This window comes from Pleurodeles waltl, chromosome 12, assembly GCF_031143425.1.
Source record: "Pleurodeles waltl isolate 20211129_DDA chromosome 12, aPleWal1.hap1.20221129, whole genome shotgun sequence".
Taxonomy (NCBI): domain Eukaryota; kingdom Metazoa; phylum Chordata; class Amphibia; order Caudata; family Salamandridae; genus Pleurodeles; species Pleurodeles waltl.
Window position 1 is genome coordinate 639679689 of NC_090451.1, and position 104096 is coordinate 639783784.

A 104096-nucleotide genomic window follows, 5' to 3' on the forward strand; every position below is an offset into this window, starting at 1 on the left:
TTTCTGCGCTCCTCTTAGCAACACCTCGTTGAATGTGGTAATGTCATCCACCGGTGAGACTCTAGCAGGTGGTGAATCTGTTAGGGTGGGTGAGTAACGCCCGACAGATGAACCTGATGAAGACCAAGAGGGTGATCTTCTTCTTGACCGCGACCTGGATCTTCGTTGAGAGCGAGACCTGCTGCGAGACGCTGTAGCCGAGCGTCTAGGCCTCGCGGTCGGTTGGCGAGGAGCTGAACGAGCCCGTTCTGCCCTGGCTGTCGGTGATGGCGTTCTTGGCAGGGAGGCAGTAGGTGAATACATTCGCGAATAATGCGAATCTGGGGAGGCCGCTGGTCTGTTGAGGCTCTCCAGCCATCTCGGAGATAGGTTGATCGGCGAGACATGCCCAGAAGATGCCGCTCTTGACCGAGAAGAGTCGCTCGGTATGGAGACCACTGGAGATGGCGCCTTGTCTGGCGTGGGGCGATGTTCTGCTCCCTGTGGGACAGGTAAAACCTGTGTCGACGTCGATGGCTGTTTCGACGTCGAAGGACGCCCAGCCGGTTGCTCATGCCTCGACGTTGAGTGCCTTGACGTCGAACAACGATCCTTGGACCTCGACCTGCTCGCCGTCGTGTGCCTCGACGTGGAGCGATGGGAGGTCGACGGCAGATGTCTCTCGTGCCGTCGTGGCGATTTCGACATCGTGTGTCCTGACGTCGGGGGGCGCACAGCCTTTGGCGGCGACCGGGCACGCTGGCGATGGCTCGACGTCGATCGGCGGGCTGCCGTCGACGGAGACATGCCCCTGCTCTGATGTCCCTCCGACGCCGTTCCCTTCGACGTCGGGCGTGTCGCCGTCGACGGCGATCTATGCCGGTGAGACGTGGTAGCGACGCCGTCGACGGTGAACAAACAGGTACTTTCCTACCTGTCGACGTCGACCGGGCCATTTTCTCCTGAGAATGGCCTTCTGGCTGTCTGGGAAGTGAGGAGGACGATGTTCTTTTCCTCTCCTGAAGCCCATGTAGCCGGATCTTCTCTCTGTCTTTCAGAGTCCTCCTAGACATGTTCTTGCAGTACTTACAAGTGTCAGGGCAGTGACTCTGAGGCAGGCACACTATGCACAGAGAGTGGGGATCTGACTGGGCCTTCTTCTTCCCACAAGCAGGGCATTTGACAAAAAGTGAAGGCATTTTTCTGTCAGAAAAAACCTGCCTAGCTCAGACAAAGGTGTTATTTGAGAAAAACTCAGAAAAACTGAGAGCTCAATGCTCCAGGATCCTCTCAGAAGAAGCCGGAAAAAAGAACTGACCTAACTGTGAACCAACTGTCACCTTTCCTTCACCCCTGAGGCATGGTGGGATACTGGAGGTGCTCAGGGTCTTAAAGGCACGGTGCCAAAGTTTTTATGGTTCTCCTGTGTTAACCTGCATGCAGCCTATTGGCTAAGAATGCTTCATTGTTTTTCAATGCAGTTTTTTCTATTTTTTCTCTAGAGTTTGCTACTGCTTACTTCCCTAAGCCTAGTTTTAGGAGCTTGGGTACATATTTATGGTCTATTGTAGTATTTAATATAAATTTTTTTTTTTTTTAAATTAATAGAAATAAAGCATTTTAGCCTGTTTTTAACATGATAGCCTGCATGACTGTTTGTTACACATGTATAATATGTGTATATTTTATATATGCTCCGGGGTCCCCGCACAAGGGCGGGAATATTCAATGTTTATGACTATTGATGAGGATCCCCTGGAAGAGAACTAGTAATTTACTCCTTTCCGCCTGGTCGCTAAGGGGCACTGTGGTACTTAACTTTGGGGTTTCCTAGTACCTCCAGCTCCCCTCTACACATTCCACTTACCTAGGTGGAAGTCCTGTGTTTGCATTCCATTTTTTAGTATATGGTATGGGCTCCCCCTAAGGTCAGTATTGTCTATCTGCATTTGCACTGTTTTCTATCACTTTCTATGCCTATTGCTGATTACTAGTGTACATATCTAGTGCGTTACTTACCTCCTATTGGAGGGTTGCCTCTCTAGTACTTTTTGGTATTTGTGTCACTAAAATGATGTACCTCTATTTGTGTAACACTGAGACCCTCGTTTTGACTTCTGCGGTCTTTTAAAAGACCACCAAAGCTGCTGCATCCAGCATACCGTTGGTGGTATGCTGCACACCCTATTAGGAGTTTTCTGCTGTGCCAACGGGCGAAAACAGGGTTTCCGCCCGTTGGCCCAGCGAAAACCCACCACAACATTGACACCGGCTTGTCATCAAGCTGTCGGCAATGTTGTGGTGTGTCGCGTGCGACAGCAGCCATCGCGCATTTCACTGCCTGTAATTCAGGCAGTGAAATGCGCAACTGGGCTGTCCCTAGGGCCCCCTACGCTGCCCATGCCAGGTGCCCCCATGGGGCTCCCTTTCTGCCAGACTTTGCATGGCAGTGAGACTGCCATGCAAAGGCTGGCAGGAAAGGGGACTTGCGCGACCGCCAAGACTGTCAGGCTGTCGACAGGAGGCAACCTGGTGGGCACGGCGGTCTGACCATGGCCCATCTGCCATGGCCATAATAGGACAGTCGGACCGCCCTGTCTGCGGCGGTCCGACTGCTATTGTGAGCGTGGCAGTCTTGAGACCCACACACTCATAATGAGGGCCTGAGTGTTTTCTTTCATGTGTGTCAGTGCTGTGTAACTACAGTGATTTTGCATGAGCTTTGCATGTCTCCTAGATAAGCCTTGGCTGCTCATCCACAACTACCTCTAAAGAGCCTGGCTTCCACACACTCAGTCAATCTAAATGAATTTATATTGGGAGCCATACTGTTTGCATCAGCCTTCAATACCTATGTACCCAGATGCTATCAGATATTACATCATCAATGACATACTGAATAACATCATAATCAACATCACCAGTCCCCAGATGCAGGCTGAGAACAAGATGTGGTCACACCACATAGTATATCTAATTAAAACTGGTGAGCTTCTCAGTGAAACATTCGGCTAAGACCCTTAATGAGGATTCCAGTCCTCTCAGCCTTTGCTCTTCCTCCTTCACAATTAGTTTGGAAAAGCCTGAAGCCAGAGGCAAGAACTGTAAAGGTTATCCATATAAAACGTTGTCTTTCTCTATATTTCAATGAAGCTGTAGCACTAGCGTCCTCCCTGCATTCTCCAATGCGGACTCCAGAAGTTTCATAACTCAGGTGGCCTCCGATAAGTGCAGGTTAAGACAGGAATGACACTTCTGGAGCCTATCAGTACCAGGAAGATTCAACGGCCAGAACCTCTATCTCTTAGTTAAATAACCACAAAATGTGCCTTACACACATGCATTAAACTGTGCAAGCACATTCACACACTGGCAATGCACTGAGTCACATGTCTGCAGAGAAAACACCAATAACCTTATTCACGTCCACCTAAAAAGCACACACATACCAACAGAACAAACCTTTCAAGTCTTGCTCATCAACAGACGTTCTGCAGCACAACCTGAATACACTTTTCACCACAGAAATATATCTTACATCCACACACATCTTAGACGTCCTAATCCCTGAAGACTGAAACATGCAAACTGCACATACACAAATGGAGAAAGACTTACAGTCTTGGCACACTAATCACTGAACCCACCCACTCTGAAGGCACCACCCTCAAACTAATCATCTTGGCCTCACCTAAAATCAAGTTTGCGATACGCCTCCCTGAACCTTTCTCACCAAGAGCAGCATCAAGATACATCAATTATTATTGTTATGAATTTTGTAGAGCACGCGATTACCCAAGGGTGTCCTGATGCTTAATATACTAATTCGCTTCATACATCTGATGCATGAAATGTTAGAAGAATTGATGGATTTTCAAAGCTCAAAGAAATGTTAAAATGTTCGTTTCCGACCGTATCTCAATTGGCTCAATAAGCTAACAGAACTCAATCTACCTGAAAATCTTCACTAACAGTGTTAAGCAGATTAAAACATGCTTAAAACTCATTCAGAGTGGGATAGCCAGTGACTACTTAAAATTAAACTTGACCAAGCCTGATATCTTTTGGTTTTCCAATAACAACACACACATTTTGCTCTCTAACATAAACGTCAATTGCTTCACTACTCCTTTCTCCCACCAGACTCTAAATCACACAAAATTATAAGTGACACAGATCTCTCCTTCAGCAAACACTTTGCTCTTAAAACCAAGACAAGATGGTACCAACTGCATCTTCTGAAGAAAGTGAAGCCCTCCTCGACAAATTCAATTCAGAATGACTGTCTGAGCCTTAGTTCTTTCCCATCTGAACGGTGGCAACAGCTTAATCTACAGGCACTGCAATACCACACTTGCCCAAAGTGAGAGGCAAACAACATGCTACATCAAATCTCATCAAAGGCCTAGAGACGTTTTATCACATCTTCCCAACCCTGAAACAATTACATTGGCTGTCCTTTGAAGTTTACTTCATCTTCAAGATGAGCCACATCAAATACAAGGCCACCATAAACGGATCAGTGCACAACCAATAGAGAAAGTAATCTTCTCATGCACACCATGCCACTTTGAAAGCAGGACATTGCCCTACTAGACACAAAAAGCTGTGTAAAAATAGAAAACAAGAGGACAGAGCTTCACCATCTACACTTCCAAGACCTGAAAACCAAAACATCTCCACAAACATTAGAGTCTCCCCAAATTGCTGCAGTTCAAAAAGAGGTTGACGTCTCTTCTCTTCAGTGTATATACCCTGTTGTTCCCTAGATATGTTTTCCCTAAAAAAGTATCCATAGATGCATACAACTACACTTCCCACTCAGACCTTCTTTCTGACATACAAGGTTGATGTCAGTGCATGTGCCAAGGGAATAGGTGGATGGGGTTTGAAGGAGAGATGACATACTTCAATATCCAGAATCATTATCAAGGTAATGTTTCTTAATTTCACATTCTGATATTCCTCCTTCACAAATTGCTGGAGATCTTATTTCACACCCCAGGAAATGTGGAAATACTATGGGGACAATTCACAATCTGCATTTGTAGTATGTGAGTAGTACTGTAATAGCATTACTCAAGTACAACAAAATGCTATTCCCAAAACTAAGGGTGGAGATCTCCACCTATCCTTTTCTTATATGCGGAGATCTCTGCCAAGGTGTTGGATATCTCCACATGCACAAGTACACATTTTAGGTGCACTTAGGGGAGGGCCAAGAAGGTGTATTATACTAAAATGGGAGATGTTTAGGGCAATGTAAGGAGGGGTATAGGAATGGGCATGCTAGTACAAATACTCATCCTCAAAAGAGTATGAGTAAGAAAATTGGTTACTTACCTGTGATACGGGAGGAATGTCCTGCTCAAAGAGTCCAGTCCACTTGTAGGTTGGCTTGTCCTGGCAGGTGTTCTGCTTTCAGAGAAATTTGATTCTCTATGGCCCATTCCCATATGCTCTGAGCTTGACGTGAAAGCTCCAAGGACTTTGTGCCACCCTGTTTGTTCAGGTAAAACATACTTGTGGTATAGTCCGTTCTGATGAAAATTTGTGAGTTTTGTATTTTTGGTAAGAGAGCCTTCAGTGCCAGATCTATTGCTTTCAGCTCCAGTTGGTTTATGTGAAGCTGTTTGTCCTTTTGTGTCCAGTTGCCACTTATCTGTAGATCTTGAAGGTGTGCACCCCAACCTTTAAGCGACGCATCTGACATTATTATATATTTTGTCTGCTGTTGTAGAAATGAAAGGCTCCGGGATAAGTCTGACTGCTTTTCCCACCAAGACATGGCCGTTTTAATTTCCGATGTAATCTGAATTCGATCGTCGAAGGAGCCATTTACTTGGAGCCACTGAGTGTCTAGTTGCTCCTGTAGAGGTCGCATGCGCAGTCGTCAATTTGGGACCAGTGGAGTACATGAGGAAATCATTCCCATGAATGATCTGTAATTCCGAACTGAAACAATATTTTCTGCTTTTGAGCCATTTTGGAAATATTTTGCTGTCTCTCTTGAGATGGAAATGCCTTGCTTTATATAGTATCCAGTATCGCTCCTAGGTAATTCAGCAGCTTTGTGGGATGGAAGTGTGATTTGCGATAGTTGATGGTAAGGCCTAGAGTTTTGAGCAACTGGAGGCAAATGGATGTGTGCTTTACCATTTGATTTCCTGTGGATGCCTTTATGAGCCAGTCGTCCCAATTTGGAAAGATGAGTATCCCTAGTCGACGTAGGTGAGCTGCTACTGGGGCCAACACTTTGGTAAAAATTTTGGGGGACGATTTTAATCCGAATGGAAGGACTCAAAACTGTAGATGCATACCAGCTACCTTGAACTTGAGAAATGTCCGATGGTTTCGACATATTGGGATATGGAAATATGCATCTCGGAGATCTAGAGATGTCATGCGATCTCCTGTGTTTAAGAGGCCTAGATTGTCCTGAAAATGACATACGAAATGTTTGTTTTTTCAGGAACTTGTTTAAGGCTCTCAAATCCAGTATGGGACGCCAATCCCCAGAAGGCTTTTTCACTGGAAAAAGGTGGGAATAGAACCCCGGTTCCCCTGCAGAATTGGAACAACTTCTATTGGCCCTTTGCGAATGAATGAATATACTTCTTTGAGGAGCTAATTTAATCGTGGAGGCGGTGGTCCTGATGGAGGTCTATTTGGAGGCTTCTGGATGAATTCCCATGGATAATATATCCAGTACCCACTTGTCTGATGTTATCCTTAACACTGAAGGATGTGGTAAGTGATCAGCCTCCAATCTTTGAAACAAAGGTTGGGCTGGTAGCTGGTATGAGTGCGTGGTTATTGTCTTCTTCCTGTGTCTCTGCCACAAGCTGTGGTTCTTCCCCTCGTGGGCTGTCTATAGGCAGTTGTAAGTGGTAATCTGTATTGCTGCAGCTGTTGTCCATACTGCTGTCGAAAACCTGTTTGAGCAGTTTGGTATTGCTGTCTATATGACTGGAAATCACCACGAAAGGAGTAACTTCCCTTGCTTCTAGCCCCTCGAAATGGTTCTCTTCTGTACTGCAGTGTACCTAGGGGTTTGGCCATGTCTGTATCCTCCGTTATAGATTGTAATATCTCAGCCACATGCTTGCCGAAGTAGCATTCCCCATCATATGCCATGTCAAGTATTTTGCTTTGTACCTCTGGACTAAAAGAGGTAGATTTCAGCCAGCCCTGTCTGTGCAATACCGCTGCCCCCGCCAGTTGTCTACATCCCATCAGTGAGATATCAATTGCGCAATCAATCACTTCGACTGAGATCCGTTCTCCCTCCTGCAACACTTTCTTTGCCTACTCTAGTTTAGCGTCCACGGGCAAGAGGTCAATGTATGAGGACATGTCTGCCCACATTTGTCGATCATATCTGCCTAGAATGGCTAACGAGTTGGCAGCTTTGACTGTAACTGCTGCTACTGAGGAGAACTTTTTTCCTATGTTGTCCAGACAGCCTCCTTATCTATCTGGCAGGGATGATATTGGTGTTGAAAAGTTCTTTGGCCGGCATTCCACTGCCTGAGATATCACGGAATCTGGCTTCGGTTGCCCAATTAAACAAGCTGGGGAATCTTCCGGGGCTTTATATTTTTTCTCTAAACGTTGGATTTGGGAAGGTATTATAGCTGGGTTTTTCATTGCTTTTAGTCCTTCTTGCCATATAAAGTCAACTTAAGGTATGGCTCTAACTGACATTTTTGATGGTTCCTTAAAGTCCTATGGGAAACAATCTGTTTCTCGAGAGAGAATGGGCAGTTCAAAACGTTTAGCTGCTCTTTCCATTAAATTATGGAACCCCCCATGTCCTCCCGGGGTGAATCCACTGGTCCTGCAAACTGTGGTGATGGCGTTGGAATCAGGTATTGATCCCACTCAATAGAAGTGGTTTCAGGTATTTCTCCCTCTTCTCTTTCTTCATCTGAGGACTGACGGTCATCCTGAGGTGGCTGTACGAAAGGGATGTTCGTATTCGGTCTGAGCGGCGTCGCTGGATGGCTAGCGATAGGGGTCCGAAGTCCTGTCTGTAGGTCATACTGCTGTGTGGTCTGAGTTGCTGGTACTGAGGGTGGAAATCTTCTGTAGTAGTCATGCAACATGTTTTGGAGATCTGTCACTAATTACCTTGGCATAGGGACACAGGTGTCTCTGTCACTATGTGCAGAAAACAAGGGATCTGGTTGGACTTTTGCTGAATAATAATTTTCCTAATATTGATCATCCTCATCGTCATCCAAGTCCTGACATTTGACATTGAGTTGTGACGGACTGTTGGCCACTCCAAACATTCCTTCGTCTTGAGAATATCCATCCTCGTCATCATCTAATAGGTTTTTGAGGAGGATAGGGTAATACCTTACTTGAGGAGGTTTGCAATGGTAGGATTGGGGATGCTTTTTTTCCCCCAGTTATCACTGATAGAGGGAGAGATTTTGTTGGTCGTTGCTGGGGCGGTCGTCAACGCTTCTCTCATTGCTGTGTCAGTCGACGGTTGTGTCGTCGACGGGTCTCTCGTCGATGGGTCTCTCGTTGACGGGTCCCACTGAACTGTCTCTGATTTCTGCCTCATCAACAGGTCTGATGTCGACGCACTCTTAAGTGGCTTGTCTCTCATCGACGATTTTCTTGTTGATGCGTACATAGCTCATGGTTGAATAGCCGTCGATGGTGCCCTTTTGTAGATTTTAGCTGTTATGATCCTCGACGACGATAGTGGTGACGACGTTACCATCATAGGGGACATAGCCGCGGTGAACGTCAATGTGATCGTTGTTATTGTAGGCGTGGTCGTCGACGAGCCTTTTTTGTCTGAAAAGTATTTTTTCGGTTTTCTCATTGGTGACAAAGACAGAGAAGCACTTTTTGGAGGTGCCTTTTTCCCCCAAAGGTGTTGTAGGTTCTGAGTGAACCATTTTTAAGGCTTTTGACTGGGTTTCTGACGCTGATGAGGCATAGCTTTCTTGGCCTTTTTGTTGTTTCAAAGAAAGGTGTTTAGATTTCTTAAAAACTTTCTTTGGAGGTTATGCAGAAAGTCTTTCCTTACTTTTAGGTCTTTTTAGGTATTGAGAAGTTTGTGAGGAGGCCTCACTCTCCTCAGAAGAAGGGTATTCCATAGCCGCCTGCTTTTATAGCCATAACAAAAGTCTACCTTCTCTGTCTTTCAGGGTTTTAGGACTGAACGTGCGACAAATTTTGCAATCTCTCACCTTATTGTCTGTATGTGGCAGTATATGCACTTCTTGTGGGGGGGGTCATCAATATGAAGTCTTTTCCTTCCACAATTGTCACAATTTCTGAAACGTCCTTTTTTAGCTTGTTCGGACATCCTGTCCACTGGAAATTCAAGATGTCAGAAAGAAATTTCACTGTCAGTACAGCTGTAGAAAAAGAAGCCGAGCAGAGCTCGGAGAGACTCCCTTCACACGACGTGAGGTAGAAAATCTAAGGGAAACAGCCTCTGTTGGGAGTGTTTCTAGAGGGTGCTGTCGCATGATTGGTTGTAGTTGAGATTTGGTTCTTTTTTTTATAAGAACATGGATAGACTATACCAGTGCCTGTATATGCCATTGAGGCCTAGTGTAATACACTTACTGCTATGTATTGTATTGTATTGTAATAGTATTTATATAGCGCTTACTACCCCTGATGAGGCGTCGAAGCGCTTTTTGGCGAGTAGCACGCTACTCCGGAACCTAATAGGAATTAGTGGTGGATTAGTATAGGGAAATATGAGTAGAGTTTTAGTAATATTATGAGTTAATTTGAGCCACGGATATGTGAGTTTGTTAGTTGGATTGACTAGAGTAATGGAGGGGTGGAGGAGGGGTGGAGGAGGGAAGAGTCCAGAAGTGTTAATTGGGTGTTTATGGTAATAGGATTTAGGCTTGGGATGAGTAAAGGGGGGATGGAGGAGGGAAGAGTCTGTGTAACACGTCAGGGAGATCATAGTAGTAAAGTGAGGTTTTGGGTGAGCTAGATGTGGAAGAGGAGGGAAGAGCTTAGGCAGGGTTATTTAGGAGATGAAAGTAGTAGAATGGATTTGGGATGAGTCAAAGTAGGACTGGAGAATATATATATATATATATACACACACACACACACACAAATACACACATATGTACATACATATACATATTTAAACCATGAGTAAATACACATTAGTTAAACAGGTTTAAAGAGTATGTGTGTAGTTTATTGTTATGACATACTAGCGATACATATTTTCTAAACAACTATAGATAACTAGAATATACACATAAACAGATAACAAATATTTGTCAACATAGGCATATGCAGTCCATAGCTGTTTGAATATGATGGTTATGAAGGAAAGAGACAACTCTTGAGTAGTTTTCTGAAGACAAGACAGTTATCTGTGGCTCTTATAGTTGGGGGTAATGAATTCCATAGTTTGGCTGCTTGAATGGAGAAGGATGTGCCACCTTTAGTCTTTTTCTTGTATGGTGGTGTTCTAAGGCGGGGTGCCAATCTTGAACGGAGGTTTTCTTTGTTGAATGTATTTGGTTATTTTGTTTCTGATGAAGAGTGGTCTTGTTCCATGTATAGCTTTGTGGGTGATACAAAGCAGCTTGAAGGTGCATCTTCTGGCAACGGGTAACCAGTGTTGTGCTCTCAAGGCAGGGAAAATGTGAGCTTAAGACTTTACATGTAATAGTAGCCTGGCTGCGGAGTTCTGAATACGTTGTAGTTTTTTTCACAATAGATGGAGATGATCCATGGTAGAGGCCACTGGCATAATCCAGTTTGGATAGTACAAGCGAGGTAGTAGCCTGCACCTTGTGTGGAAATCCAAGGTGGAGGAAGATGAGTCATAGAGTCTTCAAGGTGAAGAAGCTTGTATGTATATTTAAGGTTACCGTAGGACTCCCATCTCGATGACGAGCATGATTCAAGCATGTGAATCTATAAAAGATATATTACTGGAGAACTATTTTTACTATTGCGATCATATAAAAGGATTTTCCTATGTATCAATCACACTGTAGGAGTCTGTAAAGATTTACAGACTACTAAAGTGGGACTCTAAAAGGATACCGATTCTGTATTTGGAAGGGTTTTGGGTATCCCTTCCAAATACCTAATCTCTAGCCTAACAGTCAAAGGTTTGAGACTAAAATTCCTGCCACAAAAATTTGAAAAGTTACTGACCCTCAAGTTGGGGTAGTAATTCATTCGCAAAAGGGAAGCCCTCCCCCACACCCTAACCCTCAGACACACAAAGCTTTTTAAAAATAAAAAAATAAATAAATAAATAACAAGCAGCCACTTTCCATTACAGAAACAGGACTGCTTTTAAAACAGTTTCTTCATTTAAATACAATCACAGCCATGGTGGTCTGCTGACTCTTACAGGCCACCATCTTTGTTTCTGTACCCAAATGGAGCAAGGGGCAATTTGTGATCCACTTAATATTAATTTGGTAGGTCAGATTGCGACCAACTTCGATTCAGAATTGTACTAAACGACCTAGTAGTACGTAGGTCGATGAAATGGAATACTGGTCACAAATTATGATCAGTTTTTGCAACCAGTATTATTATACATGTGGCTCTATGGCCACTGATACTCGCAAACTGTAATTTTAATGTTACCACACATAAATATACTACAGCTCTGCCTTGGATTGAGTTTAGTACGGCACACTGTGACTCACAGGTAGAGTAACACACTCCCATATAAATTAATTGAATAAGGGAATTAAAATAGCACCCCATAGGAAATATTATTAAGATAAATACATTATTTCGACTTTTAATTAGATGTGAAACATTCATTGAATGCATCGCATTTTGTTAATTTACTAAATATTATTTAAAAATGAAAATGCAGTGCAGGATGAGATTGTTTTAGTTTGCTTAAAAAGTAATGTTTACAAGGTAAATGAATATATATTAATAAATAGGCCTCTGCCATGTAAGCAAACAGGGTGCGCACAACTCAAACATGCGTTGGTAGAGTTATTAGGAAAAGCTTGAACAGTGGCTGAGGTGGCTGCCCTACAACTGTCGGCAATAGATGCATGTGTTTGCAAGGCCACTGAAGCTCCTTATGCTATAATGAGTTGAGCATGAAGTCTCTAAGCAGCTGAATCCACTAATTTTGTTAGAATCGGAGATACAGAAAACTACATATCTGGCAATAGTAGGATTGACATCCTAATTTCTTTGAGTAAACCTATCAGAAGTAAATGATACATCTTCAAATGCTTTAAAGGAGATTGTTTGAAGTCTAAACACAGACTCTGAAAACATATAAGAGGTAATTTATCTTTGGGTAAGCGAGGCTTCAAATGGCTGGGACAGCAAATGGGTTGCCTTGGTTATCCATTGGCAGTCTGCCCACCATGACCTAAGTAGCTGACTGCATCGATGGGAAATTTTTGCCAAACATTTTCTTTCTGACGTGGGCGGAGCCCTTTCAGTTAGAAATCATTGCCTTGCAGCCAAAAAAGAAATGTCCCTGATGTGCAGGCAGTTTCCTACTTGCATGCTGAAAGCATCACTTTCAATTACAGTTGGGACCACCATGTCTTGCATGCCCATCTCAGACAGAAAAAAATAACATTGTATGACCCACCTGAAACAATAGGCTTTTCAATATTAGTTATAGAATAACCCTGTCACAGACAGGCTGTCAGGTTTCCCAAGGCGAAGCTCGATGAGGCTCAACTTGTGGAAACCAGATGGTTTCCCCTCATCTAAGTGCGGCAGCCGATCAAGGGTTTTGGTGTGGTGGTAGACCCAATTATTTAGGGTGGTTCTCCTGCTCTATCAAACCCTAAATGGGCCCCTACGTCATGAAAGATTTGTTTCAGCCAACAGCACACGTGCCTCGGCTGGAAAACCTGAAGAAAAAATTCTTAATTAAAATGATATCGCTTAATACATTTTGAAATTAGAATAGGAACCGCTGCAGATCCATCCTTTTGTAGTGAAACACAATATGTATAGCTCTCTGAAGGGCATTAGGAGAATTGACTGTAGCTAGAATGGCTGTTTTCTATGTTAATAGGGTGAGGTTAAAAAAGGAACAGGCTTAAAAGGGTTTAAGCAAGAGAGAGTACTAAGGTCTCTGATAGGATGCGGCATCAAAACCAAATAAATTATGAAAATGATTGTTGCTTCATAGATAAGTGAAAATGTTTCATAAGATCTTCTAGTACCTCATGTCTCCTCATTTTAGCAGTTCTGTCAGACCTGGGGCAGAGATCCTGTTTCCTTTTCACCTGTTTACAGGTTAACTGATTTTCATTTCCTCATCTTATCACATCAGTCTTTGGCCTTTTCCTCTTATGCTAGTCTAGAAATGAAGATGTCACTCTCTGTTTTTAGTTACATGGTGAGCAGATATGGAGTTCCCTTTTGGGATTATCAATGCACAAGTTTAGCCAGCAATGTGATGCCTCGAAGATGGATGTAGGTGGTGTCAGAGGGGCCTGTGCTTTTGTAGCAGATTGGCTTTAAAGGTCAGTGGTTGAGTCTGTGGTCTAATGACCAGGTCTGTCAGCAGGCAAATTACTACTCAGGACAGCTGATTAAACAGGAGTTTGTACGGAAGCAGCAGAATGGTGCCCAGAGAAGTGATGGATGTAGTTCCTTTGAAAACTTGTGTAACCCTCCTATTTTTTCTTATTTCTGAAATGTTCTGTGTTTTTCATCCAGTGAAGTTATGAATCCAACAATCTGCTGGAGGTGCTACATATTATAACACAGGTGTGGATCAATAAAGCATGGCTTTGTTGACGGGGTGCAAAGTGCCACACAACTTGTGTGTGTGAGTGCGGGTGTTTACTGGCCCACATTAAAGGTTAGGAGGTAGTGGCAGCAACTATAGTTCAGAGATACAGGAATCTTTACTTGCAGCATTAGTGTAAGACTGCATACATGCTTTCCCTGTAACGGTCCACCTGGCCTACTATAACTGGGGATACTTGCCTGTCCTCGTGTGGTACATGAGGTATTTGTGTGCATGTCTTTTGTGACTACTTATCTGTCATAAATGCAGGGTGTCCATTTCTCTGTGATACTCAAAAGATAGATTCCTTGCTGTGCGCTGTCCTTTGTCCATATTGGATGTGAGAGCTGCACATCCTTATCCTTAGGATCCTGTAAAGCTGTGGCGGTATGTGCTGCAGCGGCAGCAGGGTTGTTTTTTTGCCCTCCCTGGAACATGGACTGCCATATCCCGAGTTCAGGCGACAGCACACACAGACTGTCACTTGAAAATGGGGGGCCAATGTGTGCTTTCTACACTAATTTAGATGTACTAGTTATTGCACTTGACCAGGTAAGGCACTGATGTTCTCCACAGGGAGGTTACACAGCGTCCAGTTGGCAAATAGGTGGTAAAAGGTGGTGAAAGCATTTCATGTGGCCTATGAAGGTTACAACCGTACCATCAGGATGGGATCTATTCAGAATTTGTGTCTCAATCAATGCTCAAAGATTTTCAGAAACCATACTTAGGAACTCAAGAAAAGGCTGGCTGCATTGATATTTTTTCAACATGAAAATGAAGTGCAGGGGGTGCAGTGGAATTATAAAGGTGAAACATGTATGTTAGATACTGAAACACAAATGGTAGCAGGAAGAATTTGTTGCTGCATACCTCCCCAGTGGTGAGAAGATGTTCAGCTCCAAACAGTATGCAGTAGTGAAGATGGCCTTTAACAGTTAAAAACATTGATCGTCATTCTAAGGAAACGATGAAGGGCCAGGATCAGTCTGCTCCAGCTTTCTCTACCAAGGGTTCAAATCCCTCACACTGAGTAATGCCTGGGACCCAGAGCAGAGGAAGAAGAAGCATCCTGGTTCTATTCTATTATATTCCATGCACAGAAGGCACCTCTAGGATTTAGGGCTGATACTAAATAAGAGTAAAGTCAGCAAGAGGGTAGCCGCTGATCAACTCAGAGGAGTATCCCCTGACCCACGTTATGATCCTCCGAAGGGTCTGCATTCTGAATTGCACAGCTATACTCACTTATTGACTTTCATCAAATTTTGTACTAGCCGCCTGAAGTACCAGGAGCCCCTCTGCTATTTCAGTTGGCCAACATGATGCTAAGCATCACATTGAAGTTCACCCATCTGACCAAACGCATATTCTGTTTGGTTGTTGTGTCTGGTCTCAGTAGTCTGTGTTTATGTGGCCAGAATTATTTACTATTATTATTCTTAGAAGTTTTGCTTCCAACTAGAAGGGTTTCTGTCAGTTGGTGTTATAGAGATGAAGCTCTTAGATGTGTCTGGCTTTTGATCTTGTACTTAAACAAGCATTTGTCTTCTACTTTCAAGGTAGCCTCCTGGGATTTCAGGAGCCATGCACAATTTAAAGTGTCAATGCATGCTTGTCTGGAGAGCAGGCGTCTTCATGTGCCATATATTCAGAAGTGAAGTTGTTGGCTGTGGTGAGAGAGGTCTGTGTGCTCCTGCAGGAGTTTGAGATTCTCATGAATCATCCAACATCTCAATGGATCCAATCTTGGATTCTGTATTTGAGCGGGTGTTATTTAGATCTTACTTGAGGGACACTTCCTTTCAGTGAAGGAGTCTTAAATTCAAACTTGGGGATGCACAACTGCATTTTTCTGGTGGAAAATAACTTCACTTGCCACAATCCTGTGGGGTCTCAGACGAGCCTGGACTACCTGTTTGGGCGCCATAAAAAGAGGTTGAGGCCAACCCGGCATGGGACGTGTTCAGATGAAGACCAGCACAAGACCGGACCTGTCTGCACCTGTCAGAGCCCAGAAGAGACTGGGTTTGGCCATCTCACTTGGTATTCACATTCACTTACAGGATCATTTGAGATCTAATCCCACAGGAAAGAGGAAATCCATGGCACCGACTATGGCTGGTAAGGACTGACGGCTAACAACTTCAATAACCATTTTTTTAAATAAATGTAATGAGTGCAATTAATTCTGACATTGAGTGAGTGGAAGAAAGATTGGGGGTCACCAAGAAAGCTTTAGCACAGGCTCTGGTTATCAGCCCTGGCTCTATGGTCGATTGCTTAACTAATTAAAATATACACATTCAGGATGGTGAGGCATCCAATCTCTGCGTATTTAGGGGTGATTTATCCATCAAAGCTATTACCAGACATTGTATTTGCAACAATATTGTGGGGTCTCCACCACCAAAAAGAATAAAATCACCCCTCGGCCTCCCAACGCTCCTGCAAGAAGAGCGCCTACTGGAACCAAGGCAGTATCCTCAGACAGCGTATCCCAACCAGGGGTGACCTGAGCCAAACACCCAATCCTGAACAATTAAAAGGCGCAGGTTTGGGTAATTACATTAAGGCCATCGAGGGGCCCTCAAGACATTCATCAACCGTATATCATCAGTTCTTTTCCAACTACCTCCCCAACATATGTGTCGCTAGGAATTGGGGATATCATATCTAGAGGGCTATGTGAAGCTTCCCACTTAATACTATGGCTTTGTGTGTGGTCTGAGACAGAAAAAATCTCTTAATTGACTTGTGATTGTGACTGTATGCACCACGAAAATGAATGTAACATCCATCGATTGACATACATAAAGGAGCTAGTCACTTTATCAGGGCATCCTCAATTTTTTAATAATTCTGAATGCATTAATTCATCTTTTAATGTGACTGGCAAATAAGAATTTTTAACTTTGTTAATGTAGGGAAGATAAACATAAGAATGTACCAAGAGGTGGGTGGTTACTTATCAACTTCTATCTACCAAAAATCTTATGGAGCCCTGTTTATATTTTATACCTACCATCATAGGTACTATCTGGTTAGATTTTGTTTTAATACAGCCCATCTCTTGGTTTCCTACCCGAAAGATGTGCATTGAGAACTGGATCTTGCCCAATGTCCTTGTGACTCAGAGTCAAGGCAATCAATGCTGCATTGTTTTATTTTGTAAGCTTTATATCGTCCCAAGGAAACTATTTTTAATTCCTTTACCACAGTCTCTTAATATTTAAAAAAATGTAGGCCGGCCCAACTACAGCTACAATTGCTTCAGTCAGAATTTGTGTATATAATGGGTTATAAACATATTTTGGCCTTTGTGAAACTGAGAAATTCGGTGGACAAATGATATGAGCCAGTGGGATTTTGAAACATGACTTGATTTGTCTGTGTTGTATTTTACCAAACGATTTATTGTAATTAGAGTGGTAGGAGATAGGTGATTGTATTAATGTAACAGTGGTTAAATATGCTTGTCTTTTAATGGAAAATGTTTGTATGTTTTTTATTTATGTTTGTATTTTATAATACACAAGGCACGTTATGGCTAATTGCTATTTATTCCTGGTTTATTTGTGTAGGAAAGTACCCTCTTTCTTGGCATGGTTACCCCCATTTTCTGCCTGATGTCAGTGTGTTTGACTGTGTTCACTGGGATCCTGCTAACCAGGACCCCTGTGATTATGCAGTTTCTCCCAAAAGTCTGTATTTCATCCACAGTTGGCATATTGGTGCCCCTTATAAGTCCCTAGTATATGGTACCTAGGTACCAAGGGCATTGGCGTTCCAGGGATCCATATGGGCTACAGCTTATATTTTGCTACCCATAGGGAGCTCATGCAAAGGCTTCTACGGGGCTGCCATTGCAGCCAGTGTGAAAAGGTGCAAGCACCCTTTCACTGCCATTTTCACTGCACCAGGTCCCTTATAAGTCACCCCATAGCAGGCCTTCCAGCCCAGAGGGCAGGGTGCAAAGTACCTGTGTGTGAGGGCACCCCGGCACTACCAGAGGTGCCTCCCCATACTCCCCAGGCCCTTTTTCCTGCACTTTGTGAGTGCGGGGATGCCATTTTACTCATGTACTGTACATAGGTCACTACCTATGTCCGGCTACAGAATGATAACTCTGAACATAGGCATGTTTCGTATCAAACATGCTGGAATCATACCCCAAGGCTTTTGCAAGCATTGGCTGTATGATTCCATGCAATCTGGGGACTCCTTAGAGGACCCCCAGTATTGCCATTTCAGCCTTCTGAAGGTTTCCAGGCAGCTCCAGCTGCTGCCACCTCCCAGATAGGTTTATTTCCTCGTGTTGCTTGAAAAGCTCGAGCCCAGGAAGGCAGAACAAAGGATTTCATTCTGGAGAGGGGTGTTACACCTTCTCCCTTTGGAAATAGCTATTACAGGCTTGGGAGGGGTAGCCGCTCCAAGCCACTGGAAATGCTTTGAAGGGCAGATTTGGTGCCCTCCTTGCATAAACCAGTCTACACCGGTTCAGGGACCCCCAGTCCCTGCTATGGCATGAAACTGGACAAAGGAAAGGGGAGTGACCACTTCCCTGTCCATCACCACTCCAGGGGTGGTGCTCAGAGCTCCTCCAGAGAGTCCCTGGGTTTTGCCATCTTGGGTTCAAGGTTGGCAGGGAACTCTGGGAGCATCTGAGTGGCCAGTGCCAGCAGGTGACGTCCATGCCGTCCCCTGATAGGTGCTTACCTGGTTAGGTGACCAATCCCCCTTTCAGGGCTATTTAGGGTCTCTCCTTTGGGTGGTTCCTCACATTCGGATTGCAATACTCCAGCAGGAATCCTCTGCATCCTCCACTTCGACTTCTGACCAAAGAAACTGCATCTAGACTCTTCAGGAACCTACAAGCTGCAACAAGGAAGCAAGATACCTCCTGCAACATTGCATCTCTGGCTCCTTCCAGCAACTGCAACATTTTCCCGTTTGTGCATCCTCTGAAGACAGCCAGTCTTCAGCCTGCATCAGAAGGAAGAAGGAATCTCCCTTGGGGTGAAGGAGTCACTCCCCTGCTTCTACAGGCACGAACTGCAATGCCGACCGGCTGCGTGGATCCCCTCTCCTGCTGAGTTGCGTGGATCCTGCATCATGGGTGGTGGACCGAAGTGGTCCAGACGGTCCTCTCTTACAACTGTCCAACTTGCCTCCCTACTCACAACAGTACCCCAATGCACCGCGTCTTTTGCAACTGCCAAGGCTTGTTGGCATCCTTCTTCCAAAATCTTCATGCATCTTGAAGCTCTGGACCCAGGCACTCTATCCTGCGACACACAGCTTCCTGAGTGGTCCTCCAGTGGCGTGGGAGCCTTTGTCGTAGTGTTGCGTGGGCCTCTTCTGCAACTTTTTTGTCCCCGTCCTGTGGGACTCCTGTGTGCGCTACCTGGTGCTCTGTTGACTCCCTGTGTCACTGAGGGCCCCCTCTGACTTCCCCTCCTTGGTAGAGTCCACCGGTCCTTCCTAGTCCCCGGCAGCGCCATTTTCCGCTAACCGCAAGCTTTGTGTGTGCTAAGGCTTGTTACCGGACTCCGACAACGCAAACCCAACTGCAATCCTCCATCCGGTGTGGGACATCACTTGCACCCTCCAGGAACCCAACTTCGGCTTCTTGGGTGCAGTACTGACTTTTCTTCTCGACCGGTGGTTCTCCTGTTGCAACATCATCTGGGTTAGTAGGGGTTGCCGCTCTTCCTGGACTCTTCTGTGAGTCTTGGACTTGGTGCCCTTCTTCCACATATCTTCTTGTCCAGGAATCCACTGTTTGTGTCTTGCAGTCTCTTCTGGGTTTTGCATAATTCATCTTCTCGTTTCTGTGTGTGATCTAGTAAACTTACTGTGTTTTACTCCTGTTTTCCTGGTTGCTGGGTTGGGTTGTGGTACTTACCTTTGGGCCTTTCTAATACTCCCATCTCCCCTCTACACACTACACTTGCCTAGGTGGGGGACCGATGTTCGCAATCCACTTTCTCATTATATGGTTTGTGCTCCCCCTAGGCCCGTTTCTAACTATTGTGATTTTCACTAATTGCACTGTTTTCTAACTGCGTTTATGCCTATTTCTGCATACTAGTGTAGATAATTTGTGTATTACTTACCTCCTAAGGGAGTATAGTCTCTATGGTCTTTTAGGTATTTGTGTCACCAAAATAAAGTACCTTTATTTTTGTAATACTGAGTATTTTCTTTCATGTGTGTGAGTACTATGTGACTACAGTGGTATTTTATGAGCTTTGCATGTCTCCTAGATAAGCCTTGGCTGCTCAGCCACAGCTACCTCTAGACTAGAGAGACTGACTTCTAGACACTGCCTACACTACACTAATAAGGGATAACTGGACCTGGTATAAGGTGCAAGTGCCATAGGTACCCACTACACACCAGGACAGCCTCCTTTTGCAATTAAACGTTAATTTAGTGTTTACAAATGTTATACATTTGTGTATTCTTTTATGGTTTATACAAACTGAATAAAGACTGATTGTTTTAAGTTCAAACTTTTGTTGCAAAATGTCTGTGGAAACAGCAAACATCAATATCCAGTAGTCTTTAGATTCAGGAGGATATTGCAGAACCAGTGTTTTGGGTACATGTATAGAATGGGCTCACGCTGATGGATCTAATGTCGGTGGGAATCAGGGACTTTCTCAAACTGTGGTTTCGCATGGGCAATTGGGAAAAAGGGGGTACCCTGGAATCTACTGTTCTCAAAGTCTGGGGCAAGAGATGTTAGTGTCATCACCCCAGGTGCCCCTTACACTTGGTCAGTACAGTGAAGATGGTCTGCTCTTGAAATGAAGAACCCATGAAACTCAAACAAACTGGTTTCAGTACCACTTGTGGACTTGCTTAGAAGGTTCCAGGGTTTAGAAGTCCTAAACAGAAGTCAGCCCCATGTAACCATCAAGAGGATACTGCCATATCGGGCATTAAAGAACTTGGCATGGCAAAGTGATGGTTTTGTTGTTTCCTTTGTTGCTTTGCACAATTGTGCACCTGTGGAAAAATTACAAAACGACAAGGAAACAACAATAATTTGGAAAATCATGTAGGATACACGAAATGCATTTGGATGGTGTCAAACATAGAGTATGAAATGGGCAAATCACAATATGAACCAGCTCTAAGCTTGAACTGGGATTCATTGGGGTTATGATCTCTGCTTCTAGGGCTGACCATCATCAACACTTAGATGATTGCTCAACACTCTCAAAGGAAAGTAGCTACAGCAGATGTCACCCAAATGACAGGTGAATGGCAAGACATTGTGCACAGCTCCTGCTCTTCTTCTAGTCATTTCCAGGAAGCTTGCACGTGACCAGGAGCCACATGCTGTAGAGGGGTGAATAAGAGCTTTAACAAGAACAAATTCTCATATGATTTTTTTATGCACACCTTTCATAATGAAATCCCCTCAGACAAGACTGCTTGCAAAAATTCTAGGAAGAGTGCCAATAAAGACGACTCTGCAAAGACATGCAAGAAAATAAAAGGGTACTTTGCCAATAGTGTTACAGCTGTCATCTTTCTGATTCCTCAAAGGCACATTGTGGCTACAGTTAAACTGGATTAACATTATATTACCTAAATAATCTAACCTGGCATCAACATAAGGACATACACAGAACATCAGTCAAACTTCATTACTGTGTTGGTAATAGCTTACTCATATTGTGGTCTGTCTGCAGTGGAGCTGGGGGTACACTTTCTACTGATGACATATGACAACACTGTTCTTTAAGGATGAAGGAATCAAAGGCAAGTTTGCAAAAAAAAAAAGGACCTTGTATTCAATCATTTAGTTAATGATTAGAATAAATGGCACTGGTCCCTGCATATTAATGAGAAATATTGAAGTGCACTGTCCAAAATCAACCAGTAGAGGAGAACCTAGATCATTTGGTGTAAAAACACATTGGGTATCTTAACTTTCCTTACAGTATTTCCGCTTGGCAAAAATAATCATCGACTTGTAGTAAGCAGATGTTCGAAAAAGTTTACACAATGAGTGAGGTGGTTAACCAAAGAGACCATCTTTTGTTTAACAAAAACAGGAAAACGTCTGGCAAAATATTCACACTGCCCTGGCTCTAGCTGTTTAAGCATAAGTATTACAAAGATGCAAACAGTCTTGAATGCCTTAGCAATCATGCTTAGAAGAAACCAATGAACAGCAGTGCACATTTTGAATGTCTAATTTAACAGGATCAGGGCCTTCTCAGATAACAAAAACTGTATCTTGAGATTAAAAAGAATTTGTGTGATCATGATATAACACTCACGTCCACCTAACAAAGGTGTGAATTAATACATGAATGTTGGATTTGTAAATTGCAAACTATGAATTCATAAAATATCACTTTGCTAGGGAAATATTGAGAACCAGGCTCAGCACAGATCAGATTGAAGAGGGGGCTGTTAAAAGCCAAGGCTACAGTTTATTCTAGTAGTGTTGATGGTTGGCCTGACTAAACTACCGCAAGCCTCTCTTGCACCCTATGTGGCAAGAAAGTAGCACAGAACATTTCCCGGTTCAAATTAAAGTTAATATATTGTAGGAGAATATTTACTTAGGATCACCATATAACTGTGGAAGGTTATAAAACATTACCTTAACTTCAATCTTGTTACATTTTTGAGCCAAAGTGATAACTACTTAAAAGATTGGCTACATGTCACTAACTTAAGGTCATTGGTGCACTTCAAATTAGATGAGCATAAAGTGCTTGTCATTTACTCTGTTTGTATTCTTACTTTCTATATCTACCTTCCAGATGAAACATGCCTCATTCTTGTCACTGTTCACAAACACCACGTGTGGGCTGCAATAAGTATCAGCCGTGCCTGTGTTACTATTCAACACCTATGTGGGTCTTACTTAGAGAACATAGCAACATCTCTAGCTGCTAAGCTGTGTTTAGAGGATTTGCATATTTACCTCAAAGTCCAGGAGGATGATGGTCATTACAGACAACTCACCAACTGCCTTTTAGACATTCAGGCGCTCATTCTGAGTTTCCGCCTGCCAAACTCAACCCACCACCTGACTGCTGGTGCCGTCAGGACACCGCCGGCAGTATTCTGACTTCACCGCAGGGCCGGGGGGGGGGGGGGGGGGGGGGGGGGAACAGTCTTTCCGCCCGCCGGTCCTGGGGTGAAGAGGGCCTTAACATAGATGCCGGCTTGGAATCGAGCCGGCGCCAATGTGGCGGTGCAGCAGCACCCATTGCGCATTTCATTGCCCGTAATTCGGGCAGTGGAATGCGGGACAGGGCTGTGCATGGGGGCCCCTGCACTGCCCTGCCCTGCCCTGGCCAAGTGCATGGGCAGTGCAGGGGCCCCCGGCACCACCATTCTGCCAGCCTTTCCCCATCGGTGTGAACCGCCATGGGAAGGCTGGTGGAATGGAACTCGTAACTTCCCGGCTGGAGGCTATCTCCGGCGCTGCGATGTCAGCGGTATTACCGCAGCGTTTCGACCGCAGTCGGAGTGTGGCAGATCGGACCGCCACTGGCAGTCCCAAGACCGCCAGACTCGGAATGAGCACCTCAATCCCAAAACCAACAAGAATGACCCTCGTATATCAAATAATAGCCTGACAGGTCTTCTCATGATCACCTGCTGTGAAGGCCTCTCCAACTCAGTGGTCAATTCCAAGGGTTGCTGTAGGCTGTTACCCACTGACTTTTAGCCTGCATTGCAAAATCAAGTGAAGCATTTCCAAACTCAGAGATATAAATGATCTAAACCACTGCCGGAGTATCCACTCTAATGCCAAGAGTAACTCCAGTGATCAAGGCTATATTGGCTGTATTGGGAATCTGGTGTTTCCCTGGGAGGCTGGACGGGTGAGGGGAAGGTTATGTAGCAGTGCAGGAGTTCTAAAAGCACTGTGGAGTTCCTTGTATATCCAACAATAAACGTGCCAAGATAACTGGTGATTAATGTTCCTGCTTTGGAGAGAAATCAGAGTTTGTCTAGTGGCAGTTTTGACTCATCCAAGGTAGCGCAGAGGATTAATATGGCTGCTGCACAGAACGTGTACTACTCAGATCACAGAACAGTATTTTATGTGCATCGCTCATTGGGATACTGCATTTGACACAGAGCTCCTTTTGTTGCTGTGCAGTTCGTAAGTTACAATCATAATCTGGCACAGTGAGCTGTGAACAGCCATCAAAGAGCTGCATGCAAATTGCATGGTTTAGGTGAGAAAGTTATGTTTTTTCTCAGTCTTTGATTATCCTAATTTTGCTAAAAAGAGTTTGTTTGGGTAGAAATAAGTTAGTACAAAAGTCCACCCTAACCATTGTGCTACTTTTTGAATCCTGAGTTTACTCTTCCCCAGCCCCAGCACTCTTAAAAATGCCTACCTGTATGTATGACATGCGAATCCTACACCTTGTAGTGCCCTTTGTCTTATGTAACATGTTATATACATTAATTTACACAAGTATAATTCATTGTCTCTATATGTGTGTGGTGTAAAGTGCTCCAACACCCAATGCAGGTAAGAGAGGTGCTAAAAACAAATGCCATACATGTGTGAGAGAGAGGCTACGGAGAGAAAAGAGGCACTGTTGGAGTGTAAGCGAATCACTGCCGATCACCAATAAAGATTGCTGTATCCTGGTGCACTGTAAGTTCATCATTTACTATGCTTTAGAAATAAATACAATTTAATTTATAATGAAAAATTGCTTTTGCAATTTTTCCCAAATTCTCGTGGGGAGAGGGGGCAAATCCCATTGTAGTGGTCAGGCTCGCTCACCATGCACCTGTAGGGGCTGGTAAACAACATTTGCCTGGGCTGGTTTGGGATCCCGGTCCGGCCCCGCCAGTGACGAGAGAAGTTGAGTCCATCTGATCGTGTTTTCCTTCTAAAAGAACACACTCTCCCAGCTGAAGTTTGAAACATAGGTTTCCTGTCCATTACCAGGAATGGTACTGGGCAAGCCTTGCAGTGCATGGTTGTTCTGGACAGACAAAAACAAGAAGCACATGCCCTTCCGCTGGGTCATCGTCCACCATGTCAGGCATCTAGTGTGCGGCTAAACAGGTGCTTGTGATGGCCGTGTGAGCAGTGTTTTCGCTGTGAAAACAGAGCTTCCACACCTCTAGTGGGGTGGCGGAATGAGAGGCTGACTGTAGGAGCATCTGCCAATATTTCGCAATGCCCTTTTACCACCGGCCTCTTAATGCAACTCATCTTCCTATTTGGGAAGACGTTTTTGGAATATCCTGTGGCCTCAATTCCCAACTATTTGTCAGCGAGCGATAGCAGATTCCAGAGTAAGGGCCTGATTTAGAATCTGACGGATGGGTTACCCCGTCACAACAGTCACGCATATCCTGTCAGCTGAAATCTAAATCCCGTAGGATAGAATGGGATTTAGATTTCAGCGGACCGGATATCCGTCACCGTTGTGACAGAATAACCCGTCCGCCAAGTTTTAAATTAGGCCCTAAGTTAGTTACCTGCCACCACCATTCTTATGTAATGGTATCTTTCACAGGCAAAAACAGACAACACAGCAGCTTCACTTTATGCTGAGAAGGAGAAATGTGTATGTTACGACATCCAAGACTAACATTTTACTGTCGTCGTGGCCTTTCTTGAGGGAGTAACCAGCCATTTTTACAGGGACTCGCCTTTATCTGGGATTCACCCCCTGAACTGCTATAGAATATTAACAATTACATTTCTGCATTTATACAATCACTTCAAGATGGGGCAATGTACATGACAAAAAATCTTCAATCAAAAAATACAGACTTAAAGCTCACAAGTGGTTCGGTTCTGAACATTATCATTATGTTATAATGACATATATGCTATACGTCTTATTTAAATAAGCAACAGCTCATTAGTTTCTTTGTAAATAGTGTTAAAGTGGTCTACTGTCTTTTAAAGCATTAAAATGAGTCCTACAGCATTGCCCATCACATCAGTGGAAATTACACAATTGACTCATAAAAAAGTGGAGTCTTACCTCCTGATTGTTTGTCCATACTCCTAGACACCAAGTTTACAATTGCTTTTTCCTCAGTCTTAAACGTTTCTCAGCATTATTTCCATTCTTCAAAGCACTGTAGATCTGCACAAATCGAAATCAATATGGATTGTTATCACGTTTATCAGGAATATAACTCACATTGCGCAAAATGTTCTAGGACCGTTAAGTTCTAATTTACGCATAGAACCGCCCATGTGAACAAAATGTCACTGACAAATCAAAGCATATGTAACACAAGTTGCCTGACAATTGAAAAATACCTTAATATCATATTCCATATTAGTATATATTTTTGGTAAAAGGTTGAGCTGATCTTATTTAAGCTGCAATTTCCAATCTTTCATTTATTTAAGGGAAATACATCTGTCAGAGTTATCAGTAATCAACATCCTACTAGTGAAGGTCTAGACAAGGATCAAGTTATATCCACGACTCGCGGGTATTTCCTTTGTGTTATTGCCACTTTAGGATCTATATAATTCTGTAACTCTGTATACATTTGTAAGGTATTCTAATATTGGTCTCACATATTGTGTAACATTTTCTTTAATTGCTAAATGTAGCAATTGCCTTGACTTGTGCCTGAATTCATTTTATAAGTACAGAACAAGACATCTCGTTTTTTATGTGGTCTTTTATTTGTTCCATCAGTGACATGTTCTGTATAACCTCTCATCCTAAGTTGCTGTTTCATCCTGAATACCTCTATCTTTAAATTATTTTCTATCAATCAATTATGACTAGCATAAAGCAGGCACACAGTGAGTTTTCTAGTGTGTAAGCTTTATTGAATGTAAAATGAGCGATGGCTCTATCTTTCATAAACAATCTCATTGTCAACCTTTTTGTCAATTACTAAAACCCCTCACCTGCTTTCTGTTGAATATATATGAAAACAACAAGTTAAAATCATTATCATTGAGTGATTTTAAGTAGTATTCTAATTAAGTTATATCTGATTTCCACATTATCAGTAGGTCACCTACATGTGGCATTTAAACAATCATATGGTTATTAAAATGCTTATGCTCACTTCCATAATGATGCCTCTTTCAATATACCATCAGCAAATGTGTATGTGTGGGTGATGGGCATGAGCCCCTAGTTGTGTCTTGGACTTTAAAGTAAAACAATTGTGAGGGACATTGGAGTAAAATACCTCAATCACCAGAGTTGGGCCCTGTAGCCCTTACGTGCCCCGTAGCTCTCTGAGAGGGGTACTGACACTGTGCCTCCACCTTCCGATACTATATTACTAAGTATACTCTTATTACTCTGCTCTTTCATATACTTATGGAATTCTTAATAACGATGTTTCATAGAGTTGTATGCTTTGAATGATCAGTGTGGGAATCCTCACCATAGAAAAGTGACTATTAACAACTACATTCAAGAGCTTTAGTCCATGAGTAGATGGGGTTTAGCTCCACTTTTAGAAGTAACACAGAGAGTCTAGACCATGCATCGCGCATACTTCATCTCTTTTTCTCATCTGGGTAGAGGAGGGGCCAGATGTAAATCAACAAACAAAACCATAGCTGGAGAATTGTAGTATAAGTTAACTTATCTTTTGTTCCCCACCACTGAACATTTATGGATATATATGCTCTGAACAGAATATAAAGCAGTTATTACCTGCTAACGTGGAACGGTGAGAATTTCCGAAACACTCAAACAGCTTGTCTCACTCCTTTGGCTCTGTTGTTAACACAGCAGTTTTTAGCAGAACGCTTGCAACTCTTTGTTCAGTGGTTCTTTAAAAATACATTTAGACAGACTGCATGCCTGATATGGAAGTCTAAAAGAACCTTAGGGATAAAGATACTATAAGTCCTAGAACACTGTGAACATTAAATAATTTTTCAAGTCATTCATCACAAGCAAACACTTGAAATATACTGCTAAGAATGATACTAACAAGAATGATGGTAATAACAACAACAACAATAACTATAACGAGAATGATAACCATTACAATGAAAATAATAATATTACTAATAATCATAATACTTGTAATTCCCACTTTATTAATAGGATTGTCTTATGGTACCGATATCAGGTGTTAGTTCACAAGTTGCGATATTAATTTCATAAACCTAAAATTGGTGAGAGCTATGTGGACACAAATTGATCTAAGCTGATGGTCTTCAGGTTTAACTACACATGGGGTCAAAAGTATAGATGTTAAACTACTCACAGTTGATGGTCTGCCATTCAGATGGTTGATGCAGGCTAAAGGATGCATTAATATAAAGCTTTTCTGTATTTATGAGTTTTGAAGTGCTGTGCTACATACAGGTTTAGCTGTTTTAATGGCCCTTCTGCCTCCCCCACAGAGTCAGGAGGCTTTACCTTTTAACTATCATTCTCTGTAGATTGTCCACCTCTACCGTATCTACCCATTTCTGAGAGCACACCCTAGGCTCCAAAATTGGGAACACGTGACTACAACGGGCCAAGTCTCCTTTTCCATCTAGTGACACTTGCAGAGGAAAGGATTGGGGGGGGGGGGTGCGGCAGCATTTAGCCATCATCCAATTTTGGCCTGCATCCCTCTTGGTCAGGACTAACCCGGGTATAAACATTTGAAACCCTTGTCTTCCAGGATGTTCAGCAATACGATCTTGGGGTTCAGAGTTAAGGAGTGTCCTTGAACTGTCTAAAATGTAAAAGGAATTTCTTCCCAGAATAAATCTATTGTTCATGCATGCTCACATTATGTGGAGTTAATCTCCCATCTCAGTTTGGCACTGAACACATTTATTCCGGTACTTCACTGCATATGCCAAAATCTTGTTTGGGTAAGAAACAGCATCTTGCCTTATGGTAACCCTGGTGAATAGTTTTTAAATAAGTTTATGGACAAATGATTTGTGAGTAATTTGACAATTATCAGGTGTACAGTTTAAAGAGTGGCAAGAGTTTTATTGATTTTACATTCTTTGTAGTCTTTTTGCCTGTTTATGTAGCAGCAGTACAGAGGCTTCATCTCCAGTGCTCTTATCATTACCCTTCATGCTAAATTTTAAGTAGCCAAGCGAATTTGCTGAAGTCTGGCCAGCTCAAGATAGACAACAGTGACACCTGTGTAAATATGAAAATAAGTAATACTGCCTACTCTGTGTTCTGCAAAACTGGTCTGGAATCCAGAGTATTAAGGCCAATCAAAGAAGAGTGCCTCAGAAGACAGTCTTCTCACTTCAAGGATCTTGTACATCAATCAATTCAGGAAGATTGATCTCCATTTCATAAAAAAATACGTGTGGGTCAGATATTCAGCACGGTTTGCCCTATTTCTCGGGGCTTGCTGCTGTTGAATGGGGATTCGACTAGATTCTTGAATGCTGAAACTGCACCAGACACTGATCTAATATATGAGCCAGGGGACACTGATATTTTCAACACTGGAGATGGGAAGTAGCAGTGTTTTGGAACTCTGCAAGACTTGTATAATCAAAATGTCATTGATTAAAGTAATCCAACAGCAGTATTTTGATCTGCCTTGTACAGGCACTTGCAAGTTATATGACAAACACCTTTTTAATGCAATACAGTCATAGAAGAGAAGGTTATTGACATATCAAGTTATTTCTATATGTTATGAAGTCACTTCAAATTCAACATAATATCAATGATAAACAGTTTATATGTGCAAAACACACTACGTTTGTAACCTGATATATGCAACTTTGACAAAAAAAGATACCAAATCGCACAAGAAAAATGTTGCTTACAGAAAGGAAGAAAGAGTCACAGTAAACTGAAAAGTATAGTAGATGAGACTTCCGGTACGTTTACTTAACAGATGACAACATAGCTATGATCATTCTCATGTTGTGTTCTCAGTTACATGTCGGTGTAATTATGGCAATCCAGTTTATCCTTTTGCTTTTCAAGTTGTAGTGTGGCCTTCTTCAGCATCATGGTAGTGGGTTATGTCAGTGGCATTAGCAATATTTAAAAAAAAAAAGAAATTTCAGCAGTAAAAGTTTACAACAATTTCTAGAATGTAGCAGTTTGTTAAAATTAATAATTTTTTAAGTCAGTATATATTCATTAGGGACAAGAAATCAACACTTATTGTTGGGATATTGATATATCTCATAACCCTTGAAATATAAGTGACTCACTGACAAAATGAGAATTTTAGAAAGTACATTTTGTTTCATTGAAAAACTATTTAGGATATTAGCTATGCCGTATCCATAGTCAAATGTGCTATTATTCATAAAGATCATAGGGACACAGTTATGTACTTTACAGTTAGCAGATGATTGCAGTCCAATTAATTTTTTTACAAAAAAATCGAAAGAAAAAAAATACATTTTTGTGTGACTGTGTGGTAAGACTTCATAAATCACAAATTAAGTGTCAGTTTTACAAACTATACATTTAATCCATGTGCTGTAGGGATGTCTTACAGGGCCACAGTGATTTTGTGCTCAATAGTTGTTCTCATGAATTAGATAGCACAAAGTGCCAAAAGGTATTGAGGCGCAGCCCTTAACACATGAGGTTAGGCACTGCTTAAAACTTCCAGGCTACTAAAATGGATGCTCTGTACAAGAGTGTAATATCATCACCATAAGTTTAATTGTGTTGATTCAAGAGGAGATGACAGCACCATATGTGGAGGTCAACATCACCATAGCCAAAAGATACAGCCAGGACAGTCCAATTTAAATGAAGTGCAAAAAATCCTGTTGTGCTCAACAGCCATTAATAGTGACTTCTACTCTTTGTTGTAATGTTGTGACAGTATGGTACTGTAAACCTCAGGACAACTCTTTGTTGGGTCCTGATGCTAGACTACCCACTTTCTTACCCTGTCTTTTCCTATGAGAATATTTAAGTTGTCAAAGAGAGATACAGAAATGTTTGTGAGCCAAGTTTCCATTCCACTATGTGCCTCATTTTCAGGAATTAGGCTTGTTTCAAACGTGTTAGTAAGCCAAGTAAATAATGTTGGTCTAAATTAGTGTGAGCTACATTAGAAATACACAGTAATAAAAATACAGTTACAAAATGGTGCATGCCACAAACTCATGGCTGAGTATTTCCACCTTCTCATGACACTGAAACTGCTCTAGTGTAAATCAACAGAATCAGCCTCTTTTAAAGAATGTCCTTCTCTTGAACTTAATATTGGTGCTAATCAAGCTTTAAGCAAGCGCTCTTGCTAGGAATAAAATAATCATAGGAAGGTGGATGTTTCTACTACCCCTATATATGAAGAATTCTCTTTAGGGGAGTTTCTTGCCAGTGCATTCTTTTTAGACACTTGAGACATTTTTTACAAACACAATTTTACAGCACAATAAGCAGAGCATTCCAAATAGCAAATTGTTTTTGCACATTTACGATGCCAAAATAATAAAACCTCTGCTGCGTTATCTTTTTGTATTTATGAGAGCAGCCCCTAATCGTGTATATTGGTTCTTCCAATTCAGCACACTTGTCTGAGGCTTTCATCCAGCCCGATATCAGGAATTCAGTAGCCACCTTCCAGATCCAGGTGATATCCATTTTGGCAATCGATGCCTATCAGAGTATCTTCTCTTCACCTGCTGCCAAAATGCCCAACTGAGCATTTTTGGATGAATGGTCAATTAAAGAATTCCTCAAGGGATTCCAAAAATTGCACTGCCAATAGGTAATTCAGCCTTATCAATATTCTATATATATATTGTCATTCGCAGCATGCTCTCTGGCACATCCTCTGTCCTGGGATGTGAAAATACAGCCACCTTTCCAGCCATTCATTACACAACAAATAGTCCCAAAGATGCACCACTGATTATGGCCAATAAACTACTGCAAAAGATCCACAGTCAAAACTACTTTTATTTTAGATTATAATTTTTAACCTTATTTCAAAATTCATTATTTGCATAATTCAAAAAAGCTTATATCACCATCCACATTGCATTGATCAATTGCAACAACTATCGATAAAAAGAAAATACCCTATGAATTTCGCACTCTAACAATCCTTCATCAAGGAGTGCACTGATACATTAATTTCAAAGTTACTCATAGCTGATCCTGATAAAAAAATGTGCCGCTGGAGCATCTAGCTCCTCAGCTTCAGAGGACATCGAAGCTTAGGAGACGAACGCTTTACAGGGGTAATGCAGGCAGTGTCTAGGTAGAGTAGCTGTATGAGTCTTAGTCTGCCATACATTACTGTCTAACAGGTGTAACATCATCCCCAGCCTGGGCACCCACCAATGACTACACCAAACATGGAGCTGTAATTTACCTCTTTATTCCTCTGCGTGCACCTGTGAACTCCAACATTCTAAACTGAACTTTCACTACATTCTATTCTAGCGATTACGTCACACTGCTACGGAATTCATTCAAAGCCAAAAGGGTTCAGTCCTAAAACTAGCAAGACACTACAACAGGAGGTCACTTTTTCATGTCTTTAGCTGCTTTCTTCCATTGAACTCACCCAGCCCTCACATCTTTCCTTGACATTAGTGACAGGAGTTTTTGTGACAAAACATATATGGGAGCTCTCTTTGCCCTTGCCAAAAACCACTTTAGTCTCCTGTTGACTCTTTTTTTAAAGGTGGTGAGGGTGTCAACCAAAATTGATTGGTGTGGTGCTAGGGTGTGTTGCAGTAGATATAGTCAGGGGCACTGGAAATATGTAGCAAGCGAGAACCAATATGTGGAATATTGGACAAATTATGTACCAAAAAAAAGGCAAATAATGCTGTTTATTGAGGCACTTTCTATGATAGTATTCCTTCATTATTTTTTCATTTTTAAACATGATGCTAGTGTCAGGGCCAAGGTTTCCCCTCATAAGTACCAGTTTAACACAGCAATAAGAAAAACAAAGGGGACTAGTCAATCTTTGTGAAGGGCCGTCCACTGTGCGGTCGCTGAGTTTTTAGAGATTTTTGTTCCATTTGAGCTAGAAATATTGTTGTGACATCATTTGCAGATTATACAGTAGATGATGAAATATGTGGTGAATTAAACAAATCCATAATCATGTGTACAACATTGCTGCTGTACAATTGCCTAATTCCAGTAGCCCAGGATATAGTACATTTACCGAACTGAGTTTTGTGTAGTTCAAGTTTGGCCCCATTCATTAGAAATTACTTAATTTGCTTGCCTTGCCAGATATCACCAAATTGGGAAATTCCAATAAGCTCCTCACATCAGAAACGAGAGAGCTGTGCGCTATGTTTCAGTCAAAAGTGTGTTAAGTGGGGAGTACGGTGCTAGTCAAAAGCAATGCCGTGGAATCGACCTGCCCACAGGACCAAACACACCCTTACCTGTGGGTCATAAAACCACCTCTGGGGGATCTCAAGAGGTACATTTTGAAGCATGTATGTAAATCTAGGGCAAGACCATCATCTTGCATACAGCTACCATGGCCAAGATATTTAGCTGTAGATTGAGCTAATTTTGTAATATCTTTCTGTAATCTAGTTAATAGTGGAGTTAAATTTAATGCTGGGTGAAATTTGAACTACACCAGAGTAATCTGGGGGATTTTGTGTAATATTTTGATGCAAAATTATGGAACTTTACACAATTATGACGGCTTGAGCAATTATGAGTAATATGACACAAAAACCCTACCGTAGGAGCACAGGAACAACAAATTTAGCAAGCGGCTGCTGCTGTTCATGTTCTGCTGCATTTAGTGCTATTTTGCTAGCGAACTATGCATCTTTTGGTTCATTTTGGACACAACTGTATTTTGAGCTAAGAAAACAGCGCTAAACGCGGGGTTGTCCTCATTGTGTAATTAAGTTACAGCACATTATGTGTTATGCCCACTCTTAGTTAAATTATTTCTCCAGGTACGTTTGTCAAGTAAGTATGATGCGCATACCAAGGTTCTTTAAGATTTGGGTAAGAATATAGAGTTGGAAATGCCACTTAATATCCTTTGCCCTGTCCTAAAGTGGAACCAGGATTGACTTTGCCCTATTAACTCACAGGTCAGAGGCTTCACCATATACATTAAGCATTTTGAGGAGCCTGTGTTTAGCATATAGCCAACTGTATTGTGGTTGAAGGTATAAACTTGTAAATGTCTGGGCAAGTTGTATAAAAAGGATGCTGCAAAATGTAGGATTTAGTCCATAGGAGTGAATAGGGATAGCGGAGGTCCATAAATAAAATACAATCTACTTTGCTAAGGGAAGGTACATGTTTTATGGACTTCAAGCTTGTAAAGAGGTTGCTGGGAGATTAATCCATAAGTTAGCAGTTGGGACCTAGCAGTGGTGGTGCTGGAGGTGGACTCCAGACACATGCTCAAGTTTAATGGGATTCCTGGTACCCTGGACATGGTGGAAAGCCTCTGCCTGGGAGAAGGATAACAGTGGTGGGGAGTGTGGTAAAGGATAGAAAGAGTAAAGTATAATAGATCAGCCATCAATGTGATTAGCATCAAGTAGAAGGCCATACTGGTGCTTATGATACTAAGGCAGTAAGATATCCTAATGGAAGAGAGGCATGAATGAGTCATAAGTCATATAACAAGCTGAAGAAGGAAAGCAAGTCCACCAAAGTGGTAATGTAAAGTGAAAAGAGGAGAGGGCAGAGTGATCAACTTGAAGCACTCAGACAGGAAAGTGGATCGATAAAAATGTGAAGGGCACCAAGAAGCGGAGAATGGGCAACTGGAGGAGTAGAAGTTGAAGCACTTTAGTGATTTGTCAAAGATGCCAATCGAGACCAGACTTGTAAGCAGGCTGTAATGGCTACTCACTGTCGTGTTCAGTCGCACCTGCCCTCTTTCTCCCCGCCTAATACATTACTCCTAGAGTACACAGCAGTGTACTGAGCATCTTCAGATACTAGGAGTAACAGCAGCTAATAGAAGTACAAACTGTGCATGTCTGCTATGTCTGGATCACAGGAAGACTACAATATTAGTGGTGAAATGGTCAAAGTCTTTTTATGCGCTTGAAGTTTCATCTGCCTCAGACCGCCATTGAGCACCATCATCATAGACTCCCAGTAGAAAAAGAATCCAGAAACACTCACGAGGATGGAAGGTTGGTCTGGAGAGGTTAGCCATCCTGGGTGTCCCTAAGACACAGGAGCTCCTCATTGTGCACCCAGGGTTTCTATCTAAAGGGATCGGAGTCAAAGCCCCTGTGTTGCAGAGTGGGCCTTATCACAGAAGCCTGCAGATGGTTGGAGTCCTGTGCCTTATGAGAATAGAATCTAAACTTTATAAGGGAGATGCAGGCGCTGAAGGGTCCACCCACACTGATTTTTCACGTGGATGTATAGGTACTTTCTGAGTCTCTGCTTGGAAACTCGGATAACTGTGGACTGTTTCCGAACAGTGCATTGATGAAGCCATGTGAATTTTGTAGTTAGTGTGTTTTACAATTTTGAACTGTCTTTGTCCTTTTACTTTCAAATGGCTTTATTATATCACTTTCTGCTGAAACATGAACATATATAATACAACGATGAACAGATACCGTCATTGAGTAGAGCCTACCTACATTTATTCAGGTTTCTCTATCAGGCTGTAGGACCGCCTGGAGGCACAGTCTATGAAGGTATTCTGTTGTCTGTACAGGAGTTTGTGGTAGTTTTCCTGGTAGCAGCAGGCGCTAAAGCAAAATAACCACTGGCAAAGGCAATAGCTCTTAATGTACCAACACATGCACTCCATGGAATGGAGCTAGCAGAAGAGTGCAGATAAGATTATAATTCTAAAGGTGTCCATCGAGTAGTAAAAGGCAAAAACCTGGAAAAGGAAGGAAACATGCAGACAGCCAATAGAAGTAGTCAAAGGCTGAATACTTCACTGGATTGAGCCAAGATGACAAAAACTCAAACCAAAGGCTGAAAGAGGCTGTTCAAAGAAAGCCAATGGTTGAAAGGGACAGAGTCGAAGTCCGCTATGTATATTTTTAACAATAGATATTTTTGACAGCTATGCTATCATAACTCAGAACTAAAGAATCAGGCTACATCTCTCGAGTACCAACCCACGCAGCTGTCTATCGTCTCAAAATGAGACTAAAAAGAGAAGTTCAGGAGCAACCACAATTTCAAAGAAAGATTGATTTGATGTGATTTATGGCAGATCGCAACGTGTGCCACAAATAGCTTCTTAGCGCTAAGAGGACATTGGGCCAGGCACAATGGAAGACTTTACACACACATCATCATCATCAGAAGAAGGTTTCAATAGCTTTACTAAAGGCAAGATAGTGATTAGACCCTGTGATCCAGAGTCACCCTCACCTGGATGGTCACTTGAGTGATCGTTATCCATATTTCTGTCTACAGCTTATATCCTCAGTTTGTTTGCTGTCAGAAAGCCTTCTTCCATTATACAGCTTAAACCGGTGGTTCCCAACCTGTGGTCCGGGGACCTCTGGGGGTACACTTAGCCTCCTCAGTGGGTCCGTGACTGCTTAGAAAACTAACTAATAGTAACAGATTAATAAAGTGTATATGAATAAAGTGTCTAAAAGTACAATTGAAAATGTTAAAACGTACTGTAAATGTCAAGGAATTTGAAACTACAGGCTAAAAATTAAATTAGTATCCTCAATTTGATTCATGGGAGCAGTTCAGGTGCACCAAACAGAACACAGTACGGATGATGTATGGCTTCAATTGAATTAAGAAAAGCTCCAACCTTCCTGTTAAAATTATAAATGTTGTTTTATTATTTTGTTTGCAAATTATATCAAATGAATTTATTATTTGTGTATGTGATTGATGGCATGCTTGTTTCTGTATTTTTCGGGTATTGTTTTGTGGTTCTAATTATCGACAATGTGTAGACCTGGGTCCCTGGCTTCCAGTAATGACTCAGTAGGTGGGTCCCCAAATACCAATAAATGACTCAGTGGCGGTCCCCGGGTTCCAGTAGTGATGAAGAGGGGGTCCACAGAACTCAAAAGATTGGGAAGCACTGCCTTAAATCTTTTAATGCAAAATTAACCTTGGCTTACTTCTGATTGATTCCTCTCCTTTCTTTCTTCAGAGTGACACTCTCCTTATCTACCGACCTCTGCATGCCTTCAATCTTGGAGAATAACCTCCTCCGAAACTCATGTCTGTCTGCCTTAATCTCTCCTACTGTAATTCTGCAAATGGTTCTCACCTCATTCAATAGATCACGACGTCGCCTTCTTTAGCCCTATCTCTGCAACCCACTTCCTAACCTCTGGCAGCCCTACTTATTTCACCAACCATTTGCCTGAAACCACACAACCCCAGAAATGATCACACCTCACTGGTATTATTGTGAATCTACCACAAAGAAACTGGAGTAAATGCATGGCTTGTTTTCTCCTTGACAGCACATGACTAGTCCCAATAACCTACAATGCCACTGGATTAACCACTAACCTTGGGTAACGGAGTAGTGTGCTACTCGCCGTAAACTACTTCAACACCTTGCCAGGTCTAGTAAACACTATATAAAAGCAATTCCAATCTGCAGCAGGAGAACGTCCCAGCACTTAGTACTTAAGTCCCAGAACTCTGTGTTGGCAACAAAACAGGTAACCATATAAACACCCTGCACCGAGGCAGGGAAACAGCAGTACCAAGAAAGCAAGAGGAGAGCTGGAGACCAAGTACAGTCTGTGGGTAAAAAGTAAATAGGAAATGAACAAACTTGGTGAATCTGATGACACGTGATCTGATTCTATTTACTGCTCTATGCTCTGTCACCTGCTCAATTCATCTGCCTATTCTCCTCCATCCGTTCCTCTGTTCGCCCTCCTCTGTCCCCAATAACTTTTTTTTATCATACAAGGTGACGCAGAGCCTGGTTCTTCGTGCCCACGGCCACGCTGTCCCTGCCTCCATCTGCAGGTTTCCCAATGAAAGTTCCATGCCAGGGCGTCTTTTATTTTTGTGGGGTAAGGAGAGATGTTACTCCTCTGCCCCATTGTCCCCCTTTATGGCTTGGGCCAGTTCTAGCCCTTTACCCTATTAGCCTTTATAATAGAGCTCCCAGTTACCCAGGGAGACGATCAGACCCCTCCATAATCCCTTTAGCCTAAGCTGCAAACACCACCCCTGGTGTCACTTACACAAGCTGTTAACTCTATTATCTGCCAGACAAAGGGGAGGGGGGCTGCCTTTTCATCCATGTAAATCAAAAAGGGGGAGCAGCGCAGAGGGTGGGGGCAGTGCTACCAGGACACACCCCCGGCCTCCTGCCATTGTTACACTGATGAAGAAATACCAGGCAAACTGAAGCATCACCAAGCAGGCTACCATTTCATGCAACACACGCCCCACGTGAACCACCTTGTTTCAGAGGAGCAACTTTAAAAAAGGATGTTTTCTTATCAATATTAGCAAACCCCTCTGTGGATGGTTTTCCGTGGAGATGTTGCAGGTCCCCAGAGCCTGTCACGTTGTACGCAAATGGGTTAGAAAGTACTGCATTAAGTCAGGGCTAAACCTACCAAACAGGGTCACACAATTAATCCTGCCGGACCCATTACACTTTAGTTTTCTATATTGGAGTACATAAGTAAAGAAAGGAGCCTGGTATTCACGGGATAGGCTGCCTTATCAGCATTGCGGATTCATTCAGACTTCCTGAGAATGTCTCAACATTCAGTATTGTTTTCATTTTTGTCATGCCATCGAAGTTGTTTGGCATTAGTTACCCAAGCGTTGTTATTTTGAAAACGACACTATACTGGCAAATTCGAGAAATATGTTTTTAGGTGATGAAGTGACATGTAAAGGTAGAGCTGCCTTTAGATTTTGTCTTTATTCTCAGTTTTTGTTTCGAATCGCTCAAGCTAAGAAGGGGGGTTTCCTAGAGAGTGTGTATAGCTGCACTTCCAGTCTGAGGGCGAAACCTCTGGAGGGGGTCGCAGAGGAGTTTGCAGCGTGGAGATGCTCTTGGGAAATGTATTTTGTCTACAAATATCCGTGGGGTTTTAAGCATCCCTAACATGTTTTTAGCATGCTGTATCATTGAGCTTGTTTTGGATGAATTACAATACAGCACCCTTTATATCGAAATGAAGTGCCACGCACTTTGTAGTGATAGTTTAGTGAACTCATTTGAGAGTTTTGTTTGACAAAAGTCAATCATCTCTAACGCAGCACTATCTTTAAATAATGTGTTTTTGATGGGAAACCCTCGAACTAAATTCTACTCGAGTCACGATTCTGGGATGAAATCACTGGTTCAGAGAATTTGGGCCAGATGTACAAAAATGCAGTTTTGCATTTCTTAAATAGCGACTTTATAAAACTCGCTATTTAAGACATACAAAATGCTATGCACAAAGATACTGATTTCCAAATAGTGATTCCCTTCTCTATGGGGGTAACACTGCAAAGGTCCTTTCTGCCAGCTTTCAAATTTCCTCCTAATGCACTTGTGGAGTGGAGTAATGCATATGTGTTTGTATGTATAGGACTTACAGTGCACATCTATTTCAAAGCAATGAAGCGCTTTACAGGAACCAAGAGCTTTACAAGTCTGGGATGGGATGGGGTGAGGGGGGGATGGGAAGGCGGCACTAGGAAAATATGTGCTTAGGGGCAAGAAAGATAAGGCCTGTGTGGGGGTGGGGTTCCAGAAGATCATGCTCTCAACGTGCAGCGCTGGGAAGGATATGTGACATAGCAGAAGACATTAATCTTCACTTTCTTTCATAAGTGTAGATTGGTTGAGGCCACCCAGATAGTACCGGGATGGGGTTCCTTAATCTGGCTGCACAGCAGGAGACCTGGTGCCTCGTCTTTTACGTCTTGCATTTCCTTGTTAAAACCCTGGCAGTGCTTGTGGTGGAGGTTGTATGTGCTCTGCCGGAGGCCTTGCAATTGGTTTCAAACTATAGAGGGGTGTTGCAGAGTTAACTGCCTTCTAGACGATGCAGTGCGTCTTGTAATATTTGCATGTGGCTTGTGGGAGCCAGTGAAGTTTTTACAACATGGAAGTAATTATGATCAGTTTATAAATACATTTAATGAGATGGGCTGCAGCAACCAGTCAACGTCTATGCAGACAAGTAGCTCTATTTTCAACTGCCACCATGTAAAGGTATAACTTATAAATCCTGTCTACTACAGCTTCAATAACCGGTGGATCATATTACCATCCACAAGATGAGTGCATCTTTTTTTTTATTATTTTAAATCGACCAAGGACGAATCTCCCATTAATCAATTTAAATCTATACTCAAAAAAATTCCTGCTCCAAAATCTTGTTTAGAGGCCTGGGTGGAAAAAGACAGAACAACAAATTTTGGGTGAACTATAATACAGTATTATATATCTAATATAATAAAACTATAATAGAAAATAAAACTTAAAAGAAATACAAATAGCCCCGTCTACTTTTAGAGACTGATAATACATAAATCTAGAGATAGGATTATTTTTTTATTAAAAAAAAAAAGACAAAACGATATTATTCCTAGAGTAAACGGAGGCTGGTGTTGATGCATGTGGAATTGAAAGAGGTTTTATTTCTTTCTCTAATCTACTGGAACCTCCTTTTATTCATCTGCTCTCCCTTTGCGGTAAAGCAACTATTTTCAAAACAAAATCGTAGGCTTCGCCCTTCCTTTCAATGAATTTGCCTTAGTTTTTGTTGGCTTTCCAACCCTGTTGAGAACTTTTGTGTGCCTGAATCTGCAAAGAGCATTCCCCGCTTGGGGTCCCTGACCCCTCCTGGTCCCAATGTTCACTTGTTAGAAAGCATTAGGAGATCATGAATAAAGATGGTGCGCGAACAGACAACTTTGAAAACGGTGAGAGCGCTGTTAAAAAAAACCCACACTTTATAAACACCAAGAGTAGCTAAAAACGTTTTAAGACATGCCGAGAAAAGCAAAAAGCAAACAATATTTTGTGCAGCAATAAAGAAAAACCACAAGCATTGGCAAAGCCATTAGGTCTCGCCTATGCAAGAGCTATTGGCTTTGCCAAAATGTTTTAGCCATGTAGTACATCAGCCAGGCTGCCGTTCAGCATGGTTAAAACTTAGTGGTGTAGAGGAGAGTGGTGTGGAGTGCTGTAGAGTGGAATGGCAAAGAGTGGAATGGCAAAGAGTGGAGTAGTGTGTTGGAGAGTGGAGTGGCTAAGAGTGTCGTGTATTAGAGTGGCACAGTGTGGAGTCGTATAGAGTGGCATAAAGAGTGTACTTGTTTAGAGTGCATTGGTGTAGAGTGTTTCAGAGCATAGTGGCGTACAGTGCAATGGCATAGATTGGACTCGTGCAGAGTGGAGTGGCTCAGAGTAGAGTGGCGTAAAGTGCAGTGGCATAAAGTGTGGTGGCAAAGCGCAGTAGCATAGAGTGGTGCGGAGTGGCGCACAGTTGAGTGATGCAGAGGGCAGTGGCACAGAATAAAGTCAAGTGGCATAGACTACATTGACGTAGAGTAGCATAGAGTGCCAGAGTGCAGTGGTGTAGAGTGACAGAGAGCAGTGATTGAGAGTACAGTGATGCAGTGGCATAGTGTGAAGTGGTGCAGAGTGGAATAGAATGGAATAGAGTGCAGTGGCATAGAGTAGACTGTTTCAGAGTAGACTGAAGTGGCATAGAGGGAGTGGCGCAGGGTAGAGTGCAGTTACATGGAGTGGCAGAGTGTAAAGATGTAGAGTAGAGTGGTATAGAGTACAGTGGTGAAGAGTAGATTAGAGTGGCATACAGCGGACTGGCGTAGAGTGCAAGGTCATAGAGTTGAGTTCTACAGAGTAAAGTGCATTGGAGAAGAGTGTATTGGCATAGAGTGTACTGGCGTAGAGTGCAGTGCTGCAGAGTGATGTAGATTACAGTGGCGTAGAGTGGAGTTGTGCAGAGTATATTGGTTTGGCGGAGACTGGAGTGGTGTAGAGTGCAGTGGCAAAGAGTGCTATGGTGTAGAGTTCCGTGTCAAATAGTGCATTAGCGTAGAGTGGTGCAGGTTAGAACAGGGAGGCACAGCGTGAAGTGGCGTAGGCTGCAGTGGGGTACAGTGGAGTGGTGCACAGTGGAGTGGCATGGAGTGGTGTAAAGTGGAGCAGAGTAGAGTGCAGTGGCGTAGAATGGAGTATTCATGGTGTGGTAGCTCACTGCCACTGCAGACATCTCATTTTCAATTGAAATGACCATTACATTTGCCCACAGATACAACTTTACTAATAAAACTATACAGTGCACAGACGAAAATGTGTGTAAATTGCATTACCTAGTGTAGCAATTTGTTTTGATCATGCTAAAGTATTTGTTTCCAACACACTTCCGAAATAACAAATAATGTGCTTCATTTGTGTTCCTAATTCTCATATATTCTGAACTACTTACACAGTTAATTTAACATTGTCGTGTGCTAGAAAAACGTTTTCCTCACCCCAGTATCCACCAAGATTGTCACATAAATCCTCTCACTTTGAACTCAGAAAAAGAAAAGTAAACAGGCACCCTTGGAAGACAGCGTCTGACATTTGACCTTGGCCTTTGAATGCACAACAAATGTGACGAGATAAGAACAATATTTAGAGGACTGTTTACAGAAAGGAAGCATTAGGAAGGATACTGTGATACTGTAAATAAGGGTTGGACAATGGAAGGTACGGACCCAAGCTGGGCAGCCTAAAACAAATAAAGCCAGCAAATAGAAAGCAAGAGAATGTGAGTTACAAACCACATGGAAAGCAACAGGCAGAATGCAATCTTAGGTCAGTTTTCTGAATGTCCCCAAGATGTCTTAAGCAAACCAGACAGCTGGGCTTTCTGGTAGGCTGCAACCTAAAATCCACTGTGGAAAGAGGCACCAAACAGAAAAAAACACTTCGAGAAGTAACCGAAAAATGAAAAAGAACATAGAGAAGAGAAAACTCACTAGAGATAGAGGCAGACAGAAACGATATCAATAGTGTGAAAGGGTAGAAAATATCAGAAACCACTTTGAGAATTGGTAGAAAAAAGAAACAAACATTGTTAGCAAGTATTGGCAACAGAAATAGGTCTGGCTTAGAATTCAAAATGCCTCTTCAGTCACTGTTGCATTTAGGCAATCAGTAAATCATCATACATGCACAGTCTGTCCTATCCTTGCAGTCATTCATCCTTTTGTCTACTCAGTGACACATTCTCAGCTTTTGTCCATTCACCCATGTACACACAGACACCTACACAAGCTTGAAACATATAAGTATACATTAAATTAATACAAGTAGATAAAAGGAAACATAAAACCACCTAAACACCGCGGGCATACACTTGAAGTAAATGAATGCTTGGAATAAATAAAAAATACCTAACATAGCACAACACCCATCTAGGAACAGTACTGTGCATAGTGTATCATTTTAGAATTCCAGCATGACTGCCATGTTTAGAAACCAATGTCGGCCTGCATGGAACGATACACTCTGCATAATACCATTCCAAGCTAGTTGCTCAGTAAAACGCCACACTGTACAGCTATCTTGATATTTTATTGTGCATTAATCAATGTTTTACCAATCAATGATGTTCAATATATTTCTAAATGCAATGGCCATCTTGGAATGGTAAAACAATGATGTAATATGGACATTACCATTCCAAGATGCCTGCCAGGTTTAATAACAGTGGCTATTGCTGTTAAATGAGCAGCAAGCCATCTTGGGAGGTTGCCAGGTGCTCTGAATAACCTAAAACAAATTTAATAAAAGTGATAAACTAACACAATGAAAGGGTACCTACCAAAGTGAAAAATAGAAAACTAAAGAACCGGCATACCAGCCTTGCATTCATTTTTAGGAAGATTCGCACAAGTGAGGAGGTAAAATACTGTACTTCAAAGGACAATAGAACGAGTATCTGAAGGGTCTGTCAGAGGCATACCATCATAACATTACAAACATGTACAAATTTAGTTTGCAAACAACATATACTTCTTCCTATTAAGAGTAGAATAAGGAGTCTCAGTGCAAATCTTCTGTCCCCCAGGCCTTTCAAAAGGAGGTAACCAACACAACAACAGTTGCCCACTAGGGTATGTTAATAGCTTGCATGTCACAAAATACCTGTGTACAGGCTCAACACAGTGAAATAATAATAAACACAAAGGCTTATTGGCTTTAACATATGCTTTTTGCAATAAATAAGTCAAGCCTACTCCTTTTGTTGTACCTGTTCATAATAAACAGATCAGACCTATCCATTCTGAAATAACATTTCTCATTGAAACAATATGGCCTATAGCCATGGTCATTGGCCATTACCACACCTAACTCAAACATTTCCTGATGGTCAATGCTTTCCTACAAAGCAACCACCTGGCAAACAGTGATAAAATGAAAAACGTTTGCAAAATTGCAGTTTGCAAAAGAACACACAATCCCTTGTAAGAGAGCCTAAGGATAAGTACCACTTTGCAAATCTTCTTCTATAGGCTTTTCAGAGGGTGTAATCAACAATAATACATTGTCTTCTATATCCATCTGTGAGATTCCAAGCAACAAAATACCTATCTATGGCCTTTAACACAGTGTAATAATAATCCACCTTTAAAGGCCTCTTGACTTCTTCTCACAATACATATATGTCTGTCTATTGCACTTGTCATAACTTTTAACAATACAAAGTTAAGAACTATGGCATCAGACATAAGATTGCCCAATGAACCAATAAGATCTATAGCCATGATCATTGGCATCGTACCTTTACATATGGAAATCAGGCCTCATGTATTAAGAATGACTTTTCGTAAAAGGCAAAGCAAGCACTCTTTCAGTGAAGCAAACACCTTCACAATCAGAAGTTTGTAAAGAAGAAGCTCAACATGTAGCTACATTATCTGCTACACTCTCAGTACTGCTTCTTAAAACTCTTTCTGGTGATGACACAGTCTCAAGTGACAGATGTAAAGAATTTCAAAAAATGGCAAAAAGCAAAATATTTTTGAGAATAGACAGAGAAAACCAAAAACATACTGAAAACAACTTTGAAAAGCTGCAAAACAATACCCACTGTAAAAATGAGAGAATAGAAATAATCGCTGAAGGAAGGTACAAAGAATGTGAAATTTCCAAGGTGAGAAGAGAAAGAAAAATGAAATCACCACTGTGAGAAGTGGCATGAAACAAACAACACAACAGTAGGCCTAGGAACACAAAAACCAAAGCGAGAGTAGGAGGAGTAGAATTAAGTTAAACACTATCAGAAAATGCACAGGAGAAACAACTCCATGAAAGCACACATAGTAAAGCAAGCACAATTGTTTGATGGACATAGTTCAGCAACCACCAAAAAAGGGAGTAAAAAATGTACACCTACTATTAAAAAAGGGCCATCGAAAATCCAAAATCACTGTGAGCAGGGCCAGAGAAAACCAATCATCACTGGTAGCATGTGAGAAGTTTCAGTTTAGTAAAGACTGATTTGATTAGACAAGGGTGGCATGGTTATCAATCCAGAGCCGCATATAACATGGGTCGATATGGCCTGCAAGACACTTCACTGGCTATGCTAAAAAATAGAAACTAGTGGCCATATTGCTTTGCTGAACAGGGCCCTATGGTGGGCGACCACGGCATAGCATGAAGAACTGCTCCTACTGAAGGGCTCAGGATCTCCCTGTGAGGTTCCTGCTGAAACAGAAGCCTACTCGAGAGGAGCAGGAACTCATTGAGGTGGATATAGCGAGGGAAGAATTAGATACAACCTTGAGTCAGTTGCAGTCAGACGAATCCCTTGGCCCCAATGGGTGAGCGCCCAAATTCTTCAAGGACATCTTCTATGGAATATGTGACCCGCTCAAAAATATGGTTGAAGAAGAGATCATGACAGGCAAGTTCTCCCCTGATCCGAGGAAAGCTTAATTAATCGTAATTCATAAGGTGGGTAGACAACCTGAGAGATATACCTCCTATCGCCAGATTTCTCTCCTGACTATCGAGACAAAAATCTTGGCTAAGGTCCTTGCAATCGCTTTGATGAAAATTAGTGGTTATTTAGTCCTCACAGGCCAGTCCAGCTTTATGCCGGGTAGGGCCACCAGGCATAATATGTATGGAATAAAGTATCCCATGCCGTACATTGTAAGGGTATTGCAAGTCACCAAGGGGTTCCATAACAATATAGGGGAAAGAGGTAGAAGGTTGAGTTCCTTGATAATGTCATGGAACACCAAAGTGACTTGCGATATCCTTAGCATGATTGGAAGGGGTACTTTAATCATTATAAAACATGGCCACACTGTCACATTTCCCACAAACCACTTATATCCTTGGTACATAGCCCTTTCATATGAAAGAAAGAGCATGGTTGGCAACATGAAGAATAAAAATAGAATCTCAAGGGCAAAATTAAACATCAAAAAGCTGTTAAATATTTGTTAGAAAAAGGTATTAGAATCCCTTTGATACAAGTCATTTTTTTTAATTTTTTTTTTAAAAAGGTGAAGTAGCTCGGAATGCGTAGAAACATGCAAAAAGATCTAACTTTTCAATAATTACCTGAGGAGTGCAAAAAATAAAGACATTCCAATACATATCTTCTTTCTGCTTGTTTCTAAACAGCTAGAAAAACAGATCAGAAGAAATAAGCAATGTTTTGTTTTGTTCCTTAAACGGCTGCTTTAATTATGACCCGCCTTTCTCCTCAGATGCAGGCACTGGCATCAGGCATTGTGATGTCCCAATTCAGCTCTAATAAGTTATAACACTTGAGTTCTGATGTATTTTCTTTAGATTAGGCTATAGCTTGTATAACAGGTCACTTATTATAAAGAAATTAAAGAAAGGTTTTAATAAAAGAAGTGCAGAATCCGATGTATTCTAAGATGCTTACACAATGCGCTAGCCCTTGAGAATAGATTAGACAGGACATTGGTGCTTTAACTGGCCAGCTTTGAGGGCTTTGAAACCTTTGATTTCGTGGTACTACAGGTTTACCTTCCTAGAGAAATTGAAAATTGACCCCCAAGTTTATTAGATACGTTAATACCCATTTATCAATGAGGTCAAAGCGGTGGGGAAATTTTGTATGCCTTCCCTAGTAAAGGGAAACTTGGCAAGCCTACGTGTTGTCAATTCTTTGCTGTACACCACTGCAATAGATCTGGTGATGATATGAATTTGGATTGATGGCCTGCTCAGGGGTGCTGAATGGGTCAGCAGCCCAGTAAATAGGGTGTATTTATATGCTGATAACATTTTGGGGTTTCACCGGAATTCCGACTGTTCTGGTCCAAGAGCTCTCCAGATTCTTTGAATTTTTGGCAAACTTACAGGTCCTAAGTTCAACACTGCCAAGCCCACAGTATACCCAACTGGCACACAACCACAGGAGCTTAGGTGGGCACAAGACTTTTTGATTGCAAAGAGGAGTTTAAATATTTGGCTATTATGTGTCAATGGACAAAGGCATTGCCTGGTAAAGGAGCATTTAACACCAGATAGATAAATGATGGAGAGGTACTGCATTCTGGTTCCCCATTCCTTTATATTTAATCGGCTTGGCTGCTATACATAAAACTATGACCCTGACACATTTACTAGCTCAGTTCCAGAATTTCCTATCAGCAATCTTGTGCTTTTGATTTGCTGGTATCAATCCCCCGATAAGAAATTCTCTATGGAATCATTGTATCACTAGAAAAGCCCTCACAAAATGTTTCAAGTACAATTATGATGGTGGCACTGGAGTAGCTGATATCCTCTCATACTTTATTTTAGCACGCCTAATCATAATTAACAAATAAAGCTATAATATACAAAGTGATCCCACTTTTGAGGAACTATGGGCCATAAACGGCACTCTGATCGTAAACTTATTGGATGTGGTGGGCCCATGATCACAATGCCCCTTGCCACTCAAACAGTGCCCAAGCAATGGGATGAGAATTGAAAGACTAGGAATGGAAAACAAATAACTAAGGAACAGTCTCTTGGGCTGGAAACAGATTTAATCAAATCTCCACCCTGCAGGGCTTTAGAAGGTGGGACTGTTGGAATTTCCCGACTCAGTGATGCGATGACCAGGCTCCTTCACAGAATTATAGGAAGAATATGTGCTCTATATGAGTTTTTTTTCTGAAATTATCTACCAAAGTCAGACAGGCTTTTGAGATTAGTCAAATCACCTCCTGGGTATCCCTGATTTGGACTCGAGCAGCTACAAAATTACTATGGCTCAGGTTGCTTAGTGCCAAGAGAGCTATTTCCAAAAACTGGTGCTCAATGAAAGCTTGGAGAAGGGGGGGGGGGGACAACCATTGTATGACTCTGGAAATACCGATTTACAGGATAAGAGGCTTCCCAAAGAAGATAAAGGATATCTTGTTATTTATATGTGTGTCCATAAAACAGTTTAAACTAACACCTACTATGGATTAAGCCAGCATAGAGGCATTGAAAACATGCTCCAACTAGCTCCTGAAAGGCTATCACTGATCCTTCCAAATTTCCTTTAGGATATTGTACGCAATTGCTTTATTCTACTTTCCCTCTATTATCACATATGAAGAGTCGAAATGCAGAACTTCAGGATGTGCACTGAACATAACTTTTTCCTGTGTTTGATTTAATAAAGTATACTGTTGTTCATGTATAATATGAACCCAGGTCACCCAAAGGGTCATATAACAAGAGACTTGTCTCTTATGTTTAATATTTGCATTGTTGCAAGGGTGGCGGTTAAATGAGTGTTTCTAGATTCATGTTTAAACAAATTATCACTTTAAAAAAACAACTTCTCAATGCACAGATATCATCTGATTTAATAAGGTGAAATGATTCTGCATGTTAATAAAATACACTTTTTGAATTCTGAAGAGACTTAGCATTTTTATACTTTTGCTGCACAATATCTTTAAAAATGAAAGTGTTCCTAAAGTTAAGTGATGCAGGACAACCTAGTTATATCCTTTTTTTTTTACTTCAATTAACTTGTACAGAAACGCTAGCCTGTTTGGTTAACATGTTTTTTATGTTAGTGCTAAGTGGAGTCAAAAGCAGTCCATTGCTGCTCTTGACCAAGGGGCACGTGTAAAAGACAGGCGGGCCGCATGCGGCCCCCGGGCCATACTTAGAGTATCACTGCCCTATGCTGTACATGACTATGGTTTTATTGATGATGTAATTTGAGATGTCAAAAGTGATGTTTTCAATGATGTGATTTAACATGTCATAAGTGATGCAATATGTGAGGTCATAAGCAGTGCTTTGCTGGGACACACGTCGTAGTCAGCTCAGTACACTATAACTGGTGGATTTCAGTGTTTCTTGTTTTTTAAACTCTAGTTTTTAGCTTATTTCAATATCTAACCATAATGTCTAAAACTTTGTTTTCAGTGAATTTACACACACATTGTTTTTCAATTTTGAAAAGCCAATTAAAAACATCACTGCTCTTTATAGCTTAATGTAGGCTCTGTTGATCAATTTTCATTATTATTCATTTAAAAGTTCTAAATTTAGGCAAGTGGCAAAGAACATGGACGTGACTCGGTAAAAACACGGAAGGCTGGGAGTTTGCATTTCTTTCATCAACATAGATGCGGATGATTCGTTCCTCACGCCTGAGATCGCGAGCAGATAAGGGTACCCGGGAGATGGGCGGAATCTACAAGGCTAACAGTAACGACCCACAGGTTAAAGGGGAATGGCAAAAAGATTGTGAACTGACGCTGAACGAAAGGCCGGAGTGCCGAGTAAGGTTACCATGAATGCAATACAATCAGACTGATTCAGTTTAATACACTTTACTGAATCCACAAAACCCCGGCCATGTTACTAAGCCGGACCCTAGTAGGGTGAATCCCTGCCCCAAATGTGGCCCTGAGCGAGCAACCCTTTTTTCACTGGATATGATTGCCCCCCAAATTAGCAAACTACTGGCAGGGGGTGGTGAACCAGTCCCGAGACCGTCTACATGTAACACTTCCGTTTACCCTCTGTTGCAAGAAAGTGATGCCCTTACGTGCTGAGTGGATGCACTCTGTTAGTGTTCTGTATATATATATATATATATATATATATATATATATATATATATATATATATATATATATATATATATATATATATATATATAAAGAGAAACTTAATTGGTGCGTCCTACTGCTTCCGCATCGCATGACTATTTGACAAGGGAGGAAAAGTGCGGATTTTTCGACGGATACATAACAGTTAGGCTTGTGAATGGGAACAGCGCCACAGTGTGGCTACATCCATGAACTACAAGATTACGACCTATTTCCTAAACAGCTGTCATCTTTGAGGTTAAGTTTGGGAAATTGGCTTTTGCCAGTGGTCACTAATTTGGTTAGTGTCTTCCTTAAGTAAGCAATACAGGCAAATGCTCACAAAATTAACACATTTGCATGGAAGTCCATACTGAGTTTAAATTAAAACAAGATCCTTTTTTTAAGTTTATTTATTTGTACCTAACAAAACGTTTGAGCAAGAAGCACTGTGCAAGCATAGCAACAGCATCACACAGTACATTCCGAAATTAGCAGATTTGTGGGGAATACATAGAAAAGTGATGACATTGGGTGGATAATGAGAGATGAACAGTAACAGGACAATACATTAACATCAATAGAAAAACCACTGGTAGTCAGGAAAGGGTGTAAATGTATGCCTGTCACCCTCAAACCACGTCCCTTAGATGTAATTGTTACTGTTGCTATACTGAGACAATGGCTGAATGCTCAGATCAAACCCTAACAGAAATAGTGGACAGACCTGTTTGGTGTCCTTGTTCAGTTCAACCTTTGGCTGACACTGAGCAATTAAGAGTAATACTTGTGGATGAGTTAACATAGCTTCCTGGTAACCATTTTCTAAATCCAGTTGTGAACACAGCTTTTTACAAGTCTGGTCTAAGGAATGTCGGGCACACAGAGATAAAAGTCTTCCCAGGACCTGAAGATACCAGTACCTTGGCTATCCTCGATTCTTATGAGATGTACCACCTTCAGAATATTATTAGTCTGGTGCCATGTTTCAAAGTTTGTCTGATCCGATCTATCGGTTCAGGGAACAGAGGATCTAATTGTACGCCGGAGATCTGAAAACTTCTTGCTGTGAATGTTTATCAGGAAAATAGGCTTGTAAGCGGCATGCCACACCCAGCTGCTTGTTTGGTTTAGGGAAGAAATATGTAGAATCTGTTATTGCACCTGTTTATGAGGAGTTATGTATACTTATTAGGTATACAGTTAACTGGTAAAAGAATGCATTGTAAAAACCCCAACTAAATGATCTTGGCCAGAGGCTTTATTTGCTTACAAGGTTTTAATAACCGTGGACATCTCCAGCTCCATTACCCGACCGTCGATGATGGTCTTTGAAAGGGGAAATGGCTGGTAAAGTTATGCTCTGCAGGTTTTCCTTAGAACCGACTTTCGAAAATGTCTTCACACAAATAGTAAACCAGACTAAAATAAAAGCCTTATTTTAAGGTAGGTGGGTGGATGAACTCAATTGCGCTGGGGGAGAACAGCCTGCCATAGTTAGAGGTATTCGTTAGGCAGGCAGATATCTCTGTACTCTCACAAGAAGCACTGCCATTTTGGCTCCATGGGAGACACAGAGGATTTGCTACCCCAGTGGCATGTTTAATGTGCCCGCATGGAGCAGTTTTTTGTTTTAAAAACAAATTCCCAAGGCAATAGATTATTGATGAAAAACAAAAAAATAATGGTCCTGACACACTGGAAGTTTTTATGGGTTGGCCCATATTAGTTTATGTTGCCCATGATATATGGGCTGCAATGATATATTGTAGAGAAGAAATGTTGTACCTGTCTGCAGCATGTTGCATCCTATCATAGTTTGGCTGTTACAGAACATAAGTCGAGGCGAGACTGGACATTTGAAAACTCCCCTCCTCGATCTTAAGACACTAGGTCAGCAAAGTTTCTTTTGCTTGAAATATTCATACTGGTTTGGGCCCTACTTTGTGGACCATCTTTAGGCACATCTCCGGAAGTCTGTCCTTAGAAAGAAAGAGTAATGCCCACCACAAAAGTCTTAACGTCATCCCCCTCCGTGCCTTTTACAAATAGATCTCCCATCAGGAACGACTTTCAGCATCTTCTATCAGGCAATCGCTTCGGCCTCAATTGTCTTCAGAATCAGTTTTACTTCCCTCAGCGTGGATTACACATCATCATTTAGAGTCTCATGTCCCAAACTTTCTTGTACTTATCACATGCACATTCTTTTTGATATCATCTGACAGGTTAGATACTAGTGAATGTCCCTAAAAGACAGTGTATGGTCGTCTCTGATTTCAATTCTTTATTTCATCTCCAGGACATAAAATATTCTAAAAGGGCTTTTTTTCATGATCTCTAAAGTGTCCCTCCAATCCAAAGAGCTTGGAGTTTTTATTCCAGAGCCTCTCGCTTTGATGCAGGAATCAAGTGATACCCTTCTAGGGGTACTTTGGTTGGCCACATGAGGTAGTTGCCAACCTCAACTGCCCTTCTGCCATGACTTCAACTCCTCTCACCAATCTGAGATCAGTTTTCTTTGATATCCACTGGTGAGACAATCAAGCGCCCCATAGGAGAGTTAGCTTGACCCTCTAGAGACCTCACCAAGTGACCAGAGGATGAACATTTCAGTCCCTTATGAGGCATGGTCCTTATGGTTCTCACTTTGGGGCCAAAGCTTTCAGTCTTGGCTCTTTCCTATGTGGTACTTTTATGGATGTGATGGAGCTTAATAGACTGCCCCAAGGCTGATGGCAACTCCAACAGGTACTATATAAGGGCCGGTCTTTGGTTTAAAAAAGAAAGATATAAAAGGGATCTGGCATAGGGCCCCACTTTGCTCAATGAAACTATATATTTCTTTTGAATCGTCTTCCAGCTAGTTGCTTTTTCACATTTAGGCCTCCTTCCTTCAAGTGTGTTTCCTTCAGGCGCCACACACACTGTCCTGCTGCAATGGCTCCCCCATCAAACTAAGGCTGCTCCATCAAACCGAGCTCCGTTTCCAGTCTCATGGGTCAACACAGACCATTATGCGTGGTGGGACTCACCTCTACTCATCAAGCAATAACTCCTCCGCCTGGTGAAGCCATTCATTGGCACAATTTTCTTCTTCATTGTAATGGTATTGTCATGTCGGATTAGGTGTGTGCACAGCGAAGGGCTACTCAGATGATGGTACCCTTGGCGGGCAGTGGTCTTTGTTGATGAGACACACAAGCATAGCTAAATGCCCTTTGTTTTTAAAGATAAGACGGGAGGGCAGACCTGTAAGCCCTGTGTGCTGCCGTCACTAGAGGTCAAGGATAAATGCAAAGTACATTCTTTTTAATACTGCATCTACCACAAGTCACTGGTAATTGGTATTCATAGAGCAAGATCTGATTTGGATGAGGCCATTCTGCTTTGGAGGGGTCAAACACACTGGCATGGATGGAGCAGAATACCTTGTAAAGTAACAATTGACCCTGTCAAAGTCAAATGTTTGTGGAGTCTTTTGGGCCTGATTTAGAATTTAGGAGAGGGGGTACTCCATCAAAACAGCAATGGAGTACTCCCTCTACCTCAGTCATGGTCTGCCCACCCGATTTAGAGTCAGGTGAATAATAAATATGTTGGAGGAGGAGCCTACTCTGGCTCAGTCTCTGACATACTCGAGCGATGGCGTACAGGGCATTGGAGGTTACCACATGACACAATCCGCCTTTGTGCAGCGATATGGGAGAGTAAAAAATAAATAAGAAGCCCTCACCATTGGAGAAAACGTGCATAATGTGAGTGGCATACATTTAATTTTTCCAAAACCAAATTCCTGCGCTGGGAGTTTGTTGTTAGAAAAAGTGATATTTTGTAGAAGTTTGCCGGTCAGCCGTGTTGTCTGATGGAGATGTCAGTTAAAGTTTTACGATATTGACAGGAATCACCATGGCGGCAGTTCCTGCCAGTGTTTAGTGTTGTCCAAAGGCCATCTCCCATCCTGACAGACTAACCCCCTCCTCTAAACCAGGCCCTTTGTGTCTATTGGCGGGTGTGGAAGGGACACTTGTGTCTCAAATGCAGTAGCATTGGTGTGTCGTTTTGAGGCGAATGGGGCGTTATGTTTTCTACTGCTATTTAGTGGAGTTCAGAAGTTGGCAATTTAGTGTCCTGCAAGTGTTAAGATTAGGGTGAAGGCTTATTCACACTGAGATACTGGAATAAATCTACTTGCCATTTAGCTCATGTCTATCTACTTCTTTCAATATTTCATGGGACCTCTGACAGATCTATGGCTTACGCTTGCAAGCCAGGGATTTGAAACAAATGCTGCCCTATGCATCATCTGAAAAATGGGTCCATCAGAGTACAGGGCTTGGAAAGTGTAGTGTCGTGTGGGAATGAATAATGAAACTCTTTTGGCTCTTGAAGGACTTCGTAGAACTGTGACGTAAGTGTTAGACGGTGGTGAAGTGAATGCAGGTTTAGAATGTTGAGTTTGCAGTTACACACAGAGGAATACAGATGTGTAATACATAGCTCTGTGTGTGGCATAGGCATTGGTGGGTACTCAGGCTGGGAAAGGCACTACAACTAGTGCCGAGATGGGGGATAAGTAATCAGAAGATAGACCGTGCTCTCCCAGAGAGTTTGCCGTGGTCCGAGCAAACTGCTATGTGCGTGCAAAATGAACCTCAAGCAAAGTGCAGAATCGACGTTTGGCGTATGTGGAGTAAAAGTGCAGCTCCCGCCAGCGTGAAGAGTCTGAAGATAAAAAAGCTTCACTGAGAAGTCTATGCATCGTTGGCCAGGAGCCTACTAACAAGGCAATAAGGAGAGGTACCACAGTACTATGCAATATAAAGCTATACAGTGAGCGGAGTGTTAACGCTAAAGGCGGCCACAAACAGATACAGAAATGAGTGCTAGCTGACACAACAGCTGATAACAAAGCATACTGCTGTTACACTTACAACAACCTCAAGAAGAAGACCTCTGAGACCTCAGCAGTGGGCGAGGAGACCAAAGTAGAAGCACAGAGGTTGTGCTTTCTGAGCTGTCCAATACCTGAAACGGCACACCACCAAAGCTGCCGGATGGTGGCTCAGCATAGCTCCAGAAGTTTCCAGAAAGTGAAGGGCTCAAATGGAAACCAAGAAAGAGGCCACATTTCCTGCAGTTATCAAAGATGACCCAGAGGCCAGCACGCCACAGGGCCTGGCTGATGGTGTGAATGGAACAGGCCCTGATGGACCCCAGATGAAGCTGGAGAGAACTTCGATATTAATGTCAGTAAGTTCCACAAATGGTTATAATGCTGCTGCCTTCCCAAAACCACCACTGCTATTTGATACAGCCAAAAAGCAAAATATTAGCGATATATGGACTGCTTGGATAGAGACATCTGATGATTTCATTAATGAGCCAGAATAAATTAATAACAGGAAGATTAGCAAATACCTCAAGAATCTTGCTGGTTAAAGTGTAAAAGAAGTCATAAAGAAAATGCCACGAGCTGATGAAGTTACGTACTGTCAAATTTAAGAAGCCTTGAAATGCAAGTTCAAGCCAATGCTGAATGTAGATTACGAAAGATACATTTTCAGTCAAGAACGACAAAGAGTTGGTGAAAACGGACAAATATGCTGAGACTGGACATGCTCAAACACTGTGAATTAAATTAATTTAATGATGAGGAACCATTATATCTCACAGTTATTGACGAATGCCTGTCAGATTCATTCAGACGACGAATGCTGAGCGAAGCACTTAGAGCAAGTTCTCATGGCTGCCAGAGCTGAAGAGCGTGCCAATCAACAAGCTGTTGACATGGAGGCTGGACGTGCCCAACGTGAGTCAGTCATGAAAAGGGAAAGCATACAGAAACACAAAGTTGGAGGACACAAGGTGATGTCTCCACGGAAAAAAAAGTTGTGATTCAGGTGTGTCCACACAAAGGTAAATATCCCGCCACTGGATACATATGCAAAAGCTTTGGGAAGGAGAACCATTTTGTAACGGTTAGCAAGGCAAAGGAGAAAGTAACTGTGTCATGGCAAGAAGACAAAATGGGCGCCTGAACGTTCCAGAAGTGACGTTAGACGCACACTCACAAGGCCAAGTGGCAACATCAGTTGAGACAAATCAACATCAATCAAAGTTGACTGTCATCTAAATCATCGTCAAAAAGTTCATTATAAAGTGAAAGTGAGCAAGATGATTGTGCAATGTCAATGCTTACCTCAGAAAAATGTGCACACTTTGGACTGGCCACATGTGAAGAAATATACCAGTCAAAGAAAAGTCAACATGAAAAAGCACCAAAGTCATTCAAACATTGTCCGAAGGCTACACTGAAAATAAATGGTTGCTCAACACCTTTCATTATCGACAGTGGAGCATTGATAAATATTATGCCAGAGGGGAAATATAATGAACTATATCTCCACTGCCACGACTAACGCCACTGAAAACTAAAGAGCACACATGGGCTGCATCAACACCACTGAAAAGTAACAGCTCATTTGTAGCAACGATAAAACACAAGAAAACAAACGTGCTAGCGCCCTTTCACATGCTTCAGGGTACGGCATCAAGTGCCTGTTTACTCAGTTACAGCACAGCTGCTGATATGGGACTGATCTCAGTGAACTACAACATGAATGCTCATCATGATAAAGTAAGTCAGTTCCCTTTGTTGTTTCATAGGTTACGAAAGCTTAAGACTATAAAAGTACAATTGCATATTAATGAGGACGTCCGTCCTGTTGCCCAAAGACACAGAAGAACTGCATTTCATTTACAAGAAGCCATGGGTTTCCCCATTAGTGGTAGTACCCAAAAAGGATGGTGAAGGAGCTGTATACATATGAGTGGATATGCATCAAGAAAACGAGGCAAATGAAAGAGAACACCATATAGGTACACATATTGCTGACATGATAACAAATGAATGGCGCAAAGGTCTTCTCTCGCCTTAATTTAAATGAAGGATATCATCAGTTGGAACTTGAGGAGAGCAGCAGGTACAGCACAATCTTTTTCTACAAATATTGGTCTGTTTTGATACAAAAGTCTAAGTGTCGGTGTGTCATCAGTTGCAGAGATTTTTCAAGATGCTATTCTACATATCATATAGCCCGTCATGAATGCTTTCAGCTATAGCAATGACAGTCGTTTTCAGAGCTACACAGAAGGAGCACGATAAAGCTCTCAAGCAAGTGTGTTGTTTACTTGTTGATGCAGGTTTAACTTTGAATGCTGAGAAATGTGAATTCAATAAGGCAAAGCTAAAATTATTTGGACATATCTTTTCTGATGGGTGCATGACCCCAGATCCAGTTAAAGTGCAAACATTGTCAACTGCCAATCCCACACAAGATGTTTCCATGTAGTGTTCATTCCTCGGCATGGCCAGTCACTGTTTTAAATACATTCAAGACTTTGCCCTTGAGAGTGCTCCATTGGGAAAACTGACAAAAAGTAAAATGTTATTTACTAGTAGACATTTGTTAGTGGCATGTAGTGCTGTAGACTCACATGCTGTGCATAGGCTTGCCATCTAGTGTTGGGTTCAGAGTGGTACAACTTGTTTTTCTTCTAAGAAGCTTTTCGAGTCATGGGATCGAGTGGCTCCTCCTCTCGTAATGATTGCGCATGGGCATTGAGTCCTTTGTTAGATTGTTTCTCCACAGGCGGGAGACTGAAGTAGTGACAATAGAGAGTGTATTAGAAAAGATGTCCATACCATGTATATACATATGTACAATATTTACATATTAACAAACTCCAACATTCATGCGTCCGGGCAGGAGGTAGGGTGCATGTGAATCACAGCACTACATGCCACAAACAGATTTCTACTGGTAAGTAACATTTTCCATTCAATGCCATGTGTGGCTGTAGATACAGATGTCGTGCATAGACTGCAAAACAGTCCCTCGATAACGCATGTTTGATGTGCAAATACATCTACACAATAATGTTTAGTAAAAGTATGTGGTGGAGACCATGTTGCTGCTTTGCAAATATCTGATATAGGTATGTTACCTTAAAGTGCAATAGACGCACCTTTTTTTCTAGTGGACTGTGCTCTAGGTGGTACAGGTAATTGTCGCTTGGCTTTACTATAGCAAGTTTGAATATACCTGACTATCCATCTAGCTATAGTTGCTTTAGATATAGGCTCTCCTTTGGGGCAATGAGAAAGTCACAAAAAGTTGTTCTGTTTTCCTAAACTCCTTTGTTCTATCTAAATAATACCCAAGAGCCCTTTTAACATCAAGAGTGTGTAGAGCCCTTTCTGCCACAGAATCTGGTTGGGGAAAGAAAACTGGTAATTTTATTGTCTGATTGATATGGGATTGTGAAACCACTTTTGAAAGGAATTTTGGATTAGTTCTTAACACAAGTTTTTCCTTATGAATTTGGAAGAAAGGTTCTTCCAAGGTTAAAGCCTGGAGCTCACTCACACGTCTAGAGAACAGGAGTGAAGTGGCTCAAAAGGTGGAGCCATAAGCCTTATGCGTACAATGTTAAGATTCCAAGGTGGGGCTGGAGGACTCCTTAGTGGAATGATTCTTTTAAGTCCTTCCATAAATGCTTTGATAACTGGAATTCTAAACACAGAAATATGCTGTCTGTTTTGAAGATTGGCAACTATGACTGCTAAATGTAAATGAATGGATGTGTAAGCTAGATTTGCTTTTTGCAAATGTAGTAAGTAACAGACAAAGGGGGTCATTACAACATTGGCGTTAAAAGCCGCTTACCGCCGTGCAGAAGACCGCCAACACACCGCCGCAGCCGCGGAATTCCACCACGGTCATTATGAGCCACAGCTCGGAATTCGCTAAAATCCAGACACCCACACAAGTCCGCCACACCAAAGGTCAGTGATAAACTGGCGAAAACAAAACCTCCACCGTCACGCCAACAGGAATACGCCCACACTATCACGACCCACGAATCCACGCAGCGGTCTTTCAACCGCGGTATTCCATTGGCGGTACACACCGCCGCGCTCAAAATACACACACTTCTACAAAACACCGCCACATTGGACAATTCCAAATACACACACCTGATACACATACACACACCACTCCCACACATCCAATACAATATAAAACACACACCCACATCACCCACAAACCCTTACGACAACAATTGCGACTGAGGGCCAGAGAGAGACACCACCATCTACAAACTAGCATCCACAGGCACTCAACACCATCACTCACACAACATCCACGCACAAAACACCACACACCTCTAAATATCACCCCACACATCACAACACACACCACCCCACACATCACCCACACCACCCCATGGCACTGCAAAGACACCCCAGGTTCTCTGAGGAGGAGCTCAGGGTCATGGTGGAGGAAATCATCCGGGTAGAACCACAGCTATTCGGTTCATAGGTGCAGAACACCACCATAGCTAGGAAGATGGAGCTATGGCGCAGAATTGTGGACAGAGTCAACGCAGTGGGACAGCACCCAAGAACTAGGGATGACATCAGGAAGAGGTGGAACGACCTACGGGGGAAAGTGCGTTCTGTGGTCTCAAGGCACCACATCGCTGTACAGAGGACTGGCGGCGGACCCCCACCTCCTCCCCCACAACTAACAACATGGGAGGAGCAGGTCTTGGCTATACTGCATCCTGAGGGCCTTGCAGGAGTAGCCGGAGGAATGGACTCTGGTAAGTCAAATTTTAACTACTACATCCCCCACCCACCTGCATGCCATCACATACCCCCACCCACGCCTGCACCCCCATCACTCCAACTCTTCACGTATGTCCCAATATCACAAACCACCCATCCCAACACCAAGCCCTGCATGCAACACCAAAGCATGGACACCCATCACCAATGCATGGCCACTACACATACCCATACACCCCCTAAACCATTATCACACAAGCTCCTACACAGGAATGCAAGCACTGGGGTACATGGTCACCCACCCATTCCACACCATGGCACACACAGATGCAATAATTATGCCTTTACACCCCTGCAGGACCCCTACCCAACGTCACTGGACAGGAGGGTCCAGATATGTCCACTCCACCCACAGAAGAGGCCCACAGTGATGACAGCAGCTCTGTCCAACTGGATCTAGATGACCAGCCCGGCCCATCTGGGACCTCCGGACAGTCGGTTCCCCTCACACTGGCACAGGCCACTACAGAGCTTGACCCCTCTGGAAACACCAGCACAGCACATACCCAGCGGGCTCATACCTCTGTCCCCAGGACATGTCAATCAGCAGTGTGTCCACCACTACAGGGAACCCAGGATAACCCACCACCCCATCAACACCAGGGACCTGGGGGCAGTGGTAGTGGGCACACGGTCCAGGGGACAGAGGTCCAGGAACACAGGGGAACTGGGAGGGCTGATGTGCGACAGGGGGAGGACAAGCCCAGGGAACCCACTCTCCACGAGGTCCTCGCCAACATCATGGGTGCCTACCACCATTCCCAGGAGACGATGGCAACGGTACTGGCCAAGTTTCAGGAGACCCAGCGGCTGCAGGTGGAACAGTATTTGGGCTTCAGGGAGGAACTCAAATCCATCAATTCCACCATGGTCACCATTGTAGGGGTGCTGAAGGAACTCGTCAACACCAGGAGGGACACTGTGGCACAAGAAGGGGCCCCTGACACTAGCCTGTACGACGAACTGCCCACCACCTCTGCCGGCGCTAGTGGACAGGAGGCACCGCCACAGGACCACAACACCAGCACCCCACCCCCTCTAGATGGAGAACCACCCCACAAACGGTCCCTGAGATCCAGGACAAAGACAGAGAACAATGCCAAGACCCCCGCCAAGAAATGAGACCACCCTGATTGTCATCCTTCTGTCCCACTTTGTCACCCTGTCCATACTTAAACTGCCCTAGCTCCACTTCCTATGCCCCTTTGGACAATGCACCTGTGAGACTAATAGACTGGACTCTGCCATGGACATTCCTCCACCATCACCCCTGACCATTTTACAACCCCCTCCACTATTGAGCACTTAAATAAACACCCTTAAATCAAAAAACAATCTGGAGTCAGTCTGTGCTTTCGAAAATGTGTATTTGCAATAACAGTGGCAAAATGCTATATCAAATGTAATGTCAACATACCTATGTCACACAGCACTAGTCCATGCAGAAACAAAGCAGATGTCACACAGTGGGACCCACATCTGCGAAATCGTAAGGGAACATGACAACTCAGTGACCATACACTGGGTGAAAATGATAGACAGATGAGAGGTATTAGAATTAAATCAGATGTAGCAGGCTGTGTTGTCTTCTTACCTGTCTCTCACTGGAAGTATTGGAGGATCACCGTTTTCCTGTTGTCTGTGTCCTCTTCTTCTGCTTCCTCGTCTTCACTTTCCACAGGCTCCACAGCTGCCACAACACCTCCATCTGGACCATCCTCCTGCAGAAAAGGCACCTGTCGTCGCAAAGCCAAGTTGTGAAGCATACAACAGGCCACGATGATCTGGCACACCTTCTTTGGTGAGTAGAATAGGGAACCACCTGTGATATGGAGGAACCGGAACCTGGCCTTCAGGAGGCCGAAGGTCCTCTCTATAAGCCTCCTAGTTCGCCTATGGGCCTCATTGTAGCGTTCCTCTGCCCTTGTCCTGGATTCCTCACTGGGGTCAGCAGCCATGACAGGTTGGGGTAGCCAGAATCACCTGCAAATGTCGAGGGACAAATGTTAGACACACACTAACCCTTAGGGACAACCCCAGACCCAGACACCTATTCACATTGAATTGTGTCCATGTCCTCACCTAATAGCCACACACTGTGCCTCTTGAGTTGCCCCATCACATGAAGGATGCTGCTATTTCTCAAAATGTAAGCGTCATGCACTGAGCCTGGTAATTTGGTGTTCACATGGGAGATGTACTGGTTTGCCAAACACACCATCTGCACATTCATCGAATGGTAACTCTTCCGGTTTCTGTACAGCTGTTCACTCCTGCGTGGGGGTACCAAGGCCACATGTGTCCCATCAATGGCACCTATGATGTTGGGGATATGTCCCAGGGCATGTAGCTCCACATGTGTTTCAGCAGGGCAGACAACACTCTGGACAACACGTTGGAAAACATAGGCTGGGACATCCCTAATGCAATGGCCACTGTAGTCTGGAATGACCCACTTGCTAGGAAATGGAGTACTGACAGCACCTGCACTTGAGGGGGGATTCCTGTGGGATGGCGGATAGCTGACATCAGGTCTGGCTCCAACCGGGCACACAGTTCCTGGATTGTGGCACGATCAGGTCTGTAGGTGATGATCACATGTCGCTCCTCCATTGTCGACAGGTCCACCAGCGGTCTGTACACCGGAGGATGGCACCATCTCCTCACATGCCCCAGTGGACGGTGAGCAGAGAGTCAACCAACTCTGAGGTACGTAAACACAGCATACTCAGAAATATTAGCAAGTCGACATATGCCTGTTTGAGTGTTTAGGCAAGGCCTAGATATGTGTGCCGAATTTAAAATTAATGCCATGTGGCCCCCCTGAAATTGCGGCTGCCTGACCTGTAATGTGGGACAAGGTGATATGAGGTAACTGCGCTGGCATTGTACACCGTCGCGGTAGGCGGTCGAAGACCGCGGCACAATCCTGCATTAGTTTACATTGGACCCTACGGGTCCCAGGAGCCAATGACTATGTACGCCGGCAGTGACTGTACGCACTGCCGCGGACGTGACCGCCATTTTCTCTCTGTTCAATCACTTGATACCTGATCTTCGACAGGAGAGGACCTACACTGAAAGTGCTGCTGTGACCTCATTCTGGAAGTGACAATGGCTCATGTGTCTGGGGAAAGGGCCCCTGCCTTCAGCACAGAGGAGTTGGAGAAACTTGTGGATGGTGTCCTCCCCCAGTACACGTTACTCTACGGCCTCCAGACAAACAGGTAAGTACACTGTGAGCATGCTGTATGGGCAATGCCTGTGTGGAGTGGTGTGGATGAAAGATAGGGGTGGGGTGAGAATGAGGTGTGCATGAAACGACGGTGAGTGCATGTGCGTCATGGCAAGGGTAGGGATGCAGGCCAATGACTGACGGTGCGGACGGTAATAACGTATCTTTTTCCCCTGTACTATTCTTGTAGGTCAGTGCCCACCAGAAGAAGGACATTTGGCGTGCCATCGCCAAGGAAGTCCGGACCCTGGGGGTCTACCACAGACAGAGCACCCACTGCCGGAAAAGATGGGAGGACATTTGCCGCTGGAGCAAGAAAACATCGGAGGCCCAGCTGGGGATGGCCTCCCAACGTGGGAGGGGTGCCTGTCGCACCATGACCCCCCTGATGTTCAGGATCCTGGCGGTGGGGTATCCGGACTTAGATGGACGCATGAGGGCATCACAGCAGACACAAGGGGGTGAGTACACTCTCATTCTGCTGATTCAGCGCGCATTGTAGGTGTCTGGGTGGCGGAGGTGGGCTGTGGGTTCCCCTAGGCCAGGGCGAGTTTAGTAGGCAAGGACCCTTCGTAAGGCAGGCTTTGTGGCACCCCAACCCACCTGTGTACTACACCTAGTCAGGCTCCTGTGACATCCATGTGTGCAGCAATCAGGCATAGCCTTGTAAACCATGTCCCTGGCATAGAATAGGGAACTCCAAGTGCGCGGCGTAGTGCAGGGGGCTTCTGTGTCTGTAGTGTCCGTCAACGGTAGCGGTATTGCATGCACTCGACATACCTTTCTTCCGTCTCTCCCCCCCCCCCCCCCCTTTTTGTGGTCTCCCTGTTCTTGTGTGCATTAGCATCATCAGGTGGAGGAGCAGTGGCACCGGAGCAGGAGGGAGCTGCATCCCACATGGCCTTGGAGGGTGACACTACGGAGTCTGAATTTACCAGTGGGACGGAGGGCGAGGGGAGCTCCACGGAGGGGACAGGAGCTGACACCAGCGATACGGACTCCTCCTCTGATGGGAGCTCCCTTGCGGTGGCGGGTCCCTCTGTGCCCACCGCATCTACAGGTACAGCCGCCACCCCCCCTACCAGCACCGCCCTCCCAGCAGCCCCTCAGCCTTTCCCCCGTGCCCGCTCACCCAGGAGGGTGGGCATCACCTTCGCCCCAGGCACCTCAGCCCCTGTCACCCCTGCTGCCCTCAGTGAGGAGGCCATTGACCTCCTCAGGTCCCTCACTGTTGGGCAGTCTACCATTTTGAATGCCATCCAGGGTGTAGAGAAGCAGTTGCAACAAACCAATGCATACCTGGAGGGCATTCACTCTGGTCAGGCAGCCCATCAGCGAGCTTTTCAGACTCTGGCCTCAGCACTGATCGCAGACATTGTCCCTGTCTCTAGCCTCCCCCCTCCAACTTCCTCCACCCAGACCCAAACCCCTGTACCTCAGCCTATCCGAAGCACACCATCAGACCAGCATGCATACACCTCAACACACAAGGGAAGCTCAGGCAAACATAAGCACCACACATCCCACAGGCACTCACGCAAGCATCAAACACATGCAGACACACCAACATCCACTGCCTCCACTGTGTCCCCCTCCTCCTCGTCTCCCTCCTCCCTCCCTGTCACGTCTCCACTCACACCTGCATGCACTACATCCTCAGCGACTACCTCCATCACCAGCACACCCGCCACCACACCCCGCTCACTTGCACTCACCACCCTCACTACCATTCACACGTCCTGTGTCCTCTCCCAGTGTGTCTGTGAGGCCACCTCCCAAACTACACAAACGCAGCCACACACCCACCCAACAGCCATCCACCTCATGACAGCCTCCAGCCCATGCACCTTCACCCAAAGTCACCAAACGTACACCTCCTACAACCACTTCCTCCACTCCCAAACCCCCTCCATCTACCAGTCCAAGTGTTCCTAAGAAACTTTTCCTGTCTAACCTTGACCTCTTTCCCTCACCTCCCCCACCCCTTCAGTCTCCTAGGACCCGACTCTCCAGGTCCCAACCAAGCACCTCAGCCACAACATCTGCAGGACCAGTAGTGCCAGTAGTAAGCGGCTTCTGGAGTGTGCCAGGCATCAGGTCAGCCAGTGTGGCAAGAAGCCAGAGCACGGACAGTCCCCCACCTGTAAAGCATAAAAAGATGGCCAGTGCCCGGCGGGAGAGGGGAAAGAAACCAGTCACCAAAGCCGCTCCCAGGGGTACAGTTGGAGGTGTGGAGACAGCTGCGCCACCATCCAAGGTGGGGAAGGGGCACAGTAAAACCAGCAAGTCTGGGAAGATCTGCACGGTGGACAAGACCGACAGCAGCACCGCTGCCCAGGACACTGCCGCAAGCAGCACCGCTGCCCAGGACACCACCGCCACCATCCCCGCTGCCTAGGACACCGCTGCCACCATCCCTGCTGCCCAGGACACCACCGCCACCATCCCCGCTGCCCAGGACACCGCCGCCAGCAGCACCGCAGGCCAATGAGCACCATAGCTTCCAACGCTACTGAGGCCGCCACGGGCAGGATGAAGCACTCTGGGCACAAAGCCCCCTCCAGAACCAGTGGAGAGATACATCCACTACCTCTGACCTTGGCAGGATGAAGCACTCTGGCCACAAAGCCCCCTCCAGAACCAGTGGAGAGATACATCCACTACCTTTGACCTTGGCAGGATGGAGCACTCCGGGCACAAAGCCCCCTCCAGAACCAGTGGAGAGATACATCCACTACCTCTGTCCTTGGCAGGATGAAGCACTCCGGGCACAAAGCCCCCTCCAGAACCAGAGGAGACTGTTATCCACTTGAGAGACTGTGGCTTTGCACTCCCCAGGATAAAGCAGTGGGCAAACCACCCACTGGAGAGACTGTTGCTTTGCACTCCCCAGGATAAACCAGTGGGCAAACCACCCACTGGAGAGACTTGAGAGACTGTGGCTTTGAACTCCCCAGGATGAAGCAGTGGGCAAACCACCCACTGGAGAGACTGTGGCTTTGCACTCCCAAGGATAAAGCAGTGGGCAAACTACCCACTGGAGAGACTTGAAAGACTGTGGCTTTGCACTCCCCAGGATTGAACAGTGGCATGGAGCCCCCTTGTGGATCTGGTGTCGTGCACTCCTCTGGCTGAGGTGCCCCCCCTTCCCTTCCCCCTGAGGTGCCTGTTTTATTTCTATCTGATGCCCCTGCAGTGTTCTCTCCGTCTTGTTCGGGTATTGAGTGTGGGCCTCACCCATGCCTTTTGGGCCCAGTAGTCCACGGACTATGATAGTGGAATACCTTGGACTTGTTTTATTGGTGTATATATTTGTTTATAGTGTGAATATCTTAATATATGTATATATTTTTTATTACTGTCTTCGTATATATTACAATCATTCGACTAATTTCCTTTTGTCCTTGCATTCTTCCCCGGGGGGTTGGGGGTTGTAACTGTGATGTATCATGATGTATTAGTGTGTGTGTTGTCATGGGTGAGGGTGGGAGTGTTGCGTGTCACTGTTTTTTCCCTCCCCCCTCCCCTGTGTCGTAGGTGCAGTACTCACCGTGGTCTTCTCCGCCGGTGTTCGTGCTCCTGGTAGAAGAGCAGGAAGATAAGGGCTGGCAGTATCTGAAGTTCCGGTTCCAATAGCGTCCTGGTTCCTCGTGGGATGTGTAGAGGTGAGCGTTTTCCCTTCCAAGTCCTGTTTCCGCTGTGTTTTTGTACGCGGTGTATCCACCCCGGAAATGGTGGCTTGTAATAATGTGGGCGGTACATTGTCTTCCGCCTGTCTGTTGGCGGTTACTGCCGCGGTGTTTGTTTGTACCACCTTGGCGGTCGGAGTGTTAAAGTGGCTGTCTATGTTGTTCCGCCATGGTTGTAATTACATTTTTTTTCCGCCGGCCTGTTGGCCAGAGTTGTAATGACCACCAAAGTCTTGTACAGTTTCCTTCAGAGGGTCAATGTTTTGTGTTTGAGAATATCCATATATTCCTGCGGTAATTGTAAATATCCAAATTCTAGGACCTCAAGAGCTATATTGCTAGGTTGAGCGATTTGGGATTTGGATGTCTTATTTGACCCTGTTTTTGTGTTATAAGGTATGGTCTGTTGGGAAGCTTTTGATGTGGCTGCCACTGAGAGTTTCAAAATTGTTGTGAACCATGGTTGACGTGCCCATGTAGAAGCTACCAGGATCATGTTGAGGGAAGATTGTTTGAGCTTCTGAGCCATAAAGTGAATGAGTGGGAGAGGGAGAAAAGCTTAAGCAAATATCCCTCACCAACTCATCCATGGAGCATTGCCTTTGGATTGAGGGTGTGGGTACCAGGAGGCAAAGTTTTGGCATTTTTTGTTCTGATATGTGGCAAATAGGTCTATTTGAGGTGTTTGCCACTTTTGGAGGTACTGGTGAAGGACTTGTGGGTTGAGTTCCCATCCGTGGACCTGCTGCTGCATTCTGATGAGCAGGTCTGCAAAATGATTGTCTGTCCCTGCGAGATATTGTGCCACTATGTGAATGTGTTGATGAATTGCCCATTTCCATATTGTTTGTACAAAATGGGATAGTTGATGAGATTGGGCCCCCCCACCTGTTTTTGAAGATAGTACATTGCAGTCATGTTGTCTGTATGTATCAACACTACCTTGTGTCGCAATTGTGGAAGGAACACATTCATTGCTAGAAATACTGCTTGCTGTTCCAAGTAACTGATGTGGAAAGACTGTTGAGTGGTGTCCCATACCAGCTGGACTGTGAGATACGGGAGATGAGCTATTTGAGGCATCTGTTGTGAGAGTGACCAGAGGCACAGGGTCTAAAAAGGGCCACTCTTTCATAAGGTTTATGGTGTGCCACCAATGCAGAGATCGATTAGTATGGCAGTCCACCAACACCAGGTCTTCCATCTGACCCAGTGCCTGAGACCATTGATGAGAGAGACTGTAGGAAGCTGGCCTGGTGTGTGGTGAACACCTATGGTGTTATCACCTTATACCAGTAGGTATACCCTATTAGTGAAGTGTAGGCAGTGTCTAGGAAGCAAGGGTTCTCTAGAGATCACTGTAGATGAGCAGCCAAGACTTATCTAGAAGACATGCAAAGCTTATGCAGTATCACTGTAGTCACAAAGCACTTACACACGTGAAAGAACCACACAGTGTTACAAAAATAAAGGTATTTTAGTATGGTAACACAAATACTAAAATATTATGTATGCAATACCCCAACTGGAGGTAAGTAAGCACACGATTATATACACATTAGCAATCAAGAAATAGCATGAAAAGCAATAGGCATTGGTAAAATCAATGGCAAATAGTGATGGCTCTAGGGGAGGGCCAAACCATATACTAAAAAAGTGGAATGTAAAAGGCAGTCCCCCCATCCAAGGAAGTGGAATCAGTAGAGGGGAGCTGGAGGAACTCGGAACCCCAAGAGGTAAGTACCAGGGTGCCCCGCAGTGACCTGGAGAGAAGAGTTAAGTACCTGGTTTTCCCCCAAACCAGCAGGAGGCCTTTGAAAAAGGACTGTGCCAGACCCAGACAAGAGTGGGTGAAACCAAAGGTGGATCCTGACAGAAGATGACCTGCAAAGGAAGGGGACCAAGTAAAGTTCGAGTTGGAGTGTCTGGCTGTGGCAGGGGCCACTAACCACCCTTCTGTGGATGAAGGACCAGGTCGACAGAGGATGAAGAAAGTCAGCAGTGCAGCACAGGAGCAGAAGAGGAGTTCTAGAAATTATGCAAGTGACGTCCCACATCGGCAGTCATGATGAGGTCAGTCAGTGGTGCTGGAAAAACACCATCAAGCCTGGACAAATGCAAAAGCTGAAGAAGAAGGTTTTGCAAGGCTGAAGAGGACCAGCAATGCCCAGGGTACTTGACCCAAGGAGGAGAGTCTGCGGCAACCCTCAACAGCTGGGAGAGTCACAAGAAGAGGATGCAGCCCTCACAGGTGACCCACGGTCAGCAGGCACAGTAGTCGTGGTAAGGCCCACTCAGCACACCTGAAGAGGAGTCCCACGTCGTTGGGGCAGCAGGCAGAAGACTGTGCTGTGTAGGAGGGAGTGCTGGGGCCAGGGCTACACGAAGCCTTAAGATCCCTTGGAGGATGAACAAACAAGCCTTGGTAGCTGAAAGAGTTTCAGTGCACAGTGGTACTGTCCTGCGAGGAGAGGGCAAGGGCTTGCCAGCTTCCAAGTTGGAAATCTGATAGAGAGGACCAAGGGGACCACTCAAGACCACCACCTGTGATGCAGGATCCTAGCAGCTCCTAAGGAGAGAAGATCCACACAGCCGGCCGGCGTTGCAGCTGGTGCCTGCAGATGCAGGGGAGTGACTCCTTCACTCCGAGGGTTATTCCTTGTTGCCTTCAGAGGATGCACCACCAGGGAAATGTTGCAGTTGCTGGAAGGAGCCGGAGAAACAATGTTGCAAAGCGGAGTCATCACAGTAGTTGCAGATTGTAGGTTCCTGTAGGGTCCAGTTGCAGTCCCAGTGGCCAGAAAATGAAGAAAACGATGCAGAGGAGTCCTGCTGGAATCTTGCACGTTGAATGTGAGGACCCACCCAATAGGGAGAGCCTAAATAGCTCAGGAAGGGGGATTGGTCACCTTGCAGGGTGACCACCTATCAGGCAGGAGCTGTGACATCACCTGCTGACCTGGCCACTCAGATCCTCCCAGAGGCCTCTGCCCACATTGGATTCAAGATGGCAGAATCAAGTGGCCACCTGGAGGAGCTCTGGTCACCACTCCTGGGGTGGTGATGCACAGGGGAGTGGTCACTCCCCTTTCAATTGTCCAGTTTTGCTCCAGAGCAGGAACTGGGGGTACCTGGACTGCAAACCGGTTTATGCAAAGAAGGCACCAAAAGTGCCCTTCAAAGCATACCGGTGGCTTGGGGAGGCTACCTCTCCCATGCCAAGTAACACCTATTTCCAAAGGAGAGGGTGTTACCTCCCTCTCCCACAGGAAATCCTTTGTTTTGCCTTCCTCTGCTTGAGCTGGTAAAGTAGCAGCAGGGCAGCAACCTGTCTGAGGGTTGCAGCAGTGTGGGCTGCCTGGAAAACCCCAGAAGACCAGTAGAAGCAATGCAGGGGGGGTCCTCTAAGGAGCCTCACAGAGTGCATAGAATCATATAACCAATACTTGCAACAATATTGGGGTATGATTCCGACATGTTTGATGCCAAACATGTCCAGGTTCGGAGTTTCCATTATGTAGTTTGGCACAGGTAGTGTGACCTGTGTCCAGTGCACAGGTACAATGGCTTCCCCGCACTTACGAGGTCCAATGTAACAGAGCTGGAGTTCGTAGGGGCACCTCTGCTCATGCAGGGGTGCCCTCACACACAGGTACCTGCACCCTTCCCTCTGAGCTAGGAGGGCCTACCATAGGGGTGACCTGGTGCAATGACTTGTAGTGAAAGGGTGCATGTACCTTTTCACACATGCTGCAATGGCAGGCCTGCAGACATATTTTGCATGGGCTCCCATGGGTGGCACAATACATGCATGGTGTCCCAATGTCCTGGGTACCTAAGTACCATATCCAAGGGACTTATATGGATGCCCCAGTATGCCAATTGTGGGGTGTGCTAAGTCCTAAGCAACCAAATTTAGAGGGAGAGCACACAGTCACTGGGGACCTGGTTAGCAGGATCCCAGTGAACAGTCAAAACACACTGATATCATGCAAAACGTGGGTGGAAACCATGCCAAAAAGAGGGTACTTCCTGACATGAAGTCTGGCATGAGGTACGACGGCAATAAAAGACGCCATCATCCCTAAGAGTCATATAACAGTTCTTACTGTGTATGCTTGGTTGCCTGTTAATATAGAAATCATTGTTTGAAAGGCTTGAACTCAGGCTGAGCTGGGAAACGCTAGTCCTAATTGTGTGTTGACAGTCACTCCTAGATAGGGCTGTATCTGGAGTGGGTGTAGATGAGATTTGAGGTAATTGATTGTCAACCCTAGAGAGTGTAGGAGCGGGATCGTGATTTGAGTGTGACGTTGACACTGTGAATGAACTGGCTTTGAAGAGCAAATCGTCCAAGTAAGGGAAGACATGAATTTGTTGTCTGCTTAGATGTGCAGCAACTACTGCAAGACATTCTGTGAATACTCTGGGAGCAGTTGTGACGCCAGAAGGTAACACCTTGACTTGGTAATGTTCTCCTGCAACATTGAATTTAAGGCATTTGCTGTGCTGGATGAATGGGAATGTGAATGTAAGCATCCCTTAGGTCTAACACTGACATGAAGTTGCCTTGTAGAAGGGGATAACATCCTGAAGAGTGACCATATGGAAGTGTTCTGATAGAATGGAGTGATTTAAGGGTCTGAGATCTAATATTAGTCTGAGAGACCTGTGTTTTTTGTGCGTTAGGAAATACAGGGAGTAAACTCCTGTACCCTGGTGTTGTATTGGTACTGGTTCTATAGCCCTTTAAGAAGAAAAGAGTGTACTTCCTCTTTGAGAAGAACGAGATGATCTTGTGAGAGTTTGTGAGTACCAAGACGTACATTTGGTTGAGTGGAAGTGAGCTCCAGACAGTATCCATTTTGGATAATGGAAAGGACCCATTGATCTGTGGTAGTTTTAGACCACTGTGGGTAAAAATGTTGTAACTTTCCCCATACTGGAGTGGTGTGAGTTGGTAGGTTTGGGAGGAAGTCATAGTTTGGTGTTGGCTGAGGAGCCTCTAGATATAGATTGTTTTCCTTTTCCTTTTTACTGTTCCCTCTGTAGGAACCTCTAAAATAAACTCTGAGGTTTTGAGAGGTGGGCTTTGTGTGAAAGGAATTATGACCGAAAGCCTCTTGGAAATCCTGTGCGACAAAAAATGCCTCTTTGTGTGCTGGCTTGGAGTGCTCCCATAGATTGGGCAGTTTGATTGTCGTTATTTAGTTTTTCGAGTGTGGTATCCACTTGTGTGCCTAATAAATGCTCTTTATCAAATGGCATGTTTAACACTGCCTGCTGTACCTCTGGTTTTAAGCCTGAGCATCTGAGCTAGGCATGTCTCTTAACGATGACGCTAGTGATACGGTGTGTTGCTATGTCAGCACCATCAAGCGCACATCCTATTGAATTATATGAAATTATTTGTCCCTTAGTTACAATATCTACCCCCTCTTTTACGGTGTTCCTCAGGGAGGTATTGCAGTAGCTCCTCCATGGCATCCTAGTGAACTCTTATCGTATCAGACTAGTAACGCCTGGGCATTACCAATCTGCCAGTGATTGGCTGATTGAGCTGCAACTCTTTCACCTGCCGCATCTAATGTTTTGCTTTCTTTATCTGGAGGAGGTGTGTCTCCTGTTGGTTGGCTATTAGCCCTTTTGCGAACAGTAGAGGCAACAATAGAGTCTGGAGGGATTTGTGATTTTATAAATAAAGGGTCAGTGGGGGCAGTTTTGTATATATTTTTTTTTTAATCAACCCTCAGAGTGATAACCGTTGATCTAATTGGCTCTTTAAATATTTCTTCTGCGTGCCTGAGCATGCCTGGTAGCACTGGAAGAAATTGACTCTAATTGTGCGTTACATCAAGGGTGTCAAAAAATCCTCTTCTATGGGATCTGTGTACATATTGATATGCTGCTGCCCTACCTAAAACTTGTTGATATGAGGTGGACTCCTGAGGTGGTGAAAGTCTACCTGGGTAGAGATCCGGATCATTAGGTGTAATAGAATCTGGATCATATGTATCCCATGGATCTAGATCGTCTAATGTATCTCCCAAATTATGAGCCCCATCAGGTGGCAAATTGGGTGGCGTAAACCACAAAAGAGAGGCAGACAGTGGAGGAGTGTGATGTGGAGGTAGAGAGGGTTGAGCAGAAGGCTGAGTAAGGAAAGGAGTCTTTTCCTTTGTAGTCTTTTTTGGAGGCGGAGAGGAATCCAGAGCCTCTTGAAAAGTCAATTTCCTCTTGAAAGGAGGAGGAGGTGATGTTATAATCCTTCCCGTTCCCTCTTAAATCTGAAGTCAGTGTTGAGGAGCATCCATAACTTCTAAAATTAGTTCCACCGGTGAAGGGGGTGGTGGTTGGAGACTGTCCAGAATCGAGAGAGGTTTTTTTTTTTTAATAAAGATTTTCAGATCTAAAGTCCATTGTATATGGGATATGTTTGGTGCTGAAACTGTGGGTAGATGTTATTTCCTTTTCAGTGCTGAAGTGGTCGATATCGAAGTGGTTGGCATTTAAGCACCATGCATCTTCGGTCGTGTCGGAGCTAAAAGGGAAGTGCTCGAGGTCGATGTCGAAGATTTTTTTGGGGCTTTTTTCGGATGCCGAGCTGGAAGGCTGGGTCTCCAAATTCGTTTCACGGCTCCGACCATGGCTGGAAGGCAGTGGCGGACCGGTGACCTCTTTTGATGTGGTTTTGACCGAGGATGAGGGGGCTTTTTTACCCACAGTTTGCGCCTACTGCAACGGTTGACTCTTGATGTCAGACTTACATCAGAGTCTGAGTCTTGAATGGAGAAGGCCTCCTCCTGTTCCTACTCTTCTTGTGCATGCTCATTGCCCAAGATGTCCAGAGTGTCGCCTGGAGTTCGAGACGCCATTTCCACCCGACAAGCTCTTCGATCTCGGAGGGTCTTTTTTGATCAAAAGGAATGGCACGCTTCGCAGGTCTGTTCATTGTGGTCAGGAGAAAGACACAAATTTCACACCTGGTGGTGGTCGGTGTGTGGAAATTTGGAGTGAAATCGAGGGCAAAACCTAAAAGGAGTTTGTTCCATTAGAGCTGCATAGTTCAATGCCATGTGGAGGGCCCGAGAGGGTCGCGTCTGCCCCAATGGGCTGAAAATTGATTCTGGGTGCAAGCTGGAACCAAAGATAAAGCGTAGAAGAATACTTGATCGAAACAATACCGACGGTGATAGAAAGACAAATAGAATACCGTTTTGGACTATATCGAGCTGAGAACTCGAAGCGAGCGAAATACTCATCCGAACCCGACGGCGGAGAGAAACAATCTAACAAAGAACTCAATGCCCATGCACAGTATTACCGAGAGGAAGAGGCACTCGATCCTGTGACTCGAAAAGCTTCTTTGAAGAAAAACAAGTTGTACCACTTCGAACCCAACACTAGATGGCAAGCTTTTGCACAGCATGTGTATCTACAGCCACACATGCCATCGAACAGAATGTTTAATTTCACTGGTCACATGAATGTAAGCAAAGCTGTAAGAGAATCAAACAAGCTATCAGAAATGCTCTTGAAATGGCATATTTTGACCCATACAGAAGTTGTTGACGCTCACCCGGTCGGGTTATGAGCAAACCTTGCACAGCAGGCACCAAAAATGCTGGAGTACATACTGTGGCATATGCAAGCAAAAGTTTGTCCCAGACTGAACATGCTTATTCACAATCTGAAAAAGAGTTAAGCAGTGGTGTGGCCTTGTGAATATTTCCACGTGTTCCTATACGGAACACCTTTCACACTTGTGACGGATCATCAAGCATTGCTGGCCACCTTTGGCAATTCAAAGGCCAAGCAGCCTCCTCACATTGAATGTTGAAATCTATGATAACAAGAGTACAACTACAAAATGGTGCATTGTCCAGGAAAAGATCAAAGCCCTGCCGACTATTTCTCCAGAATGCCTATATAGTGTCAGGGTATCCCTTCTAAGACAGCTGAAGCCTACATAAACTTCACTGTGAAATCAAACACACAAGCTGCCATTTCAATGGAACAAATTCTCCCTGCCGCACGTCAAGAGAGTGACATGTAAAAACTAATATTGAAAATGTCACTTACCCAGTGTACATCTGTTCGTAGCATCAGTCGCTGGAGATTCACATGTTCTGCATAGCTCGCCATCTGGTGTTGGGTCGGAGTGTTACAAGTTATTTTTCTTCGAAGAAGTCTTTCGAGTCACGGGACCGAGTGACTCCTCCTTCTGTCTCCATTGCGCATGGGCGTCGACTCCATCTTCGATTGTTTTCCCCGCAGAGGGTGAGGTAGGAGTTGTGTTGTAGTAATAGTGCCCATGCAATGGAGTGACTAAGTATGTACCTATTTAAGGTTAAAATAATATATATACAAATGTACAAAGTTGAAGCTAACTTCCAAACTGCTACAGGCTCCCGGGGAGGTGGGTGGGCACATGTGAATCTCCAGCGACTGATGCCACGAACAGATGTACACTGGGTAAGTGACATTTTCAGTTCGATGGCATCTGTCGCTGTAGATACACATGTTCTGCATAGACTAGTAAGCAGTTATCTCCCCAAACGCGGTGGCTCAGCCTGTAGGAATGGAAGTGGTTTGAAATAATGTTCTTAACACGGCTTGACCTACTGTGGCTTGCTGTGCGGATAACACGTCTACACAGTAGTGCTTGGTGAACGTGTGTGGCGTAGACCATGTGGCTGCCTTACATATTTCTTGCATTGGGATGTTTCCTAGAAAGGCCATGGTAGCACCTTTTTTCTGGTTGAGTGTGCCCTTGGTGTAATGGGCAGTTGTCGTTTTGCTTTAAGGTAGCAGATTTGGATGCATTTAACTATCCATCTGGCTATACCTTGTTTTGATATTGGGTTTCCTGCATGAGGTTTTTGGAATGCAATAATGAAAATGTCACTTACCCAGTGTACATCTGTTCGTGGCATCAGTCGCAGTAGATTCGCATGTTCTGCAATAGCTCGCCATCTGGTGTTGGGCCGGAGTGTTACAAGTTGTTTTTCTTCGAAGAAGTCTTTCGAGTCACGGGACCGAGTGACTCCTCCTTTTGTCTCCATTGCGCATGGGCGTCGACTCCATCTTCGATTGTTTTTCCCCGCAGAGGGTGAGGTAGGAGTTGAATTGTAGTAATAGTGCCCATGCAATGGAGTGACTAAGTATGCACCTATTTAAGGTTGAGATGATACATATATAAATAATTGAAGGTAACTTCCAAACTGCTACAGGCTCCCGGGGAGGCGGGTGGGCACATGCGAATCTACTGCGACTGATGCCACGAACAGATGTACACTGGGTAAGTGACATTTTCAGTTCGATGGCATCTGTCGCTGTAGATACGCATGTTCTGCATAGACTAGTAAGCAGTTATTTCCCCAAAAGCGGTGGATCAGCCTGTAGGAGTGGAAGTAGTCTGAAATAATGTCCTTAATACGGCTTGACCTACTGTGGCTTGTTGTGCGGATAACACGTCTACACAGTAGTGCTTGGTGAATGTGTGAGGCGTAGACCATGTGGCTGCCTTACATATTTCTTGCATTGGGATGTTTCCTAGAAAGGCCATGGTAGCACCTTTCTTTCTGGTTGAGTGTGCCCTTGGTGTAATGGGCAGCTGTCGTTTAGCTTTAAGGTAGCAGATTTGGATGCATTTAACTATCCATCTGGCTATACCTTGTTTTGAAATTGGGTTTCCTGCATGAGGTTTTTGAAATGCAATAAAGAGTTGTTTAGTCTTTCTGATGTTTTTTGTTCTGTCAATGTAATACATCAATGCTCTTTTGACATCTAATGTATGTAGTGCCCTTTCAGCTACGGTATCTGGCTGTGGAAAGAACACTGGAAGTTCCACTGTTTGATTTAGATGGAACGGTGAAATAACCTTTGGCAAAAATTTAGGATTGGTCCTTAGGACGACTTTATTTTTGTGTAGTTGTATAAAAGGTTCCTGTATAGTAAACGCCGGAATCTCGCTTACTCTTCTTAGGGAAGTAATGGCGATGAGAAATGCCACCTTCCAGGTTAGGAACTGTATGTCGCAGGAGTGCATGGGTTCAAAAGGTGGACCCATAAGTCTAGTTAGGACAACATTTAGGTTCCATGAAGGAACAGGTAGTGTTCTTGGTGGTATAATTCTCCTAAGGCCCTCCATGAATGCTTTAAAGACTGGTATTTTATATAGGGAAGTTGAATAGGTAGTCTGCAGGTATGCAGATATTGCTGCAAGGTGAATCTTAATGGAAGAGAAAGCTAGGTTAGATTTTTGTAAGTGAAGCAAGTAACCCACTACATGTTCTGGAGTTGTGTGTAATGGTTGTATTTGATTAATATGGCAGTAGCAAACAAACCTCTTCCATTTACTTGCATAGCAGTGCCTGGTGGATGGCCTTCTGGCTTGTTTTATGACTTCCATACATTCTTGGGTAAGTTGTAAGTGCCCGAATTCTAGGATTTCAGGAGCCAGATTGCTAGATTCAGCGATGCTGGATCTGGGTGTCTGATCTTTTGGTTGTGCTGTGTCAACAGATCTGGCCTGTTGGGCAATTTGATGCAGGGTACCACTGATAGGTCTAGCAGCGTTGTGTACCAGGGTTGCCTTGCCCAAGTTGGTGCTATTAATATGAGTTTGAGTTTGCTTTGACTGAGTTTGTTTACCAGGTAAGGAAGGAGAGGGAGAGGAGGAAAAGCGTAAGCAAATATCCCTGACCAGTTCATCCATAGGGCATTGCCTTGGGATTGTTTGTGTGGGTATCTGGATGCGAAGTTTTGGCATTTTGCGTTCTCCCTTGTTGCAAACAAGTCTATCTGAGGTGTTCCCCAGAGTTTGAAATAAGTGTTCAGAATTTGGGGGTGAATTTCCCATTCGTGGACCTGTTGGTGATCTCGAGAGAGATTGTCTGCGAGTTGATTTTGGATCCCTGGTATAAACTGTGCAATTAGGCGAATTTGGTTGTGAATTGCCCAATGCCAAATCTTTTGTGCTAGCAGGCTTAACTGCGTGGAGTGCGTCCCCCCCTGCTTGTTTAGATAATACATTGTTGTCATGTTGTCTGTTTTGACGAGAATGTATTTGTGAACTATTATTGGTTGGAAAGCTTTTAGTGCTTGAAAAACTGCTAGAAGTTCTAGGTGATTGATATGCAGTTTTGTTTGATGTACGTTCCATTGTCCTTGTATGCTGTGTTGATCGAGGTGTGCTCCCCACCCTGTCATGGAAGCATCTGTTGTTATTACGTATTGTGGCACTGGGTCTTGGAAAGGCCGCCCCTTGTTTAAATTTATGTTGTTCCACCACAGAAGCGAGAGGTAAGTTTGGCGGTCTATTAACACCAGATCTAGAAGGTGACCCTGTGCTTGAGACCACTGTGATGCTAGGCATTGTTGTAAGGGCCTCATGTGCAGTCTTGCGTTTGGGACAATGGCTATGCATGATGACATCATGCCTAGGAGTTGTAATACCATCTTTGCCTGTATCTTTTGTGTTGGATACATGCGTTGTATGATGGTGTTCAAATTTAGAATTCTTTGTGGACTTGGAGTGGCTACTCCCTTTGATGTGTCTATTATGGCTCCTAGGTATTGTTGTACCTTGAGCGGCAGAATGTTGGATTTTGTAAAGTTGACGGTGAACCCGAGTTTGAAGAGGGTTTGTATGATCTGATTTGTGTGATTTGAGCACTGTATGAACGAATGGGCCTTGATTAGCCAGTCGTCCAAATATGGGAACACATGTATTTGCTGCCTTCTTATGTGTGCAGCGACTACCGCTAGACATTTGGTAAAGACTCTTGGTGCGGTTGTTAATCCGAAAGGCAGTACCTTGAATTGGTAATGTATTCCCTTGAATACAAACCTTAGGTATTTCCTGTGCGATGGGTGTATTGGTATATGGAAATAAGCATCCTTGAGGTCTAAAGTTGCCATGTAGTCGTGTAGTTTTAGCAATGGCAATACTTCTTGTAGTGTGACCATGTGGAAGTGGTCTGATTTGATGAAAGTGTTCACTACTCTGAGGTCTAGGATTGGTCTCAGTGTTTTGTCCTTCTTTGGTATCAGAAAGTACAGTGAGTAAACTCCTGTGTTTATTTGTGTGTTTGGCACTAATTCGATTGCATTCTTTTGCAATAGTGCCTGCACTTCTATCTCCAGGAGATTGGAATGGTGTGTTGTTAAATTTTGTGCTTTTGGTGGTATGTTTGGAGGGAATTGTAGAAATTCTATGCAATAACCATGTTGGATAATTGCCAGAACCCAAGTGTCTGTAGTGATTTCCTCCCATGCTTTGTAATAATGACCTATTCTTCCCCCCACTGGTGTTGTGTGGAGGGGGTGAGTGACCTGTGAGTCACTGTTTAGTAGTAGGGGCTTTGGGGCTTTGAAATCTTCCTCTATTTCTAGGGAATTGCCCTCCTCTATATTGTCCCCGAAAACCTCCTCTATACTGTCCCTGGTAACTGGACGGTGTGGCTTGTGAGGTGCTGGCTTGCGTGCTTTGACCTCGAAACCCCCCTCGAAAGGGCGTTTTACGGAATGTGCTGTAATTCCCTCTGCTCTGCGGGGAGTAGAGTGCGCCCATGGCTTTGGCAGTGTCCGTATCTTTTTTGAGTTTTTCAATCGCTGTGTCCACTTCTGGACCGAACAGTTATTTTTCATTAAAAGGCATATTGAGAACTGTTTGTTGAATCTCGGGTTTAAATCCAGACGTTCGGAGCCATGCATGCCTTCTGATAGTTACAGATGTATTAATTGTCCGTGCAGCTGTATCTGCAGCGTCCATGGAGGAGCGGATCTGGTGGTTGGAAATGGTCTGTCCCTCCTCAACCACTTGTTTTGCCCTATTTTGTAAGTCCTTGGGCAGATGTTCAATGAGATGTTGCATCTCGTCCCAATGGGCTCTGTCATAGCGCGCAAGTAGTGCCTGTGAGTTCGCGATGCGCCACTGGTTTGCAGCTTGTGCTGCGACTCTTTTCCCAGCTGCATCGAACTTGCGGCTCTCTTTATCTGGGGGTGGTGCATCCCCAGATGTGTGGGAGTTGGCTCTTTTCCGAGCTGCTCCTACTACGACGGAATCTGGTGGCAGCTGTGTGGTGATGAAAACAGGGTCTGTAGGAGGTGCCTTATACTTCTTTTCCACCCTTGGCGTTATTGCCCTACTTTTGACCGGCTCCTTGAATATTTCCTTTGCGTGCCGAAGCATACCTGGCAGCATAGGCAGGCTTTGGTAGGAGCTGTGGGTGGAGGAGAGGGTGTTGAATAAAAAGTCATCCTCGACTTGTTCTGAGTGGAGGTTTACGTTGTGGAATTGTGCTGCTCTAGCCACCACTTGAGAGTATGCTGAGCTGTCCTCTGGTGGTGAGGGCTTTGTTGGATATGCCTCCGGACTGTTGTCCGACACTGGGGCGTCATATAAGTCCCAAGCGTCTTGATCCTGGTCACCTTGGCTCATGGTGGTGTGAGCCGGGGAATGTGACGGAGTTTGCGCTGGTGAGACGTCAATTACAGGTGGAGGAGAGGGTGGCGGAGTCACCTTTTTCACCATTTTTGTTTGTGGCGCCTGGTCTGTTTGAAACTCCAGTCTCCTTTTTCTCCTAATAGGGGAAGGGTCCTTTTTCTTCCCGTTCCCTGCTGTATGAAAATACGTTTTTGCGTATGGTCCACTTCGGTGGATTGCAGCTCTTCCTCAAACCTATGCTTTCGCATCTGAGAGGACAGTGATTGTTCCTCTGTATAAGAGCCTGGACCTGGGTCGGTTACGGGTTGTTTCGGCACCAAGACCCTGCCTGTATCTCTTTTCGGCTCCGAGGTGGCTTTTTTCTTTTTTGGCGTCGAAACCTCTCGGCGTCGATCTTCGTCGGTGCCGCTGTCTCGGCGTCGAGCCGCTTCTACACCGCTATCTCGGTGTCGTTGCTTTTCTCCAGCACTTTCTCGATCCCGAGAAGGCTGCGTGCCGGTGTCTCGACCGGAGTCGGACGATCTCGGCACTGTTTTGGCCTTTTTCGGTGCCGATGGTCGGTCACCGAATTTAAGGGTGGAGCCATGGCCTGGTGGCAGTGGCGTCCCCTGGGCCTTGTCACTTTTCTTCTGTGTTGTTTTCGACGTCTTACTCACGGTTCTTTGATCGTCGAATTCCTCGGATCGAAAAGGTTTCTTCTTCCTCTTGTTCCTCGAACTCTCGGTGCGCTGTCGGCGTGGACGCCATCTGAAGTCTCCTGGCTCGACGGTCACGGAGTGTCTTTCGGGACCAGAACGCACATCAGGCCTCGCAAGTCTCTTCACTGTGCTCAGGCGACAGGCACAGGTTACAGACCAAATGTTGGTCTGTATACGGGTATTTGTTGTGGCATTTGGGACAAAAACGGAACGGGGTCCGTTCCATCGACGTTGTTCGACACGCGGTCGGGCCGACCAGGCCCCGACGGGGGATCGAAAACTACCCCGAAGGGCACCGGAGCGCGTCGATCTTCGATGCGGTGTTGACTCTAACTACGCCGATCCCGAACGCAACAATACCGACGGAAATCTTCCGATATTAACTAACTTTCCGTTCCGAAACTCGGAGCGACAGGAACACGTCCGAACCCGATGGCGGAAAGAAAACAATCGAAGATGGAGTCGACGCCCATGCGCAATGGAGACAGAAGGAGGAGTCACTCGGTCCCGTGACTCGAAAGACTTCTTCGAAGAAAAACAACTTGTAACACTCCGACCCAACACCAGATGGCGAGCTATGCAGAACATGTGTATCTACAGCGACAGATGCCATCGAACACATTATTACACATCAGCCATCGAACCAACTTATTCGACTTCTTGCCAGTGTCACTGAATAGCAGAAAATTTAAAATGTCAAAGATGAACTGTCTGTAACCCAAGAAGATATTATTCTGAGAGATTTGAGAATTGTCAATCCGAAGAGACGGTGCCAACAGATAATTGAAGTGGCTCATGAAGGAAATTGTGGAATCATTGCCACAAAACAAGCTCTCCAAGGTTGACTTTGGTTTACCCATCTCGATGAATGAGTTTAAAGAGAGTTAAAAGCTCATCGAAAACCACTCAACACCCCTTAAGCACATCAGAGTTCCCAAAGCATGCATGGTAAAGAATTGATATTGACTTTTTTGGTCCTCTTGACAATGGACCTCACCTGATGGTGATATCCACTGATAGAAGAGCTCTCCTCTATCACTCAAGAAAGAGTCAGCTGGAGATCAGACAGCATCTTTGCAACATGGGGTGTTCCTGCGATGTTAAAATCAGACAATGGCCCACCTTTCAACAGTCAGGAATTTAGACTTTCTCAATCATCTTAACATGAAGGATCTTTGGCCATAGGCTAATGACCAAGTTGAACGTCTCATGAGTACATTAAAGAAAGCTGTTCAACATGCTGCACTGGAAAAGCTCAACCTCAAGACTGTCTTGAGTTCTACCCTATGAGCTTACCATTCAACTCCTCACTTGACCACAGTTGAAAAGCCTCAAACGTTGATGTTCAGGAGAGTAATGACAACCAAGTTGCCTCAATGGACCAAAACAAGGTCAAGATCTGAGGAAGAAACACGTATAAAAGATTTGAATCATAAAAAGAAAATGAAAGCAAGAGATGACATGCAAAAGGCATTGTCTTCACAAGAGGAGATTGAGTGCTCGACCATCAGCCAAGAACACATAAGTTGGATGCTCCATTTGATGCTGAGCTAATCCATGTCGTAACCAGCAAAGAACACACAGTGTCTGCAAAACGTCCTGGGAAATCCATTACATGAGAATCCTTGCATTTCAGATATGTGGCTCATCACTCGTCAGATACTGATGTCAATGTAGAGACTGGTTTGGAAAGGACAACTGGAAAACCCTAGACTGCTGTTGCTCCTTGTAGGAAGCTGGCTCTCTATATTCTATATCAAAATAAGATATAGGCCCTTATTATAACATTGGCGGCATATAACGCCTACTGCCGCAGCGACGGCCGCCAAAAGACCGTTGCCGCGGGTACTAGCCATCAGCTGTGTTATGATCACAGCCGGATTTCTGCCAGAAGGATGGCGGAAATCCGGCTGTGGCCATGCCAGCGGATGAAGGTAAGGTGGCGCTGCTGCCAGCAGCAGCGCCACGCCAGTAGACCGCCGCAGACCGTATCATGACCCATGATACGGTCTGGCGGTTTTCTGCTCGCAGACGCTGCTGCTGGCAGCAGCACCCGTCCCGTCTCCTGCCGGAGGACCCCCTCACAACAGGTAAGTCGGGTGGCTCTGAAGGGAGAATGAGTGTGTGAATGTGTGTGTGCATGAAGGTGCGTGAATGAAGGGGGGGTCTGGGGAGAGAGGGAGGGTGGGGGAGGGAGGCGGGGAAGACCCCTATCAGTGACAGGGAAGGAATTCCCTGTCACTGATAGTGCCTACCGCCATGGTTTTCGTGGCAGTAAGGAAGCCACAAAAACCATGGCGGTAGGCAGGATCATAATCCCGCAGGTGGGCTAGTGACGGCCGCCGGGCTGGAGACTGAAGTCTCCAGCCCGGCGGCCATTACCGCCATGGCGGACGGTGTGGTACATTGGCGGTTTGGCTCAAGCCAAACCGCCAATGTCATAATATAAGGGGAAAAGTACCGCCAGTCTGTTGGCAGTACTTTTCGCCATTTTACCACTGTCTGCCAGGGTCAAATAACCCCAATAGTGTGCATAGAGTCCAGGGGTTCCTAATAATGTAATACACTGTTCCTAAAGAGCAAAAAGAAGACAGGGTGAGTACTAGGGGGTCCTGTTCACTAGGAGCAAGAGTCCTCACACACCCAAATGGGTGTCATGCTTCATCATCGGACCAGCTCCTCGTCAGACTGGCGCTGCAATGTCTGACGGGCACCACCCTTTCGGGGGGCTCTTTGCCGGAGTTCTTTTTGATGATGCCCAGAGGCTTAACAGAGGCCAAGGTAGATAATACTAATGTTCTCTTTTGTGGTAGTGTGGTCGAGCAGTTAGGCTCATCAGAGGGTAGTGCAAAGCATTTGTTGTACACACACAAGCAATAGAGGAAGCACACACTCAATGACACGTGTAGGCACCAAACATACACCCTCAGCGGCACTGGGGCAGCTGGGTACATGATGCAAACAAGACTTTGGGTTTCCAGTGATTCTCTATGATAGGATCTTGGGGGTCACTCAGATGCTGCAGGCGAGGTCCAGGGGGTCGACTTGGGCAAACCACAGGCTGGACAGGGAGGAGGGCTCCTTGCTGAACGTAGCTGCACCGGAGATCGGGTTCCGCAAGGCCAGGGGACTGCGGGTACAGTGGTCTTTTAGGCGTTGGATATCTTCATCTGGAGTTTTCACGGTCGGGGGGCCTTCGGGATTCCCTCTGCAGGCGTGGTCGTGGAGAGGTCAATCCAAGGGTGGCACTTGCTCGGAATCGCCTGGGGATCCTCTCTAGTTGGTTGGGCCACTTTGACATGGGCCGTGGGGGTCAGGTGCAGAGTGGTCAGGACTCATGCACCCGGAGTAGTGCTGGGGTCCTTGGGTGTGGTTTCTTCTTGGACAGGGCCTCTGTCCACAGGAGTTCTTAGTCCCTTTGGGTGCAGGGCAGTCCTCTGGAGCTTAGCAGAGGCTTCTGGTCCCGCATGATGCGTTGCTGTTCTTGTGCAGGTTCTTTGAGGCTGGAGGCAGGCCTGTAGTGCTGGGGCCAAGTCAGTTGTCATCTTCCTTCTTCCTTGCTGGGGGTTCAGCCTAGCAGTCCTTTTTTGTCAGGTCACCAAGAATTTGGTGAGTTGGGTTCAGGGAGGCCCTTAAATCCTGGATTTAGGGTCGTTTCAGGGGTCAGTAGCCAATGGTTAGTGTCCCTGCGGGTGGCTACACCCTTCTTGTGTCCACTCCCTTTGGGAAGGGGGGCACAAACCTAACCCTGTTGGTCTTGTCCTCCAAACCAAGATGGAGGATTCTGGAGGGAGGGGGTCACCTCAGCTCTGGACACCTTAGGGGTGGGCCTAGCTGGGGTGGCCACTCATCCCTGTTTTCCCTAATTTTCCTGCTAGACTTGCAACCAAAAGTGGGGCTTTGTCTGGGGGGTGGGCAACTCCCCCCAGCTGGAGTGCCCTGGGGCGCCGTAAACCTAGGCTTGAGCCTTTGAGGCTCACCGCCAGGTGTTACAGTTCCTGCAGGGGTGAAGCATCTCCACCCAGGACAGGCTTTGTTTCTGTCTCAGAGAGCACAAAGGCTCTCACCCCATGTGGTCAGAAACTTGTCTGAGAGTGGCAGGCTGGGACAGACCGGTCAGTACTACACTAGCAGTTTGGCTAACATCCAGGCGCATCTCTAAGATGCCCTCTGTGTGCATGTTTTTAATAAATCCCACATTGGCATCTGTGGGGATTTATTGTGCTGAGAAGTTTGATGCCAAACTCCCCAGTATTCAGTGTAGCCATTATGGAGCTGTGGAGTTCGTTTTGACAAATTCCCAGACCATATACTTAATATGGCCACACTGTATTTGCAATGTCTAAGAATGTGCTTAGACACTGTAGGGGCATATTGCTCATGCAGCTATGCCCTCTCCTGTGGTACAGTGCACCCTGCCTTAGGGCTGTAAGGCCTGCTAGAGGGGTAACTTACCTATGCCACATGTAGTGGTTTGTGGGCATGGCACCCTGAGAGGGGTGCCATGTTGACTTTGCCTTTTTCTCCCCACCAACACATACAAGCTGCAAAGGACTGTACATGTGCTTGGTGAGGGGCCCTCCAGGATAGCATGATACATGCTGCAACTCTTGGGGACCTTCCCTGGCCACAGGGCCCTTGGTACCATGGGTACCTTTTACAAGGGACTTTACTGTATGCCATGGGTGCGCCAATTGTAGAATCAAAGGTACAGTTTTGGGGAAAGAACGCTGGTGCTGGGGCCTGGTTAGCAGGATCCCAGCACACTTTCAATCAAAGTTGGCATCAACATGGGGGGGCATGGCCGAGCCGTTGACCAAAACGGCTGCGCAGCTTTGAAGCTCCCGCGGATGCTCCAGAGAATCGAGCTGGAGAGCGCACCCGGGACCCAGGTCAAGCCCAATGTTGGAGACAGAGCGGTGAGGAGTCATGGTGATCGTTAGAGCACAGCATGTTAAGCTCTAATTCTGCCTGTCAGGTTCGCCTTGAAGGACATTATCCCTCATACCTGAGAGGCCTGTGGTTTGCATAAGCAGCTGTAGCGAAGCGATCAGCAATCAGCATACAGTTGGGGTCATCTGGCTGAAATATCCCTCTAACATACATGGGTCAAATTAGTGTTTTTATAAGAAAACATCTGATGTTCCAAGCAAGGATCCCCACGTAAGAGTGTGTATGTTTCTGTGAACTTTGGAGACAAAGCTTACCACTTTTGCTGGCGATCTATCTTACTGCTGCCTTGAGAAAAGCACAGAGTGAAAGAAATGTCTTGTTTAAGAACGTAGTGCTGACCTAGGCGAAGAACATATATAGCTAAGTTAAAGTGCACAGTGGCAGGCCTAGTTTGCTAAAATAATGTGTATAAAACTATAGCTAAAAATGGCTGAGTGAGCAGATCCACCAGGATCCGCCGGTAATGGCTCCCTTCTCCTTCTCCCCCGTACCCAGAGCGACGCTGGAGGAGAGTCCAGCGTACCCCCCTGGACACTTGCTGCAATTGCCACGTGGTGGTGAGACCAAAAGCGTCCCTCTCTGCGGCCTCGGAGACGCCCATGGGGGCTGCCGCGGGCGTCTCCCGTTGTGTGGTGGCGCGGGCCTGGCTAGCCCCGGAAAGACCTACGGCAAAGTGGGTGGTGGGCCCCATGACCCCCCTCTCTTTGTTATTTAGTGGGGCGGCCGGCGGGGGTCACATGCCGACCTGTAGCACGCCCCACAATGCACTCTTTCCCTGGCCGAGTGCCCATCAGCCGGGGCATAAATCAGGGTCCTGAGCTCCTGCACTGTACGCACTAGCCGCATGAGAGACACAACACGATGGAGTAGCCCCCATTTGGTTGGGTGCTTGGAGCTGTCTGCCTGGTGACTTGGGTAGGATTTGTGGCACCGTGGCAGATACCTGGATCGCTTCCCTACGTGGCGTGGGGTTTCCCCCAACGATTCTGAGTGCACTACTAGACCAGCACTAGCTTGGGGTGGCTCTGGGGTGCCATGGGCCGCGGTGCCCCCAAGCAGCAGGAACTCGGATGATGTCCAGAGTGAACAGGTGTGAGATTAGACATTGAGTGCAGAGGAAATATTGACGGAACTGAGGGCAGGATTTTGCACTATTGACAATAGATTTGACTCGCTGACCACCAAGCTTGACAACATGAGTAGCAGGTTGGACAAGCACCAATCGTGCCCGGAGGGTTGAATCTCTGTCATTGAGGACAACACAGCGACGCTCAGAAAATGCCTTGCGAAGGTCGAGAGGCAGTTAAAGAAAGTGGCCATAAAGAATGAGGATTTGGAGGCCAGAGGGCCACGTATCAACTTGCGTATAGCTGGTATAGCGGATTCCACCAAATACTGGTCACTTAGATCTGTTTGTAGAGAACCTGCTTTTGGAATTACTGGAGTGCCAGATCTTCACCTCAACCTTTGCGGTGGAAAGGGCACTTCATACACTGGGCCCTAGGCCTCCTCCTGGGGCACCTGCCCGTTTGATAATTGCCCACCTATTGAATTATAGAGACCGAGGAACTGCCCTCCGCCTCGCTAGGGAGAAAGGACCATTACAGTATCAGGTAGCAGTCGTATCCTGCTACTTAGATTTTACACCTACAGTGCAAGAAACCAGGTGGAAATTCTCTGAGGCCAAGGCAACGCTCTGTTATCTTGGAATACGCTATGGCAGTGGTTCCCAAACTTTTTCGACCGGCGGCTCCCTTCACCTACATTGGCCATTGCCCGCGGCTCCCCATTATGTTACTTTTTTTTCCGGGTGGGCGATGTAAGCCCAGCCTCAGGAGTACTTCAAATTTTCTCCCTGCAAATAATTGGGATGTAGACGATGAAGGTATTATCATATTGGTAACAAAATAAAAATACAAGTTGTTTACTTTTTCTTTTATTCAGTTAAGTCAGAAACAATACAATATCAAGAGCCAAAAATGTTTCCACGAATTAGCAACCTTTTTTGAACACATGTAAGATTAACCACACAACAAAGTTCTGTAGTAAATGTTTTTTAATTAACAAGAAAAACCAGGGAGTCTGAATGTGAACAAAATAGAAAGGCCTATGTTTGGAAAATCCTAGTGAGATGGATGTGCTTGTTTTTCTTTACAAAGCTCCTCAAATCTTGGTGTTATTTTTTAGATCGCAACACGCATTTCTTTTTCAAGGTGAATTTTTGCCCTATATTTTGACTTTATCACTGCAACTGCTGAGAAACCAGCTTCACAAAGGTAGGAAGTAGCAAACGGGATCAAAACACGCAGGGCAATCTTGCTAATCACTGGGTATTCATCTTGAGTTTGGCACCAAAACTCAAGCAGTGACAGAGACTGGAATTGTACTTTCAATGTTGAGTCACTTGAAATGTCAATGAGCTGTTCTGCTTCCTCGTTATTGAAATGCTGAGGTATCTCAGCATTGAAGGGATCTCTCACCCATTTTATTGGCTCCACTTCATCCTCTGGGAAATATTTCTGAAGGTAAAAATGCAGTTGTGACAAATACAGAACAAAAACTGTCCTCAGTTCCTCCTTTAATGCCATCTCATTGTCTTGCAGAAACTTGTCCAATGAAGGAAAACATTTATAGTCACCTTTGCTTACACTGCCTTTCCAAAGGATGACTTTTTTCTTAAACCCTGAAACTTTGTCTGAGAGCTGCAAGATGTTAGTATTATTACCTTGCAAGGACTTGTTCAGTGTGTTCAGTTTTTCAAAAAGATCCGAAAGAAAAGCCATTTGTATTAGAAAGTCTGCATCAATAAATTTGTCAGCAAACCAATGTTCATCATCGTGTAGATATGAGTATATTTCATTCCTAAGCTCATACACCCTAAGCAGGGAGTTACCGAGAGACAGCCATCGAGAACTGCTGTAGAACAAGAGGCATGAGTGTTCGGCACCCATGTCTTCACACAGCTTAGCAAAAAATCTTGCTTTCATTGGTCTTGTTTTAATAAAATGTATCACTTTGGTGACTATTTTCAGAATATTATGCAGTTCTTCACTGAGGTTTCCTGCTGCTAGTGCTTCTCTGTGTATTATACAGTGTGTCCAAATAGCATTAGGTGATTTAGACCGTATGCGAGCTTGAAGTCCTTGGTAGCATCCAGCCATTGAACGACCCCCGTCTGTACAAACTCCAACACATCTCTCCCAGTCAATCTGATTCTGTACCATAAAATCATCCACAACCGCAAACAAATCTTGACCGGTAGTTCCACCTTTCATTTCCTTACAGAACAACAAATCCTCAACTATTTTTTTTTCATTAACAAACCTGACATAGCAAATAAGATGGGTGTCTTTTTGGTTGTCTGTTGCCTTGTCCAGTTGGAGTGCAAAGTCTTTGCCTTTTAAGTTACAGATGATGTGATCGTTAATATCGTCAGCCATAACGTTTATCCTCCGGCTGATAGTATTATTAGAAAGAGGCACTTTGAGCAGCTGTTTACCAGCATCTTCGCAAAGCATGATGGTTACCATATCAACAGCAGCAGGCAAAATCAGCTCTTCTGCAATTGTGTGTGGTTTTTTACACTGTGCAACACGATAGGCCACTTTATAAGAAGACAAGAGGGCGTTACTGTTAACTTTGGCTTGTTTTGAGAAAGTGGTCTTTTGTAACTTGGCTTCTGTTAGTTTTCTTTGGAAAAATTCCCTTGGCTTTCCAACCACATTTGGGTGAAGACTTTCAAGATGACGCTTTAGTTTACTTGGAAGCATGGATTCTAAAGCCAAAACTTTTAAAAAGATTACACATTGAGGACGCTCCTCATTATTAACCTGTACACATGTGAAACCATAATCTAGATACCTGTCATCATACTTTCTGTACTTGGTTTTTCGCTTCCCATCCTCTTTTTTCTCTGAAGAACCTGAGACTTCACTTTGCTCAGACGAACTTGAACTCGGTATTAAAAATCTCTTCATTGTCAATCATAAAGATGCCAATCAGTTCACACGTAGAAGAGAAGAGAAGAAAGGGAAAGACTGAGGAAGAGAAAAACGAAATAGTGTCACAATGGTAGAAAACAGAAAGCTGCAAGAGTGAGCTGAAGGGGATGGAAGTGGTTTTAAAATCATTGAAGAGGCCTGAGATGGATTTAGTATTACACTGCCTCAGTATTCAGTTTTCCCACATTTAATTTCAGCAGCCCATGTTTAAGAGGAGGACCTTGGGCACTGGCACATTCTTATTTACAAATTGAGCACTGAGGTTCACACTCCCACTCTGCAGTTTCTTGAGAAAAGGGGTGGTTTCTGCAGGGTGCAATTCTTAACATCAAGATAGGACAGATCGGGGAAGGCATTAACAACTATGGTGCAAGGCAAAGTTGTTACCCCCTTAACAACAAACGCAAAAAAACACAAACGCAATACTAAAAATCACAGCATACTGCCCAATTACAAACTACAAACCATGTTTACCGCTCGAGCAGCTCCACTACTTATCCACCAACACCACCACCAGAATTAACTTAAAATGTAAGTCTTAAATGAACGGCATTTAGTATTCTAAAATACGCTGCAGTATAAAGAGTGCAGCTATTTCTTCATGAAAAAATGTACATTTTGGAGTTTCAGAAATATAGTGAGGATCGAGCTTTTCTGCCATATAGTGGATCTCTCTGGAAGCCTCTTAAGGCCACTGTGCTCATACAGCACACCCACATATTGAGGTGCACTATGTATCTCAAATGCAGTCCTTATTTCAGTCAGCTATACATATTGGTATATCCTCAGCTCGGTAATAAAATAAGAGCTCTTGTTTCCTTAGCCTCCCTATAACAGAAACTATTGAAAATTATAGATATCCATTTTCATTGTGAAATGTATTATCTTCAAAGTTTCCTAGGAGCAGTCACCTTGTTTATATTCTGACCCGAGGCCAGGATTAGTGCTAATATGTGGTATTTGTACAGTGCCCGAGTTTAGAGAGATGGCCAGATTCTGAGAGTAGGCGTAGAATAGATCGTGACCTTGATATAATCATTGTAATTCTTCAAATATGTGTGTCTTTAGCTGTTTCCTAATTTGAAGGAGGGTTCTAGTGCCGATACAGGAATGTTGTTCCACATTCTGTTTGCATTGGTGGAGAAAGTCTGTTTCCTTTCCTTTTTTCCTTTTTTAATGAATTCTTAACCGATTCACTCATTAATTTATTAATTTTACTGTATGTTAACCTGCTTTTAATGTTAGACAGGAGTCATCAAGAAATGAAACTCAATATACATCAGCGATTCACTCATTAATTTATAAATTTTACTGTATATTAACCTGCATTTATTGTTAGACAGGAGTCATCAAGAAATGAAACTCAATATACATGAACAATAATAACACAAATTATTATATTTGTAGAAAAAAGATTGCCGGTGATAATAATTACCTAACGAGCTGAAATTCAACAAGGAACGGCAACGCTGAGGATCGCAGGCGCAATAACACCCCAGTCCCAGTGCTCTCTTCTGAATTGCCGCGCCTGTAAATGCCGAAGGTTCGAAGAACGTAATCACGCTGGGACCAGGTGAAACCATATGCAAGACGTAGGTGGGGCTCATGTAATCCCCCCCCCACATGAAATGCTGCTAATCATGCTTTACTCGGCCGGCCGGAAAATCATTTTTATGCGCGCGTAAGGTAACGTCCGCGCGCATAAATCTTTTTTGAAGTGCGGCATTTAATGTTGTCCAAAATGCGTGCGGTGCCCCTGGCAACTTGTAATGGCGCACCGGGGTGCCGCGGCGCACAGTTTGGGAACCACTGCGCTATGGCATGATCTATTCAGCCAGGTTGAGGGTGGAGGTGAACGGTAAAGCGCAGTACTTTGATACCCCTAATGATGCCATGAAGTTCTGCAAGCAACACTCCAGGTAGGGCGGATCGCATGGCGGTTCCCTGCGGGGGGGGGGGGTGACAATCTGGATGCTGGGCCTGCTTCAAGCATGGAACTGTTTCCCCCCCGGACTAGACGAGGTGGCCTAGACTGTGACCACGGCCATGTTGGTAAAATCAGTGGTCCCCCAGTAGTTATATAAGATGGTTGCTATTTTGCTGCCCTACTGTTCATCACTCGTGTTCTTTCTTTAAGTCGGGTTTGTACTCTCTTATGTCACACTGTCAATCCCATTTGCAGCTGGGAGTGCTCCGCGGCTGCGTTGCCATGCTCCCACAGTTGATACCAAACTATTTGTAATCTTGTAATTTTCTATTGTACTGGTCTTAGGGTTTTGTAGGATTCACTTGGCAATTTTGGGCCGGGTGTGGGAGGTGGGTGGGTTGTTTCATTCATATGGGTTGTGTGATGTAATGTTGTTTTGTTATGTAATGCAGTTTCTATACACATTTACCCTATGTATATATGTCTACACAGATCCTGCATGCTAAGGGTGGCGCTCCCACGACAAAAAACACATTAGGCCTCACATTCCCCACCTGGAATATACGAGGTCTCAATAATCCCCAGAAAGGTAAGGTGGTGCTGCAGTACCTCTGCAGGCACGGGGTGCAGATTGCTTTCCTGCAGGAGACACATCTCACCGCTGGCATGTTGCCCTCCTTTACAGAGACGTGGGGCACACATTAATACTTTGCTAGTTACAGCTCCTACTCTAGGAGGGTGTGTATCTTTATTCATAAAACAGTGCCGTTCAGGCTACTATCGACCCGCGTGGATGGCAGTGGCAGATATGTGATGGTTGCGGGGCTTTTGGATAACCGTAAGGTCCTACTTGTGAATGTGTATGATCTTAACATTGACGCTCCAGCATTTTTCCAGGATATCCTTTCACACATTGATAGCTTCGATATAGAGCACATCCTGCTAGGTGGGGACTTTAATTTGATTGTGGGCCAAGCAGTGAACACCATCTCCCGATCTCTGACGTCCAAGCTCCGCTCCCTTAGGGCCCTGGGGAACCTCTGCCCCACCTTCGTTTTACATGACCCTTGGCGACTCTGTGGCACGGGCACATTGGCCTAAACATTTTTCTCTGCACCTCATGGTACGTAGTCGCGTATTGACTATTGGCTTTTGACGGACGCTACTGCACAATGGTTTACAGATGTCATGCATTTACCTCAGACGTTGTCGGACCACTCCCCGGTACGGATGGCACTTTCTATACCTGCAGCATGCGGGCCAGGAAAATCTGGAGGTTCCCAGATATGGCATTGTTGGATGCTCGGTTCTGTGCGGCCTTGCAGGAGGCAGTGGTTGACTTTTTAAACTAAATGAGGGCTCGGTAGGTATCTGGACAATGTTGTGGGATGCCTTTAAGGCTTACATCAGAGGCATCTCCATCTCTACACATTCTGGTGTCCTTTGGGAGATACGTCGCGATCTGGCATGGGTGGAGGCACAGCTTGTGGACGCTGACCGGGTGACTGAACGACCAATGTCAGCCCTCACCTGGGGCGGCGTAGGGCTATGCTTGAAGAGTCAACATACTAGCAGAGAGAGAGGTTTATTACATGAGCAAATATACAACGTCCCGTAGATATGGAGAGGAGGACAGGCCAGGGAGGCTGTTGGTCAGATTGATCCAGCCCCAACATCCCATATCCTTGAAATTAAAAGACCTGATGGCAGCGTAGCCGTCAGTACAGCTGAGGTCCAGGAGGAACTTCTCAAATAATATTCCACGCTTTATACAGCGCAGGTGGGGCCATCCGGACCTGAGTTACAGGACTATTTAGATTACATTGTTATGGTCTCGCTCACATCTGCCCTGCAGCCATTCCTCAGTGAACCCTTCTCGGCAGAGGAGGTGTCACGGGCTATTGATTCTTTGGATGGGGCGCGAGCCCAGGTGTTGGAAGGGTTTACTGGAGTGTTCTACAAGAAATACAAATATATTCTAAGCCCTCATCTGGTATCGGTGTATGCCGAGACTCTGGTGGCATCTATGAGAGAGGCGGTTTATGCTCTTTTGATGAAACCTGGAGTCGTATCGCCACCCCTCTCTGATAAATTTAGACAATAAGATCCTGGCCAAAATGATTGCTACCTGCCTCTCCCTCCTACTGGACACGATTATCTCCCCTGCTCACTCTGGCTTTGTTCCGCATCGCTCTACCTCTATCAATCTTCGCACTGTCTTTTTTCGGTGATAAACAGAGTGTCCCCAGAGGTTCCTGCAACAATAGCCTTATTGGATGCCGAAAAGGCTTTTTATTCCATTAGTGGCTCTTTTTACATGCTGTCCTTAATCAGGTTGGGTTCCCCAGAGATTACACTACTCTGATCGCTCTGCTGTACTCGCAACCTTCCACAGCCATGCGGTTTAATGGGGAGCTCTCCCCATTTTTCCCCGTAATACATGGCAGGGGCGCCCTCTGTCACGTCTACTCTTCATCCTGGCGATGGACGCCCTTGCTACACCACTTATGCAAGAGGCATATCCACAGGGGACTGCAGTGGACCGCTCCTGGCGTTATATGCGGATGACATCCTGCACTTTGTTCGCTATCTGGACACGAATCTGGCACCAGTACTGACAGAGCTCCGTGCTTTGGAGAGTTCTCTGGGTTGCATATAAATTGGAGCAAGTCAGAGCTGTTTTCACTATCCGGCATTACTCGTCCACCTGAGATAGCATTCCCCTTGCGCTGGTGCCCTAATTCAGTGAAATATTTAGGTATTCATTTTCACAGAGACAGGGAGCAGGTGATATGGCTTAATTATGCATCCGCTTAAGAAAGATTCACCGCACAGGTGGGTAAAGCTGCCGATCTCTTTGGCAGGCTGGATATCGCTCATAAAAATGGTAGTTCTCCCCCAATTTCTGTATCTATTTCTAAATATCCTGATCAAACTCACTAACTCTTTTTCTGCCACATTTCGTAGACTGGTCATCCTACTGATATGGGCAGATAAACATCCTTGTATTTGATGGGAGATCCTTACTCTCCTGTATGAACGGGATGGGTTTGGGGTCCCTCACTTCCAGCTTTACTATTTGGTGGCGCAGTGCCAGTACACGTATCATTGGTATTATTCTGATGTCCGTCTCTCTTACTCTATCCCTGAGCGGGCCCTTGCAGATCCGGTCCACTGAGTGCCCTTCTGCCTGGAGGTGTTCCAGTACATCACAGAGATATTCAGACTATCTCCACAACTAGCTGGGCATGGCACAGACGGGCACGTCAGCTTCAATGCGACACATTGTACTCCTCGGCATTGACCCTGATTAACAATCCATTTATACCCATCACACAGGAGGCGCTTGTACAGCGTACATTAAGAGCTCTTCAACTTTACACTTTCGGGGACGTTTTCCCAGATAACCACATATTTCCACGCACTGCAGATTCTCGCTTCGCAGATGCTACACACCTGCAGCACTTTGTACTATGCCGTGAGCAACGTGCTATGCGAGCACTCTACACTAAGCCCACTGGCTCCTGTGGAGTTCACACTACTTACCCTGGTTGCTACGGCGGCCTTGGGAGCGCGCTTGGTATCTAGACTCTGCTTGGTTTGCATTAAGACTTTACCTGTTCCAGATACACGACTAAGGGAATCCTGGGAGAGAGATCCTGGTCGCCCACTGTCCCATAAAGTCTGGTAGGCATGCTGTGCGCAGACCAGGTTCATTTCATCTAACCAACACCACAAATTAATACACTAAGTTTCTCAGAAGGGTATACATCACCCTCAGAGACACAGCTGGAATGGACCCAAGCCGCCTGCTGCCTGCCCCAAGTGCGGTGCTTTGACTGCTGATTTTTCACATATGACCTGGACCTGCCCTAACATTAGCCCTTTTTGGTGTGAGGTGTATGACAGAGTGTCAGCCATTGTGGGTTGGACTGTGCGACCGGACCTACTCTGGGACCTCCTTGGCTATACTGTAACTTGCCCAAGTCCATAAAGCAGCATACAGCGATATTGCTCTTACTGGCTAAGTGGGAGGTTGCAATCTGATGGGGGTCTAAGCGTGCACCTAGCGTTCACTCTTGGTTGGCCAGCCTCACGTATTGCAACACTAATAGTGAACTTTATGCCTCATTACAGCTTGTGAGTTCTAGGCCTGGGGACATTTGGCAGCCTCTAAGGGACTACTTTTTTGCATTGGCCGCCACATCTCAGCTAACTACTCATGCCAGCTCAGGTTAAATCCAACCAACGCATGTCAATTTGTCTATTTCAGCACGGACTGTTTTTTCTTACTGCGGCTCAGTAGCCCTCTGGGCACACAAGATGATGTTACATATAATTTATGCTAATGCTTGACCATTTATATGCTGTACAATGTACATGTTTTAACTGCATTGCTATATGTTTGTTCTTTGATGCGTTTTTAAATGAAAAATAAGTTGTAACATTTTCTTTTAAACTAAAGTTGGCATCAACATCAGGCAAAAAGTGGGGGGTAACCATACCAACAATGGCACTTTCCTACACTCCTGCATCGCCAATGCAGACCATGGACACTCCTGTTGCAGATTCCCAGTTTCCGAAGACAGGATTAGGACGAGTAATCAAAGCAACCCGAAGGCTCATCTAAGAGTTATGATTGTATATATGTAGGAAGCTGGCTCTGTATATACCATATCAAAATGAGACAGTGTGCACAGAGTCCAGGGGTTACCCAAATGCTAAAGTAGATAATACTAATGCTCTCTTTTGTGGTTGTATGGTCGAGCAGTTAGGCTAATCAGAGAGTAGTTCAAAGCTTTTGTTGTACACACACAGGCAATAAATGAAGAACAAACTCAATGACTAACTCCAGGCCTATGGTATTTATATAGCAAAAATATATTTTGTTACTTCACTTTATTTCTAGAACCACAAGATTCAAGTTGCAGGTAAGCGCATTTGCAAGTAAGTATCCAATACATGTATCAATACCACTTTGTTTCAATTTGGCATGTTAAATGGTTTTAAAAACAAATAGCAAATATCTGTTATAACAATTGACAGTGCAATTTTCAGAAACAATTCTGGGGGGGGAGAAAAATCAGCAGTTTCAAGGTAAGTACAAGACTTACAGTTCCAGTCTCCAGGGGTTAGGATGCCCATAGGTGGGGGTTCACGGTAACCGCAAACACCCACCACCAGCAACAAGGGGCCGGCCTGGCGCAGCAGTCAAAGTTGAGGTAGATTTAACATGGGCTCCTATGGAGGCTGGGGGCAATCAGGCCTGCTTGCAGGCAAATACTCGCATCTTCGGAGGGCAGACCTAGGGGGTTTAGAGGAGCACGGGTTGGGGCCACGGGACAGCACCAAACACATACCCTCAGCGGCACAGGGGTGGCCGGGTGCAAACACAGCGTCGGGCTCCCAATGCTTTCCTATAGGGGATCCCTGGAGATCACAGAGATGCTCAGGTGAAATCCAGAGAAGTCGGTTCCGGGGAACCAAAGGCTGGAAAAGGAGGAGGGCCCACCTGCTGGACGTTGCAGCCCCGAAGGTCAGATTCCCCAAGGCCAGGGGGCTGCAGGTGCAGGGGTACCTTTTGGCATCAGGAATCTTCATCCGGTTCTGTCGCGGTCAGGAGGGGGTTCTCCGGATTTAGGCTGCAGGCGTTGTCGTGAAGGAGGGGAGGGGTCAACCTAGGCTGGACAATAGGTCAGAATTGCCTGTGGACCAGCTCGAGTCGGTTGGGCCACCTGGACACGGCATGTGGGCACCTGGTGCAGTGTGAGCAGGGCTCGCGGGTCTGGGGTGGTTCTGGAGTCCTTTGTTGGTGTTTCCTTTGGGACAGGGCCGCTGTCCACGGGAGATCCTGGTCCTCTGGGGTGCAGGCAGTCCTCCTGAGGCTTTTAAGAGGTCACCGGTCCTGCAGGATGTGTCGTCTTTTGGTTGCAGGGCTTCAGAATCGGAAGACAGGCCTGCAGGGCTGGGGCCAAGTCAGTTGGTGTCTTCATTCTTGTCTGCTGGGGGTCAGCTTAGCAGTCCTTCTTCTTTCATCTTGTCTTCTTCTTGAGGTCACAAGGAATCTGACAAGCTGGGGTCAGGGAGGCCCTTAAATCCTGCATATAGGGGCCTTACAGGGGTCAGAGGGCAGTAGCCAATGTCTACTGTCCCTGAGGGTGACTACACCCTTCTGGTGTCCATTCCCTTTAGGGAGGGGGTCACAGACCTAACCCTATTGGTCCCTGTCCTCCAAATCAAGATTGAGGATTCTGCAAGGAGGATGTCACTCCAGCTCTCAACACCTTACGGTGGTCCCAGCTGAAGTGGCCACTCCTCCGTGTTTTCCCAAATTTTCCTGTTGGACTTGCCGCCAAAAGTGGGTCTTTGTCTGGGGAAGGGCAGGCATCTCCACTTCCTGGAATGCCCTGGGGCACTGTAACAAGAGGCCTGAGCCTTTGAGGCTCACTGCCAGGTGTTACAGTTCCTGCAGTGGGGAGGTGTGAAGCATCTCCATCTAGTGCAGGCTTTGTTTCTGGCCACAGAGAGCACAAAGGCTCTCATCCCATTCACCCCATGTGATCAGAAACTTGTCTGGAAGTGGCAGGCTGACATAGACCAGTCAGTCCTGCACTAGAAGTTTGGCTAAGTTACCGGGGGCATCTCTAAGATGCCCTCTGGGTGCATTTTTTGATAAATCCCAAACTGGCATAAGTGTGGGTTTTTTGTGCTGGGAAGTTTGATACCTAACTTCCCAGACTTCAGTGAAGCCATTGTGGAGCTCTGGAGTTCGTAATGACAAACTCCCAGCCCATATACTTTATATGGCCACACTGCACTTACTATGTCTAAGAATGGATCTAGACACTGTAGAGACATATTGCTCATGAAGTTATGCTCTCACCTGTGGGATAGTGCACCCTGCCTTACGGCTGTAAGGCCTGCTAGAAGGGTGACTTACCTATGCCACAGGCAGTGGTTTGTGGGCATGGCACCCTGAGAGGAGTGCCATGTCAACTTTGTCATTTTTCTCCCCACCAGCACACACAAGCTAAGGCAGTGTGCAAGTGCTTGGTGAAGGGTCCTCCCTGGTGGCATAATACATGCTGCATCCCCTGGGGACCTTCCATGGACACATGGCCCTTGGTACCATGGGTAACTTTTACGAGGGACTTAACTGTGTGCCAGAGGTGTGCCAATTGTGGGAACAATTGTACAGTTTATGGGAAAGAACACTGGTGCCTGGTTAGCAGGATCCCAGCGCACTCTCACTCAAGTCAGCATCAATATCAGGCAAAAAGTGTGGGGGGGGGGGGGGGTAGCAATGCCAAAAGGGACACTCGCCTACAATATATATTTGTAAAAAAAATAATATATATATAATTTAACAAATGGACAAATGGGGAGATGTAGTGTTGTGTGATTATGAATGACAGAACTTTTGGGCTCCTGAAGGACTCCATAGAACTGCAACATAAGTGTTAGAATGTAGTGAAGTGAATGCAGGTTTTGAATGTTGAGTTTGTGGTTACATTCAGAAGAATAAAGACATGTAATACATAGCTTTGTGTGTGGCGTAGCCATTAGCGGGTGCCCAGGCGGAGGAAGATGTTACAGAAAGGAATTCTCTATTATACCATCAACATTTTGCCAATTAACTAACAGTTAATCGATATCAAACCGGCATGGCAATAATTTTCCTTCTTGAAAATGCATTCTTCGGTTGGGCAGTGAGGTACAGGTATTGCCCTGAGGCCAAAAGCAGAGTTGAAAGGTAGAAAATGATCTCATATCTTATCATAGGTAGACAATTTATCTTAACTCACAGCAAAAATATCTTTGCAGTAAGTATTCACATTTCTTTTCATTAGACGTTCTGGAAGCTGATCCATCTCAACAGTCCCTCTGAATGGCTCAGTGTCGCAAGAGTGAGCTTCTGTGGAACTTGTGAGTTTGAAAAATCAGCCATTAGCCTTCTTCTTTCTGGAACACTATTTACAGACCCAGACCGCCTGCCTCCCACCTTATGCACCCAACATATAAGCCATTTCCTCCCTGGAGCGTGAAATGCCATTTTCCATAGGCATTTCTCCAACTCAGCCGAGAATTTTAACTTAACTTTTTCCTACCTAGGCTTCTGCAATTGGGGACACTGTAGTATCTATTAGGAAGAGAAGAGTCTCCAAGGACCATCATGAGCAGGGACTTGAACAACAGTGGTTTTGCCCTCTCCCCCGCTACATCAGGTGCTTGTGTTAGCTAAGATTCCCCCACAATCAGAGGCATTGCAGTGGCAACAGGACCATGAAGAGTGGTGGCATTGGAATGAGGCTCCTGAAGGACCTCAGTAAAGAAAAGGGAAACATCCATGTTGTGGATGGGAATCAATTTAGTAGCTGAATGGGAGTGTGATATTTTAGCTCTGGGGGCAGGGACAACAGGCTGATTCTTTTGGCGTTGGTGGATACTGTCACAATGACTATCTGGTTGGTGTTGGCTCATCACAGCAGGTGAGGTCTTGCCTTCATACCTGGACCACAATGGGAAGACTGCCTACGGGCTCCTCCTAGTCAATCTGTGTGGAATGTCATGACAGGGCCCCATTATTCCCAGAGTGAGTGTGAAGAGTATATGAGACTACCTGAGGCAGAATGGAGTCCCTCTGGTTGTATATGACCTCTAGGATAATAGAGTAATCCTCAGGGCTTCTGCAAAGGAGGCTTCGTCTCTCCCCTTCGCCTGCAAGTCCCCATGCACTTCACCTCAGTTTCCCTCCTCTATCTTGAATTGGTTGGGAAGATTAGAGGAACTATCTGGATTGAGTCACCCTAGGGAAAAAGAAGAAAGGACCTTTTGCACTCCACTGGGCCTGAACCAAGCCAGGTCCTGCACAGATAGCCTGTGATATGGCCAAAGCAACACCTAATCTAAGGCATGGTTCAAACACAGGGCCAAGGTTTACACCTCTTATGGGGAAGACAATGAGCCTACCCGGTGGCTGCATCCTATGCTTTGTGATGCTTAGATGAGATTGTGGAATCAGTGCACAAACTGAGTTACAAGTTCATCTGAAAAAGACTGCCATGAAACTGTGACCTTATTAAAGGAAATAGCTGGTCTCCACATGGTCTTGGGGACAGCTTTAAATGTGACTGACTAATTGCCCTGATAAAAGCTGGCCCCAACAGCACATTCAGTGTTCATGTTCTATTCAAATTAGTTGTTCATATACTTGTGGAGGAAGGCAAGGACCATAGGTAGAAGTCTTAGTTGTTTCCCATTTAGGGGTAGGGACAATATCCATAGGACTGGGGACAAAACTCTGCTGCTACCGGTGAATATGTCTACTTACCTAATATAGGTTCTGGTGTTCAGCTAGACTCTGAATTCAGCATTCTGTAACTTGCAAAGAAGAAGTCTCATACCCAAATCTGGAGAGACTGGAACCTGCAACTGCAGGTCAGCCCAAATGTAATCCTTACCACTGTTAGTTCCTCAAAGCTAGCGAGCTTTCCCATGATCCATACATTGAGCAATCTTCTGTACCTGACAATTATGTACAGCTCTATGTGCCTACACTCACGCATGGCTGCTACTTCTCCTGTGACTAAAGTCTGTGTGAAAATGTGTATTGCACCATGAATTCCTGGTACTTCTTCTGCGACCAATGCCTTTGTTAGCCTCTGCTCTAGTGAGGTTCTCATCTGCATGTCAGGTTCTTCCTTAACTGATGCCGAACTAAACCCCTACAGCTCTCTATTCTCAGAGCAGTTGGCACAAAAACGTGGTGCTTGACTGTTTCTGTATCCCACCTAAGGTACATTCGCCCACCCACTCAGCCAGTTTTAAACTGTGAGATCGCTGGTGAGCATTGCGGTCCCAGTGCACAGCTGCCATGAATTCCCTAAAGAGATAATTAGAGACTGAATAAGGTACCAAACAACAAGTTACTTACCTTCAGTAATGATATATCTGGTAGAGACATATTCTAGTTGTAAATTCCTTACCTTAGAATTTGCCACAGCCGTCAGACTGGATCCAGAGATTTTTCTTTGAGCAGTACCCCTGCACACCTTCAGGTGGCATCAGTTGACTACGCAGGCGACGTTGGTGTTGTTGTGGCTGTCTTGACATCGCGGTCATATATAGGCACCACCCCGGTACGCTATTATCAGTTTCTTTTCACGACTTTTCACGCCAGTAGCTTGGAGTCATGAAGAACACCGAGAATGGTGTGGTAAAGCTAAGGCCCTTAAAGGGAAGTTTCTGTCCCTAGAAATCCGTTCGCAAGCAGGGAGAATGGGTGGGTCGGTAAGGAATTTGCAACTAGAATATGTCTCTCCCAGATATATCATTACCGAAGGTAAGTCATTTGTTCATCTGATAGAGACTTCTAGTTGCAGATTCCTTACTTAAAAATAGATACAAAAGCAATACTATCTCCGGTGGTGGGCTGCAAACTAACACCACACCGAAAAGTCCTGCAGGACTGAACGGCCGAAGTGTCTGTCTCTGCGGACCTGACTATCCAGGCAGTAATGTTTAGTGAATGTGTGCAGGGATGCCCACGTTGCTGCCTGGTAGATATCCAGGACTGGAACTCCATGTGCAAACCCTGTGGTAGCAGTAGTTGCTCTTGTAGAACGAGCTCACAAACCCTCAGGGGGGCTTCTTTTTCACCAAAGCATGGCACATTTTGATACAAAGGACTCCCCATCGCGAGATGGTCCTCTTCTGCACTGCCCTTCCTTTCTTCGCACCCACATAACCCACAAAGAGTTGATCAACCACCCGGAAATCTTTGGTACGATTTAGGTAGAATGCTGACGCTCTTTTTAGATCCAGGTGGTGGAGTCTCTCCTCCTCATGAACGGGATGTGGGGGTGCGTAAAAAGTAGGCAGGGTGGTTGATTGTCCTACATGAAAAGGTGTCACCACTTTGGGAAGGAAGGAAGCCGTCGTACGAAGCACCACTTTGTGAGCATTGATAATCAAGAAGGCAGTTTTAAGAGTCAAGAGCCACAGAGAACAGTTGTAGAGTAGCTCGAAAGAAGCACACATGAGATATGTGAGGACCAAGTTCAAATCCTAATGGGGCATTATGAACAGGATAGGAGGAAACATGTGGGGGAGTCCTTTAAGAAACCTCCCAACAATGTGAGATTTGAACAGAGAAGGTTGGTCTGGGAGCCGTAAAAAGGCAGAGATGGCAGACAAATAACCCTTGAGGGTCCCCAGGGCAGAGCCCTGCTGGGCAGGGGAGAGAATGAAGAGGACAACCTCTGAGAGAGGTGCAGAAAGGGGATCAATAGACTTGTTGATACACCATGCCAAAAATGTGCCCCAATGACAGGCGTATACCATTTTATTTGGAGAGATGCCTGGCTGCCAAGATAACATCACAGACTTCAGGCGGGAGGTTGAAAGCGGTCAACTGCTGCTGCTCAATTTCCACGCAAGGAGATAGAGACTGGACAGGTTCGGGTGAAGGACCATCCCCTGCTGCTGCAACAGAAGATCCTCCCGAAGGAGGGCAGTCTGATCGGAGCATCGATGGCCATGCTCAATAGCTCGGGATACCAGAATCTTCGTGCCCCTTACAGAGCCACCAGGATTAATTTGGCCCAGTCGTGTCTGATCTTCTTCAGAACTCTGGGCAGAAGTGGTATTGGCGGGAAGCCATAAAGGGGGCCTGATGCACGTTCTCTGCTGAGGCGAACAGATCTAACCAAGGCTCTCCCTGCTGCTGAAAGAGACCTTGCGCCACCTTCAGATGGAGATGCCATTCTAAATCGACTATGCATCGACGGCTGAGTTTGTCTGCTCTGGCGTTGAGAGCCCGCCAGATGTTGAAGCACCAGAAAAAGCCCTGGCGTTTCAGCCATGTCCAGAGGCAAAGAGCCTCTTGACAAAGGGTCCACAGCCCCACTCCGCCCTGCTTGTTGCAGTACCACATGGCGGTGGTGTTGTCGGTGAACACCTGCATCACTTTCCCTTTGAGAGAGGGAAGGAATGCTTTCAATGTGAGTCAGATTGCCCAGAGCTCCAAAAGGTTGATGTGGAGCCCTGACTCCGCCAGAGACCAGAGGCCTCTGATCTCTGCCTCTCCCAATTGGCCACTCCATCCCAGGAATTACGCATCTGTCACTACTGTGAGATCTGGATGGGGATGGGATAGAGATCTGCCGTTGACCCAATCTGGATTCCATAGCTACCACTGCAGATCTACTGCAGTCCCCTCAGAAATCTGGACCATGTTGGAGAGATTCCCTTGATGCTGCGCCCACTGGAAATTCAGGTCCCACTGCAGAGCCCGCATATGCCATCTGGCATGTTGGACCAGCAGGATGCAGGAAGCCATGAGGCCCAGCACCCTCACAGTTATTCTCGCCGAAATCCAGGATAGAAGCTGAAACATCAGGATAATAGCTAGAATATCCTAGACTCGCTTTTCGGGGTAAGCCCGAAACTGCACTGTTTCCAGAACAGCTCCAATGAAAGGGAGCGTCTAAGGTGGAGTCAGGTGTGACTTCAGCACGTTTATAGTGAACCCCAATGAATGCAGGAGGTTTGCTGTAGTCTGGAGGTGGGAGACGACAGCCAGGGGCAAGCTCACCTTCAACAGCTAGTCTTCGAGGTAGGGGAAGACTGAAACCTCTAACCTGCACAGATGAGCTGCAACCACTACCATCACTTTCGTGAACACCCGAAGGGCGCTGGTAAGGACGAATGGGAG

The 104096-nt window shown here is 44.9% G+C and overlaps 1 protein-coding gene across 1 annotated transcript; it reads right to left on the bottom strand.

Annotated features, from left to right (window-relative positions):
- Nucleotides 1-8195: 8195 nt before the first annotated feature.
- Nucleotides 8196-89430, bottom strand: LOC138267169 (protein FAM200B-like). The gene is made up of 2 exons (XM_069216018.1): nucleotides 88179-89430; nucleotides 8196-8311 (listed from the first exon to the last, which is right to left on the bottom strand). The coding sequence occupies exons 1-2, from the start codon at nucleotides 89428-89430 to the stop codon at nucleotides 8196-8198; spliced, it is 1368 nt and encodes a 455-aa protein (XP_069072119.1).
- Nucleotides 89431-104096: the final 14666 nt, after the last annotated feature.

Coding starts and splice junctions, on each gene's coding strand:
- LOC138267169 (XM_069216018.1), bottom strand. CDS start 89,430: ATGAAGAGATTTTTAATACCGAGTTCAAGTTCGTCTGAGCAAAGTGAA. Junction 8,312..88,178: donor ACTGAACAAGTCCTTGCAAG/GTAATAATACTA, acceptor AAAACCTATTAG/ATGATGACGAGGATGGATAT.